The 128,217-nt window shown below is 38.3% G+C and overlaps 2 protein-coding genes across 6 annotated transcripts; one reads left to right on the top strand and one right to left on the bottom strand.

The window, feature by feature from the left end:
- The first annotated feature begins 29,739 nt into the window (after window positions 1-29,739).
- Window positions 29,740-54,256, top strand: Mdm2 (MDM2 proto-oncogene). 4 transcript variants are annotated; one of them, XM_027924364.3, is made up of 12 exons: window positions 29,740-30,072; window positions 30,562-30,633; window positions 30,777-30,861; window positions 33,882-33,956; window positions 35,966-36,099; window positions 39,287-39,336; window positions 41,421-41,488; window positions 41,621-41,717; window positions 44,971-45,128; window positions 48,287-48,442; window positions 49,149-49,226; window positions 51,187-54,256. In XM_027924364.3, the coding sequence occupies exons 3-12, from the start codon at window positions 30,781-30,783 to the stop codon at window positions 51,757-51,759; spliced, it is 1,470 nt and encodes a 489-aa protein (XP_027780165.1). In that variant the 5' UTR covers window positions 29,740-30,072; window positions 30,562-30,633; window positions 30,777-30,780; the 3' UTR covers window positions 51,760-54,256. The 4 variants fall into 4 exon arrangements, with proteins under 4 accessions (XP_027780165.1, XP_027780095.1, XP_071465796.1 ...); XM_027924294.3 differs by having other exon boundaries at window positions 30,465-30,633; XM_071609695.1 differs by lacking the exon at window positions 30,777-30,861 and having other exon boundaries at window positions 29,741-30,072; window positions 30,465-30,633.
- Window positions 54,257-58,115: 3,859 nt separating this feature from the next.
- On the bottom strand, window positions 58,116-122,896 carry Cpm (carboxypeptidase M). Of its 2 annotated transcripts, XM_027924175.2 has the most exons (9): window positions 122,870-122,896; window positions 122,428-122,590; window positions 87,026-87,123; window positions 78,995-79,167; window positions 77,500-77,684; window positions 76,657-76,827; window positions 73,162-73,314; window positions 68,293-68,441; window positions 58,116-62,143 (listed from the first exon to the last, which is right to left on the bottom strand). In XM_027924175.2, exons 2-9 carry the CDS (start codon window positions 122,585-122,587, stop codon window positions 61,901-61,903), a joined length of 1,332 nt encoding a protein of 443 aa, XP_027779976.2. In that variant the 5' UTR covers window positions 122,588-122,590; window positions 122,870-122,896; the 3' UTR covers window positions 58,116-61,900. The 2 variants fall into 2 exon arrangements, with proteins under 2 accessions (XP_027779976.2, XP_071465795.1); XM_071609694.1 differs by lacking the exons at window positions 87,026-87,123; window positions 122,870-122,896 and having other exon boundaries at window positions 122,428-122,509.
- Between the last annotated feature and the right edge of the window lie 5,321 nt (window positions 122,897-128,217).

Below are 128,217 nucleotides of genomic sequence, written 5' to 3'. Positions count from 1 at the left end.
TTTGAGATACTGTCTCACTAAGTGGCCCAGGCTGACCTCAAATTTTCAATCCTTCTGCCTCAGCCTCCCAAGTTGCTGGGACTATAGGCATATACCCCTGCACCAGGCTTCTTCTTAAATATTTTTTTTTTCTTGGTGGTGCTGGGGATTGAACCCAGGGGCCTTGTGCATGTGAGGCAAGCTCTCTACCAACTGAGCTATATCCTCAGCCCCCTTCTTAAATCTTAAAGAACATTATGAGGACATCCAGTATTTGTACTCATACCACACAAAAGCTCAATAATATCCTGAAATTCAAGAGATTTGACTAAGGAAGCCATAAGCAACAACTTATATCCACTCCTTTCACAATACTGCACCCATGTGACTACAGAAAAGTATGACAGGGCTTGTTTGCCATCACAGTGTTCTTGAATATCATCATGTTAATCTCTGTTCCATCTGAACATTTGCCTGTTTCCTATGTGAAGATATACAGTCCAAGTAGGGCTGTCTGAATTCCCCTACCTAAGGTGTCAGAGAATCTCAGGAAGTTACAATGCTTACCTGGAACCTGCTAGAAACAACACTCACTCCAGGAATGGCCATCATAAAATTTCATGAACTATAGATTATATAATTAATAAAATTCCTATAAGCCAGTACCATTCAAGATGTGGCCTGTGCACCAGCATCAGTCCACAGTTTGTCACCAACTCAAAGTATAGAAACTGAGAAGAAATACTAGGAAACTTCTATAGCATTTGAACATAGCTACGACAGCCAAATATGATTGTATATTTTACACAAGTATCACTTTATATTCTATGAAAGAGTTGAAGGTGAAACACGGGTCTTTGTCCACAGATACTTTAAGAAGGGCTGCCCCATCCATGTGGGGAGGTAGCCAGAGTTTTGGCCACAAGGTAAGTAGATTAGAAGGAGTTGTGTGGTTGACTCACCCTGGTCTTCTTGGTTGCTTGGCTTACAGCAGGTCTTATGTTAGGAACTCCTAATTTCTAGACCTTCCCTAGCTCCCTGAAGCCTTGGAGTTTAGTGGAAGAACAACAAGAATGCACCGCACACACATCTTACAGCTCCACTTGGAGATACTGCAAATTCAAAACATGCTCAACTGATCTTACTCCTACTTTCAAACCCATTTAAACCACATTATCTTACCACATGCTCAGATTAAATATCTGCAGGTGGTCAATGACATTGTCTTACCCAATCTAGTAGGAAATCTGGTTGATTCTACCTTCTAAATGTCTAGAATCCCCTCTTGTCCCACCCATTGCTACTGCAATGGCCTCTTGAAGGATCTCCCCACTGTTCCCTTGCTCCCCACAGTCTGTGCTCAGACTTCCAGTTCTCAGCAGCCAGAGTGGTCCCATTATGTCCCCCAGTGAAACCCTGCACACGTGCCCCTGTTTTACTCAGAAAGTCAAATCTTCGCTGTAACCTCAGGACCAGATATATGATCTGTCTCCTCTGCTCCAGCCATGCTGGCCCTAGAGCACTGCAGGCAGGTCCCCACCTTAGGGCCACTTGCTCAAGACCTGTCTGGAAGCTCTTCTTCCAGCTGTCCTTCCTTTGGTTACTTCCTTCAAGTCCTTTCTCAAAAGGGGTTTTTCCCCCCCAGAACTGGGGATCCAACCCATGGCCTTATATATGCTAGAAAAGTACTCTACCATTGAGCCACACCCCAATCCCCCATCTCTCTCTTTTAAAATATTTTTTTAGTTGTAAATGGACACAATACCTTTATTTTATTCATTTTTTTTAAATGTGCTGCCAGGGAACCAGAACCCAGTGCCTCACACATGCTAGACAAGTGTTCTACCACTGAGCCACAATCCCGCCCCCTCCCCCCCCCCCCCCCCGCCTCTTTTTTTAATCACAGCTACCTCACTTTCACTACCAGAACTCTAAAGTCTCCTTCCCCTGCCCTACTTTGGCTTTTTCATAGAACTTTCACGATTGTGTATACCGTGTTAATTTACACACATACACATATAGATTGATAGTCCACTGCTTATCACCTCCCAGCAGAATATTAGCTTCACAAGGGTAGGAATCTGTTTTATTTGTTGATGTATCCAAAGCCAGGCACTTAAATACTGGATAAATAAGCAAGTGAATCTCCCTTCAACCATTTTTATTAATTCCCTTGAATCCTCCAACCCTTATGGTTTACCTTAGAGGAAGGAAGGCAGAAGGAGAGAAGGAGGGATAAAAGAGCTAGCATTCAAGGCTAAAGCTGGACATACCTGTAACAGGAGGCTGAGGCAGGAAGGTCACAAGTTTGAAGCCAGCATGAATAATTTAGAGCCTATCTGATTTTTTTTTTTTTAAGTGCTGGGAATGTTGCTCAGTGGCAGAGTACTTGCCTAGCATGTGTGAGATCCTACATTCGATCCCTAGTATAGGGGAGGGAAAAAAAGGCATCATTACATTCAAACATAACAATAATCATACTCTTTATTTATTTTGGTACTGAAGTTTGAACCCAGGGGTGCTTAACCACTAAGCTACATCTCCAGTTCTTTTCATTTTTTATTGTGAGACAGGGTCTTGCTAAGTTGCTGAGAACCTCGCTAAATTATAGAGGCTGGCCTGGAAATTCCAATCCTCCTGCCTAGATACTCAACTATTTTAAATTCATATTAAGTTAACCTATTTAGAGACAAAGACTTTATAAGCAAAAACTATATTTTTGTAAGAGATTTTCCTAAAAACAGAATGGTACAGAATAAAAGATACAGAGAAAAACTCACACAGAAACAGTCATACAATCCTTGACAAAGTGCCAAAAATATACAGTGGAGAAAAGATAGCCCCTTTAACAAATGATACTGGGGAAACCAGATATCCATATAAATAAGAATGAAACTAGATCCATATCTCTCACCCTATAACATCAACTCAAAATGAATCGAAGATCTAGGTATAATATCAGAAATTTTGCAACTATAAGAAGACTCAGGGGAAACCCTTCAACATATAGGCACAGGCAAGAGCTTCCTGAATAGGACTCTAATAGCTCAGGAAATAATAGCAAGAATTGCCCAATGGAATGACATCAAATTAAAAAGCTTCTGTGCAGCAAAGGAAACAACAACAGAGAGACAACCTACAGAATGGGAGAAAATCTTTGCCAGCTACTCTTCCAATGAAGGACTAGTATCCAGAATATATAAAGAAAAAAAATTAAAAATAAATAAAAAGAGAAAGAAAAAAACACACACAAAACCCCAAATCATTTAATAAATGGGCAAATGAGTGAAAAGACACTACTCAAAGGAAGTACAAATGGCCAATAATCATATGAAAAAAATATTCAACATCTTTAGCCATCAGGAAGATGAAAAAACTATACTGAGATTCCATCTCACTCCAGTCAGAATGGCAATCATTAAGAACACAAAGAACAGGGCTGGGGTTGTAGCTCAGCGGTAGAGCACTCATCTAGTACGTGTGAGGCCCTGGGTTTAATCCTTAGTACCACATAAAGTAAAATAAATGTATTGTGTCCAACTACAATTAAAAAATAAATATTTTTTTTAAAAAGAAGAATACAAAGAACAATAAATGCTGGCAAAGATGTGGGGGAAAAGAGAACATTTATACCTGTTGTTGAAAATGTAAATGAGTACAACCACTACAGAAATCAGTATGGAGCGTCCTTAAAAAAAAAAAAAAACTAAATAGAACTACCATATGATCCACCATACCACTCCTTGGCATAGAATTAAGATCCGCATACTTTAGAGATACAGGCATACCATGTTTATCACAATACAATTCCCAATAGTCAGGTTATGGAACCAGGCTAGGTGTCGGTTAACAGATGCACAGATAAAGATAGTGTGGCTTTATTCATACATGGAGTTTTATTCAGCCATAAAGAAGAAAAAAATTATATCATTTGTGGGGAAATGAATGAAGAGCATTATGTGTTTTTTTAAATTTATTTTTTAGTTGTAGTTGGACACAATACCTTTATTTCACTTATTTATTTTTATGTGGTATTGAGGATCGAGCCCAGGGTCTCGCATGTATGAGGCAAGTGCTCTACCGCTGAGCCACAAACCCAGCCCAAGAGCATTATGTTAAGAAAATTGAGTCAGACTCAGAAAGAGAAGGAAAAAGAAAGAAAGAGAAAGAGAGAAAACATCATGAAAGTAGAAGGGAGCATCAGGCATGGTGGCAAACACCTGTAATCCCAGTGACTTGGAAGGCTGAGACAGGAGGATTGCAAGTTCAAGGACAGCTTCAACGATTTACTGAGACCCTCAGCAATTTAGGGAGACCTATCTCAAAACAAAACAAAAAGGGCTGGAGATGTAGCTCAGTGGTTAAGTACCCCTGGGTTCAATCCTTGGTGCCAAAATAATAATAGTAGTAATAATAATAATAATAATAATAATAATAATAAATAAATAAAGTATAAGTGGAACTGGGCTTGTGGCTCAGTGGTAGAGCTCTTGCCTAGCATGTATGAGGAACTGGGTTTGATCCTCAGTACCATATAAAAAGTAAATAAATAAAATAAAGACATTGTGTCCATCTACAACTAAAAAATTTAAAAAAAAAAGTTTAAGGGAACAATAGGGTAGAAGAAAGGAAGAAGAAGAAGGGAGGGGTTTAAGGGGAGGTATTGGGGAGTGAAATTGATCAAAAATATTATAAGTGGGTATCAATATGCCACAATGAAACCTACCACTCTATACAATTAATATGCACCAATAAAAGTTATTTAACTGGGCTGGGGATGTGGCTCAAGCGGTAGTGCGCTCGCCTGGCATGCATGTGGCCCGGGTTCCATCCTCAGCACTACATACAAAGATGTTGTGTCTGCCAAAAACTAAAAAAATAAATAAATATTAAAACTCTCTCTCTCTCTCTCTCTCTCTCTCTCTCTCTCTCTCTCTCTCATAGTTCAGGACATCTGTTATTCTAGATTAGTTACTTTTTTACTTTAAATTTGTCCTAAAAATTTGGTTAGAATCTTATTGGGACATGATGGCTATCACATTTATATTAAAGATTTTTTAAAAATCAGTATGCTATTTTGAGAGCCTTACTTCCTTTCTAATTTAGAGAATTTTCTCCATCACACATGGGGTTGAAGGAATGTAGTTTGCTGCCCTCCAGCCTATAAAGAGGAGGCTTGTCTTCTCCAATGTCCACCTTCAAGACAGAGCGTTGATTCAGAAGGAACAGATGTGGATTTTGGGCTAATACAGAATGAATGCACAGTTGCAAAATGGCAGCGGGGGGAGGGCAGTGGGGAGGAAATAGGAGAGCTTGTTTTAACTGTGGTTGTAGCAAATGTTTTTGGAAAAGAAAACTTTAGGTTGAGTTTATTAAGAGCATCATTTTTTAGGCATAAAATTTGTGATTATAATATAAACTCATCTTACTTGGGGATGGATGCAATAGTATATGTGACATGGGGATGAAAAATCAACCATCACTCTTGTGAATTTGACTAAGTATTATTAAGGGCATCTGTAATAATACCACTTGCCAATTAATTCTTTATTCATTCTCTCTCTCTCTCTCTCTCTCTCTCTCTCTTAAACACCAGGGATTGAACTCAGGAGTGCTTTACTACAACCTACATACCCAGACCTTTTTATTTTTTAGACAGGGTCTCGCTAAGTTGCTTAGGGCCTTGTTAAATTGCTGAGCCTCACACTTGAGATTCCCCCTGCCTCAGCCTGCTAAATCTCTGAGATTTCAGGCATGCGCCACCATGTCCCACATCAATAAATTTTTAATATTCTTATGCTGAAAATTCTCTAGGTAAGCAAAGATTCTCTCTAAAAGGAGAAAGGTAAGGGCTTTTATTAGTGTAAGTAGAATGTCATTTTTGCTAAATAAAACCATTATAGTCATAACAATATTTTTTCTATACTTTGGCTTATAGCCCATAGTCACTGTGCTTGGCTAATAATAAACAACACTGCTTTGCAGAGATGTATCTTTAATTAGCCTGTTTCTTTTTGACCTGTCTTCTCCTTCTCCCTAGCTTTGAACACAGTATGAAGTCAACCATGACAATGACCTCTACTCTTCTTTTAGTCTCTTTCTTAGTCCCCAGAGAGCAGAAATCTTGTCAGTCCTAGTGGGTAAAACAGTGTCAGACACCTGTTAGACCTTTTTTTTCACTATCATCTCTAAGTTTATAATTCTCAAAAACATATCTTCTGTTCAGTACTCTTGTCTATGGTTTATGGTTGTTCTTTCAAGTAAAAATGGTCCCAGGAGAAAAAGCAGTTTGCTCCTATTTGCATTTCATTCCCTAGAGAGCTTTGACTTGAGAGGAACATCATGCACAGCTCCAGGGGCAGGCATCAGAAGTGCTCTCATTTTGTGCACTTCGAATTTTACCAGACAGAATGCTAAAAACATGTGTCCTCAAGGGTCAAGACCAAATAAAATTGTTTTAACTGCTTCTTCAAGGACATTCTCACTGAATCCTAAATGCAACTGGCTCTTTAAAAAAAAACAAAAAAACTGTTGAGTGTTAGAGTCTGTAAACAAGTCTGGATGGTGCCTGGCAAAATGCCAGAGGGAGTGGTTTGTGAAGTAACACCAGCAAGCCATTAAGTGTGGAGATTCCTTATTGGTTGACTGATGTATCTAGTTTATGCTAAAGATAAGCTGTGTGGAATGTATAAATACTGCTCCTGTCCTGCAATAAACGGCTTCCACTCCTGCTGTATCGATCTAAACAAGTCGTTCGTCACCCCCTCTCCCCAGTTATTTTGCTGCAGCCGGACTGCGGCAGTTGAGTGCATTGTGACAAAAAAGGAGGGATTACATGGGAGCCACAATCTTTTTTGTTTTTTTTTTCTATTTTTTAACTTTTATTATGGGGTTTTTTAAAAAATATTTTTATTGTCTTCCATTTGTTAAGAATTTAGTTCTAATATTTTTTGGAGGAGGGGTACCAGGGATTGAACTCAGGGGCCCTTGACCACTGAACCACATCCCCAGCCCTATTTTGTTATTTAGAAACAGGGTCTTACTGAGTTGCTTATCCCCTTGCTTTTGCTGAGGCTGGCTTTGAACTCGTGATCCTCCTGCCTCAGCCTCTGGAGCTGCTGTGATTACAGGTGTGTGCCACCATGCCTGGCAAGAATTTATCCCCAATTTTGATTAACATGTAGCAGATATCGTAGCTTAGCAATCAGTCATTTGAAATGAGCGTGTTTATTTTTAGCTCATAGATGAAAGACAAAAGTCTCCCTGAGAGTCACACCTGGCCCAGTATGATTAGCTAGTCCTTGGGGTTGCAAGGAGCTGGCAGCCTGACACTCAGCACCTGATGTTCTCTCTTTTTTTTTTTTCCCCCATTAATTCTTCTTAGTTATACATGACAGTAAATCCATTTTGATGAAGTTATACAAGCATGGAATATCCTTATTCTATATAGGACCCCATCTTTATGACATTTGCAAATAAATGGATAAATCTAGAGACTATCATGCTAAATGAAATTAGCCAATCCAAAAAAAAATAAAAACAAAGGTTGAAAGTTTTTGCTGATATGTGGATGCTAAACCACAATAAAGCTGGGGTGTGGGGCAGTGCAGAGAAGTTAAGGAGATTAGACAAAGGGGAACAAAAGGAAGTGAGGGGGGATAGGAATAGAAAAGACAGTAGAATAAATGTAAATGTAACATAATTTTCCTATGTACACATATAGAGCCACATCTTTTTTTTTTAGATGTTGATGGACCTTTATTTTATTCATTTATTTATATGCAGTGCTGAGAATTGAACCTAGTGCCTCATACATGTTAGGCAAGCGCTCTACCACTGAGCCACAACCCCAGCCCCCTGGAGCCACAATCTTGATTCACACCAAGGCGACAAGTTTTACCCACTACTGCTTTTGCGCCATCAGTGCAAAAATCAACATGGTAAGAAAAGCAAAGAAAGTCTTAGTATTAGTGTGAAAAGAATTTTGACTTCAGGAGAGACTTTCAAGGCACCCGAGTCTATTTTGAGAACAGCTGCTCTAGGTTTTCAGGATGTCATGATAAACAAGACACAGTCCCTGCACCTGTGGAACTTAAGTTACAGAAGGCAGACAAATAACAAGACACAAACAAGATGACTTCAGAGCGTGATAAACTCCATGAAGAAAATAAGGGAATAGACCATAACTGACTGGGGAGGCCATTCTGAGAAGATATCGGAGTCAGGAGCTTAGAACAAAGAGGGTGCACCCTGCACAAAACCAAGAGGCATTTTCTGGAAAGATGATACAGCAAGGAAAAAAGGCTTGAGACAGGAAAAATCTTGGCATTAGGAGAGACAAGAAGGAGGGTGATCAGATTGGATAACTGGTCTTTATAGCCCTCTACTCCTTTAGCGAGATTCCATGTTATTACCAGTAAAAATGGTAACAGTATATATAACAGCCATTTAATCCTTCAACAACTTTGCTATATTCCCCATTCTACAGCTGAGGACACTAGTGTCCCAGTCAGAACACTTAAGGAAGTTTGGCCACAGGTTCTGCTATATTCATAATCCTTAAAGCCTCTTTTAGAGAAAATTACTCACTGGATAAAATACTTCCTTGTTAGTGCATGTAAAAGGTGTGTGGGGAGGGAGGTGGATATTTTATTCTTCCTTCTTTGATTTGGCTCTGGAGAACCAGAAGCTATTGAAACCACTCTGACATAGGATTGTGTCAGAGTCTGTCACATGAGGGAAGAGCCATAACTCAGTGGAAAGGAATTTTTCTGAACAATTTCCCTGATAAATGTCTTACCTTGCACAATCACAGATGCATTGATTCTTTTTGAAGCGGTCATCTCATTCTAAATGAGTTATAAACAAAGGGTTGTAGAACTGAGCAGTCTGTCCTCGTTGGGACAGGTTCCTCTTAGTATAGGTTGGCCGAAGAGTGGTTTTTCTAACTTCTGTGATGGTCCAACAAGGAAGTGACAAAGGTATGTTTTTGTCAGCTTTTTCACGGTTGACACCAAAAGATATGACAAGAACAATTTTAGAGAAGGAAGAGTTTATTTGGGGTTCAGGATTTCAGAGGTCTCAGTCCATAGACAGCCGCTGGCTCCATTCCTGGGGCTTGAGGTAAAAGGAGTGTGGTACAGGGCAGCAACTCACGTGATGATCAGAATGTGGAGAGAGACTCCACTTGCCAGATAGGAAATACACACCCCCAAAGGTACACCCCAATGCCACACCTTACCTGCTTTCAGTTACAGTGGGGTTAAGTCTCTCATAACCCAGTCCCTTCACCTCTGAATGTTCTTGCATTGTCTCACACATGAGCTTTTGGGGGACACTTAATGTCTAAACCCCAAGATATAGCTCCTTACTGTCAGATCTACACAGGAGGAAGGCAGAATTCCCTCTCTAGGAGCAAGCTTCACCTGAGACACCAGGGTACGGCCACCTGACTCCCAGCTTTGATTGGAAGGCAACCTTCTCCTAAACAAGGGCAATAAGACCATTGCTTTGCTTTCTTGATATTTTTGTGCTGATCTTTGTGGACTCTTTACTGCTTTGCTTCCTTTCAGCGACCCACCCTCACCCCAATCCACAAGCACCAGGTGAAGGATTGCACTTAGCTCAAAAGATCACTATCACTTGAGGAAAGACTTAGACCTTAAATTGTGGCTATTCTGTCACCAGGGTTACAACAGAATTGGAGCTCAGTTATCTACACGTCAGCCCTGACTCTAGCATCTACATACCAAGGAGCCTTGCTCTGAACTTCTGGAAATTACATGTTTGAATCAAGCCACTGACATGAGTCCTTTCTCTCCTGGCAAGAAAGATACAGGATTTGCTAGGTCAATGCTGTCCCTCTGACTTGTACAGTACTTACTAGACCATAAGCCCCAAGAGGGCAAGTTCTAACACATTTCTGTTTGCCTTTGTCTCTCTAGTGCTGGCTCAATGCCTGACACATAGCATGTTCGGTGACTATCTGTTAAATGACTGAATGATTCAATGAGTGTTTAACTGGACACATACCGGAACAGTGAAAAAATTATTCATTCATTTGGTCTTTTATTCACTATTCAACAAATATTCCTTGAGCACTGATTATATCAGGCACTCAGATGCTAGGAATACAAAATTTATGGTGAAGCAATCTAACCCAGGAGACTTTCCCAACTAATGAGAATTTTTAAAAAGAGTCCTTTATTCAGTCCCCAGTATGGTTTAAGAGTTCCCATGAACAAAATATTAACATACCATCAACTACACCAGGATGCTGTGGCTTACTTAAGTAACCAAGTGACCATTATTCATGCTGTCTCTGTCAGAGTTTTTGTTGGACTGCCTAGCCTCTTTTAAGGAAATGGTTCTTTTTCCTTCCAATGCCTCTTTCCAGTTTGTAATTATATATCTATTCACATCTTATATTTTTCCTTCACTGTACTGGCAGCTCAAAAAAGGTGGGGACTATATGTTTTAATCAGGCTACACTTCAAATGTCTTGCACTGTGTTAAAAATTACTTGTTAAATATATGAATTAAGGCTCATGACCAAATTTCTGATTTAAATAGTTCAATATCTGGCCAAGAGGATGGTAGCAATAATTCAAGAAACTGATTGAAGGTATACTCCTGATGTAAGTGGTCACACAGGATTCATCTTTCCACATGGAGCTAGACAATTCATTTCATTTTTATTGGGCAAATTCTGATCAAGACTCTAGTTTCTTCTTCTTCTTTTTTTTAATCTTATTTATTTATTGTGGCACTGTGGGTTGTACCCACAACCTGCCATATGCCAGGCAAGTACTGTACTATTAAGCTATACCCCCAGGCCCAACTTTGTTTATTTTTAACTGTGCTAAGGCTCAAGGTTACTTTTAAAAATAGACTACAGGGGCTGGGGTTGTAGCCCAGTAGTAGAGTGCTTGCCTGCTGTGTGTGAGGCACTGGGTTCAACTCTCAGCACCACATATATGTAAATAAATAAAATAAAGGTCCATCAACAATTATATATATATAAACAGATTTTTTAAATTTTTTGTTTAATTGTTGATGGACTTTTATTTTATTTATTTATATGTGGTGCTGAGAACCAAACCCAGTGCCTCACATATGCCAAGCAAGTGTGCTACCATTAAGCCACAGCCACAGTCCTACAATTTACTTTTTAAAATTATCAATTTTGTTCATACTCTACGTGATCTATTTGGATTTATGTCTAATGTAGGATTGACAAGGATACTTTTAACTCAGGTGATGAGATACGAAACATGTAGCTTTACAGAAAATTTTTTAAAGCAAAGGACAGCCTCTGAGTTTGAAAACAAAACCACAATTAGATTGTGTCATTTTCTGGTCGTTGGGTGGAGTCACTGCTTTCTAAATTTAAACCTATTCATACAGAAACTTGTGCATCAGTCACTTTACAACCCAAGTATTGTTAAAAGGAAAATTCCTTAAGCCAGTTAAATTTAACAGAGTTCATTTAAACCAAGTAAAACAAAACAAATACAATTGGTGAATAGAAAAGCTCTAGACAACCAGTGAGTAGACAGTGTTTACAGAAAAGCTCAGGTGAGACTGAAAACATCTTAATTGGCTACAGTTTAATCAATGTGTCAATTGGATACAACTTAACTAGTTAATTGGTTACACAATCTTCTGCAACCAACCAAACCTCAGTTACTGAGCTTAAATCCCATGTTGAGCAGGGTGCCTATAGTCCCAAATACTGTGGAGGCTGAGTCAGGAGGATTATAAATTTGAGGACAGCTATAGAAATTTAGCAAGACTTTGTCTCAAAATAAAAAATTTAAAGGACTGGGGATGTAGCTCAGTAGTAGAGCACCTGGGTTCAATCCTTAGTAATCAATCAATCAATCAATCACTTAATAAATCAATTCTATGTTTGTTTGATCTATTGAGCCTAGAGCAGGTACCCAGAACAAATCTATGGCCTCCTATGAATTGTATGTAAGAGTATTTAACATTATATTTTAGATGAGCAAATTCCCTTAAATAGGAAACATCTTGAGAATAAAAAAGATGTCTGTACAGGGCTAGGGCTGTAGCTCAGCGGCAGAGTACTTGCCTAGCATGTGTGAGACACAGGGTTTGATCCTTAGCACCACATAAAAATAAAAAGCAAATAAAATAAAGGCATTCTGTCCATCTACAACTGCAAAACATTTTTTAAAAAATAAAAAAGTTTATATATATACTCATATAGACATTCTCATATAGACAGAGATATATAGATATTTAATCCCTACACATTTTAAAATTTAGAAATGCCACTTATCAGAATTTGAATTCATTTTTTAGACTTTTTAGAGAGGTTCTGAAGGACGCTGTGGTGTTTATCATCACAATGACCAGTCAGAAAAGCAGGGAGGGAGCTGTTTAAAAGAAAGGAATGATTAAGTCTGAAGGTCAGAGCTTAACAATCCTGGCGATTTAGCAAGTTGCAACACATACATTTTTCCCTTTAAAACAGAAAACATTGTGCTCCGACTTCTCATTTTGACCCCAGTAATTACTCCTCAGTCTATAATTGTGCTTGCTCTTTCATTTTCTCCTGTAATAATAATGGTAGCTGAGACTGTTAAATAATTGAAGAAAACATAGGACAGAACTACAAGCCTAGGCAATGGACAGGCCCAGGCAGATCCCAAGGTGGCCAAGAGTCTGGACCCGCTTGTTGCCCATATTCAACTTTCTTACTTTTTTCCATCTTCATTTCGTATCATACTACTTTTTTTTTTTTAAATCTTTTTCCAACACCTTCCCTACTTCTATCACACCTCTATATTAAGCTCACAAGATGAAGCCTTGATGAACACTTCCACTTCTACTCAGTGATGCTACTATTAAAAAAACAAAACAAAACAAAAAGCCCCCAGTAGTTATTGCTATATACTATAAAGTAAATTCCCTTTTCTCTAAAGAAAACCATACAGGTCTTTCCAACAGATTAAATTGTTCCCCTCCTTTTTTACTGGTGCATTATAGTTATACATAACTGTGGGACTCATTGTTACATGTTCATACATGAACACAGTATAATTTGGTCAATTTCATTCCCCAGTACCTTCCCTTTCCCTCCTGTCCTCCCTCCTCTGACCCCATTCCACTGGTCTTTCTTCCTTCTGTTTTCAGGAGATTCCCCGACCTTTCTTTCCCCCTTTTCCTCTGTAGCTTCCACATATGAGAGAAAATAAACAACTCTTGACTTTCTGAATATGACTTATTTCACTTAGCAGGATGTTCTTCAGTTCCAGTCATTTTCCAGCAAATGGTATAAATTCATTCTTCTTTATGGCTCAATAAAACTCCATTGTGTATATGTACCCTATTTTCTTTATCCATTCATCCATTGACAGATACCTAGGCTGGTAGCATAGTTTGGCTATTGTGAATCATGCTGCTATAAACATGGGTATGCATGTATCACTATAGTATGCTAACTTTATTTCTTTAGGGTAAATACTGAGCACTGCTATAGCTGGGTCATATGGTGGTTCCATTCCCATTTTTTTAGGGAATTCTATACTGATTTCCACAGTGGTTGTAATAACTTATAATTCCACCAAAAATTCCTTTCCCCCCACATTCTCTCCAACATTGTTATTTGTATTCTTAATGGCTTCCATTCTAACTGAAATGAGATAAAATCTCAGTGTAGTTTTGGTTTGCATTTCTCTAATGGTTAAAGATGTTGGACTTTTTTTCATATATTTGTTAACCATTTGTGTTTATTTTGAGAAGTGTCTGTCTAGTTCATTCACCCGTTTTTTGAGTTATTAGGGTTTTTTTAGTCAGATTTTTAAGGGGTGTTTTGGTGGGTTTTGTGTTTTTGTTTTTGTTTTTTTGCTTCTTTATATATTTTGGATATCAATCCTCTGTCAGAAGAGTAGCTAGCAAAGATTTCTCCCCTTTCTGTAGGTTCTCTCTTCACACTCTTGTTTCCTTTGCCATACAGAAGCTTTTTAAGTTGATGCCATCCCATTTATTAATTCTTGTTATTATTTCCTTAGCTTTAGGACGCCTATTGAATAAGTCATTGCCAGAACCTATATGTTGGAGTGTTGACCCTACATTTTCTTCTAGCCATTGCAAGTTTTGGGTCTAATTCCTAGGTCTTTGATCTATTTCAACTTGACTTGTATACAGGGTAAGAGATAGGGATCTAGACTCACTCTTTCACATATGAATATCCTGTTTTCCCAGCACTATTTGTTAAAAAGGCTATTTTTTTTTCTCCAGTGTATGTTTTGGGTGACTTTGTCAATGATAAGATAATTATATCTGTGTGGGTTTGTCTCTTTGTCTTCTGTTCTTTACCTTTGGTTGTGTGTCTGTTTTTATGCCAGTTCCAAGCAGTTCTTGTTACTATAGCTCTGTAGTATAATTTGAAGTTGGGTATGGTGATGCCTCTAGCATTTTTTTTTTTTTTAGCTGTAGATAGACACAATATCTATTTATTTATTTTTATATGGTGCTGAGGATTGAACTCAGTGCCTCACACGTGCAAGGGAAGCCCTCTAACCACTGAGCAGCAGCCCCAGCCCAGCATTGCTTTTTGACTCAAAATTGCTTCAGCTATTCTGGGTTTTTGATTTTTTTCAAATGAATTTAAGACTGTTTTTTCTAGTTCTGTGAAAAACATCATTGATACTTTGATGGGAATTACATTGAATCTATAGATTGCTTTTGGAAATACGGCCATTTTAACAATATTAATTCTGCCCATCCATGAGTGTGAGAGGTCTTTCTATCTTCTAGTGTGTTTTAGTTGGCTTTTTCACCATTGCAACTAAAGGACCTGACCAGAAAAACTATAGGGGAGGCAAAGTTTATTGGGGGCTCACAGTTTCAGAGGTCTCAGCGCACAGATAGCAGACTCCATTCCTTGGGTCTCATGACAGAATAGCATGGCAGAGGGAAGCAGCTCACGTTAATCAGAAAGCAGAGAGAGAAAGTCTGCACTCTCCAGATGCAAAATATATACCCTAAAGCCACATCCCAATTCCCACCTCCACCAGCCACTCCACCACTTCAGTTACCACCCAGTTAGTCCCTATCAGGGGATTAAATCACTGATTGGGTCAAGATTCTTATAACCCAATCATTTCTCCTCTGAACCTTCTTGCATTGTCTCACTATGAGTTTTTCCCGGGACCCCTCACATCCAAACTATAATGTAGTGTCTTATTCAATTTCTTTCTTCACTGTTCTATAACTTTCTTTGTAGACTCCTTTCACCTCCTTGGTTAGATTTATTCCTAGGGTTTTTTAAAAAATATTTTTTAATCATTGATAGACCTTTATTTAATTTATTTATTTGTATGTGGTGCTGAGAATTGAACCCAGGGCCTCACATGTGCCAGGCAAGCACTCTACCTCTGAGCCACCACTCCAGCCCCTATTCCTAGGTTTTTGTTGTGTGTGTGTGTGTGTGTGTGTGTGTGTGTTTAGGCTATTGTTAATGAAATTGCTTTTCTGATTTCTTTTTCAACAAGTTCATTATTGGTCTATAGGAAAGCCATTGATTTTTGTGTGTTGATTTTGTATCCTGTAAAATTGTCCTTAAATTATAATTTTAAACATATGAAATTGGCAAACACTTTGTTTTAATTTTAGTAAAAATCCATTTATTTCCAAATTTAGTCTAGCTGAGGGTGTGGGGGAAAATGTACCCTCTAGCATCAATCATAACTTTTCTGGAAGGCATTTTGGCAATGGCCACAAAAATGTATATATCCTCTAACTCAGAAAATCCATGTGCAGGGGTTTGTACTAAGGAAGTAAAAATGTACACAAGTATTTTCAGGAAGGAAGCTTAACACAGAATTGTTGATAATAGCAAAAAAAAAATGGAAAGCACCAAAATGTCCTAAATTTCTTAGTTCACCAATCTGTGGGGTTCTCCAGCCTTTTGGAAAGACCTGGGATTTTTAACCTGTACTTGCCACCCAAATTTTAACTAGACGAGTGGGATCCTGGCAGTCTATGAATCTCTTCCATTAGTGAGTGCTTATCTCTCATTTCTAAGTACAAACAGCTTGGCCTTCTCTCCTTTTTAGGCATACTACTTAGAAATTTCACCTACTGGATTTCCATTGCAATCCCCTTCTCCACTTTCCAATGTGGTTAATAAGTACAAGAACTGTGGACTTTTTTAAAAAAATATTTTTATCAGTTATTGATGGACCTTTTTTAATTTATTTGTTTATATGTGGTGCTGAGAATGGAACCCAGTGCCTCACACATGCTAGGCAAGTGCTGTACCACTGAGCCACAACCCCAGCCCCGAACTGTGGTCTTTTAAAAAGTTATTATTATTTTTCCCCCAGAGCTTATCATCATGATTATTAGACAATAGCAAAAAAAATTTTTTTGAATGAATGTATAAATGAATGAGATGCTTATAATCTATTTTATGCTGTAGGCCCATATTCTACAGAAAGAAATCATTTACACAGTAAAAAGTCTATGATTGGGTTTGAGCCCCAGCACTAAATAAATAAATAAATAAATAAATAAATAAATAAATAAATAAATAAAATTTTAACCTAACAAAACAAATTCATTCAACAAATATGCTGAGTATCTTCCAGATATCAGGCACTTTGTGAGCCCTGGAGATAGAGCCACAGAATTAGAAATTAAGAAAAATATATGGATTAAAGTGTTTAAATTATAAATCAAAGGGTCTGAGTTATACACCAGAATATCAATTTCTTAATTCATAAGGGTAGGTGCACTTGACCTATCCGTTTCCCCCATGTGCTCTTTTGTATCAAGATAGATACCTATGAACTGGGTTAGCAGAAGGTTTTAGTTTGTTTATTGGCATTGGGGATCAAACCAAGGGTATTGTGCATGCGAGGCAAGTGCTCTAACATTAAGTCATGACCCAGCCCCGGAAAGTTTTCTAGAGAACGTATAATTGTAATATACTAGTGTCTGTTTTTCAGTTTGTTTTTGTATTAGGGATTAAACCCAGGAGCACTTTGCTACTGTGGTGGCCCTTTATTTTCCTTTTAAAATGTATCATAGTGATACATTTGTGACTTGATTTTTACCTAGTGGGATGCAGTGAACAGTGATCCAGCTAGCATCTACCTCCCCATTGTGACGTATGTAATATGAAATGTATTTGGTCTTTTTCCCTGGTTCCTGTCTTAGAGCTCCTAAAACCCTTGGAAATTCCTGAGTGATGAAAGTATATTTTCCTAGTCCCCCTTTTTGACCTTTTGATAACACTTGATTTTCTGCCAATGGTGTTATGGTTTAGATGTGGTATCCTCCAAAACTCACACATGAGATGATGCAAGAAGGTTTGGAGGAGAAATGATTGGGGTGTAGCCTGAATATAATCTGTGAATTACTCCCCCAATGGGATTAATTGAGTCGTACCTGGAGGCAGGTGGGTGTGGCTGGAGGAAGTAGTTCATTGGGGACAGAGCTGTGGGGTATTTTGTATCTGGAGAGTGGTGTCTCTCTCTGCTGCCTGATCACCATATGAGCTGCTTCCCTCTGCCACACTCTTAGCTATGATGTTCTGCCCCTTTTCCTCCCCTAAAATTGTTCTGTTCAGATCTTTTAGTCTCAGCTGTGAAATTGCTGACTAAAACAAATGGGGATGGCTTAGAATGAGTCCCTAGCTAGCTAGGAGTTACCAGAAAGACAAAGTAATTAGAAAGTTAGAGGTTTAGAACTTTGGCCCCACCCACCAAACTCCTTGAAAATTTAAGGACTGGGATGTAGCTCAGTGATAGAGTGAGTGGTTACCTACCTAGTATACATGAGGCCCTGGATTTAGTCCCCTAGAAGGCCCTCCCCACAACCCTCCCAAAAATTAAAAAAATTAGTTCTTCTTTTTCTGGTCAGTAATTAATGTATATGACATATGTCTATTCACTTTAAACAAATGGAAAACTGCATTAAATTTCAAATTATATATATGGATATATCTATTCACACATACATGTATGTGGAGAGAGAGAAACAACTAGAAATCAAGTAAGATTTTTGTTTGTATCCTAAATGAAAAGGGAGCTCTAAAAATCTAAATGGTGAGTAGGTGCTAAAACCAAGGAATTTATAGAGCAAGCAAAATGGGACCATGATTTATTACTGGGGACTGGGCTTTAACCTCCAGGCTGCAGCATAAGAAGCTAACAGAATGCTGAGTAATTAGGTGGAGAGGGGGCTTAGCTGGAAAGCGGTGGATATAAGATGTACTGATGAGAATAACTTGTGGTCAGAAGGCCTCTTTCCTCAGAAACCAGCTTGGACAGGAAAGCAGGAAGTAAGGAAAGTCTAAAAGAGAGACTGAACATTTCTGTTTTAAGAGACACTGTACACTGCCTAAATTGACTTGTTAAATGATCAGATCCAATTAAATTTAAATAATATTGGACATTTAATTAGTTGTCCCATTAAACTGCAGGCACTACCTCACGAATACTTGAATACTTGTAGCCAAAATTCAAAGTGCTGTTTTCTATGTATGTATGAGAGTTGTAGTGAATTAAATGTACACTCCACCACTTACATATGTAACAATCAATCCATAACAATATCATTTATAGTGCCATCTATGGTCACAGCCAGTTAGCGCTGGTAAGGCAGCTGTACTGTGATGGCAAAACCAGATGTGGTTGTGAAATGAAATTACAAAAATATTATGGTAAGAAACTGATGCCTGGGGAAGGGGTCAGTTCCACTCCCCTTTCTTAGCCTTTCTCCAGGAAGCCTAATTAACCATGGGTCCCTGCCTTTTGGATTGTAAATAACTGCCCTAGGTCTCTGACTACTCCCTCTTGAAATGGAACAGAGGCCTGTGAAAAGAGCAGTTTCTTCTCTGTTTCTGTGAGGTGCTTTATGTTAGAGAGCCTGAAAGAGGCTTTCAGCTGCATAGATTAGGAAATTTTTTTTTTCTTTTTTTTGTGGTGCTGGGGATTGAACCCAGGGCCTTGTGCATGCAAGGCAAGCACTCCACCAACTGAGCTATATTTTCAGCCTGATTAGGAAAAATTTTTAAAGAGAAAAAGCCCCAGTGATAGGATGGGTCTAAGATGACGTCAAATAACCTACAAATATTGTGAGAAACTGTGGATCAGGTCTCAGAATTTGGAATTTTTTTCCCCTCTGGGCCCGCTAGCATAAAATAAAGTTTGGAGTTCTCCTCCGCTCAAGTGTTGCTTGCTGCTCCTGGACCAGTCTGTTTCTTGCAACAGTACTACTTGCTTTAATCAGTGAGAGTTCTGTGTACTATGCTGCTAGGACTAGGAGGTCCTCAGTGCTCTCCTGAGCTACCCTCAGCTCAGTATAATATAATAGAAAGCCTGTCACTTCTGCATATTTGGCCTCACTTTCTGCTATTTATTTTGGGTTTCTACGGAACACAATGAGATTCTTTGTTTTTAAATTGTGAGCCAACATTATCACCACATAGATTATGTCAGACACTCATGTTATTTTTGAAAGAAGCAAATGTTATGGTGACCTGATTGGGTGATTACCAGGGTAGAAAAAAATTTAAAAACTCCATATGCCTATAAGGCAGAAAAGCCACACTGTCATGGAAAAGCCGCATTGTCTCAGCTCAAATGCTGAGACAGCTGGAGCCAGTTGTAGAGGTTAGAGAGTTTCAAACCCCTCAACCAACAGCAGTATAGGATGGGATGCAAAGACTGCTGACCTTAGGCCAGGTTGAGCACAGCAACAACTACTGCAGCCTGCTTTGGGAGGGGGACTTTAGTGCTCCCAGAGACTGCTCTACGGTACTGCAAAGGCAGTATTACTTTTGTGAGATTTTAATTTGAAGCTCAGGCCAATCTGTCATTCAAAGACACCCATCTATGCTTAGACTATCAGACTATCAGGTTCTGGGTTGTGCCATATCTATTCACTTAATTCAAAATTAGTCACGATCCTCAGTGGTAAATAGCAGAACCAACTGTATTAGTTGGCTAGGACTGCTGTAACAATACCACAAACTTGAGTTGTTGGAATAACAGAATTTATTGTCTCACAGTTCTGGAGGCAAGGTCTAAAATTAATGTGTTGGCAGAGCCAATGGTTCCTCTAGAGTGCTAGGGATGAATCTGTTTCAGGTCTCTCTCCAAACTGGTCAATACTATAGTTATAACTCCATTTCCCACATTCTGTTTCTCTCTCTCTCTCTCCAAATTTCCCTCTTTCATGAGGACACCAGTTATACTGGACTAGGGGCCTGCTCTACTTGTATATGACTTCATTTCAATTTAACTAATACTCTGCAACAACCCAAATAAGCTCACATTCTGAGACACTAAGAGGATTTCAGCAGGAGGACACAATTCACCTCATAACACTAAATTTATGTGATTTAAGAGAAGGGATCTATTTAGGAGACAGATAAACCAGCTTGGGAAATGGCAAGTACAGGGGAGGCTCAGCACAGCTAGAACACAGCCAAAGGCATGCCCTGACCAGCCCATCCTGACCTGTGCAGGACACTGGACACCACGGCCTGCACTGCCCCACAATCTCACAGTTCAAATGCTGCCACTTCCAACTATTTTCAGCCACCAAACCCAAGAATAGATTTCCAAGATTTTGACTTTCCTATCAGTAGCTCCCAAGTTAAATCTAGGTCTGCTAAAGTCTGTGTCCTAGCTGCTCTGGTAGCTAAGAAAACAAGTATCTGGAGTTTTTGCTTCAGAAGTGGGAAGAAGAAGGTGCTGCCTTCCACCAATACACATAGAGAAAATTCTTCAAACAGGGAAGGGATTTAGAGACTAAGAAGCCAAAAGGAATAACAAATGTCCACTCCAAAGTATGTTCATTAACTCTACTATTCAGGTAGGCACTAGAATCCTAAAATGTGAGTTGTTGCTCATGGGGTGGCTTTGAACTCCTGGGCTCAAGTGATCCTCCTGCCTCAGCATCCAGAGTAGCTGGGACAATAGGCATGAGCTACTTTAACATTTTCTACTATACAGCCTTTGCCTTTTTCTCCAGGGACCCCTTAATCTGGGGAAACTCCAGCACCAGCAACTTTTCCAACAGCAGTATAGAATGGGGTAAGGACTTTTTTGCTCACTCTCAATATGTATCTTTTGGCAGCTGAGTGGCTTAGCAACTTTCAGATAAAACTATAAATCTCATATTTGCTTGAGGTATGTGGGAGATTATAAACTCTTCATTCTCCAAAAGCCAATTTATGTTGTTCCTGAGTCCTCCTTCAAAACTCTCTATGTTAAAAGTTATCAAACTTGTTTAGCTTGTATTGCCCCAGTGAGAACCAGAATCTCAGGCCAAGGATTGGGTCTTAGGGCTGGTGCTGTAGCTCAGGGGTAGAGTTTGTGCTTAGCGTGTGTGAGGCCCCGGGTTCAATCATTAGTGTGCACAGCATGCACACATACACACAAAAGAAAGAAAAAAAAAAGAAAAAAGAACTGGGACCTATTTGAACTTAGTCTTAGATAATTGAGGAACTGCTCTAAACAGAATAGTATCTGAGATATTTGGTATCTTCTAAAAGCAGGATCAGATGTCAGTTATGCTGATGTCATCCTATTACACTGTTCCTGTTACAAGTTCAATTCTTCTGTGTCCTGGAGAAAAAAGATTTATTATAACCATTTAGGGTTTATCTGAGTAATATAAAGATGATCCATATTAGATTCTATCAATATAATCTTTCTTTCTTGTTTTTTTAGATATACATGACAGTAGAGTATATTTTGACATATTGTGCATACTTGGAGTATAATTTATTCTAACCAAGAGTCCCATTCCTGAGGTTGTACATGATGTAGAGTTTCACTGGTGATATTTTCATATATGAACATAAGAAAGTTATGTTCAACTCATACTACTGTCTTTCCTATTCTCATCCCCCCATGCTTTCCTTTAATTGCCCTTTGTTTAATCCATTGAATTTCTATTCCCCCCCTTCCCTTGTGTATTAGCATCTGCATATCAAAGAGAACATTGATCTTTGGTTTTGGGGGATTGACTTATTTCAGTTAGCATAATAGTCTCCAGATTCATTCATTTACAAGCAAAAGTCATAAAGTCATTCTTTTTTATGGCTGAGTAATATTCCATTGTGTATATATATCCCATTTTCTTTATCCATTCATCTGTTGAAGGGCACCTAGGTTGGTTCCATAGCTTAGTTATTATGAATTGAGCTGTTATAAACACTAATGTGGCTGCATCACTGTAGTGTGCTGATTTGAAGTCCTTTTGGCTACATAGCGAGGAGTGGGATAGCTGGGTCAAATAGTGGTTCCATTCCAAGTTTTCTGAGGAATCTCCATACTGCTTTCCAGAGTAGTTGCACCAATGTGCAGTCCCACCAGCAATGTATGAGTGTACCTTTTTCCCCACAACCTCACCAACATTTATTGTTACTTGTATTCTTGATAATTGCCATTCTGACTGGAGTGAGATGGAATCTCAGTGTAGTTTTAATTTGTCTATCAATATAATCTTGTCAATTTTCAGATTAAACTAGAAAAGCCACATGAACATCTCTAAGTGCATGAAAAAGCAATAGATAAAATTGAACACTCATTCATATTTTCTTTAAAAAAAACTCAAAAAAGAAAGGAATAGAAGAAAATTTATATAATGTGATAAAAGACATCTACCTAAAACTCCAGTTAACATCAAACTTTTTTTTTTTTTTTTGAGAAAAAGGAAAAAGAAGATTTATTGCTTTGCTAGCAAAGAAGAAACACAGGGGATTCCTGTCCCAGAAGCTGTGATTCTACCCATCAGGAGTAACAGAGAGCTTTTAGATGACTCAAAGGTACATTCCACATGTTCTCCAGATGTAATTCACTTGTTAATTTGGGAGATAGTGATTTCTGATGGTGTCTTCTAGCACCATCCCCAAGGTCTGGATTACTTCATTCCTATGGTGGGTGTGTACGCAGAGACAGATAACTCTGCCTAGGACGGGGAAGAAAAATAATCCTGTTTCCCTTGAGATTAAGGAAGGGGAGAGATTAGAGAGGAGGAAGGAGAGAGGAAGAAAGAAACATGTCCATTTTAAAAATAAACTGCAGTGGCACAGCAGCAAGGGTTGTATTCAGAGCATAAAGTGGACCACTGTTACATTTCCCCACTGTTGATTTCTATATTCCATTTCTTTGGAAAAATGGACAATGACATCTCCAAAGTGCTTCCTGCTGAAAGGGGCAACATCAAACTAGAAAAGCTTTTAAAAACCTTTTCTTTTTTGATACTAGAAATTAAGCCCAGTGGCACTCTACCACAGAGCTACATCTCCAGCCTATTTAATTCTGAGACAGGTCTCAGTAAGTTGAATAGGCAGGCCTTGAACTTGAGATCCTCCTGTCTCAGCCTCTTGAGTCACTGGGATTATAGGCATGTGCACAGCTAAAAAGCATTTTTATTAAAGTCAAGAGTAAGACAAGGATGCCTGCAGTCATTGCTACTATTCTACAAAGTTATAATTGTTTTTAATGGTCATAAGAAAATGAAAATAAGGGGTATAAGAAGAGACCAGGTTGAAAGTTTTTGCATATGATATTATTTACATAGAAAATCCAAGAGCATCTACTGAAAAGCTTATGTATAAAACAACATTCAGCAGTATTGGTGGTGATATGATTAAAAAAAAATAAAAGCCAATAAATGTCCCATAGGTCTACAATTATCAAATTGAAAATAAAATAGAAAAAAAAAAAGATAATTTAAAATAGCAATGAAGCCAGGCGCAGTGGTACATGCCTATAATCCCAGTGGCTTGGGAGGTAGAGGCAGGAGGATCACTGAGTTCAAAGCCGGCCTCAGCAAAAGTGAGGCGCTAAGCAACTCAGTGAGACCCTGTCTCTAAATAAAATACAAAATAGGGCTGGACTAAAAAATAAATATTAAAAAATTTTTTAAAAAGTGGGGGGGGCTGGGGATGTGGCTCAAGCGGTAGCGCGCTTGCCTGGCATGGGTGCGGCCCGGGTTCGATCCTCAGCACCACATACAAACAAAGATGTTGTGTCCACCGGAAACTAAAAAATAAATATTAAAAAAAAAATAGGGCTGTGGAGTAGTTCTGTGCCACTGAGTTCAATTTTCAGTACTTCCTCCAAAAAATCTTTTTTAAAAGGATGGAGCAATATATCATGTTCCTATCTGGGAAGAATTCACACTAAAAAGGTGTCAAAGCAATCAGTCCAAAGCAATAAGGTTCTTTTTATGAATTAGACACATTGAGAGACAAACAATACTGAAAATGATAAGGTGAGCTTACCCTGTTAGATATTGCATCTAACCATGAGGTTTATCTGTAGATGGACCCTGTAATCCACCATTTCCTCTTGTATATATATAGCCTACTGCCTCTACTGTTTTTAAATTCATAAATTTATAGTTAATGTATATAAAACATGGGCTCAGCGGATATGATCAATCAAATTGATCATTATGATTGTTTCAAGAGAGAAGAATAGGGGCTAGGGGCATAGCTCAAGCATAGAGCGCTTGCCTAGAATGTACAAAGAGGCCCTGGCTCTATCCCCAGCACTGCAAAAAGACAAAGCCCCCACCCCCCAAAAAAAACCAACCAACCAAACAAACAAACGAGAAAATAGAAAAATGGGATTAAGAACAAGGGAATTTCAACTTTTTGGGGAATGTTTTATTTTTAAAATATATTTGATGCTAGTAATTGTTCTGTGGATGTTACTGCATATTTAAACTTGTCAACATAAAAAGATAGTTGATTAATTCTCAATATAGAACCAAAAAACCCCCTGTGTTTATATTCCATCATTTGCTGGGAATTTGCTTTTTAATGGGCACTACTTAGTTCCAGATGTTAGGAAAATGTGGAATTTGAACTACTTCTGTAATTTTAGATGGTCTCATAAATATTGCAAAACTCTCAGCATTCTGAGAAATCTTGTTTGTCACCATGCTTTAAAGATTAGTCAGCTGTCATTAATAAATACAGGTATAAAGTCCAGGATAAGTCTATAGTGCAGAAAGTTGTAGAATTTATATCCTGGAGACTATAAAGACATTCAAGTTATTTCCATCTTTTGGAAGGAAGATGGGCCTCAAAAGCAGCGCTACTAAAATAAATCTAAGTTTGCCTCCAGAAAAGCCTCAGGTGAGCACAATGAAGGGGAAAAAATACAGGATAATCACAGAATGCAGGAACACAGCAGCAGCTGGGCTACATTTCTGTTATTAATGTTAAATTACAAGCAGTAGAAATTGCTTTTTCTACTAGATACAGTTTGCTTTCTCATTCCTTATTTTCTTTAATTCCTGAAGTATTCAATATCATTACTTGATTCTGGTTTTTAGATAACACTACATGGCCTTGAGGTGGTTGACTTTCTGATGGTTCCTCTGATTCCTTTGCTGTTCCAAGCTCTGCCTCCAGCCTGAGCTTCATAACCATGTTCTCTATCTCAATTTCTCTGTTGGTGCATCACGTAAAATTCAACAATCACACAACTTTTTATTCCTGCACTCTTATTCTGCTAGGTTCCATGCCAGCAAGGAGTATGACTGCTGTTCCCCTCTTTGGGCCTATGGTAGTGCTTGGTAGTGAAACAGAGTTAAAAATTCCCTTCTAGTCTTTAAAACCTCAATAATCTGAGTCTCTGGAATAAACAGACAGTAGGTCGGTTGCCAGGAAAAGATGTGTATTATTTATTACATGCATGTGCATGGGAGCCTCATGAAATATAAGACTCAAAGAAAGATCAAATGATTGAAGCTTATAAAATATCCTGAGCTACAGAGAGGAATAGATGCTTGGGAATTCTGGGAACAGACAGATACAGCTTATGGGAGGATGAGGGGAAGAATGTACAATGAATAAAAGGTTGTTGTATCATGCAGATAAAGATGACTCTCTGGTAATCTCAGAACTGCATTCAAAAGAATAGGTGACAGCCTGTAGCAATCTCCATCTGGGCAGGGTTTTGGATCTCTTGTCTCCTATCCTGTGAAATGAGCTTCCTTAGGTCACCTTTAGGCAGATAAGGAGGTCTCAGAGAATGCCACTGTTTGCCAAAAACTATATACTTTATTCATGTAGATAGGCGTAAATTTTTTTTTCCAAAGGAACAACTTTGCATAGTTATTCCTGTGTCTGCCCTTCCTCTAAAATCCATCTCAAAATATGCCAAAGAAGTATAATTGGGAGTGGCATATTTTCAATTCCCATAGTACACATGGTAAATGTTGACTACCAAGTCCTTGAAAGATTAAACCCTTATTTCATCTTTCTCTAACACCTTAAATCTTACCATTTTATTCACTTCTGCCTCCTCTTTCCTGGTTCTATTAGAAAAAGGACAGATTCTATAATTTCTGCCCTTAGTTTCTGCTCTAATAATTCTGCCAAGAGAATTTTTTGAAAACAGGGCCAACGAGAAGGGGAAAAGTTAGCCCAGAAAGAGGCTGGCCTGGTTTAAATCTGCTCTAAGTGGTCCTGTTAAGACAGTTTGAAACAAATCAACTGCTTATATGCTATCAAACTCTGCACACTATTTGGTTCAAAGCCCAGATTCTCTTGCCTGACATTTAAGGAGACTCAAGATTCTTAGGACTTTTTTTTTTACTCATATGCAAGTCAAATTGATCTGTTTATTGTCTGTCAAACAGTCTCTTGTATCTTTGCTTCCAGCTTTTTTTGATAGAATTTTTCTTGTACCCTGGAATATTCTGCTCCATTTTTAAGTCTTTCTTTAAGGCATAAAATATGTGTGGATGGTCACTGAGGTCTTTGTAAACTGCCCCCAGCATTTTCTAAGAATTTTGCCTTTCAACTCTTTTTGTGGTGCTAAGGACCAAATGAAGATAGACCCTTGTGCACACAAGACAAAGTGCTCTACCACTAAACTACATCCCTAGCCTTGTCTTTGAACTCTTATGGCTATGCATACTAGTTCATTCACTTGGTACTTAATATGATCACTTATCTTCTTATGCTTATATATTTTCTCCCCTGCTTGAGATTTTCTTTTCACCAGGGTCTCATAAACAGAAATCTCACTATAGTTGATCTGATAAAGATCTCTGTTTTGTTTGTTTTGGTACTGGGGATTGAACCCAGGGGCACTCAACCACTAAGCCACATCCCCATCTCTTTTTGTATTTTATTTAGACACAGAGCTTCATTAACTTTCTGAGGCTGGCTTTGAACCTGAGATCCTCCTGTTTCAGTCTCCTGACCTGCTGGGATTACAGGCATGTGCCACCTTGCCCAACAAAAGATGATATCTTTATAAGCCACACTAAACCTCTGAAGTTAATAATGTGGTCAATTAAATCGAGTGATGACTTGGCTGTTCAGGAAAAAAATTCTGAGATATTCTAAGTTTAATTACAAAGCTGGAAGGAGATAGAAAGGAGGAGATGGAGGAAGTTTAATCAGAAAAAATTTACAGACCCTGAAGACCATTTTACATTCTTTCTCTCTGTTTTCTTCTGAGATGGGATGTCTTTATGTTGCCCAGACTAGTCTTGAACTAGGCACAAGCAATCCTCCCTCATCAGCCTCCCAGTGAGATGCTGCACATGCCACTTTGCTGGATTTAAGTTTTTGACTTTGAGATTTTTTTTTTTAATTGCTGGCGATTGAACCCACATGATAAGCATATGTTCTACCGCTGAACTGCACCCCCAGCTCTCCATTCTTTAGTGTGCATTAAAACCTTAACTCAGCTGGGTGGGATGGCTTATGCCTATAGTTTCAGCAACTCAGGAGGCTAAGACAGGAGGGCTGCTTAAACCATGAGTTGGAGACCGGCCTAAGCAATATACTAAGACTCCATCTCAAACAAACCTCAACCCCCTTGTTTTACTCAAATCCTTTGGCAACCCCCTAGATGCTACAGCATCCTTCCTGCAGCCCCAATCCATCCAGAAGCAAGCCTGCTTCTCCTGGTAGACTGTCCCCTGCTTTATGCAATCCTGTTCCTCTTATCCATAGTCAATGTAGATGCAATGTAAATAACTTATGCCTGTTTTTCTCAGATTTTCATTATAAAAGTACTCTGGATTCTTGGATTCAGGTGACATTTTTCCGAATGCTACTGATACCACTGGTTATCAGCAATGAATTCTGATTCCTCGCATGTTGAAGTTGAACATTAGAGAAGCATGCTGAGGCAAGCAGGGTTTATTTAATAGGGGTTACAGACTTCTCCCAGGAGAGGGAAGGAGGCCATAGCTGGTATTCAGGTATCCCATGAAGTGAGGCGTTCTGCCCTTTTTATAAGTCCTAGGCTTCCTTTGTTCTGCTCTCTTCATCTTTCTCCTTCCTGCATATGTGACTAGGCCTAGAAAATGCTCCGTGGGATGGTCAAAAGGTAGGAAACAGGTGGGCTGAAGGAGGAAGGGCAGGATGGAGCAGCCCAAGACACGTTAATTAACAACCTTATAGCTCCCTGTAGAGAAGGGCAACTCCTGGGATAGGTTACCTTAGCAACAGGGAGCTAGGGCAGGTTCTTGATAAAGTTGGAGAAAGGGCTCTAAAGGAATTAATATTTCAATTCCTCAGGGAACAGTCTCCAATTTCGGACTCACTCAAAATTGGCTTCCTTGATCCCACCTGACTCCATTTAACTAATCTACACTAATTCTGGCTCCACTACCTGGCCTAGCTGTGGGTGGCTGAGGGAGCTTGTCCCAGGACTGGTCCTTTCTTTTTGGCTAGCGTCTGTAATGGCTCAATAAAACCTCTTATTTCAGAGATCTCTCCTTCTTCAGAGTTTGGTTTTAACAATGCTTAAGAAGATTCTGATCTAGTAGATAGGGAGTGGAAGGAAAGGATACAATTTTATTAAAAAAAAAAAAAAAAGAAGTATTTGTTCACAGACTTATCACATTCTGGCCTGTGAAGCTGGTCTGCAAAGTCTGCTTGCTGGCCTGAACCAACTCAGTTCTTCATGAGACTGTACCAATAACACTTGCCACACCTATGAAGGAAAACAGGTGAGTCAGAACTGAATGCATAATATACTGTTCTATCATTATTCTCAGAAACTGCAGGTATGGCTCTGAAATGTCCTTTTGTAAAAGAAATTTACATTTATAAAGGACATTTATAATACGCTTGTAAAGTACCAGTTGCTAGGGCTGATCTACTTAATTTTATTACCTGAGACCATCTGTATAGCAAGACCTTTTCACTAAGCGTTTCCTTCTCTCACCCTTCCTTCCATAACTTGAAGTCACTGCCACCCATAAAGGCCCTAAGCCCCTATTCCTTTCCATAGCTCAGCGTGCTATGTAATCACCCCCTATCCCCCCACTAAGAACACTGGTATTCACCGGTGTATAAGTCTATGTCATATGCTGATTTGCATCTTTTTTTTTTTAAGTCTTGAAATTTGTATACACCTCCAGCGGCTGCCGGCGTAGACTTAAAATATACATCTGTTAATCTTGGTTTCTTTTTGGTGGCAGCGACACTTAGATACGCATTTGCCTAGTTTCCATTGCAGTCGGGAGGAATAACTCATGAAATAGAAAAACAGCACAACTAAAAGAGTCTTCCCAGCGTCCCGCGCCAAACGGGGAGGGGAGCGGGCGCTGCGCCAACTAGCCGGAGCTGGAGTTCCGTTGGGGCAGCGCCGGATCCCCACATGTAGACCCGCCACAAGGCCGCGCCGCCAACCCCGTCCCCAATTGGTCGAGGCGGTGGAGCCGGACGCGCGCGCACGCGCGCAAAAGCCCGGATGGGCCGCCGCTTCCGGCACACTCCCCGCGGGCGGTAGGGGGCGCTCACCGCGGAGCTTAGCTTCTGCGGCCCTTGGCTTCTGCGCCGGTCTCTGCGGCCCTGTGTACCGAGGAGAAAATGGAGCCAAAAATTTAACTCGAGGGGCAGCCCTAACCCCTCTAGCCGAGTTCCTGTCGCTTCCGCCGCCAGGAACTATATTTCTCGCGGGACTTAGTGCGTTCAAGCGCCCAGTGGTCTGGGCCGCGAGTGGGATTGTCGCCGAGGCCCAAGTGCTCCGGGTGAAGGAAACTGGGGCGCCTTGAAGGACCCTCCGCGCGCCCCCCCACCTCCAAGCCAAAAGCCCCAGTGTTGAGCAGGTATGGGCCTGGAAAGGAGGGTTCAGTTCTAGTAGTGGGCGGTGAACGGGTCGGTTAGCTGGCTTTGGAGTCCAACCCCTTCCCGCGCGCACCCTTTGTGCTATTCGTGGTGGGGGGCACGTGGCTTCGTGGAGTTTTTGTTGGAAAGAAGCCTGTTTGTCGCCGGCGGCGAAGTGGGCGGGGTTTCGGGCGCGCACTGGGGTGGGGGTGGGGGTGGGGTGGGGGTCTGCTCTGGAGCCCAGGGTAGAGGCCGCAGCCTCTGGGGGCTTCCGGACCCCCGACTGCTCCCGGCTGGGGGTCGGGAGGGTGACAGGTGCCTCTTGGGTTGCCTGTGTGAACCCAGCTCCTAATCTGGGCGAGACTGGGCTGGTTGACTCAGCTTTTCCTCTTAGGCTGGTCAAGTTCGGACACGTTCCGAGACTGTCGTTGGAGGAGCTAAGTCCTGACTTGTCCTACGGCTGAGGCTATTTAAACCATTCCTTTTCCCAGTTGTATTCACTGGCGATTGAAGATAGACACCCGTGTTCACAGACGTGCGGCACATTTTATGTACTGATCCAGGTAAGGATCGACTTGCTAATAATTTTGGTTCATAAGGTATTGTTTGAAGACGTTATCTCCTTTATATATGATTTCGGGTTTTTTCACATGTTTTATTTCAAGTTTTTATCGTGTGTGTATTTTTTTTTTTCCCCTACTTGTAGGCCAATGTGCAATACCAACATGTCTGTGTCTACTGATGGTGCTGTAAGCACCTCACAGATTCCAGCTTCGGAACAAGAGACCCTGGTTGGTATTTTTGTCTAAAGTGTTAACTTTTAAAAATAACTTACTTTTTGAGATGATCAAGTAAATGATATAAACCCAAGTTATAGCCAGGCTTTTAAGGTGAAATTTCAGGTATGTAACTTAAATTCTTTCTCAGGGATAATTGTCTGGAGTAAAAGTGAATCAAAAGAATCAGAATTTTCTTAGTCTTTCACAAAATGGAGTGACTTCCATTCTTAAGCATGGGTATTGACATTGTGTTTATGTGACCTACTGTTTTTTTCTAGTTTGACCTGTTGTATTTAACTTTGTGATTTCTAAAAGTCACAAAAATAATTCATACTATTTGTAAAGGTTTTAAGCATTAGAAAAATATATAAAGTAATACTTGAAAATTGCAGTCTTTTCTCCATGTCTCCTTTAAAATTTTTTTTATGTGCATATATTAATGTGTGAATTTGAAGCTGTTACTGTTTGTTCTACTGAAACAGGATTAAACCAGAGTTGTTCTATAACTTGTAAAATCTATAGAATTCCTTTTAGTGGCTACATATTATCCTATAGTTGATGGTATACCAGTGCTTTTACCAATAGAGTTTTTTTTTGGTAGGGGGGGGCGGGTGTCGGTGATTAAAGCCAGGACCTTATGCATTCTATGCAAGTGCTCTACCACTGAGCTACATTTCTAGCATTACTGATAGACTTTAAAATTGCCTTTCAATTTTGAGTGTTACAAATAGTACTGCTTTATGTGTGCAACTATTATGTGTTTCTTCTCTGTAAGTTAGAAATAGAACTCTGAGTCCCAAATTATAGGCTGATTGGTAACTTGTTCACCAAAAGATTGTGACAGTTTTTACACCTGCCTACACTAAATTTTACCAGTTGTTTTTTTTTTTTTTTTAACTTACATGCAGTTGTACAGTGTTTGTGGGATATAGTGTAATAATTTAATACATATACATGTAATGATCAAATCAAGATAATTAGCATTTCCAGGTCCTTAAACATTTAACAATTGTTGTTTGTAAAATAAATTGTGACCCAGTCTAATTACTATTGACTTTTTGTGTGTGTGTAAAAAGTATGAAGCTGTTGTTTAGATTTATATGTCCCAAGTCTCTGAGGAGGTGGGGCATCTTTTCATTTGTTGAATCACTTGCTTATTCTGGGATTTGACTGGTCTGGTCTGTCCATTTTTCTTTTTTTTTTTTTTTAATTTGAGTAGTTTTCAGCATTTCTAGAGTATTGAATTTTTGTTGTTTAAAAATAGTCCATTTAATTTGATGTTATCTTTTTCCCATTGAGAACATTGTTTGAAGTTTTATTTGTTAATTGTTGTTGGTTTTTGAATTTTCATATCATTCTTGTCCCAAGATTATCCACGTATCACCTGTAATTTTAATTTTTACATCTAGATCACCACCTGGGGTTTATCTTTTGTTCTTAAATACAAGATTATGGGGTAGGGGATATAGCTCAGAAGGTTGAGTGCTTGCCCTGTATGCTTGAGGCCCTGGGTACTTTTAAGTTTTTCAGTTATTAAGTAATTTGTTTTGCTGATTAGCTGGAAATAGGCAGTTTTCTTAAATCTGGTTTTGAGCATTATATCTTAATTGAGCATGCTGTCAGATTTCAGAATCAGGACAGGCCATATTGAAGAGAGGTGTAGAGACACCGGTTTGTATGGTGGTGGCAAATTGTAAAGATTGAGCTTTGCAGAGTTGGATATAGCAATAGGAAAGGAGAAAGAACATAAGCATATTCTCCCCCATGTCAATTATTAATAACACTTGAAAAAACTCTAGAGTCAGGCAAACTATAGCCTTTGGACCAAATTTGTGCTGCTGCCTGTTTTTATAAATAAAAGTTTATTGGGCTGAGCATGGTGACACTTGATTGTAATCCCAACCACTTGGGAGGCTAAGGCAGGAGGATCATAATTCAGGCCAGCCTCAGCAATTTATCCAGCCCCTGTCACAAAATAAAAATAAAGGGCTGGGAGTATAGCTCAGTGATAGAGCAAAATTCCTGGGTTAAATTTCTAGTACTACAATAAATAGATCTTCTATGGATTAGGTTCCTTAATACTGGAGAATTTAAAATAACTAACCCAAGCTGACAAGGATAATTAAGAGCAGATCTGAGAATGTAACTCTTGTCCCTCAACCACAACTTAGCATTTTCTTCCTCGTTGGTTTATATTTCAAGTATATATCTGACAAACAGTTGTTGAACATGTACTACACACCTTAAATCTTTAGGAATCACCTCAAAGATGGACTTTTTTCTCTTGTGTAAATTTGCTTACAGTAAGCTCATTGGATCTCTACTATTTATGATTGTAAGGCAAGCAGCAAATGCTAGAAATAGCTAGAGGAGAAAAGATAGCATGCACTTGGAATTGGATTCACAACTTAGAAATTTGATGATTCCATGATAATTAGCATAATAATTAGTCTCTAACATTTTTTTCTAATCCCCTTAACCATGGTATGTGATATTCAATTTATATAGTCTATTTATTGTATTTAGTAAAACCTTATAACATAGTGTTTGCTATCTTTATTGTTATTTGCTACCTTTTTTTTTTTAAACCAGGGCTGGAAATCCGAGCCTCACATATGCTAGGCAAATGCTCTACCACTCAAACACATCACAGCCCTGCTGCTTTTTTCTTTTTTTGTTGTTATTGTTGGTACCAGGGATTGAACCCAGGGGTGTTTAAACACTGAGCCACATCTCCAGCCCTTTTTATATATTATTTAGAGAGGAACTTGCTAAGTTGCTTAGAGCCTTGCTAAATTGCTGAGGCTGGCTTTGAACTCGTGATCCTCCTGCCTTAGCCTCCTGAGTTGCTCGGATTATAGGCATGCACCACCATGTCTGGCCCCCACCCCCACTTTTTGAGGTCCTAAACTTTGTGAAATCAATAAACATAGTGTTTGTTACCTTATTGTTGTTATTTGCTACTACCTTTACTGACAACTTTATTCTGCATGTGTTTGCTGCAAGGCTTATAGTTTTCTTTTTCTTTGTAGGTTAGACCAAAGCCATTGCTTTTGAAGTTGTTAAAGTCTGTTGGTGCACAAAAAGACACTTACACTATGAAAGAGGTAAGCTGATTTAAGATATAAGGAATGTTTTAATATATGGCCTTCTTTATTTATGGTCATTTGACATACTGTGTAATTAACACATTAAATGCTAATTTAATGAACTAATAAATATGATTAGAGTATAATGAGGAAATGAAGTGATATTTTGATGTGTTTGCCATAAGCATAGTTTGATACTGTGGTTTTTATTGGTGACAAAATCACAGGTACTGCTAATAGTGTTGTGATTTGTTGCCTGTACTCATAATTAAAAACTAAATTTCAGTTTGAATTTAGTGAAAGTAAAGATAGAAATACATATATATATATATATGGATTCCCTGAATTTTATCCAAGGACTTCTTGGGCATCCCTGGATCCCAGGTTAAGAACTTATGCACCAGAGATACACAAGTACAATATACTGTACTGAAATTCTGGGCTGGAGGTGAGCCGATTCATGAACATATGTCCTCTTTAATGGCTACAGCATTTCAATGTATTCTCTTGAAGTTTATAGAAGTAAGGTTTTCAGTGAGAGATTGGGCCATTTTGGGCAAAATTTCACTGTGAATGAAATGTTTCCATTCCCCATCTCTTCCTTTTAGTTTGTGGGATATGAATTACTCAAACCACTAAAGATTCTTTTCTTATGACAGGATAGATAGTAGGGCAGGAAGAGATTCCATGCACCACCACGCCTGGCCCTCACCCCCACTTCTGGAGGTCCTAAACTTTGTGAAATTATTAAACATAGTGTTTAATAATTTCTTTCCAGCCACACTTTTATAAATTACCTCAAGGGATATTTGCTAGGACTCTAGATCCTCATTAAGACATAGAATACTTCTGCAAAACTGTTTAGCAGTAACATAGTATAATCCTTCTCTGCCATCTACAGGGAGTTGATTCTAGGTAACCTGCCCCCATCACCCATGTTCAAGTCTCTTATACAAAATAGTGTGTTTTTTGCATATAAGTTATGCAAATCCTCCCATATACGTGAAACATCTCTAGATGACCTGTAATACCTCATATCATGGTATTATGTGGTATTGTTAAGGGAATAAGAAATTCTGCTTAGGTTCGATAAATTTTATTTTAGAATAATTTTAACCCATGGTTAGTTGGATCCGTGGTTGCAAAACATACACATTTAGAGGGCTGTGTCTGATGCAGTTTTCAGGTAAAGGATCTTTGTCTAGGATCATATTGGGAAGTGGTGGAAGCCAGATGGGGTAGTAGAAAGTGCACAAGGCTTCGAGTCAGAAGAGGGATCAGTTTCCTCACTTTGTTCCTTTTTTTTTTTTGATGCTGGGATTGAACCCCAGGACCTTGGGCATGCTAGCCATATACTGTATTACTGAGCTGTGCTCCAGACCCTTCTTCATTTCTAATACAGTAATAATCATTCTGTGAAATACCAGAAGGATGAGACTATACTTGTTTAAAGTACATTGTAAACTGTAAAACGCTGTACATATTTAGGTGGTTGTTGGGATAATTGAAAAGTATGTTGCCTATTTTGTCTTAATAGAGCACATGGAATATAATATAATAATGGTTCAGGGTCATTTTTATTATTTATTATAGTGTATATTAATATATCTGGATTTATTTAATTGAATTCTCCCAAACTGTTGAGTTGATGTCATTGGTCATTTTCCTGTCTTTCTTTTCTGTGATGACCTCAGAGGCTATTGAGGTGTGTGTTGTTTGTGACTATTTACTAAATGGCACTAGGACACTGCCATATTTTAGTTGATTTGGGGGTGGGAGGTAATTGGTTTCTAAACTTTTGCTGCTTTTTCTGTTCTTAAGTGTTAGAACCTCGATAGCTGAGCCAGAGTTAAGATTTGCAAGGAATAAAAAAACACATTTAAGTACAAGATAGTGGTTATTCTACATGGTTATGGATGTGGTTGCTGGTAGTTTAATCCTGTTTGAATAAATGGGATATTAGTTGAATATATTTGAAACCAACTTTTAGTTTTCTTTAATGCTCAGATATCGTATTTCTATTTCAGGTAATATTTTATCTTGGCCAGTATATTATGACTAAACGATTATATGATGAGAAGCAACAACATATTGTATATTGTTCAAATGATCTTCTAGGAGATTTGTTTGGAGTGCCAAGCTTCTCTGTGAAAGAGCACAGGTAAATTCTTCTCTCTAGCTATTATAAAAAGCCAGCTGGGCAAACATTTCAGCTGACCTCCACTCTCACTTCCTATTGTCAGTAATAAATAATTAATGCTGTATATATAAAAGATGCTAAGCTGGGTGCGGTGGCGTATGCTTGTAATCCCAGCGGCTCCCGAAGCTGAGATAGGAGGAAAGCGAGTTCAAAGCCATCCTCAGCAATGGCAAGGCAGTAAGCAACTCAGTGAGACCCTATCTCTAAATAAAAAAAAAAAAACAAGGCTGGGGATGTGGCTCAGTGGTCCAGTGCCCCTAAGTTCAATACCAGGTATGTATGTATAAATTAATCAATCAATCAATCTAGAATTGAGTTTTTCCTTTTTCTTTTTTTAATTTTTAATTGTTTTGGTGGCATGCTGGGTATCAAACGAGGGCTTTTCATGTCTAGGCAAGTACTCTATCATTGAGCTACAGCACCAGCCCTGAAATTGGTTTCTTAGTTCTATAGCATATTGTTGGGGAACATGAACTCTGGACTCTTATAAATCTGTATTTGAGACCTAGCCTGGTCATTTACTAGCAGTGTGAATAGGTAAATTGATCTAACCTCTCTAAGCCTTAGTTTTTTCATTTTTAAAATAGGGATAAGTAAATACCTTGTGTAGAGGTTATAAATAACTCATGAAGAGACATGTTACCAAAAAAAAAAAAAAATACTGTTTGACACGTGGAAAGCATTCAGATTGTTAGCTACAATTATATATTTTAAATTATTATTCTGATCACTTCCAAAGGCAGTCTTTATAATCTACTCATTTGTTCTTTCAGTATTACTGGGGATTGACCTGCCACTTAAATTTTTTCTCAGCTCTTTAAAATTTTTTAAATTTTATTTTGAATTACGATCATAAGTTTCCCAGGCTGGCCTCAAACTTGTGATCCTTTTGCATTAGCCTCTCAAATTGCTGGGATTACAGGTGTGTGCCATCATGCCAGGCCAAAGGTAGTCTTTATGCCATCATGTTAATAAAGCTTAAATTTGAATCTCAGTTACTTTGGAAATCAGTTTTATTTTGTGTTTGTTTTTTGTCACATACTACCATTATGGCAGTTAACATTTCCAGAATTATTCTGGGAACTGAAAACTACTTTTTTAGTCATTCTTACCTTTCAAATTTGTTGCAGTTGGTTTAGCCTAGTTGGTCTGTATTGAGCCTTAGCATTTATGTCTTAGTAAGTGGGATAGATGCTTTTCATTTGCAACAATTCACTAGATTCTACTAATATTTAATGCTCATTAATATCATAATGATTGGGGGTATATTCAATTGTAGAGAATTTACCTCCCTTGCATAAGATTCTAGGTTTGATCTGTAGCATCACAAGAAAAAAGTGGCTACAAAGATGGAAACTAAATAGAATATTTGTGTCATTAAAACAATTTCATTATAAGCATAATGTATATATTCATTATTGAACACTAGAAAAAGACATAGCTCAAAAAGAGTAGGGGAAAAATTAGTGTAGTTTGTCACCAAAAGCTATTTTTACTTATTTTTAAGTTTTATTTATATTTTATTTTAATATGGGGGATTGAACTCAAGGCCTTGTGCATGCTAAGAATGTGCTCTACCACTGGGTTATATCCCCAGCTTTCATCTTTGTTTTTTTTAGTTAAACATGGACACAATATCTTTTTTGTTTGTTTGTTTATTTTCCTGTGGTGCTGAGGATCAAACCTAGTGCCTCACATGTGCGAGGCAAGCGCTTTGCCACCGAGCCACAACCCTACCCCTTAATCTCTTTAATATTATAGAACCATCTTTCCATTGGTAAACTCTTATGTTTAATATCCATTCATTGTTATTTTATCCTTGGCCTTGGGATATGAAACTTTGTATGTTTAAGAAATAACTTGATGATTTTGTACCATTTTCAGTATTAAATCTTCTGATAATGTTTGGCGATGTAGTATCTGATATTGAAAGTATAATCTTAAGGTTATGCTTGATTTAAATTCTGATAGGTTGAGAGATCAGAAAATGGGGAAATTACTGACTTGAAAAAAAATTCTTGAATATGAATAAGAATATTGACTTTTTTTGGTTGTTGTTGGTTTAAATTGCTGTTTCAGGAACTGGGGATGTAGCTCAGTGGTATTTTGCAACAAATAACATTGTCTGATCATTAGTTTAAAAACGAAAGAGAAGACTGAATCATGACATCAATGAATACTAGAATAAGAGTTGTCTTTCTCTTGGGTATAAACTCCATGAGGGCAGAGATTTCTCATTCCACAGTGACTAGTTCATAGTATGTTCCCAGTCTGTATTTGAGTGAAGAGGAGGCTCTATTTTTAAATAAATTTTAAATCAAGAAAGAAAATCCATTCATTGACTGTCTAAGTTTGGTAAGAGTCGGGATTATAGGGTTGGGGATAGCTCAGCGGTGGAATACTTGCTTAGCAGGTATGAGACCCTGGGTTCAGTCCTGAGTAACATACAGTCAGGATTATAATCTAATTCCTATATAATTAAAAAATTTTTTTAAAAAATTATGGTACTGGGAATTTAACCCAGGGGTGTTATACCATCTGTAGCTCCTTTTATTTTTTTGAGTTACGGCCTTGCTATGTTGCCCAAGCTGACCTCAAACTTGTAATCGTCCTGCTTCAGCCTCCTAAGTAACTGAATGATAGGTGTGTGCCAGTATGCCCAGCTTATAAATGGGTTTTATATAACCTATTACTTTCTAAGCAGAGTGCTAGAAATTTGAAAATAAGTATGCTGGGCTGGGGTTTTAGCTCAGTGGTAGGGTGCTCGCCTTGCATGTGGTATGGCACTGGGTTCGATCCTCAGCACCACTTAAAATAAAGGTATTGTGTCCATCTACAACTAAAATAAAATTTAAAAAAAATAAATATGCTAACCTACCCTCTGTTTGCATAAGTTGCTGGGGTGATAAAGTCTAAACAAAACTCATGTCAGGAAATGGAGATGTGAATCTTTAAGCTAGAGAAACCTTTGTGATTGTTGAAAATAGCTGTCATCACTATTACTAATTATTTAGTTGTTTTTTAAAATCTAAAAGCCTGCCTGTAATATAATTTGAAAAGTGTCATTTTGAGTATGTGTAGTAGTTCATACAAAATATGTACTTAAATTTTAAAATGTATATCTCTTGATTTTTTTTCTTCTTACAAGGAAAATATATACAATGATCTACAAAAATTTGGTGGTAGTCAATCAGCAGGGTAAGTTAATTTTGAACATCATAAATATAATATTTTGTATTAAGAGCTGAGAGTATGGTTCAATGGGGGAGCACTTGCCTAACATATGTGAGGCACTGGGTTTGATCCCTAGCATGGCAAAAAAAAAAGTTTTGGAGATACTTCTCTGTGCTTATATTTTATAATTGTGATTCTCTTTATATATTCATTTAACTTTTGAAATGGGGTCTTCCTGAGGTACTCAGGATACCCTCAAAGTCACTGTCTTCCTGCTTCAGCCTCCCAATTATCTGGGATTACAGGTGTGCATCACTGCATCTGCCTTTTTATTTTGTTATGGCAGAGATCAAACCCATGGTCCTCATATATGTAGGCAAACACTAGCACTGAGCTATACTCCTAGACTTGATTCTCTTGTTACTTTAATTCTATATTAAATAAAATTATGAAAAAAAAATTAAATAAAATTATGACAAACTTTAGTAGAAAGAAATAGATGTGAACTAAAATAGTAGGAAGATTCTAATATAAAGTCGAATATCCTATTATATTAGTTTAAATCTTGGGATATCAGGATTTATTTTGAGAGGTAGATAATTTCAAAAGCTCTGCTCAGTGAAGAGGTGTGTCAAACCTTGAGAATCCTGTTGAGATGCTTTGGAAAGGAATATAGTTACTTAGTTTGAACTCTTTGAAAGGATAAGTCTTCTTTTTTGTATTTTCCTTTTTATAGTAGACAAAAGCTTTGTTTCCCTTTTTTTTTTTTTTTTGTAGGTAAATGGCATTTTAATTCCTTCAATTGAAGTTTTTAACTGGTCATATTTGAGTTGCATCTTCCTTTGAGAATCTGATGAAGGCCCTGGGGTTTTGTTTCAGAAAGATGCATATGTAAATAAATATACAGGAGAATGCTGATAAATGTTTAACCCATTTTCCATGGGAGAATCTCTTGATTTGAAGTGGTTGCTGATTCCATGGTGTAAACACTCTCATTTTCAGATTATAAACGTTGAGTTGGGAAGAAATGTACTGTGCTTTTTTTGAGTGTTGTTAGAAGTTGGCTCCAGTATGCTATAGCTTTCCAAATGTCCATCCTTGAACTACAATTAAGAAAAGCTCTCAGTAGCTTAGTTTTCAGAATGAATTGACCATTCCCCTGTGATCCCACTATTCTATATTAAGTTTCTTTTGTTTTCTGTTGCTCTGATTATTTTGTTGTATTGCACTTTTCTCTTTCCTATCTCATTGAGGTTTGCATTCTGCATCATACAGGATAGTATTTTATTAATATGGTGTTAGTTTGTGTAGAATTGAATACTTACTATACCATAGTCAGGATTTAAAATCCAGAAAAGAATATTACCATCTGATCCAAGAATAAAAGTAATTATTAGGCTGCTGTTTAACAGTGGTTTCCCTGCCTCTATTCTCTCTCTTTTTTTTTTTTACTGTTTTGTCAGAGCAGTTTATCACTGTAATTGAGGGGTTTGATTGTTCTCTGGAGATAATGGATCTGTGAGCTAGGAAATCAGTTTTATTTCTTGAACTAAGTCCCCTTAGTGATGAGTGGCTTCGATACTGTCTTAAGGAAGATTCTGAAGTGTCTACTGGGAGGAATGCAATGACGCACTGCTTGTTGACATCCTTGTGCTGTTGGTCTGACATTAGGACCCTTTACATTTCTGATTTGTTTGATTTCTAGTAAAACTGTCCTTAATTTCCTAAAATAGCAACAGTTAGTTTGCATCTGAATGATTTTTCACATGTTATTCCTCAATCTGGAATGTCCTTCCCAGCAAGTCCTATTTCACCTACTCTGTTATGAAATCCTTCCTGATTGTTTGCTCCTCAGACCCCCCTCCCCCACCCCTATCAAATAATCATCGCTTTACCTTCTTTGCTGTTGTATATTCTTTTAATGTGTTTATAATTACTCTTTCAGGTATCTTATATTAAAATTGAGTTCTCATATAACTACATAGCATGTGGATGGCACTTGGAAAGCATTTGTTTAATGTTTATTGAAAGGTTAAATTGTGTATGGGCTTTATGTTGGATAGCTCTTTCTTTCCTAGTTTGTGATTTCCATTTTTATTTTGTCTTAGAACCATCAGATTCCAGCACATTAGTGAGTGAGAACAGGTGTCACCTTGAAGGTGGGAGTGATCAGAAGGTAATTTTTAAATAAATTCATTTTAGTAAAATGTTTCTTGAAAATTGCACAGATACTTATACAAAACAGAATTTTAACTTCCTGGCATTATAAGTTTAAATTGACATATTTTATTTTTTCTTGAATGCTTAGGACCTTGTGCAAGAACTACAAGAAGAGAAGCCTTCATCTTCTTGTTTGGTTTCTAGACCATCTACCTCATCTAGAAGGAGAGCAATTAGTGAGACAGGTATTCATGAATATTTATTTGGTATAGTAAACAGCTGTGTGGTGTTTTCTCTAATGAAATTAGTACTTTTAGGATTAGTGAAATTATTTTGCTGCTTTTGGTTTAGTTGAATGAATTTCTTCTATTACTTTATTTGGTCTATAGGATAGCAGTTTTAGCAGCATTTAGTAACATTTTTTTTTTTTCTGGTTGACAATGGGCACAGTTTACTCTATAATGGGGACAAGGATAAACTTTATTGTAGCCAAAATTCTTAGTTACCATTGTGGTTAATTGTGTGTGTGTGTGTGTGAGAGAGAGAGAGAGAGAGAGACATATACACAGTGTGGATTGAATCTTGCACATAGAAGGCAAGTGTTCTATCACTGAACTGTATCTCCCGTCCTTTTTCAAATTTTATTTTGAGACAGGGCCTTGCTGAGTTGTCCGGTTTGCCCTCAAATTTCTGGTCCTCCTGCCTCAGCTTCCCAGGTAGCTGAGTTACAGGTATATACCATCACCACCACACCTGGCAGCAGTTAAATTTTTTTAATAATTATTTTTAATAAGTAAAAAATTTACCATTGGGTTTAAAACAAAGTAAATAGTATCTTAGAATTAAAGAAAAGGTTAAAATTGCTGAGAACATTTTTCCAGAGAAAAGATAGTGGAGGAAGGGGCTGTTGCCTGATTAAAATTCATAACTAACTGGGCTTAGTGTTGTTGCATGCCTATAATTCCAGCTACTTGGGATGCTAAAGCAGGAGATTTGAAAGTTTAAGGCCAGCCTGGGCAATATATATAAAGTGGTGTGTGTGTGTGTGTGTGTCTGTATATATATATGTATATATTTTTTTAATTTTTTAAGGTATCAGGAATTGAACTCAGGGGCACTCGACCACTGAGCTACATCCCTTGCCCTTTTTGTATTTTATTTAAAGACAATGTCTCACTGAGTTGCTTAGTACCTCATTGTTGCTGAGGCTGGCTTTGAACTTGAAATCCTCCTGCCTTAGCTTCCCAAGCCACGGGAATCACAGGTGTGCGCCACCACACTCGGCCAGGCACATAGATTACATTTTAGTTAATCCTATATGATGAAAGATTGCAGTGAACATAGTTTCATATATAAACTTAAATAATTATGTAGGCATTTCTGTAAGATAAATTGCAAATTGTTGTACCATTTTTATATTCCTATGAACAGTGTATAAAAATCTTTCCTCTCAAATCTTAACATTTTTAATTTGTGTTATTCTCATGGGCAAAAAATGATGTCTTATTTCAATTTACATTTTCTTGCTCAATAGGAGGTAGGAGATTTTTCAAAGTTTCTTAGCCATTTGCATTTCTCTATGACTTTATTTTTCCTATTTCTGAATTTAAAAAAAAATCAAGTCTTTGGAAGGAGGACTTTGTATAATGTGGCTGTATTAGCCATTTTCTATTGTGTATGTTGTAGATATTTTCTTCTAGTTGCCCTCTAGCTTATATTGATGGTATTTTATTTTGCCATGGCAACGTTAACATGGTTTAGTTTTTTTTTTTTTTTTGTACCGGGGATTGTACCCAGAGGTGCTTAACCACTGAGCCACATCCCCAGACCTTTTTATTTTTTAGTTTGAGACAGGGTCTCACTAGGTTACTTAGGGTTTTGCTAAGTTGCTAAGGCTGGCTTTGAACCTGCCTCAGCCTCCTGAGTTGCTGGGATTATAGGTGTATGCTGCCACTCTGCTTTGTCTTTTTTCTTTTTCCTTTTTTTGGTGCTGGGGATACTGAACCCAGGGACCAGGGACTTGTGCACTCTCCTTGGATGTTTTTCCATTGAGCTACACCTTAGCTCCTCTGGTCTCCTCTTTTTTTTTTTTTTTTTTTTTGTATTTTTTCAGTTATGTATGGACACACTATCTTTATTTTGTTTACTTATTTTTATGTGGTACTGAGGATCGAACCCAATGTTACATGTGTAAGGCAAGTGCTCGCCACTAAGCCACAACTCTAGCCCTGTGGTCTGCTCTTGATATTGATACTTTCTTGAGTGCTTTGCAGTGTTCTACTTCCCCATCCTATATTAAAAGAATATTTTCTTGGGCTGGAGATGCAGCTATTAGCATGCTTCCCCATCCTATATTAAAAGAAAATTTTCTTGGGCTGGAGAGTGCTATTAGCATGCTTGATGGAAAAAAATGTTTTCTTAGGTTTTTGAATAGTTTTGTTATATGTTTGGCTTTTTGATCTATTTAGATTTTTTTTTTTTTTTCTCTTTTGCTAGGCTGGGTATGGAACTCAAGCCCTAACATGTACTAGGCAAGTGCTCTACCAGTGACCTATACTATTTCAATATCTGATATCTCATTCATGTCTGGCAGATTTGACTAGCACTCTTGACTTTTTATTTTTAAGTTAGAGAAAATTTATTATTTAAAGTGAAAGTTTTCACTGGTCTTGACTTGTGTTGAAAATACAGGGTACCTGACATGCTGTTGTTGTGTCTGTAGTCCCAGCTACTCTGGAGATTGAGGCAGGAGAATTGCTTGAGTTGGGGAATTTGGTGCTAGCCTGAGCAATGTAGTGAGACTCTGTCTCTTAAATACAGAATAAAGCAGGGTATTGATGAAACTGAACCATAAAGAATACCTTCTGGATCCTCAGCACTACAAAAACAAACAAAAAAAACTCTTCTGTGCTGAGTAATTGAGCATTTGCGTTCAATCCCTAATACTGTAAAAGGCCACTACCAACAAAAACTCCCAAATGCCTTCTATGCAAATTAGACATTATTGGTTTTTTTAAGAAAAAGAAAGAAAAGAAATCTTACTTCCTAAAGTTTAGACAGAAAAATCATAATTGCTTGATTAGTAAATGCTTTTGATGGATTAAAGTTATTGTGACTTATGGAGGCAAATTTCTTGAAGATGGGAAAACTTATAAAAATATGCCCTGGGCTGAGGCTGTGGCTCTGGCTCAGTGGCAGAGCGCTTGCTTCACACATGTGAGGTATTGGGTTCAATCCTCAGCACCATATAAAAATAAACAAAACAAAGATATTATGTCCATGTGTAACTAAAAAATATTTTAAAAAATGCGCTGCTATAACTTTTTAGGTGGACAGATCTAGTGAAAATGTTGACTATTGAAACATTAATAGTAATTTATCATTTTTTTCTGTTTAATTTCATCAATACTATATGATAGACATGCTAAAGACATTTCAATTTTAAATCAATCCTACAGTACATAAATTTAATCATCCTCTTTTTCCTTCCATATCCAGAAGAAAATTCAGATGAATTATCTGGTGAACGACGAAAGCGTCACAAATCTGATAGTATTTCCCTTTCCTTTGATGAAAGCCTGGCTCTGTGTGTAATAAGGGAAATATGTTGTGAAAGAAGCAGTAGCAGTGAATCAATAGAGACTCCATCAAATCCGGTAATACTCTTGTTTCAAATAAAATAAAGTTCTTGTATTTTAAATGTAGGCCTGACAATCATAATAAGCGTACAGATAGAATGCACATGTATGGTGTGATGTTGCTACTGAACACGGGGAAATTTAACTTTCAAATATAATTATTACATAGATTTCCCACCTCTAACTCCAGGTTTGGGGAGAGGGTGAAAGATAATGGAATAACTCTGGTAAGGGTGAAGTAGTACGAATATTCATAGTTTTTAATGTTGCCCTATATTAGAGAGTCTTTGTGAACTACTACCCTAATAGTAAATTCATATATGTTGGAGTATAGTCTAAGAATTTGAAAGTTGTACTTTTTTAAAAATAAGGAAACAAGACTATAAGTTTAGTTCAATTATGTTTCTTGGGTTTCTAAGGCAAATTTATCTTGAATATTTAGAGTTAAAATGTTTTTTATTCTCAGTGGTACAGTGCTTGCCTCGTGCAAGGCCATATATTCAATCCCCAGCACTGCAAACAAAACAAAGCCCTAAACTTTCATTATAGCCATTAACAAATAAGTTAGCATAGTCTGAACTTAATATTTGCTATATACATAGATCTAGACATCAGGGAATGTCTGTCAGATCCCTGAAGTGTCGGTTCAGTATTGCATGGATGATTAGAGTGTCAGTATTTTTTTTTTTTTTTTTTGGTACTGGGGATTGAACCCAGGGGCACTTAACCACTGAGCCACATCCCCAATCTTTTTTATTTTGAGCAGGGTCTCACTAAGTTGCTTAAGACTTTTTGGTTGCTGAGGCTGGCTTTGAACTTTTAGTCCTCCTGCCTTAGCTTCCTGAGTCCCTTGGTGGTGTGCCACTGTGCCTGGTTGGTAAGAGTATCAGTACTTTCTAATACTAATAGAAAATTCCAATGTTCCATTTGTTAAGCATTTTGATAAATGGAATTTTTAAAATTTTGAGACAGGGTTTTGCTTGTTAAATTGCCTAGACTGACCTCAGATGTGCAATCCTCTTGCCTTAGCCTCCAAAGTAGCTGGGATTATATACACATGAGTCACTGTGCCTGGCTTATTTTATAGTTCTCTAGAAGATGTAGGAGATTGAACCAGTTATGATAATAATCCTATTCTTACATTTTATGTGTTCTTGTTACTTCTGTATTTGCTTTTTTTCTTCCAAAACAGTGATTATAGGAGTATGTGTCTTCCAGAGTATTTAACAGAGCTGTTACTCATGTCAGCCACTAGGTGGCATGAGCTCCTGCTCAGTATGAGAAGCAAGTTTTTAAGGGCCATTGGTTTCTATCATAGTTTCTAAACTCTTACCATAACAATAAGTGGCCATAGATAACAGGTAAACAAATTGGCAAACCATATTTGTTAAAACAGATTTGTAATATCCCACAGTGCAGACCGTTGCCACAGAATGTGCTTTCTAAGATTTAATTTTTTTCTTGTGATTTACTCCCTTATAATAATTGTTCACTAAAGATTAGTTAATTGAAGACTAGTTAATTGAAGGGGGTCACTTTATCAGATAAGTTATATACTCTAACCTGATTCTCTTTAGATCTCTTTAAGATGCATCAAGCTGATGAAGTTACTTTTTCTACTATTTTTCTAACATCACATTAAAAAAATATTTTGACCTTAGAGATTGTAAAATAATATCCACTGTTTAGTTTTGTTTTAAAAAATGGGCTCAGTCCTGTAATGCTAGCTATTCATAGGAGGCTGGGGAAGGAGTATCCCAAGTTCTAGGCCAACTTAATAAGACTTTGTCTTAAAATAAAAAAGGACTGGGGATGTAGCTCAATAGTAAAGCGCTTGCCCAGCATTCATGAGGCCCTAGGTTCAGTCCCTGGTACTGCAGGGGAAAAACAAAAAGAAATGATAGAGCTATTAAAGATCATTTAGTCTAAACTTCTTTTAGAGTAACTGTAGCCTTTAGGAGTTAAATGATGCGTCAAGGTTAAATGGCTACTTGGTGGCAAATCAAGAATAATATCTATATCCAGGCTTCCTAGACCAATATACTTTTAAAATTTGTAGCCCTCTGCTTAGTGTGTTGCTACCCTCAGCCATGGACAACAAATATTAAGGACCTGAAGGTCTTATTAGGTTACATAATTTATTAAAACGTGAATGAGCCTGGCAAGTGGTATACACTTGTAGTCCCATCAACTCTGGAGGCCAAGGCAGGAGGATCACAAATTTGAGGCCAGCATCAGCAACTTAGCAAAGCCCTAAGCAACTTAGACTCTATCTCAAAATAAAAAGGGCTGGGGATGCGGCTCAGTTGTTAAGCACCCATGGGTTCACTCCCTGGTACCAAAGAAAAGAAGAAAAATTAACTTAAATGAGGAATTAAATACAAATACATAATTTTAAAAAATAAATTTAAAAAATTAAATCTGGAAGCTCTTCAAAACAAATTATTTTCAAAGTTCATTAAAAATCACCAATACTAAGTTTGTATTTGTGTAAATATGTCTGTCTAGCATTCTACCAATCTGAATATATAAAGATGATTAAGACAGGTCTTAGCTCTCAAAATTGCTATAATTCAGATGACAAACATGCAGTTGTCTTGCATAATTTATGTGTATCAGTAATACACAAGTAGTAAAGATAATTCAAAGTGTCAGAGCTCTTTCAGTTGGCAGAGATTTAGCCAAAGAAGGATGAGTATGATTTAGAAACTATGAAATTATTTCTAGTGAAGGAGAGTGAGTCAGTCAAGACCAGTTTAGGAAACAGTCTCTGAGTGTCCTTATTTAGTAAAGGAGGAGGAGTGCCTAGTTGGAGAGGAATGAAATGTTAATATCATACTAGATGTACCTTCACTGCAAAGGGATTTTAAATGCCTTTTTTCTCTGATTTTTTTTCTTTTAAAGTTGTTGATAGACCTTTATTTTATTTATATATGGTGCTGAGAATCAGACCCAGTGCTTCACACATGCTAGGCAAGTGCTGTACCACTTAGCTACAACCTCAGCCTAGTAATGAGCTTTTTGAACAGGGAAAATAATACTAACAACTTTGAACCTTAGTCTAGATTACGTTGGATATACGGGATGGATCTGAGGAGGAAAAAAGGCACAGGGATGAGTCAGGAAGTTGTTACAGAGGCCAAGATACGTATATTAATTTTGTTTTTTCCCCTTAGGATATTGAAGATGGTGTGAGTGAACATTCCAGTGATTGGTTGGATCAGGACTCAGTTTCAGATCAATTTAGTGTAGAATTTGAAGTTGAGTCTCTTGATTCAGAGGATTATAGCCTTAGTGAAGAAGGACAAGAACTCTCTGATGAAGATGATGAGGTATTTTCTTTAATTATATTAGAAAGTTGTTAAATATTTTGCATATTAATTGACTTTGCTTAAATTAAAGATGTAATACATTTAGATTGAAATCCTTGTCTCTCGATTTGTTCAAATTAGAATATTGGTTTGTGGACTTGAGCTTACGTATTTCCTTATTGTCTCATTTTTGAATTACTAATGCCAAGAACTCAATAGACCGTAATAAGCATTCTTGTAATGGTCTATATTTTAAAATATTGAATTAATTTCTTACCTTTTAATTCTAACTTACTTTTTATAAAAATAAAACATCGCAGAGTCCAGGGTTACCCCTATATTTATCTATTGACTTTTTCCATGGTGGGTGAGGATTTAATTGCTGTGAAATTATTTCTAGTTAAGGAGAGTGAGTGAGTCAAGACCAGTTTAGGAAACTGTTTTTCTTGTTTGTACTTGCTGCATTTGACTTTTGTTTGTCTCAGAATTTCTTGCCTCTGTGTGTGTGTGTGTGTGTGTGTGTGTGTGCGCGCGCGCGCATGCATTCTGTGGATTGAACCCAAGGCATTACATGTGCTAGGCATGTGCTTTACTGTTGCTATACCCTCAGTCTCAGAATTCTTATATATAGTAGTAGTGTATACTATCTGTTTAGGACTTAACTAAGAAACTTTCCTGGTAGAATAGAAAAGGTGATGAATTGACACTAATGAATTTACTTTATTAGGTGTATCGAGTTACTGTGTATCAGGCAGGGGAAAGTGATACAGATTCATTTGAAGAAGATCCTGAAATTTCCTTAGCTGTAAGTATTTATCTGCTTCTTTAAGGAATTAAAAAAATATATACCAAGGTCAAGATTAGAAGAATATATCTAACCTACTTCATGAAATGGGGTGATTTAAGTTAAAACTTAAAGTCTAATGGTTAAAAGTATTTTTCTTTAATTTGTTATGGTGAACTCTGGTACTACATTTGTTTAGTTTTATGTGGGGAGTTAGAACTTTTTTATATTTTGAACTCTTTGAAGCACCACCCTGCTTTTGCAAGACCTTTAGTTTTATTTTGCTTTTTGTTTTTGCAGTACTGGAGATTGAACCCAGGAGCACTCTACCATGAATTATGTTCCCAATGTTTTTTTTGTTTTTTGGTTTTTTTTTTGGTGAGACAGGGTCTTGCAAAATTGCCAAGACTGACCTCAAACTTGCAATTCTCTTGCCCCAGCCTCTGCAGTGACTGGAGTTATAGGCATGTACCATTGCATCCAGCAAGACCTTTAGTTTTAGTTTAGGAGGTAACGGTAGCCACCTTTGACAACAGAGAACCAATGTAGGAGAATGAATAATCTCCACTCTTGTTGCTACTGTGTTAGGTCATTTGACAGGCAATCTAACTTGTTATATTATTCATGTCCAATAGGAAGGACTTCTTAAAGCAAATTTCACATGTAAAATGTCCTCAGGCAAGGCCATGCTTCAGTTAAGGCAAGGAGACAAGGAGTTATTCATTATTCAGTAAGAGGTGTGGTGAGGGGGAGTTTATCATCCCAAGTGAGTCGGGCCTCAAGAAGTTAGGGTAAGGGAGAAGCACTGAGCAGTTAAGAGAGAAGAGAATACAGGAGAGGGTAGACAAGTACAGGGTATACATTTGGGGTTGTATCCAAGAATGGTAGTCTTTACCTGGCAGTGGCTGCTGACAAGAATGATTTTTAGCATTTCCTTTGTGTATGGAGTTCGGGAACACTCAGTTGAACCATGGTTTTAGAGCACATCTTAGAGTCCTAGTCACTGATGGATTGGGTGACTTTTCTTTAGGAAAGGCAGATTTCATGTAGATTGATTAGGTAGACTAGGTACAACAGTGTCCAGGATTGAGCCTTTAAGGGAGTGGATACAGGCCTCAGTACAGAAGAAAACATCCTTAACTAAATGAACCGCTGTGACTGTGTCTTCAAAAAGGTATTGCTGGCCTTGTAAAATGAGTTAGGCACAGCTGGGAGTGGTGGTGCACACCTGTAATTCCAGTGGTTCCAGGAGGCTGAGGCAGGAAGATCCCGAGTTTAAAGCCAGCCTCAGCAAAAGCTAGGTGCTTAAGCAACTCGGTGAGACCCTGTCTCTAAATTAAAAAGGGATGGGGATGTGGCTTAGTGGTCAAGGGCCCCTGAGTTCACTCCCTGGTACCAAAAAAAAAAAAAAAAATCATAGATACACAGTTAATATAATATATATTTTAGGTACTCTAAAATATAATAACATATTTTTAATTTTGGGGTTTTTCAGCATGATAAGGCTAAAAAAAGTACTTATTAAGTACATGAAGAGAGAACACATATTGACATTCCCTGCCACCCCACAGTGCTGGGTATTGAACCCAGTACTTTGTACATGTTAGGCAAGTACTCCCATTGAGCTACATCCCCATCCCAGTGTTGACTCTTTTTCTTTTTTAAATTGTTGTCTCTCTGAAGTGTGCAATATGTTTGTTTGTTTGTTCCTGGTGCTGGGGGTCAAACCCAGGGTCTGTAGTCAAACATGAACATTCATCATCTCAATTACATGGGTGGGTAAAAGTACCTAAAATCTCTCAGTGAATTTCCAATATTTGATAATAACTATATTTGTCTTGCACATATTTACTATTTTATGTAAAACAAATGCTGAAAATTGAACTGTGATACATTTTACCTTAATTATATCAGTCACCAGCATTGTTATGATTAGTAATTAAAGGGTTACAGAAATTAACTTTGTATTTCTTCATTGAAGGACTATTGGAAATGTACTTCATGCAATGAAATGAATCCTCCCCTTCCACCACATTGCAATAGATGTTGGACCCTTCGTGAGAACTGGCTTCCTGAAGATAAAGGGAAAGATAAAGGGGGAATTTCTGAGAAAGCCAAATTAGAAAGCTCAACGCAGGCAGAAGAGGGCTTGGATGTGCCTGATGGTAAAAAAATTACAACAAATGATTCCAAAGAATCATGTTTTGAGGAAAATGATAAGATCACACAAGCCTCCCAGTCACAAGAAAGTGAGGACTATTCTCAGCCATCAACTTCAAATAGCATTATTTATAGCAGTCAAGAAGATGTCAAAGAGTTTGAGAAGGAAGAAACACAAGACAAAGAAGAAAGTATGGAATCTAGTTTCCCCCTTAATGCCATTGAACCTTGTGTGATTTGCCAAGGTCGACCTAAAAATGGTTGCATTGTTCATGGTAAAACAGGACATCTTATGTCATGCTTCACATGTGCAAAGAAGCTGAAGAAAAGGAATAAGCCCTGTCCAGTGTGCAGACAACCAATTCAAATGATTGTGTTAACTTATTTCAACTAGCTGCCTTGTCATAAAAGTAGAATTATATATTTCTAGTTATAACCCTAAATATTTTGACCCTATGGATTTTATTTTTACTTATTACATTTATAAGAGCAAGAAACTCAAACTGCTTAGATTTCTTGGTAATGTAATTTTTACCTTGGGAGGAAAAGTAGTTAGTATGTATTGCCTTCTAAGAAAGTTTCCCTTCTGTTTATATTTTATATTTGGGTTTTTAATACAATTTACATTAGATATATATAGCTCATTTTTTTACCCTCACCCCTCATTTTAAATAATTTCAACTCTCTTAAGTGAGAAGTACCTAATTTTCTTTTTTTAAAAAAATATAAGACATTTAAATGAAATTACTTAGTACTTTTCATGTAAGGAGAAAAATATGTATAAGAAACATAATATTTAAATTTTAGATACTCTGTGCTGGATGTGGTGATCCACACCTGTAATCCTAGTAATGAAGCTGAGGTAGAAGGATTGCAAGTTCAAGGCCAGCTTCACCAATTTAGAAAGATTCTGTTTTGAAATTAAAAATAAAAAGGGCTGGGGATGTAGCTCAGTGGTTAAGTACCTGGGTTCAGTCTCTGGCACCAAAAAATAATTTTTAGATACTCTGAAAGTTTCTGATCTTTTTCATAAGTTCTTTCATAAGTTAATAGTTATATTTGGTGCTATGTAAATAAAAATAAACTTATTCTACATCCTCTGTTTCCTATAAGCTGAAAAGTGATTCTAAGACACTTTGAAACACCTTTTGGACTAGGTTATATGGTTCTTAATCGTTTCCTAGGTTTCAGAATTTGGTTTAAGGCTTGTTTTAGAAACCAGTGAATTCAGAAGTTTGATAAACAACTGTTTATTAAAACTAGCTGGAAAAGTTGTAACTTTTTTTGAATTATCCAGAAATTGTGCATCACTTTTCTTCAAGAAAGACAGGATAAGGGGCTGGGTGGGATTGTGGCTCAGCAGTAGAGCGCTTGCCTAGTACATGGGAGGCCCTGTGTTCAATCCTGAGCATCACATAAAAATAAATAAATAAAGATATTAAAAAAAAAGAGAGACAGGGCCAGAGCTTTGAATTCTAAAATTATCTCTCAGTCTATATAAAGTAACTTGATTATAATTAATCTTAAGCAAAAATAATCACCTTAATTTAAAGTCTTAAGTACTTATTTTTACTCATGTGTGACAATTGTACATACTCAAAGGAGGGCATTAAAAAACCTGGATTGTAAATTTAGAATGGAACCAAAGGATAATTTTGTACAGCCAACTACTAACAATACATTGTTCATTTAAACTTCAAAAACAGAATCACTCGTACCTCCGTGACTTACCCATCTGTATACATATATAAGTAGCAAACAAATGTCTACTTTAGCTTTAGGGAAGTTCCAAAACACAATAAAACTTTATTAGTTTGGAATTTATAAGACTAGGGAAGAACTAAGAATAATCCATCCTTTCTGAGGCGAGTCCGTAAATGACACACATTTATATGTATGCAGTGAATTCTGTTTACTCAACGTTCATCCTTGAGAGTGGAATCCTTTGTATGTACATTGATTACTAATGTCTCTACATTTTTATGTTTGGTATACTATTTATTGATTTACAAATAAACAATTTATTAAATGTTTTAAGAATGGTTTCAAGAATGTAATTATTGGATTTTGCATGCAATTTTTCATAATAGCCTGTATGGGTAATCAGAGGCACAGATCTCAATGTTCTTTTTGGAGTCACCGTGCCATCCTACTTTGAAAGTATATTGCAGTTTAGAGTCTCTGAGACAGATCAAACATTGCAGGTTAGTAGGGGTAGAAATTGCTGTTTTCTTTAGTGCTGCACACTTGGGTCAGCACATGGCAGTCTGGCTTAAGTGGTTTCTAATAAATAATAGTGAATGATCTAACAATTTTAGTTGCCTTTTTACTTATCTGGTCATGTATGACTATGTAAACATGTTCTCTGCTGGGATTGAACCCAGGACCTTGTGCATGTGAGTCAAGTGCTCTACCACTGACTACCATAGGCATGTGCCTGGCTTTCTGTGGTTATTTTTGGAACTAAAGTCCACAATGCCAGGAACTTTTTAATGGTAATGTGTTGATGTAGGTGTTTAGTACAAATTTATTAAATGCCTTGGGACCTGAATCTTGAAGCTGGCAAGAGTATGTGGGCCCTACACCCAGAGGGGTAACTCTTGGCAATATTTAGCTTAGGTTTTTGCAATTTCTAATAAGTGTTTTAATTAGTGTGTGGGTCTACCAAGTTAATCATGGCATTGTATTGTGAAAAGTTTATAGTTAAAGCTTATGGTTGGATGCTAATTTGGTTTTTAGTGTTTACAAAAAATGTCCTCAGTTTAAAAAATACCAGTTCATGCGGCCTGGGGGTATGTTTCGTGGTAGAGCACTTGCCTAACGTGTGAGGTGTGAGGTTCCTTGTTTGATTCCCAGCACTGAGGGGAATAAATTAAAAGTTTGTGTCCATATTTTCTATCATTTTGCTTGCTTTCAATTATTTAATATGGATTGTGTGTGTGTGGTGGTGGGGATGAATATCGGCCTCCGAATTACATCTGCAGCCCTTATGATAGGGAATTTTTGCTTTTACAAATAAGGCTTTATAAAGATAAATATTTGAAAGCACTTGCTAGAGAAGGTGTATGGAAGCATATGTTAATAAATTGTAAAGTAGACTAGTGGAAAGCAACAAATAAGCAAAAACTGAAGCAATAAGCAGATGAGAGTTCAATATTTTATTACAGGTAATACATTTGAAATGATGTATTTTAATATTGTTAGGAATAGTATTTTGGGCAAATGAGAGCAATTTTTTTAGGGAAGAGGTGGTACTGAAACATACTTAAATTCTATGCTTTTAAAAAAAATCTCATTTAAAGATTAACTTTTTAGGGCTGGGGATGTGGATCAAGCGGTAGCACACTCGCCTGGCATGTGTGCAACCCTGGTTCGATCCTCAGCACCACATACAAAAAACAAAGATGTTGTGTCCACTGAAAACTAAAAAATAAATTTTAAAATTCTCTCTCTTTAAAAAAAAGATTAACTTTTTAAAAAATTGGTATTTTAGAAAAACAACAAGATTTTCCTCTTGTTTCAATCCCTCATTGCTATGGCTTTCAGAGTACTACTTAAATGTCCTAAAAACTTAATGTCGACTTATCAAAATGGTGTCTTTCACCTTCCTAGCTTCAAAACTTCATCTTTTTAATTTTTAAAATTACCATCATATTGGATGAATTTTATTTATTACTTAAATTTTAATACTTGTGTGTGGGTTTATTTTTGGTATACATCTTCTCAGGCTGCCACCCATTGTTAATTGTGGGCCTTCCTTGAAGGTCATAGTAACATCTCCCTAAATTGTCTTCAATGCCTGTGTGTGTGTATGTGCACTTATGCGTGCCTGAGCTGAAAATTAATTCAGGGGCCATATATGCTAAGCAGTCACTCTACCACTGGTATGCTCCCAGGCTACTTCAGTGCCTTTTATCTTTCCCATTTTTTTAAGTAGATAATTTTACAGACACTGTAGTATCGCATCCTTGATATAATTACTGAGAAAGACTGCTTGTTGGGTAATATATGTGATGTTCTGCTTGATTATTTTAGACTTTTAGAACTCTGAAATGGGTGCTCTCCAATACTTTTTGCTCCAACGCTACTCATAAGCTTCTTTTAGTGGGAAAGCTGAATTCAAAATCACAGATGTCGTGCTTGCTTAGCAACCTAAGCAAGTATGATACACATATAGACCTAGAATAGGTTCTGGCAGGTAATAGGCATTTATGATAAATTGTGGATTAATAGTATTCTCTTGCATCCATTCCTGACTCTAGTTCCCAAAACCCAGTTGAGGTAGCTTTTTATACATTCTCTCAACTCAGCTTTGTTCACAATATGTTCCTTTGTATTTTCTCTCCATAACAGATTGTGACATCCTTTTGTGACCTTCCCCTAACTGCTAGATAAAATGGACTGTACACCATAAGCATTCAGTAGAGAATTTTGATTGGCATTGAAAACATACCTCAGTTTTCTGATTTTGAAGAGGAAGATTTTTTTTCATGTCTAGTCAAAAAAAAAAAAAAGGCTTTATAACAAATAATTGCATTCTAAGGAAATTGATCTTTAAGAGTTCATAATGTGTCAGAATTCTAACAACCAAAAAAGCTTTTTTAAAAAAATATAGAAAAATACTATCTTTTTGCCATTTCTTTTTCTTTCTTTCTTTTTATACCTTTATTTCACTTTTTTATATGGTGCTGAGAATCAAACCCAGGGTCTCACCTATGTGAGGTGAGTGCTCTACCTACCGCTGAGCCACAATCCCAGCCCTTTTTTTTTTAATACTGCATAGATAGGAGAAGAACAGATCTCCAGAGTTGAGGACTTCATGGCAAGGCAGGAGCATCATATTGAGAAGACTGAATTCAGGTAGCCACTAATCAGAATCCTGAAAGTGCTGAGAGAATAGTTCAAGAAGAAAAATTGCTAGCTTAGAAATCAAAGTAATGGGGCTGGGGTTGTGGCTCAGCGATAGAGCATTTGCCTAGCACGTGTGAGGTCCTGGATTCGATCCTCAGCAACACATAAAAATAAAATAAACAAAGGGGTTGTGTCCAACTAAAAAATAAATATTAAAAAAAGAAAAATCGGGCTGGGGATGTGGCTCAAGCGGTAGCGCGCTCGCCTGGCATGCGTGCGGCCCGGGTTCGATCCTCAGCACCACATACAAAGATGTTGTGTCCGCCAAAAACTAAAAGATGAATATTAAAAAATTCTCTCTCTATCTCTCTCCTCACTCTCTCTCTCTCTTTAAAAAAAAAAAAAAAGAAAAATCAAAATAATGTGAGTTGTCAGTTTAAAAAAAAAAATGCATAAAAATACTACTCTTCAATGTCGAAGGACAATTAGGAAAAATATGAATTTCGACCAAAGTGTTATTTTAGTATACTCTGAGAATAATATGTGAGAAGGCTAACGGTCATTTATATAAACTGATGGGTATAAAATTTGAGGTTCTATGTAAATCAGTTGCTTTTCTTACAGAAGCAGCAGTGCATGGAAAACCTTGGGACTGACGGTGAATGTAGCTCCAAGTGCTTGCCCTAGCATGCATGACACCCAGGGTTCAAACCTAGCACCACAAAAAATAAAAAGTAATGATGGGAAAATTAAATCAATTCTACCATCCCAAAATGAATGAGGTACTTAGACTTTTAACTTTTTCCTTCGTGTTTAGTATTTTAAAATTGTATTTCATTTTAAACTCTACTCTGCTTTTGGGGGAGAGGGTTTTGTAATATAAATAGCTGCAGACTTTTTTCACAAATAGGACTTTTTGTCACTACTAAAATGTGGATATTAAACATTCCTGGGCTGGTGGTTCATATTCATCAGTTTAAATATTCAAATCTAGCAAAAATCTTTCAGGGAACTTCTGCCTAAGGGTTTCCTAGTACACCATAATGGATTCTCTTTTGAAAATGGAAAAAATTATTCCCAGTTTATTTTCTAAATTAAGATACCACTTTTGAGAAGTTGGTAACTAATTTAGCTGTTTTTACTCAGCCATGTCTCTCAAACTATTTGTTTAGCATGTTTTGTAGGGCAGATGTGCACTTGAACCCAACCTCTGTCATATGATTAAAGTCCATATTAATACGCTTTGTATTGAGGTTAAGCTGTTTTCCAATTCCTATTGGAGGCCATTTTTTTGTTGTTGTTGGTGTTTACAATTATGCTCTGTGTTTCAAAAGCACTTGAAAATCAAATCTGTTTTTCAGAACAAAAGTCTTTGTATCAGCCTTTCCTAAAATGTTTAAATCTAGAAATGGTTGTTCAAGGGGTTAGTAGTAGGATACATTATTTAAGAAATGGTTTCATGCTTACATATATTTGGGAAGTCCATTTCTTTTTCTGCATGATTTCTCAGATTCTTTACTACATTAATGTATTAGAATTCTGATTTTTTTCTTTTGTACTGGGGTTTGAACCCAGGGCCCTGTAAGTGCTTCTAACCTGAGCTACTTCCCAGCCCCCCAATTTTTGACCAGAAGGTGCACTTTTCACCCATCGTTTTATTGGTGGAATACATTGCCTCATTCTAATAAGCTAATTTGGAATATAATATAAACAAAATACAAATTTTTTTCCAGAACGACCACGTGGACTTTTGAAGTTGTTACAATATTGTTGCCACATAAAAGTGCATTAAATTTGATTTTCCAAAGGGTTTATTTGGTGGTAATCAGTTTTCTCTAGTATGTGGACTTTGTTACACTTGCAATTTGTTAACAAGATAGCGGAAAGAAACAACAATCACTGAGTGAATATCCTTTATTGAGAATCAAATATTCTAAATTTACTAAACTTAGAGGTAGTCATGGCCCCTCCCAAATAAACTTTACAGTCTTAGACAATTTGTGCATTTTAATAAATTCTTTTTTTTTTTTTAATATTCATTTATTTTTTAGTTTTCGGCAGACACAACATCTCCGTTTGTATGTGGTGCTGAGGATCAAACCCGGGCCGCATGCATGCCAGGTGAGCGCGCTACCGCTTGAGCCACATCCCCAGCCCTTAATAAATTCTTAATTATAGTATAAAAGAAAGTCACTGAGGAAGCTTATAAAACAGCTATGAAACATATATAGAAGACTGTAGTTTCATAAGCTAAAATATGATAAAAGTTTGAACAATACATATAGTATCTGCTTATTAGTTTTAAATGTAAAGTCTACAGCAAACCTAGGCTTCTATTTTAGGTATTAGGAACTCTTGGTGCTCTTTACCTAATCTGACCATCATAATTTTCTTCCCCTCCCCACACCTAAAGTCACAAGGAAGATACAAATGTGATTTGTCATAAACATCAATTGTATTGTTACTATGCAGAATAAGAACCAAACTTGAGCAACTTACCCTGTTGTAATGAGAATACACTATGTTTATTTTTCTGGATTCCCTAGGAAAATATATTTTCAATTCATAAGATATTTATACTTTCTAAACCTAAAGCTAATTTACATCATTTTAGAAACATTACAAATACAAATTTGCTTTTAGAACAAAACACAATGTATTTCTTAGAAATACTTTCAGAAATGTTGAGAAGAGGCTTTTAACATTTCTGATACATTCAGCAGCTTTTCTGAATATAATAAATTAAGCACCAAAATCAACACTGACATTTGTCTGCAAGGACTTAACATTTCTCTAAAATACTCCCTACCATCTAGGTTTATATTAATGTTGATCACCATTTGAGTAGGCTCATGAGAAAGCTAAACACTTCATGAAAGCTTCCATAATATTACTAGATGATCATTCTTGGTAACCAATATTTTGGTTTTCAGTCAAAGATTTAGCCTTTAATAAGGTGTATTATGCTGCCTTCAAAATATTTGTCAACCTGAATATTAATTATCCTTCCTTCACTTGGACAAGCATCAAAAATGGCACCACAGTATGATTTCTCCTACCAGTTTGCAGTCCAGCAGGGGTCTAGTTTAGGTAACTAAACGTGTGGTGAATTAGGGCTCCTATAACTCCTGCATTTTTCTCCTATCTTCAGAACCTTTATCATATTTTCTACCGTAGAAGGATTACAGTTGAACTTGAGCCTGAGGAGCATATCTATGCGCTGTGAGTATGGACAAAGTGGGAAAGGCGTTAGGGAGGTTTGGGGAGCTGGTCTGATCTGATCACAGAATGCCAGGTTGTGTTTTGTCTTTTTCTGTGGGGGAAGGTGTGCTGGAGATTGAACCCAGGGGTTTATGCATGCTAAGCACACTGAGCCACACCCTGTTTATCTTTTAATGATTTAAAATTTGATTTTGGTAGAAATCTTTGATTTAAACATTTCAGAAGAAATTTATATTAAGGGTCATGAACTAATTCTGATTTTAGTTTATGCTCCTTTAAAAACTATCTTGAAAACCTTTAAGGTTTGATAATACATCAAGTTTGGTCTTATATGCTTTTATATATAACATGCCAAAAACAATTTTGGTACTATTAATCCATACCTTTAAGTATATAATAAATTACTGCTTATTTAAATAAAAAATGATTAAAATATTCAGGTTATTACCTAAGTGGTTAAAAGTTCACAAGTACTATTGATATCAGCCTGTACAGTTTTGTGCATGTAGAATAAGCTTGGCACCTAAATGCCCATGTAGCACCTCAATTCTTTGTGGTTCTCAGGCCTTCATCATGTACCAAGTGCAGTGTGGTTTTATTTTCAGATCCTGCAAAATTTTCAATTTAAAACAAGGGAACTCATTTTTCATGAGCAATACACAACTCTTAAGAATTCTGCCCACCAGAGTTGTGATTGCATTTTGGTGGATCCTTTCCTCCTCCTTATTTCTTATGTAAAGGACAGTAGTTTCAAATTGTTTGCTAATGGCAAAAAATTTTGTCTTCTGGTAAGAAAATATAGATTGTGGTATCATTAACAAGTAAAATACTCTTACTACAAATCTTACAATAAATACAAGTAAAAGTCCTGTATTTGGAATTTTCTTGAAATACACATGAAAACATTTTTGTCATTGTTACCAGTGAGCTGGAGATTGCCATAAGATGTAGTTTCATAAAAGGATGAAAAGCCTTATAGTTTCTGGAAGGGTCTGGGAATAGCAGGTTACTGGAACCCTTTGTTCATTTATTATTCTATCTTGTGTTGAGCTCTGAGGATATAAAAATGAATTTTTCAAACAAGTAGAAAACATACTCTATTTGAGGGGCATACATGAAGTAGAAGATCATATTACAGTGGTGTAAATCCAATAATAGAGATAACTAGTTGATTCTGGAGCACAAAGAGGAAGGGTCTCTATCCCCAGATTGCCTGGGAAGGGGTAGAATGGAATTTTGTGAGATCCTGGTCACTAACAGGTTCTTGGTGAAGTTGATAATTGGAGTTTTAATGGAGGAGTGGGAAATAAGATGTATTGAGTCAGAATGATATTCCAGATACAGGGGACACAAACAATACAGTATGTGACATGTTTAGGAAATAGAAACAGCTTATTGTTGAAGTATCCCCCTTCTCTAGTGCTATGCATAGGATAGACCCTAGAATGGGAAAGTGTTGCAGGGGTGCAAATGAGCTGAGAGGGCTTACACGTCAATACTAACTGCCACGGAGAGGAGAGGGTGGAATCAGAGTTGATAGTTTAAAATTTTAGTGACAGAAGGTAGGAGATGAGGAAGAAAGAGGAAGTATGAAGGATGACTCTCAGATTCTTGGCATGGCGATACCAGTAAATGAGTCACAGAAGGTAGTAGGAAGAAAAGCACTAGGGGGAAAATTATGCTCAATTTTCAACATGAAGAATGTGAGGCATCTCTAGGTCATATCCAGGTGAATAAGTCTAGTGGGCAGTTAGTTGGATGTGCATCTGAAGCTCAGGAGTTACACATTTGGGGGTAGTCATCATCACAGGATTGTGGCATCTTGGTACAGAAAGGCAGGGACACCAACTCTGGAAGGAGAGACACTTCCTTAATTGACATGTTTCTTTGGGACTCTGTAGACACAACCTTTTATCCCACCAGGGCTGTATTTCTTGGACCACTGAGACATGTTTACCTGTTTTCTCTCATATCTTCTTAGAACATCAGCAAAACTATTGTCTTATTTCTTCCATAATTATTACTGTCTCCACAAACAGTACTCATGGCAAGGTCTGTTATACAGTAAGTGATCAATAAATGTTCATCTTTGTCATTTATAGTCAGCTGGCTCTTGCAATAGATGACTAGCTCTTCCCCCTGCCACCCACCCACCCCTTGCAGGAACTTCTGTTTTACTTTTCAAGTTTAAATTACACATTTCTAAAACGACTTCAAGATTAATTTGTAAATGGGCAGTACTTGATAGGCAGGTATCTTCCATCTGTCATTCAAGACTGAATCATTCCTTTCATTATCACCACATGTTACTTATTGCAGGATTTGGAAATATCCATTTCTCTTCTTAGGGAAGACTGGAGCTTATCCAGTTGAGATCCCATGAGGGAGTTAGAGTTGCAGTCACCTGGAGTGAGTAATCCCTGATTCCAGGTGGTGATGGGGGTTGAGTTTCACATTTTACTTTATTTGAAAAATATGTGCAAAAGAGTCACCAAAAACAAGAACAAACTAGGCTTTGTTGCAGCTGAGAGGCTCTGCAATGTTTTGTATAGAGGAATCATTGGGCATGAAAGATTTGATACTAGGATAGAATCCACTTGCCCTTGGAATGAAAGTAGAAAATCCTTTTTAAGAGCACTGAAGTTCTGGGATTTCTCTGGAATAACCACCTTTGTGAGATGTGGATCATGTCCAGGGACTGTAACCTGAGAGGAAACAAGAAATAATTGTATGAGTGATTTCAGATGTTTTGTGGTGCCAATACTGAGAAAAACACTGTTAGCCACCCCTAAAATGCAGCCTTTGTGCAATGCAGGTAACAATCCACTGACTTCCAGGCCAGTAATTGATGAGTTATCCAATGCCTATTGACATAGGTCATAGTTAATGCTGTTGCCAAGAATTACAAAATGAAATAAAAGCAGAGACAGGTATTTTATCTGATGATGTAAGTCAGGAGAAAGAATGAAGCTGTAGACCGATTCTCATTTTCATGGTGTGGAAAGAGAGTTGATTGTTTCACTTTGTCCTGAGTCTATACTTATGTCCTTACTGGATATTAATATTATTAAAATTATTCTCTTAATTCGTTCCTTTTTTTTTTTTTTTTGCAGCTGATCTACGTGTACAAGTATATTGCTTTCTCAAAAAGGTTTGATTTTACTTGACTTTGTTCACAAGTCTGAATCTTTAGCTAGATTTGCTTTTTTGATGAAAGAAATGACTAGGAAAGGTCAGGTACTATGGCTCATGCCTGTAAGCCAAGCAGCTCAAGGAGGCTGAGGCAGGAGGATCATGAGTTCAAAGTCAGCCTCAGCAACTTAGCAAGGCTTAAGCAACTCAGTATAAAAAAGGGCTGGGGATGTGACTCAGTGGTTAAGAACCCCTGGTACCAAACAAAACAAAACCAAAACCAAAACAAAACAAAAACCCAGGAAAAATGCTAAACTAACATGACAAATGCTAAACTAACTATAGGCTATATCTACTGAGAAATGCTTTTATTGTATATGATGGAGAAGGCAAAGAATGGTGAACATAGTTGTTTGTAGAACCACTAATTGGGATGTATTTTACCATTTATTTCAACTTCCAAAGTCTTGTCTTCCAATCTTGTCTTAGAACTAATAATACCTATAGCTAACATGTACTGTATTTGCCTAATGGAAAATGAGCAATTCGTAACTATTCTATAAAGATATGGCTTATTAATGAGACTGCATAAAAATAAAATTCACTATAAGAGAAACTCTTTCATAGGATGGATAGTAAATAGAAGGAAAAATAAAGGGCCTTTTAAGACAAAGAGTCACAGTTAGTTGAAGTTTTTCTCAGGCTCTTTTCGTTTTCTCAGTGGCAGCAGGGATTCACAGGAAGAGGATTAGCTCCACAGAGCCCCACTGTTGGGCACTATGGGGATAACATGGAACAGAAAGGCTTTCAATTCTACAGTTTCACAAACTAAAAACCATGTCTCTCATTATGTCCTAAAGATGAAATAATGAAATACAAAGCCACTTTCTACTACAGAAGAGATGACTACCTTCTTCTAGGAATAGCTCTGTACAAAATGGGACTGCTACGATTGGCCTTGGTCCCACTAAGCAAAGCAGAATCCTGAAGTTTTTTTTGGAGAAAAATCAAAGAGGTAAAAGTACCATCGAGCCAACAAAATCAGGTACTTATTTAGTTCACTCACATAAGCCTACCCAGACTCAAATGAGATCATGCTTTCTTGTCCTAGGAAGAAATGACTCAGAAACATACATTGTAATGGAATTAAAAATCGAGATTTTACTTCAATTGATTGAAAAAAGGGCTGCAAACTATGCCCATCACTTGCTTAATATACTGTCAAAATTTGTGGATCAAATTTTACTTGTTCTAAGGAAACTGTCATAATCTATTTGCCCCCTACCCCATAGTGCTGGGGATTGAACCTAGGGCCGTGCTTACTATGCAAGCACTTGATTACTGAGCTACACCTCCCCTCCTCAATTATTTTTGTAATGATAGAAATTGTATCTTATGGAATGGGTGTTAAATGGTATTCCATGAAGTTCAGAAGTACTTTTGCTACATTATTTGTTTTTATAAATTTAGATATAATATTTGTGTATCTTTATGGGGTATATTATGGTAATTTGATACATGTATATGGAATAATAATCAAATCAGAATAGTATGCATTTTCATCTTTTTAAACATTGATCACTTTTATGTGTAGGGGATTTTGTACTCTTCTAGATGTTTTGAAATATATCATAGATTGTTTCAACCTATAGTTACCCTACTGTATTAAAGAAGAACCAGAATTGATTCCTCTGCTGTTTTGGTGCCTCTTAACTGAACTTCTGTTTCCCATTCAACTCCTGACTTCTCAATCTTCAGTGATCACTATTCCTTTCCTTTCTACAAGGCTGACTTGTCAGTTTCTGCAAAAGAGTGAGAACATGTGGCATTAGAGTTTGTGTCTGACTTATTTCACTGGATATAATGACCTCCAGTTCTCTCTGAATTGCTGCAGATGAAAAGATTTTATTATGGTCAAATAATATTCCACTGTGTATATATATATTTTTTCTTTATCCATTCATCCACTGAAGGGCATTTGGGCTGATCCCACATTTTAGCTGTTGTGAATAGTACTGCAATAAACATGGAAATGCAAGTATCTTTTTGGTATAATGATTTCACCTCCTTTAGATCTATAGTGTTTTCCATAATGACTGTTCATTTATATTCCTGTCAGTAGTGTGTAGGAGTTCCTTTTTTTTCCACATCCTTTTCAGCATTTTTCAGTTTTGGGTGATAGCCCTTTCAACTGGGGTGAGATAACATTTTGTGGTTTTGATTTGCATTTTCCTGATGATTAGTGAGATTGAGTATTTTTCCCTATGCTTGTTGGCCATTTGTAGATCATCTTAGAAGTCTGCTTAGTTCTTTAGTCCATTTTAAAAACTAGGTTGTTGTTTGAATATTCAGCTTTTTGAGTTCCTTATGTATTCTGAATATCAATATCTTGTCAGATGAAGAGTCTGCAAATACTTTCTTCCATTCTGTAGGCTGTTTCTTAATTCTGCTGATTTTCCCCTTTGCTGTGCAATAGCTCCTTGGTTTGATTTAACTCCATTGCCTACACCAAAGTCTTGAATTGTTTCCCATTTTCTTTTAGTAATTTCAGTTTCTATTTAACATTTAGGGTTTTGGTCCATTTTGTGTATCTGTTCTTCTAGTTAGTGGTGTATATTCGTATGTTTTCATGATGGTAGTTTTCATCCTTTTATTGCTAGTGTAGGACTCTTCAGTATTTCTTATAGGGCTGGTTCAGTGGTGATGAATTCCCTTAGTTTCTGTTTATCTGCAATAGACTTTATTTCTCCCTCAGTTTGGAAGGATAATTTTGGGTATAATAAAATCATGGTTGGCAGTTTTTATCATTCAGTATTTTGAATACATCCTCCCATTATTTTCTGAACCATAAAATTTCTTTGAAATCTGCTGTATATGTATCCTGGATGTGACTTGATGCTTTTTCTCTTGCTGTTTTTAGGCTTCTGTCTTACATTTTTGATATTTGGGCTATAATATGCCAAACATGGAAGTCTGTTGGGATCCTTTGAATTTCTTGAATCAGGATGTCCATATCTTATTGAAGGTTTGGGAAATTTTCAGCTATTGTGAAATAAATTTTCAATTCCTCTCCTCTTCACAAAAATTCTCAAAATGAGAATGCTTATTCACTTAATGGTATCCCATAATATTGTAGACTTTCCTCATTCTTTTAAATTCTTCTTTTTTCTCTTTTTTGTCTGGCTAACTAAATTCAAGAGATCTGTCCCTAGTTTTAAGAATTCTTTCTTCTGCTTGTTCTAGTCTCTTGTGAAAGTTATTTTTCATTTCATTAGTTGAAATTCTTAGTTCCAACATATCTGATTGTTCTTCATTTTTTCTTTCTTTTCAGTGAATTTCTCATTCATATGCTGAATTGTTTTTCTTATATATCATCTCTTGCATCTCATTGCATTTCCTCAGGATCATCATTTTAATTCTTTATCAGGTACCTCATATATTTCCTTCAAATTGGGGTCTATTTCTGGAGAACTGTCATTCTCCTTTGGAAGTGTGATGTTTCCTTTCATGTTTATTGTGTCCTTGTGTTGATGTCTGCTCATCTGGTATAATGTTCATTTCTTCCAATTTTATGAAATAACTTCAGTAGAAAAAGATTCTTTTTTGCTTAGATGGGGTAAAGGCTGTCATTTGGATAGGGGCTTTGGGTTTGGATATAAGGGAGCTCAAACGTATAGTTTCTGTGTGCTTTATGAGTCCATGAGCACCTCAATAGCCTAGACTGTAGAGGTTTGTAAAGGGTAGTTGTATGACTGCAGTGGACATGACTTCCAAAGGTATGTGACTTTGGGCTCTACAGAGTTGAGCCCTGATGGCACTGTAACTAGTGGTGGCAACTGACAACAGTTCTGGTGATGTAGAATATGGAGAGGCCTACCCTCTGGTCCCTCAGGGAAAGCACAGGTGACATCAAAGGTTGTAGCCTCAGCACCCATGGTCCCTGAACCATAGGACATGTAGGAAGCCTTCCTTAGGATTCTCAAGATGAATGGAGGAGATGTCTGGGTCTGCAGTATCAGCAGCCACAGTTCTGAAGTCTTACAGAATGAGCACAGGTGGGTCTGTGGCACTGGAAACCATGAAATTTAGATTTGGGAACACAAAGGGCCCTTCCCCTAGGTCCCATGAGGTGATTTATAGTTGGTGCTGGGCTTGTAGTGCTGTGAGGTGCTTTTTGGAGTTGTGGGACCCAGATGTTACTTTCTTGACAGCCCAGAGGATAAGCACAGAGTGATCCAGGGCTTTTGGCACCAGAACTATGGTCTGAAGTCTGTGGGTTACACAGATGTTCCTTAGGTTTCCCAGGGCCTGTGCATTTGGGCTAGTGGTACGGTATCCATGGGAGATCTTCCCTAGGTCCTTCAGGTTGAGCACAAGTGATTATGGGGCCTGTGGCTTTGTTATCTGCAGTCTTGGAGTTTCAGGATATGAGTGAGAATGTCCCTAGGGCAAGCTCTGGTAGGAACAAAGCTTGTAGAGTTAGCAATTACAGTCCTGAAGATGGGTCCTTCCCCCATCCAGCTGTACCCTTGAGTGAAGTAGAGGCTTTTTGCATCTGCAGTTGCAGACCCAAGGACTTGAGCTGAGAAGGAGACTTTTCCTAGATTAGCAGGTGAGCAGATGTCAAGCAGGTATTCAGGCTACCACAGCTGTATTTCTGGAGCTGCAGAAACCCCTACACCCACAGGCATGAGTGAAGTTGGGATTTTGCAACAGTGGCTACAGTCCCAAGGCTGTGGACTGGGAGGACATATTCCCTTGATCCTGCAGGGCAAATGTGAGTGGGGCTCAGGCTCTTGGCTGTAGTCAGTGGGTGGTCCTGAAGCTGCAGGATGCTGAGAGGGCTGCCTTATTCCCAGTGAAGTGTACACCAAGGCTTCTAACTGGTCAAGGGTTTGGATGCCAGCCCCAAAACAATATGGCATCTAGTAGTGGTTGTTGTAGTTTGAGTTCTGGGGGTTGAAGGTGGTCCAAAAGGAGCACTTTCTTTGGAGCAGAAGAGTCACTTTTAGACCAGTCAGTTCCCCAGACTAGATTTAAAGCTTGTAAGGATTGTGGAATTCTGCAGTTAGGACTGTTGGTCTGCTGCTACAGTCAGGGTTGCTGGTACTTCCAGCTCACCTCCTTCCCACCATGCTGGTTCCTCACTGCCTGCTGGGAGCTCTGCATTGCTTTCTTTTCTCTAGGTTGGAGACCTTTGCTGTGTAGGCTTCACTGCCTTGCGGATTTCCAGAGTTCTCCCTCACATTCCTTGAAATAGTTGCTCCTTTGCTGCCTTGATCCTGTGGCAGAGGGCACAAGGCACCTCTCTTCAGCCATCTTGGCTCCCTTTTATTCTTACTAATAAGGTTGCATTTTTTTTTTCTTAAATTATAAAGATTCTCACCAAAATAGGATTTGGCTTTACTTTAAAAATTAAGGGTTGGGGATGCAACTCAGTGGCAGAGAGCACTTGCCCTAGCATGTGTGAGGCCCCTGGGTTCAATCCCCAGTATGACACAAAAGGAAGATTGCCACTCAAGAAAACATGATTTTTTTTTCTTTTGGTTAGTTCCTATTGTTCTTACCTCCGCCGCACCCCTGTCATTTGCAGGCATGATTCCATTTCTTTCTGCCCTGATGTATTTACTTTTGGGTTTTTCCAGATTTATTCTATATTCCTTCTGGGTGAGTACTGTGAGCTCTGTAGTTATCTTCATAACAACCAGGATTGCATACTTACATTTATTGTATAGGACCCAGGCAAGAGAAGTAGATAGTACTCTCCAAATTTGTTGGTTCTAAATGGGCAGATATGTTTTCTGTCTTCGACTTCCACAATTACATTGGGTAATGGATTTCCATTCTGATCAAAAACTTGACCCTTTACACCTGTAGGACAAAAAGACAATCAAATGTAAATACCATTTTATGGCACATTGCAAAAATCAATGACTAGGGCTGGGGATGTGGCTCAAGCAGTAGCATGTTCGCCTGGCATGCGTGCAGCCCGGGTTCGATCCTCAGCACCACATACAAAGATGTTGTATCCTCCGAAAACTAAAAAATAAATATTAAAAAATTCTCTCTCTCTCTCTTAAAAAAAAAAAGGAAAATTATTTATAAAAAAAAAATCAATGACTACCAATTACAGTCAAATTACTAATCTGACTTATAGCTTGTAGATTGTTGGTTGCTAAATATTCCATTTATAACACATATCAAAATGAGAGAACACATATGACATAATCTAAAATCCATTCCTGTCATTTCCAAACTGTTAACTCAATCGCTAAACTATACTGCCAAATCAGTGGATTCCATAAAATCCTAAACAAAATAATGTTTAATGTATTAACTTAGAAGATGTATATCTATACAAGGAATTGACAATTTTGTCTTATGGTCAGGAAAACTATGTAAGTAGCAAAATTGCAAACAAAAATCTGCTTGAAGCATGGAATTGATTAATGATTTCTTATTACTAATACTAGCAGCCAGCACTATTGAGTGCTTAGTATATTCTAGGTTCTATGCTAGGTGTTCAATATGCATTTTCTCATAGAATCCTCACATCAATTCTACAAGGCAGACAATATTATTATCTCAATTTTGTAGGGCTGGTGTGTGGCTCAGTGGTAGAGAACTTGCCTACCAGGTGCAAGACCCTGCATCTGATTCTCAACAGCACAAAACAAAAACAAATACAATAATCACAATTTTATAGATGAGAACAGTAAGGTTTTGGGTGATTAAAATAAGTTGCAGTCTCACACAGCCAACTATGTGGCATAATACAGATGTAAGCATAATTGTAATCTCCTGAGCCCACAATGAATCCATTATAGCATTACCCACCCCCACCACATACAAACTTCAAAATTTTAGGAGTAGAATTTTTTTGTGTTGCTGGGAATTGAACACAGGGTCCTTCATATTCTAGGCAAGTGTTCTACCACTGAGCATACCCTAGACCCTCTTCTCATTTTTATTTACTTATTTTTGCTATATTGGGGATTGAACCCCAGGGGTGCTCTACCACAGAGCCTCAGCCCCATCCATTTTTATCTTTCATTTTGAGACAATGTCTTGCTAAGTTGCAGAGGCTGGCCTCAAACTTGCAATCCTCCTGACTCAGTCTTCCAAGTAACTGGGATTACAGGAGTGTACCACCATGCCCAGCTTGCCTTCCCCCACCCCCTTTAAAAATCTCACTTTTGTTATTCCTATTATTTGGTATGCTGAAGTGGAAACATTGCCCAAAGACCAGTAGACCCAAAGAAATCAGAGAAAGTTATCATATCAGGAACAAAAATAAGATTTTGAAAAAAGCTCAGATAATAAACAAAAGATGGAGATAAAACCTGAGACTCAAATTCTGTGGCCATAGCTGGAGATGTGAGGAGAAAGGAAAGGCTCTCCTTCCTTGGGTATTAGCTTCATGAATGATAAGTCCTTGCTGGGTGAGAATGGGGACTCTGCTGGCCACAATCCAGGGTGAGAGCTGGGACAGCACTTGAGAGACTGCTTGTTTGTGCCATGTCCCCACAAGATCACAGTTGCCACCTGTTTGGGATCTGGTGAAAGATCCCTGTGTGTGTCCCATAGGTTTCTGGAACTCAGCACATGCCAGATGCTGCAGTTGCTTAGGTGTCTGGATGCTGTGAGTCACTCCCCAGACCTCTTGGTCTGGATCTGCCTTAAGAGTCTAGGAGAGAGACAGGGCCACAGCAGGTGACACTGCATCTTGTGCATCTTGGCTTCTCCCCAGAGGATGGGGGCCAAGCAGGACAATCTAGGCCTAGAATTCAGATTTGTCCTCCTTTGCTATCTTGGCCTCAATAAGTCTGCAGACACCCTTATCCCAAGCCACACCTCCAAACATGACCACATGGTACCACCGGGCCCAGTTTAGACTGAAGTCTAGAGGGAGTTGCTGAAAGAAAACTGTGCTGGAGCTTTAGAAGATGCTGGTGCGAGGCAAGGCCAGCACTATTACTCCCAGTTCATTTGACTTCGCTGAGGTCCAGAGAAGGGCTTGCTCAAGGTTTCAAATAAGCCAGATGACAAAATACCTGAGGAATCTACCCAGGCTCCTGCCCTGGTGGCAGACCCTTCATTAAAGCAAAAGGCCTTAGTGTGCAGAGGTCCTGGATTCCATCCCCAGCAAGGTGGGTGGGGAACAAAAGACCTTTCTTTTCCAGATAAGGCAGGTCAGAGACTTCCAGAGAAGGGTCAAAAATCTCAGTCTCAGAAGCATCCTAGCAAGTGGGAATGCAGCACAGCTTGACAAATACCATTAATTTCCTTAAACCAGAGCAGTACCAACAGAGGGTGTTAGCTCCCATCATCTACAAACAAAAATGTTCTCCCCATTGGTGCCCTTATAGAAAGAGACTTTCTATGAAGTAGTAATAGTCACAGTGTATCAGTATTTTGAAATATGGTTTCATTATTAAACTAGGAGAAAAAATGCCATTGTCTTAAACCACAAGGGGGCAGGTTTGATGTGCTTGTACATACACCCCCCCCACCCCCCCCCCCACAAATAATTTCTTTCTTCTTTTTTTTTTTTAATTAGAGCTTTATAGTTACACAAAGTAGTTGAGTTCATCTGATAAACTCACATGTGCATGGGGGTCGATTTCAGTTCATGACACTCCACCCCACTTTCCACTCTATGCTCCCTCCCCTCTCCACTTCTCCTTTCTCTACTAGACTTCCCTATTAATTTGTATTTAATTGGTCACCTATTAATTTGTATTTAATTGGTTCTTTATGTTATCCTGTCCTTTCCCCCTTTCCTTTATTTTACTCTAGCCTCCACATGAGAGAAAACATTGAACTTCTGAGTTTCTGAGTTTGGCTAATTTCACTTAGCATATTCTCCATTTCCATCCATTTACAGGCAAATGCCATACTTTCATTCTTTTTTATGGATGAGTAGAACGCCATTGTGTATGTTTCCAGCGCAATTTCTTAATCCATGTCTTTTTAAAAGTGAGTTGTTCACATCTGATTACAGTGACAGGTAGATAAATATTCCTCATATGACCTAGTGTAAATAGACTTGTAAGTCCTCCAAATTAATAACGATGACTGTAGTAGTGCAATTTGTATGTTATTGGTTTACAAAGCTCCTTCACTGGCAGTATCCTGTCAGCATAACACTTGGAAGCCCACTTTAATTCAGCGCTTGGTGAATCATCTTTACAACTAGATTCTGAAAACAGTAGTACATTTATAAGAGTATATTTCAATTCAGTTTCATTCCCATGTGGATACTGATAAAAGATGAATTTCAGAAAAGAATACACTGTAACACACAAAGGGTTACATGGGTGGAAATATAATACCAAGGTTAAACTAATCCATGCTTCATGAGGCAAAGCTAGTGGAGAATGAAATGCCAGAATGCAAAACAAGACCCCAAACCAAGTTTTATGACATAATAAAGGAGAAAAATCTAGTGATCTGCTTATAACCTTGATGAAGATGCTGGTGAAAAGGTGACATTTTGTAACATTCCCTACACAGGGAATCATCTGATTCAGCAGTTAGACAGGGCCCTGAGAGTTCACCAACAATGTTTGTGTATTTCTGTTCAGGTTGGGGTTGGAGGTTGGTGACAAAGGTAAGGAAGTGGATGGAGGCATGCATTTTTAGGGATGTGCAGCCAAGGGATAGTCTTAATGATGCTTGTATTCAGCTCCCTGCCCTGTGCTCCCCATAGCCCACATCCTTCCCTGTCTACTCTCAACAGGTAGAGAGCATGGGAAGCATGCAGGAGATTCCAGTAGGACCGTGCAGTGAACCTCTTCACACAAACCCACCCTTCACTTGGGATTGATGTTGTGGCACAGCTATTATGACAATCCCTAATATGCTTCTTCCCCCAATCCTTTCTGAACTGAGAAAAATAACCTTGGCCCTGGCCATACAGAAGAGTCTTCCACACTCCACCCAAAGAGACACCGACTGGTTAGCAAACTTGGATTGCACATGATTCCATCATCACACATAACATGTTTCTCTAGTGCAAGAGTTTTCTCAGCATATCCCTGGACTAGCAGTATCACCTGGGAAGATGTTAACAATTCGAGTCCCACAAAATCAGAAACTCTGGGATGAGGCCCTGCAGTCTGTCTCCCCGTATGCCTGATGTTTATGTTTGGGAGCTACTTTTCTTTTGCCACATTTATTTTGTTCATCTGTGATAGAGGCTGGACAGCCTTCAGAAAACAGGCTGGGAAGATTTCTATTGCCTGGTCATTTGGTAGAGGTGAGGGGTGGGAGGGGTGAAAGTAAACATGCTAGATCACCACCCGGTTTCTGGGAAAAAATGCAAAATTGTAATGTCCAGTGTTGTGTGGCAAGTAACAAGCAAACCTGGCTTTTTCCTCCTTGGGAGATCATGTAAAAGAATAACATCCTGTTTGCTGGAGGAACACTGTATTCTCACACAGCAGATACTTGTACAGAGAGAATTCTGTATGAATTCTGGTACTGAAATGAGGCTGTACCTGGAACACATAATTAAAGACTTGTATTTGCTCAGCCCAAAGGTCCTGCTCTATTTTGTGTTAACAGGGAATAATAAAATCTTACAAACCTAGGTGCACCTGTTTTATATATTCAATTAATGAGGCCTTGTTATCATTCCAAAAGTATGGCAGCTTTTCCTCACGAGGATATTTACAGCATGACAGCTCCAGCGTAATTTCAAAACACTGGGCCCAGATGTAGTTGTAGTCTTGCATTCCACCTACAAACAAGCATATTTAGTTTTTGTTAAGGCCTAAAATTGGAGTGAAGCCAAGTATCACAGACCTTGGGGATGAGTGGATGAGACAGTTGCAGGGGAAATGAACGTAAACAGGAAAAGACAAATTTGACATATTAGCATGAAAAATCAAGGATTGACATGATGAGTCATGACTAGGCATCTTAAATATTTCCATATGCAAAAGTGGATCAGAGTTGACTAAAGTTCAATTGTGCATCAATTAAATGAGGGGTGGAGGAAGGCTCCTTTTTAATTTTTTATTTTATTTTTTATTTTTAAAAGTTCTATATTATGAAAGGATTCTTCAAATTCCAATTCTTCCTTGAATTACATTTTAAATGGACATAAACTAGAATAGAATTTCGAATATATCTACAAATCATTCATTTGTAAACTCATTTATATGAAGCAAAGAACACTACTTTTAAGGGAATAATAATGGCCAACATTTACTTAGTGTTCACTATTGCTAGGTACTGTTCAAAGTGCTTTAGGTCAACTCATTGAATCCTTGTGACAATTATTACTGCCTTATACAAAGCAGGAGATATAATCCCAGATGTTAGGTCATGTGTCCAGAAATTCCTGCCTGTGGACAGCAGAGACTAGGGTGTAGGCCACCTTGCCCTAGCTCCTGTGCTTTTTTTTTTTTTTTTTTTTTGGTACTGGGGATTGAACCCATGGGCACTTTACCACTATATCTGCAGTCCCCCTACCCCAGCTGTTTTTTTTTTCCCCTTAATTTTGAGACAGGACCTCTCACTAAGTTGCTTAGGGTCTCACTAAGTTGCTAAGGTTGGCCTCAAAATTATGATCCTCCTGCCTTGGCCTCTAAGTCACTGGGAATATAGTTGGGTGCCTCAGCACTCAGCCTGAGTTCCCATGCTCTTACCTATTATGCCAAGGTGCTTGTGGGGGTCAGAGAAAGAATGCCACTGACTCTCAGGAGGAAAAATACCCAGAGCCCTGTGGCTTCTGGTGCTGCCACTGCTTACATCATCTTTTTGTTTTTAACCTTCTGAAGACCCTATTTTCAAAGGGTTATTACAATTTTATTTTCTAAGATAAAAATATTTTCATATTTTAATCTCTCTGAATTGAGATATCTTAAATGGCATGCTTGAAAAAATTATGGCTTTAACTGAAAACACTTTATTCCTTTCCTGGTGGTTTATCGTATTTTACAATCAATGTCATCTTGGATTTGATGGAATAACAGTAACTTTAAAGGAAGTAGATTTTAATTTGCTACACTTGATATCTGCACAAGAAAATATGTATTCTCAATTCCATCAGGATATTTGGGAAGCACTGAAGTAGAAAAACAGTTTGATTTCAAGAAAATGATTAAAAGAGTATATCAGAATACTGATACATACTACTATATATAGGTAGCGGGCGCGGTGGCACATGCCTATAATCTCAGTGGCTTGGGAGGCTGAGACAGGAGGATTGTGAGTTCAAAGCCAGTCTCAGCAACTTCGCAAGCCATTAAACAAACTCAGTGAGATCTTGTCTCTAAATAAAATACAAAAAAGGGCCGAGGGTGTGGCTCAGTGACTGAGTGCCTCCGAATTCAATCCCTAGTAGTAATAATAATAATATACTGGACACCTGGTGGTGGCATGTGATTGAATAAATCAAATTATTTCGAAAAAAAAATAATAATAAAAAAATACTAGATATATTGGGCTGGGATTGTGGCTCCGTGGTAGAGCGCGTTTAGCATGTGTGAGGCACTGGGTTTGATTCACAGCACTGCAAATAAACAAACAAATAAATAAATAAATAAAAATAAAGGTCCATCAACAATTAAAAAATATGAAAAATACTAGATATCAAGTGATAACAGTGTAGGCCCAGATTCTAGCCAGGAAAAGCCTATCTTATAGATTTTTATATTTCTCTCTGAACTTATTTTCACAAAAAACAAAACAACAAGGAAAAGAGAGAAAAGAAAACAATATTTTGACTGGATGGATATGTCTCAGGTAGAAAGAATTTAAATGGCAAAACTGGTGTGCTTTAAGGATCCCTAGCAAAGTATTCCCAATTGAAAATGCCAAGCATGGAGAGTGATCAAAGTTCTGGATAAAGCCAGTCATGCTTGGCAACAAAACCTGTAGGAGGGCCAGGAGGCTTTGCTCTCTACTCCAACGCAGCTGGCTTTGCCTTTTTTTTTTTTTTGAGAAAGATACACAGCTCATACATACATACTTGGGAAATTTCCAATTTCCTATACATTTGAATTTGTCTTCAGTTATAGACAGTGAACATTAAGAACGACTCTGCCATTGAGCAGGAGTGAGGTCCTCTCCTAGCTCCGAAGAGGGAAGAACAAGACTAGAGTGGAGACCTAGGGTGGGAAGGGGGGCCTGTCTTAGCAGGGAGAGTTTGGGGTGTTGTGGTGTCTAGCTGCACCTTCTGGCTGCATGCCCTCAAATCATCATCTATGCTCATTTACATTATCTGGAAAGCTGTCAACGAGCTGTCCAGACACAAAGTACTAGCTTGTGCAAGATTACTGGCAGCCTGTGCATCTATCGTGATAACTTGTGAAGGCACCTTTGGAAGTGGCCTGTGTGCAGAAGTGCAGCTCGAGGGCCAGGCTGGCCAGGCTGTTTACAGTACTCCTTCTTGCAAGAATATCTTCCTTCCATGTTCCCCACATGGTAATCTTCCTCCCTTCCTTCTTGCCATCCTATTCCAAGAGTGGAAACTGGAGGACCCTGTCTGTTGTGTCCTGCCTGAAAAGCCCTTTTATTGAGCCTGCAAAGTAGCTTTCTAAGAAGGGTACTTCTTCCTGATATCCAGCTTTTCATAACCTGGAATGTCTAGCCATATTGGTTCTCCACTACTGCATGGCAATAATAAGCTGGATCTAAGTATCAGTTGTCTCTGTGAGATAGGACATAAGCATTGCAATTCTCTAAGGTCTTCACAATTTTCCTATTGTCTTTTGTGTAGCTATTGTTTATTTTCTGGTTTGTATATCCCTATGGTACACAGGTATCTTTTCTAAATCTTCATTCTTATTCTAATTACACAATCACAATTACTTATTTGCCTTAACCTTGAGGGTAAGATCTGCTGTGTCTTGTTCATCTTTCTTGGCACAGTTCTGGCTCACAGCACGCAGATATTGAATAAATACCTGAATGAATAAAAAAGGCCATTGGCAGTGAGGGACATGTCTGAGCATCTCTCACCTCCACTGCTTCTGTGGTATTAGCTAATGGAGAGAAGATTGAGAGACACAAACCAGCTGGTGCCCTTGGGTGATGACAATAAGGAGAATGGAAGAAATGAAGAGAAACTCACCTTGGAGTGGATACCAAGAGTAACCATTTGTAACTCCATTGGGAAAGTTCATTTTATTTTTACACTGATCTCCTTTAGTCATGTTGGGATTTCTTGAAGCATAGGTATGTGCAAGATGTTGAAAAACATCATCATCAGGAGTTAAGCTTCGGGAGAGCAATGTTCCAGTTGCTGCATTTGAAAGACACATCAAGACCTTTCAATTAACTTGTAGTAAGATGTTAGCAAATACATACTCATGTTGCACATAAATGCTCTCATTTCCACGGAGAGATCCACCCATTTCCATGAATGCTCCCTCTATTCTTTTTTTCCACTTTTTAATAAGCAAATACAAGGTGATATCTCACAAAATAAGTCAGATACATATCCAGACTTCTCCTAAATCAGCTTAAAAATTAGACATCCTCTTGGTACTCTTGCTGATTTCTGAAGGTTGGCAAACTTTCCTTAGGTATTCAGGAGGTTGAAGGAAGCCAGTAATATTTTAAGTCCTTGAGTTTTAAAAGGAGTCAGCGATTACCATTCATATGATTAGCAAAGAAATGTAATTTGTTCTAGTTTTATTTTGTTTTAGCCATGTAGCCTCTTGTGAGATGATCTAAGTCTGATTTTACTATTTCATTCATGAATATCACACTACTGGCTTCAGTTCAGCCACACTGCACATCCACTGCTTGAGAATTTATAGGAAGGATGGCTTAGGGTTGGGAAATTAAAGCTCCTTCTAACCCAGCCAGAGATGTTAAGCAATGGCAGAAGGGTTCCTCCTCACATAGAGGCACTACATTTGTAGCTCTGCTCTGCACTTAGAAAGCCAGAGTGGGTCCCACATTTGCTTACCTTGAACACCATTATCAAATGGGTAACTGGCCACCAATGCACCACCGTGGAGGTTTGCAGAGAGGACAAATGTCTCCGATTTCAGCCACTTCATGATTGCCAGAGTTTCAGGCTGCCTTGATACATTATTATATTCAAAGGCATCAGGGAAATTTCTATTCAGGTCATACTGGTTATAATTTTCCCTTTAAAAGAAAGAACTTTTTAGGGCTCATTGATGTTGTTACAAGGGAAAAGATTCTTGCAGTGCAAAGACCTTTGGATTAGGCTCCAGGTGTTTCCCAAATGTGGTAGATGGCAGCCTTGGTGCCTCCAACAAACCATACACATTTACACGCTACGTGGTCTCCTCCTCCTGTCTGACCTGCTCTTACCAATAGAACATTAGCTATTGTAACCTAAGCAGAAGCTTTTGGTAAGTCTTTGCATTCTGGGACTTTTGCCCTTAGAAAACTTTCTTTTGGAGCTTGAGACTCCAGTGGTAGATACATGGAGAGTCCACATGGAGAAATGAAGAGCCCAGGGGACAGCCAGAATGAGGACCCAGGTAAGGCACTTGGACTGGCCATTCCGGCTCTGCTCTGCTCTGCCCAAACTCCTGACTTACAGGGAAAAAAAAAAAAAAGCTATTGTTTCAACTCACCAGTTTAAGAATGGTTCCTTATGTAGCAGAAACAACAGGAGGAGTGAGCTATTTTATATTTCTAAAAAGTGGAATGTTTAAATATACTAAAAAAACCCTAAAACTGAAGAGAATCCAGTGGTGAGATTTTATTTTTAGTAAAGCAAAATATTTCTAAATTGCACAAATATAAATGTATGATAAACATTTGAAAATTTCTAAACCTTCCAAGACAGCTTGAAACAGAAACTGTTTAAACCAGAACTACTGTAAGACTGATTCTTCTTTGTGGTTAGATCACTGGCTTAATAAATCAACCACTAATGATTGAGGGCGTGTACTACCCCAGGCAACCGGGGAGCTCACCGCAATGAACATACCAGACATGATCCTGCCCTCAGGGAGCTTGCTTTTTAGTGGGGAGAGAGAGATTACACAAGAAATTGGACCCTACAAATTGTGCTATGAAGGTAAAGAGCTGAGTGACCTAAGAGTATACCAGGGAGCCTAATATATGATACTTGTCAGGGAAGGAGTCTTTGAGGAAATGCTATGTCAGCAGCGGGAAGAGGTAAAGAGAGAGTGGAGGTGTCAGACGCCTGTGCCCAGAAAGTACTGGGAGAAGAGGGAGGAGGATCAGAGAGGCAGGAGCCCAGGGCGCAGGGGGCGTGGCCAGTGGAGGCGGCACCGGTATTGAGGATTTCAAGATTCATCCTGCAAACAGGGGGCAGGAGTTCCAGCACACTGCGGCAGGGTGCTGGCTGTGAGATGCTTCACTGTCATCTAACTCCTCTTTCTAGGGCCAGCAGGTACCTGATGGGAGCCTTTCCGTTTTGTCTTGTTTTAAAATAAAGTTAGACCAGTCCATCTCACCTTCCGTTACTGTAGAAACAGTCAGGCTTTTTGACAGCTTCGAATCCATCTGGGTTCATTGATGGCATGATGTGTATCCGGGTACTATTGATCAGATTTGTGATTTCAGGGTCTTTCCCATAGCTGGTGACAAGATAGTCAATCAGATGGAGCAGCAGCTCCCTCCCGACAGTCTGTGGTGGAAGAGAAAGGGGGTGTTTTAGGTCAGAAGCAATAAGGAAAACCATGCCTGGAGCACAAATCCCCTCAGTAGGGGCCTGAATGCATGATATATTGGACCAAAACTAGTCCATAGGACCACTAATTCCTCCAGCACAGGGCAATCAGGCAAGTGGTAATCAATCCCTGGATGTGCTGCAAAGTATTTGTTACTCAAAATTACTCTGTTGTAAATAGTTTACTTTTTATCTTGGGGATAGGGATTGAAACAAGAATAATTATTTTAAAAAAGAATTACAGCCAGGTTCAGTAGTGCATACCTGTCATCCCAGCTATTCAGAAGGCTAAGGAAGGAGAATGGCAAGTTCGAGGGCATCCTGGGCAACTTAGCAAGGAGACCATGCCTCATAAAAAACTTTTAAAAAGGGCGGTGGGTGTACCCAACCTAGGTGCCCTTCAATAGATGAATGGATAAAGAAAATGTGATACGTATATACAATGGAATATTATTCAGCCGTTAAAAGAATGACTTTATGAAATCTGCTGGTAAATGGATGGATCTGGAGACTAACATGCTAAGTGAAATAAACCAATCCCCCAAAACCAAAGGACAAATGTTCTCTCTGATATGCAGATGCTAGGGAGGGTGGGGAGGAGAAACAGAAGTTCAGGTGGATTAGACAAAGGGAAATGAAGAGAAGGGAGGGAGGACAGGAATAGGAGAGACAGTGGAATGAATGAGACATAACTTTCCTATGTTCATATATGAATACACCACTAGTGAAACTCCACATCATGTACCACCACAAGACTGGGATCCTAATTACAATAAGCTCTATTCCATGTATGTGTAATATGTCAAAATACGCTCTACTGTCCTGTATATCTAAAAAGAACAAATAAAAAATAAAACACAGGAGATATTTTTAAAAAGAAAGAAAGAAAAGAAAAGAACTCAAGCCAAGAGCTGACAATGAGATTCACCAGCCAAAGGCAAAGAAAGCCAGGATTAAAAGGCTTGGGTTGAGTGCGAATTCAGTTAACAGTAGAACTAGTCATCAGTTCTATTTACAGTCAAAATTTAACCAGTTATTTTTAGTTTCACTTCAGTTTTATTCTTCTGTTAATAAATTTTAGTAGGATTAAGTTTAAAGATTTAAATATAATCATACTTAGGTCAATTTGAATATGATTACATTTTATACATCTTAAAAGCTACCAACTCATAATATAAAATAGAAATATACAAGTGTCTGAGAAATAGTAATAAAGGTTATTCTGGGTGAAAGTATTTCTGATAACTTGTTACCTCTTATTTTTCTAGTATTACTTTCTAGTATCTTTTTGTCATTTTTATAAAAACAAAAAAGTCATGATTCTTTCAGGTACAAAAGTGTGTAATCAAAGTATTTTCTGTTTGTCTCAATATACCACAAGAAGTCACAAGTGGAGAGGGTATATAAAAACCTTGGGAATATGACAAAGAATAATTTTCAGATAATTTGAAAAATGCTGAGGCAAACAGATGAAATTTCAGAGGGAGTTAAAATCTCTTTTTTCAGTTGGTCCATACTTGCTGCCTCTGTAACAGCAGAGTTCAACCAAATATTATTCAAATTAATTCCTCCTAACTTTAATATAAATGTCTCAAACATTCACTCATGTTTTATGTATAAACCTCCTTCCCTTCCCAATTTTAAAACTTTAGAATTAAGCCTTTGACTATGAAACCTTGGAGAGTTCAAATTTTAAGAAAGAATGTGGTGAAAACAGTGTCCCTTAGCTTACCCGGCCTTTCATCCAGCACGCTCACTTCCTTTCTGTGAGAGTATGGACTTCATGAAAGGACCCCCAGTAAGAGCCTGGGAGGCCTGGAGCACACACACTGCGTGGGGAGCCTTTCACTGGTGATTCAGATGGTCGTTAAAATGGCAATAACCCAGAAGGCAGAAAATAAAGTCTCCATCAGGTTTAGTTCAATTCAGCCAACTTGGAATTTGCCAGATAAATAAAAATGAGTCTAGATCTTCAAAGAATGTTTATAACACAATGGGGAAAATTTGAAGGAACAATCCACAACACCGTTAGTAGGGGGCAAGAGAGAGGGGGAAAGGCAGACAGGCAGACAGACACAGACAGGCAGAAACTTCAGTTCTGGGATTCCACAATGGTGTGTTACAGATTTAATTCATTTGCCTGATGGTCTAGCTAATCCTCCTTGGTCAAATATCGAGCCTACAGATTCCATTATCTAACATACAGTCCCTAGCCTCCCACATCTGGGTTCAGCGACCTGCCTGTGTGGCCCCTGCACACCCCACCACTACGCTATCTAATGCCACTCACATAGGTTACAGTTAACCTAGCTGGCCACCCCTTCCCCACTCCACCATCTAAGCCTTGAGAGCAAGGATCTGAACCATTTCCCTCTGTATCCCTGGTATATCTTGCACATTTCCTGGTGTATCATGAATTTGGTAATTGTTAATTAGTTACTGTTGACAAATCCAGTACAAGGTCAAGACAACCCGGAGAAAGAACTTTTGGAAAACACGAAGATCCACAGTACTTAGGAAGAAGAGATGTTCAAAATGACAGTCATTTTGTTGGAAGTATTTTCAGTACTGAACAAAATTTACAGGGGTGTGGGGGGGCTGACATTTCTGCTTATGACAAGAAATCTAAATATCTGGTCACACTGGCTCAGCCTCACCAAAAAGAGATGGAGAAACAGATCACTATTTGAGGAATCTTCTACATGCTAAAAATGAATCTGACACTTCACCTGGAATAACCATTAGCTCTGTCTAAATCTAAACAGAACCATTTAAAGTCATGTGGTAATTGAGAACAGTTTGCTATCTAGAAAGTGGTGGAAAAAAATTTTGGAAGAACAAGCTTTTACATTTTTGTTCGAACAAATTTGGCACCTCTATCTTATGGTGACTACACATCCCAGACTTTCTAAGACAGGCACAATTTCAGATATTATGCCTTATTGTCTGCATAAACCATTAAAATACCCTCTAAGTACAAACATTTAGATATACAAATTGCATCACATAAACTGTTTCTATACTGAGATGTGTAAAAGTCAAATGTGCTTTATTTTTAGTTTGAAAATATGCTCATTATTTATAGGAAATGTTTTTTCTTTCAACCTATATATCTGGAATACAATAAAGTATAAACAAATGTTACTAAATGTAAGATTCTAAATGTGATATGGGTTTTTCAAAAGTCTAAACCCAAATAAACAATCATAGTAAAAACTGACATTTAAGAAACAGAAACTTAAATTTCCAGGGTGCTACCCCCTCCCCCAAGTCAGAATTGTAGTTTAGTTAAACTTAAGAAAAACTTCAAATACCTACTCTCACAGTAATCAAGATGTGGCCCCAAGGTCAAGGCCACTGGGGCTGGAATCCAAGGTCTGACCTATACTTTACCTGTTGCTGGGTGAGCTTAAAACTCTAGGCACTCAATTCCTAAAACACAGTCATGCCTCACTTCATTATTTCCACTAGAGAAGAATTAGAGAGGTCTTAACCAAACCAGCAATTGCCCAAGTAAAATCGTTTTTTTTTTTCCTAAAAATAAAAATAACAAAATAAAGGCACTGGGTGGGGAGATAAAAAGCACAGAACAGCACAGAGAGCTTTAGGAAGGAAGGAGGTATGGAGATCCTCCTGGGTGGCTCTCCTGCAACCACACTGAGGCCAAGGATGTTATGTCCCCAGCGTCAGGACATGACCAGAGCTTTAAGTAAAGCTCAATTTTAGATTATTGATTTTAGTGTCCACAAATCGAGACAATAGCCGAATGAGGGGGTGGGGGAAGGCAAGGGGGAGACAGATCTCAACCCCAAACAATCTGAATATCTATGGAATAAGGGAAGAGTAGGACTCCATTCAGTGTGTACTGGCATCGATCCTTCCAATTAGAAAAGTCTAACTAAACTTCAGGTGTGTCATTAGGAGGCTGCATATATTAAACCTAGAATTGGGGTTTCTACAATTCTAAGTTCCAATGTGTATGTAAACCAGGGCCTGAAGGAACTAGAAAAACACCTGCTAGACTTACTAAAATGAGGAAGATTAAATCTCAGAAATGTCCCTCCCATGCTTTTTTATAAAGTACGGGCACATCAGGGGACAAAGGCTCCTCTGGATGCTTTGTCTGTAAGCTCCCAGGGGTGACTCCTCTGCAGTCAGGAGAAGCAAGCAGTAAGTTGGAAGACAAAAGGTTCCAAGATAGACAACTGGGAAAATCTCTTTCAGTGTTGCTCCTTCTAAAAGCTTGTTACTGTTTTGTATGATCAATAAGCCAAAGTGTTCTCATTAAATGATTCTGGAACAACTGAGTATCCATCCAAACAAAATTAGTTTGAGGGAGACCAAAGATCTATATACAACAACTAAAACAATAAAATCAGAACATTCCAAAGACAGTTAAAAAGGCAGATCCACTGGATAAGGCTTAATGCTCAGGCTCCAGAGTCAGATGGTTTTGTGGTAAAACCCACACCTGGATCACTTAGAGCCTTGCTAAATTGCCAGGCTGGCCTCAAATTTGCCTCTTCCTGCCTCAGCCTCCAGAGTAGCTGGGGCTTTGGGCCTGTACCACTGTGTCTACAATAACATCTTTTCTTTTCTTTTTTTTTTTTTTAAGTTACTGTCTTGCCTTTAGTTTTTTTAAAAAATAGATTGGAACTGGGCATGGTCATGTGCAGTTGTAATCCCAGTTACTGGGAGGCTGAGGCAGGAGGATAGAGTGTTTGAGGCCAGCCTGGGCAACTAGTGAGACCCTATCTCAAAATAAAAATGAAAAGGTCTGGGAATGTAGCCCAGTGGTACAGCATCCCTGGGTTCAATCTCCAGTACTATTTTTTTTTTTAAGTTTTAATCTTTGTTTTAAAAACATAGTAACCAGGTGAGGTAGAAGGAGACATTTTCCAACACTGCTCATATACACTCAAATTGTAGGTTCTTCATGGTTTATTCTGAATTGCAAAAATTCTCTCTGTGCTTTCCTTTACTCAATCCTGGCTGCCATAATCAGACAGAAAGTTCAAGTTGCTTTTTTTTTTTTTTCTTGGATATGTAGTAGAAAACTTAACAGATTATTTTTAATAAGGAAAAGACCTAATTCTAAAACAAGGTGTAAAGAGGTGGAGATTCATGGGGGAAAGTGGCCAAACTGGGTACTCCTAATGCTGCTGCTCACTGTCATAGAGTCACCATATCAAGTGGTAACAACACACGCCCTCATACATGCACTCAGGAGAGAGAAAACATTTTAAAAATAATGTGGCCAATCTTGTACATCATGCCCCTCAGTATATATGTACCTCCTATAGGGACTGTCCACATCAGGTCCATAATCTCCCAGAAGATCCAAAGATCCTGAGGTTGGAGGTCAAAGTTTGTACCAATATAACAAGGAATACCTCCAGAGAAGGTTAAGGATCACTGCCCTAAAATACTAACTACATTACTTTTTCTTCTTCTCTTTTCTCTTTTCAGTGCTGGAGATTGAACCCAGGGCCTTGAACAGTTAGGCAAGTGCTCTACCACTGAGTTATACTCCAGCCTCTTATCTTGCTTTTCTTTTTTTCTTTGTCACCAGGGATCAAACCCAGGGGTGCTTAACTACTGAGCCACATCCACAGTCCTTTTTATATTTTATTAGAGACAAGATCTCTCTGAGTTGCTTAGGGCCTCACTAAATTGCTGAGGCTGGCTTTGAACTTGTGATCCTCCTTTCTCAGCCTCCCTAGCTGCTGAGATTACAGGAGTATACCACTTGGCCCAGCTACATTGCTTTTTAATAAGATAGAAAAACAGAGAATGCTTTCAGTGCCAAAAGATTTAAGTAAGGAACAAGGTGGTGATTAGACCCTGTGCCAAGTGACTTTTTTGCTCCTAGGTTAGACCATTGCTTTTTCTAACTCCCAGTGGCACCAGGATGGCTGACTATTGAAGTCTTCAAGTTAAACATAATAACTTTCTTAGCAGTCCCATGGAGCCCACAGATGCTTCTACCAGCTGGGACATGAAAGGGGTTTACATGTTTCAGATCCTCACCTCAAAACACACCAAGACTTTTTCCTCTGCCTAATCTCAGTCCTCACTATTCCTTAAATAAGCAGGGTGAACTAGAGAGACTTGACATTATGGACACACTAACTACACCAGAAAATTGGGAAACTGCATGGAAAGAATAGCCAATTAGTGTGTGTGGGGGGTAATGTTTCTTCTTATCTTTGGAAGTTTCAGTTCTGAGGGTTAATTTCTGAGTTGCAGACTGCAAGTCCTGAAGCACCAGGAATTCAATAAATAAACTACTGAAGGCAAAGAGTGCCATCTGTCTCTTATTAAAAATGGATTCCAAGGGACCTTGATCAATAGACTGGGCAGCAAAAGGGAAAGACGTCTGGGCTACTCTAATAGTTGTTTTATTAAAAGCAACTTTGGTTGGACTCCCAGCAATCTCAAGTTTGTTTTTTTTTTTTAAAGAAACAGTGCATTATGTTCAGAAAGCCACAGATGGATCGAACTTCACTGGCCCCCAAGATACCTACTCTTTTCTGAGAGGTAGATGTTTGCATCTTTGCTCTGGCTGCAAGTAAAGTACCTTCTCTAAGCTGGGCAGGTTGGTCAGCATGCCTGGCAAGGGCAGGCTGTGTGTGTCATGAAGGGTGGAGCCAGTTTCCCAGGAGCCTGGGCTCGGGGAGGGTGAAGCCAGGTCAGGAAGCTTAGCACTGATGAGAGCAAGCCACCCAGGCTATTGCAAATCTGTAGTGTTCCAACAAGTGAGCAGGTTGTACTTATTGGAATATGCATTTACACTGACATTCCTTTAAATTACATGTTTTATAATGCATTCTGCACATTCCTGTGCATATTTTTTTTTTATGGTGATGTCAGGAAACTACCTTTCTACATTTGACTGCCCAGTCTTATTGAATCCTGGAAAGTGGGAAATACTGCAGTTGTCATGTTCTCAAAAGCCTAAGGAAGTAAGGTGAGAAAGGGAGATGAACATCTTCAACTGTGTGCCAGATGGCTGGGCAGGTAAGAGTGGCAAAAGGATATTTTGTGAAACAAAAAGAATTTATTTCTTCTAATGTGAAAAAGAGGTCAAACACTATGAAGGCATTCAACAGTATTTGTGGAATGATGGGTCTGAGAGAACCCTAAGTGTGGCTACCTCAAAGTGAACATTGAAACCATTGAGTATGCCAGGGGTAGTGGTGCAGTCCTGTAATCCAAGGCTGAGGCAGGAGATTCGCAAGTTCAAGACCAGCCTCAGCAACTTAGCAAGGCCATTAGCAACTTAGCAAACCCTGTCTCAAAATGAAAAAGTAAAAAGGGCTGGGATGTAGGTTAGTGGTTAAGCACCCCTGGGTTCAATCTAAGAAAGAAAGAAAGGAAGGGAGGGAGAGAAAGAAAATACTGAGTATTAGATTAAGAGCCACAAAAGTATTCAAAAGCCAGATGTTAGGAATCTGGATAGCTATTTGGAATTTTCTGAGTTCAAATAAATAGAGCTCCTTTGCTGGGTGACCTTTATGCTGACTTGGATGGGAGGAGTTGAAAGCTAGAGCACTGTTTGCAGCTTCAAGAACAAAAACACGTCAGGTTACTCTGACAGGACACCAGGTATATGACCAAATGGCTGTGCTGCTGCTGGACCCTGATTCCTTAAACTCCTTCAGAAGGTCTCACAGAAAGACCTTGCAGGGCCTTACTTCTTTGTTGCAATATGTGAGTCTTCTTTATGTTTCCTCTTTAACATTTACATGGAGCTCAAGAGACCTGAGGGGAAGTGTGTCTGGTGACTTTGCAGAAATTCACGCCATGTCCATACCTCATCTCCATGCATATTTCCTACGTATTTGAATTCTGGAATCCCAACTCTGTGTTCCTTAGGAAACCGTCCCACGACAAGAACCCATAGGTTTCTACCTTTATTGGGAAGAAAAAAGAGAAAAGTAAGTTCATCTCTTAAAATGACAAATGAACTCTGGGAGAATGAGAATAGACCAGCGATGCTGTTTTTCCCACCTTACTTTTAACATTTCATGGTGACTTCAGTTCATATAACTAACATTTAAGTGCTTAAAATGTTCTTGTTTATTGTCAGAATTTAGGGAAACCCTTTCAATTCAATACAAATATTTATTATTCTAGGACGTGATTTTTAGAAATTGAACACTTATTAGGTTACATAGATCTTACTTTTCTAAAATGTTTATATACCTCACTTTAAGAACCTGGAGCCTCATAGAAACAATCTTGGGAAGGCACACAATTTAACAAAGTTAAATTACAGTTGATGGTTGACTGGAAGGGGGCCATAACTTGCAGCACAAACAAAATGAAGAAAGCAACAGTAATAAAACATGTAACTCAGGAGGGAGATTGTTTTTAAAGTAAGAAATCCTGAATCCTGTATTCAAATGCTAAAGTGACAAGCCCCCTGTGGCTGTGTTTTTGATGTGCATGAGTTCTGCAAAGTAAATTAGAAACCACAACCTGTGCTAACAATACCAAGGAAAACTTCTAAATCCCAGCTCTGCCTTAGACTGGAAGGGCAGAAACAAGATCATCAAGAATTGCCAGGACTGTGTCTGTGCCTATATCACAGCTGGTACCTGGTTCACATCACCTCAAGCAATCCCGTCATGACCCACTGAGATGGATTATTAATCAAACTGATTATCAAAAATATTAAGTAAACTTCTTATGATCATGCAGGAATAAAGAGACCACAACTTAAGCCCCAGAGACATGCCTTGAACCCTGGTCTATTTGATTTCAATTCTAGTGCTCCTTTCACTAACAAAAACTATCCATCTCTCAGGAGGCTTGGTTTCCCAACCAGTAAGAGCAAAGAAGTCCTTTTCAATTCTAAAATTGTCTGGTGTTTTTAATACAGTTTAAAGTTGGAGATTGGGATTATGTTTGATATCTATCAGGTATATACAAAGTTCAAATTATCTGTGATAACTCAGCTGTATGTGGAATTTAAGAGCCTGGGAAAGGAATTTAACAGCAACTAATAGGCTAATGTTGAGAGGGTTTCTGCAGATTTTCTGATTTAGTTCCTCAAATCAGGGATCTTACAGGCTGGGGAACACTCAGTTGCAATGAGTAGCTGAAGGAAAAGCAGATATTGAATTGTCTTTTTCAACATTTACTCAAATATTATTAGAACAATTTTTTAGGGAAATTTGCCATGAACAAGTTGATGCTTTAAATTCAGTAACTAGGAATTTTCAGAAAATGTTCACCAAATGCAGTTTGTCTGATTGATGGCCCCCTGTTCAGTGTAGAGGTCACCTCCATTTATTTATTTGATTACTACATCTAGACATTCAGCCTGGATCAGTGACATGCTCCATGCCCAATGATTTTTTTAACATATATTTTTTTTAGTTGTAGATGGACACAATTTCTTTGTTTTATTTATTTATTCATAATAGCTAAATTGTGGAACCAACCTAGATGCCCTTCAGTTGATGATTGGATAATGAACATGTGGTATATAAACACAATGGAATACTATTCAGCATTAAAGAGAACAAAATCATGGCATTTGCTGGTAAATGGATGGAGTTGGAGAAGATGATGCAAAGTGAAGTTAGCCAATCCTAAAAAACGAAATGCCAAATGTTTTCTCTGCTATAAGGAGGCTTATTCATAGTGGCGTGGTGGTGGGGAGCATGGGAAGAATAGACAAACTCTAGATAGAGCAAAGGGGAGGAAAGGGTTGGGAGGAGGCATGGGGGTAGGAAAGACAGTGGAATGAGATGGACATCATTACCCTAAGTACATGTCTGAAGACACGAATGGTGTGACTCTACTTTGTATACAGCAAGAGACTTGAAAAATTGCGCTCTATATGTGTAATATGAATTGTAATGCATTCTGCTGTCATGCATAACAAATTAGAATTTAAAAAAAAGATTAGGGATTTGAAAACAAAGATTGGGGATTAAATAAAGATGCTCATTATCACTACAAAAAAAATAAAATAAAAAAGAAAAGTTCGTTCAAGGCCAGCCTCAGAATCAGTGAGACCCTAAGCAACTTAGTGAGATTCTATCTCAAAAAGAAAGAAAGAGACCTGGGGGTGTGGCTCAGTGGTAAAACATCCCTTTGTTAAATCCCCACCACCAAAGGGGGAAAAAAAGCAAGCATTCTGAGTTTGCCATGTGGACATGTCCATTCCATCTAGTCATTCCCCACCAGAAGCATTTGATTAATTAGAACCCTTCATTCACCAATGGCATTAATTCTCTGCTCATCTGGAACTCAGTCCTACAAAGCTAACATTTCATATGAAACAAGGAAGAACTTTTTATAAGTGAGCTGTTAAACTTGGCTCTTTGGGTTTGTTTCTGGGGAATTCTTTTCTGTAACTATTAATGCTTTTAAAGCTACCATAATCACAGATTTGTACAGAGTATAGTTTTGTTCCCTCTTGGGCAAGAGAAAAATTCAATATTATCTTAACATAATATTTATCAATTGTAATATATAATTCTGAGTCTACAACAGCCTTTTTTTTTTTTTTTTTTACACAAATCATAGGAGTAGACAGCAAAACCCTAACCTGATGTGGACATCCAATATTACTTAGTTTAAGGAAAGAAGGAAATCAAACTCATCAAACCAAGTGAAGACATCTTTTGGTGGGTAATTCAATCCAACTTTAGCACAAATGACCTCTAAGTGAACTGCAAGATGAGAAACTTACCTTGAATGACTTCACTGGCACTAAGTCTGAGAATGAAATCAACCCACAACCCTGGAGGATACACACAATCCTTTTGCAGTGACCTGATTCTCGAAGGGCTTTCACCTCCCCTCCAACCAACGTCGGCCATCTCTGGCTAAGACCAGAGGAAGAACACAAAAGACAAACCACTTACCTCCAACAACCTGGTAGTCAAAACAAGGGCAATATAAGCAAGATTTTCCTTCTTCTATCAAGGTTGGAAAGACTACCTTTATTCTCCCAAGTTTGAGCTAGTATCAGGTGTGATAAAGAGTTCTGAAGTGTTCTGCCTTTTTCTCTTCATTACAAAGTAAATTAAATTTGGATTCCAGATACTTCAGAATCTACACTTACTCACTCAGGGTTTAACACAAACCCTGGGCCCTGGGTGCCAAATTGAGTTGCTCAGGATATCAGGAAAAGATTTACAGTTTAGGATTCACAAAGACACACAAGAGAAGAAAGGAAGCCAGAAGTGCTACAATGTACTAGAGGAGTTCAGGCCATTTCCTAAGTTCTCTCTTTTTGGTAGTGCTAGGGATCAAGCCCAGAGCCTTGCACTATGCGAAGCAGACACACTACCACTGAGCCACATCCCTCGTCCCCTCAAAATACCAATTCCTGAGCTTCAACCTCCATCTACTAAATCGAATTCCATGGGTAAAGTCTAAGACATTTAATAAGTCCCTTTGGTGATTCTGAGGCCTATTACTGTTTTTTTTAATTTTTAAATTTGCTCTTTTTAGTTACACATGACAGCAGAATGTATTTTGACATATCATACATACAAGGAGTATAACCCCATTTTTGTGGTTGTGTATGATGTGGAGTTACACTAGTTGTGTATTCACATACACACATAGGAAAGTTATGTCTGATTCACTCTACTGTCTTTCCCATTCCCATACCCCATTCCCTTCCCTTCATTCCCCTTTGTCTAATCTAGTGAACATCTATTCTCCTCCCTGCTGATTATTATTATTACAGTTTAAAAGAAACTGAATGGTCCAGATAGATTTGGGAGCCAATTTAGGTAAAACCATCTCATTTTACATATAATGATGAATCTGTTTCTATGTTAAGAGATATACTTCTACTGAACCTTTTAGGATGGCTGCTAAATGTTTTGTTATATGAGCACCCTTCCATTTATTCTACCAATACTTTCTTGTTAGGGGTCCACCAAGAAGTAATTTTATGCAAATTGTGCCATGTTCACTAAAATTAAGTACAGAATCTAACATTAAAAAGATTTCTAAGACAGGCTTGGGAGGCTGAAGCAGGAGGATTGCAAGTTCAAAGCAGTCTCAGCAATTTAGTGAGGCTCTAAGCAACTAAGTGAGACCCTGTCTCAAAATAAAAAGTAAAAAGGGCTGGAGATGTGGCTCAGTGGTTAAGTGCCTGGGGTTCAATCCTCAGTATAAACAAACAAATAAATAAAACTATTTATATTGTGAGAAAAATCAATGAAAAATTATGTAACATCAAAATGTGGGCTGGGGCTATGGATCAGTGGTAGCGTACTTGCCTAGCACGTGTGAGGCACTAGGTTCAATTCTCAGCACCACATATTAAATAAATAAATAAAGGTCTATGAACAATTAAAAAAATATTTTAAAAAAACGTGTAAAATAGGTTGTTCATTAAAAACATATGGCACCACAGTATATAAAGCCTAAAATAATGGAGGAATCCCTATACGAGATGGAAATAGCACATGTCAGTGATAAGGAGCTTAGAGGGTGATAAAAACCAAGTGACTTCATTTTTCTTTTTCATGTTTGCAGTTTTTAAAATTAAAAAAAATAAATTTTTCTTAGTTTTTTTCTTTAATAAGAACAGAACAATTAAAATATCAAAATTTATCATTCATTAAGTCTGGATATTATGGGCAGGCACTATGCTAAATAAATGCTGTCTGCTACTGGACGTTCATAACACCTCTGTGTAGGGGGTGAGAGCCACATTCCATAGCTGAGTGAAATGGCAAAACCAGGTTCAAATGCAGACTCGACTAAGCCCAAGATTTGTGCACCTCAATACCACCACACAGCCCCAATCTTCCTAGAAGTACTGGATAGGCTGGAACCCTGGTCTCAGGAAGAAATCTCCAGGCAGCTTTTTCAGTGTTGTGATGCTATGGTTTGCACCTGGAACAGGGTCCTGCCTGCTACCTGGCTCTGGACTGCTTGGTCTAGGACAAAACAACCAAATCCAAGGCTAACTTATGGGCACAATCCACGCAGGGTGCTGATGTAACACCACCATCGGTCTACCTCTACCTTGACAGTTTCAGTAGAAAGTGTGCAGAGACCCTGGGTGGCCCTGACACTGGAGCAGAGCCACGGTCATTTGTCATGGGACTTGTATATATGGCCTGACACATGAACTTGTACCCAGAGTGCTGGATCAGCTGCAGGTTTCTCAGATATGCACTTCTCTGTGTTTTCTTAGGCGTAACCTTTGACCTAAGTCAGAGCTTGAGAGAGCTTGCCCAAAGACTGAGTTTCTATTTCAAAGATCAGTGAGAATAACAGCCCTCTTGGTAAGGCTGTTTTAAGACTGTCCCGACAATGGTTTATCAACAGTGTGAGTTCCTTTTACCTTCCCAAAGAATAATCCACAGATCTGACACCAAACCTTTGGTTTCCCTTATGCATATTCCCATTACCCCCTCCCCCCACCCCCCCTACACAAACGAGAAGTTGATCACATATGGCACAGAAATAATGGATGAGTCCACAGAAGAGTGGAAATCATATGCTAATCATGTCGGTTTAATCAGTCTCCACAGTTCAAACACCCTCTGGATGTGAAATAGAGGAAAAGAGGTCCCCATAAAGCAGGTCATTACAAAAACCAAACAAATAACTAACATAAATTCTAGTAGATAATAACAAAACAGACAAAAAGCATAGGCAAGTTTCCAGATTGGCTCTGCTTGTGTAGAGTCATCCACAACTGAAAGCATTTTGCATATACTCAGTCATTTAACGCTAGAACTATAAGCAGTATTAGTGTCATGTGACACATGAGGAGACAGTCTTCCTTAACCTCATAAGGCAGTGGTTCTCATAGTGTGGTCCTAGGACCAGCAGCAACCGCAACACCTGGGAACTTATTGGAAATGCACATTCTTGGGTTCCACTCAGATGCACGGATCAATAAGTACTGATCTGGGCATGGTGAGCAGCAATCTGTGTCTTAATTAGCTCTTCAGGTGATTCTCATGCACACAAAAGTTTAAGACCATCATAAAAAAGCCTGGGATGCCTACCCACAATGCCTCTGCTCTGTTGCTGACCACTGTACTATACTGCTCATCACCTAGAAATGGAAAAATACACACACACACACACACACACAAAATCATGAAGAATCAAAGGAACACAAACTTATGAGCCAAAGTTGCTGTGTGTCCAACTTCTGTTGTGGAGACATTTTTCTTTCTGTGGAGGATTGGAAATGGAAGGAGGAAGGTAAGGGGACACCTGAGGATAGTTTGAGAAGTTACTGTTAGCTCTGTTGGTTCAGAACAGTCTGTTATCTGTTATGTCCCCAAACTGCTTTCCTAAGGACTACAGACAATCCTTAATGACTTTGTTTGCCCCAAAGGTGTAGAAACTGGGCTGGCTGCATTTCTGGGATCTGGCTGTCCTATCTATGTCTTTGCTCAGCCTAATATGGCCACTGCTGGATTTTCTGCTTTTTCAAATTCTACAAATTCAAGACAAACCTAATTCTAAGAAATCTCTCCAGCGTACTCTGACTCACCAGAATATTTTGACAAAATGGCATCACAAGACCTGTCATTACAAAGCATTCTGCCTTTTGATCAGTTTCCTCAGGTTTCATGTGGGCCAGTCTGGTGGTTTTTAACCATGTTACCACTGCTGCCAGAACCATCCTGTTCTTTGCTCCCCTGTGGTACCTCCCATGGTGTATTATGGTCATCCACCTGGGCTTAGGTCACCATCTTAGTAAAGACCTCTGAGGTAGGCTGTATTACTGGTGCCCTCTTGAACTCAGGTATGTCATGTGACTTGCTTTCATCAACGAAATGTGGGTTGACATGACATATCACTTCTGGGCAGCGGCTTTAAGAGCCAATGCATGGTAGCCATCTCCTTTCTCACTGACACAAGACAGGCTGTGTTTGATAGAGACTGCTCTGTCAGCTTGGGTTCTTGGGAAGACGATAGCCAACAGAGCCACAACCAAACAGTGACGGACATGTAATGTGAAATTTAAACCTTAATTTTGCTGTTATAAACCACTGAGATTTGGAGGGAGGGGGTCTTCAATTTATGGAGTACAGTCAAACCTATCTTATAGGACATTCTTTCTCTAACCAGCCCAAACCAAAAACTTGCCCCCTGCTGAATGTGCATTATGCCCACTACTGATACCACTGCCAGACCATAAGATTTTTGTTGAAGTGACCTAGAGTTTAGACATTTTATCTTAAAACTACTCAATCCAAATGATCAACTTCTAAACATGGTATAGAGTTTTGCTTTCATACCATGGAAAAGTGTTATGCCTCTGAGTATCCGCTGATTGATGGTGGGCAGCCAAAGCAAACAACAACAACAACAACAAAATCAATATTATTTCAAAGCCTTGCAAGCATTACATCAATAAGGAACACCACAGTAAGACATGGCAAAGCCTATCTCTTGGGATCGTTTCCTTATCTTATTATATCTTCTTATACTGCCTGTACCAACAAATAGAATTTGTAGGTAGATGGATGTGATTCCAGACTGAAGTAACACTTTGAAATTCTAATAGTGCAAAGTTGGGCATAAAAAGAGGAAAAAAGAGGAAAACAAAAGGGCACAGATAGTTGCTATGTGGTAAGTAAAGGGGGCAAGGCGAGCAGAGGAGGTCCTGGTAGGATGCACTGAAAGCACAGCCATTAGCAAAATGGTAGTCAATAACCTGCTGGTCCAACCTTAGGAATCAGGAAGTGGACAGCAAAGACTTTGGCTAAATCACAGATATAAGACAAAGCTGAAGCAGCAGTTTGTATTGTGGCCTGTCACTGCAGCCTTGATGCATTAAGTGCAGCTGCCAAAGATGACCAGAACTGTCACGGGCTTTAAAGAAATCGGATACATGTCTATTGTGTAAAGAACCATTCTTGCACAAAGGCTTAACCTACCATCTTTTCGTTTATTCATTTGACACCCATATTTACAGATGCCTATCTTGAGCCTGGCATTTGGTCAGCTCAAACAAATGCAAGTCACCAAACTGTCCTGGAAAACAGTAATTTTCTTTTTCTGACACTGTTTTCATCATTTAAAAAAAGTGAAGTCCAAATGAAGCATGTTGGATAGACTCTATTATTTGGGGGTTACTCTGATGTGAGATGGATCACATGCTCCACTGCTATTCCTGCAGTGGTTCCCCAAGGCCTCGAGATGGAACCCGGGTCCTTCAGCAGTACATCAGACATCTCATGATCTGCCCCGTCTGGCTACAGGTCTCCCAGCACAGTCCCACACACCAGGTTGAGCATTCTTCATTGTGTGTAGCTCCCAAAGGAGCCAACCCTCTGTCTCAACTCCTCCAGAGCAGGCTCTTTCTTCTGCATGAATAGTCCTTAGCCTGCTGATCAAAGTAGCCAGCTTCCACTCGCCTTTTTAGGCTCAAGTAAAACTCCTTGTCCATCCAACACATTTCTTACTCCTCTTCTGCTCAGCCCCATTCCTTACCAGCCCAACTTAGATGCTTCCTTTGAACTCTCAGAGTACCTCTGCAACCCTTTTCCTAATCTCATTGAAACCAGAGGACTGTGTATCTCTGTGCTTGCTGAATTAAGTGTAGTCCTCGCGTACATACATACAGTATATGATCGAAAAATGCTTGCTGAATAAGTGAATGTCTAAATGAACAAACCAAACAAAGGAAATCCAGTTGGAGTCACCCCTGGCTCAGAAATTAGATGAATTTGTTTTCTAGTATTGATGGAAAAACCTGTGACTAGTTTACAAGGTGCCATCTTGAGTGAGCTCTGGAAAGAACTCAATTTTTTAGATTAATTCCAGAGTAAATGGACCTTCTTGGAGTATTTCCATACTAGAGAGTGCTTAGATCCAAACAAAATATTTGGCTTCAAGTTAGACTCTTCCAATATTATGGGGAGATGGGGTTTCATTTGCTTACACATTTATCCCATGGCACTAATGTGTTGATATCATACCTGAGAAATGGAGATATAAGATTCCATTTCATTTTTTCCTGAACAGATAAATGGGGAATTTTTGAGGATTCAATTCCTGAATCAGGGACATTTCCATTTTTAATTGAAAAAAAAAGAGCAAAAAAAAAAAAAAATCTGAAGATATATCAAGTTGGAATGAAATTTTCTTTTTCTTTTTAAATTTTAAGACATTCAAAGCTCCCAGAGAAATAGTAGTCTGTCTTATTAATCACCAACTATCAACCCAAACAGGAAGATCATAGGCAATCCCCCCATCTCTTTCTCTGGCAACCCTACCTTCTCTATGTCTCCTACTCTACTCTCAGGTCAGAGGCAGATACATCTGTTCCCTTTCCTGTAAGCACTTTAAACTATAAATTATAAAAGTATAAGACAATTTTAAAAGTTTTAAAAACTAGACATAATTCTCATATCCCCCAATCTTTATAATTTCTCTATGTTCCTTTCTAGCCTTTTTTTTTTTTTTTATAAAGAGACAGGAAATTTGTTTTTAAATCCCCAAAGTGAAAACCCCCAGAGGACCCACACTATAAAAAGCTGAGAACTTCCCTTTTTGGTCTCTTGGGAGAGGTCAACATAATAAGATCATTTTTTCAGAAGGACAGTTTGACAATAATAATGTAAAATAGAGCATTACCCTAAAGTACAAACTAGTACTTTAAAATATTCCTTAAATTTTTAAACTAAATTTTTTTTTTTTTGGAATCCAGAGCCTTGTAAATGCTAACCACATGCTCTGACACGGAGGTATAACCCAGTCCTATAAATGTTATTTTAAAATATACGATCATTATAGCTAGTGCTACATAGTTGCTGTCCATTTGGGGTTTCCTCTTTTATAGGATGTCAGGGACATTCTGGTTCAGTGTTGAGGTCGTGATTCTTTCTGCTACATGGGAGTTTTTATTCCTTATCTCCCCCATCCTCCTACCCCCAGTATTGGGACTTGAACACAGGGGTGCTCTACCACTGAGCAACATTCCCAGCCCTTTTCATATTTTATTTTGAGACAAGGTCTTGCTAAGTTGCCCAGGCTGACCTTGAACTTGTGATCCTCCTGCCCCTGTCTCCTGAGTTGCTGGAAATACAGGCATGTACTACTTTGCCCAACTGGTGTTGTTCTTTCTTACCAGTGCCTATAAATATCACACAGCTATAATTTATAATTAAGTTAATTTTGAACAATTGACCCAAAAAACCTTTTTTTTTATTGCTACTATTAGAACTCATCATTTAGTGGCAAGGAACAATGACAATTAATTCACTAGTTTCCTTATAAACTTCTTTGGAGAATAAAGACTTACTTTCAGCATCCAACTTCCCTGAAGTTGCCAGAACAAGGTTCCTTTGAGGACTGAGCTTGACCTAAATCTAGGACATTTGATGGCTTAATGAAGGTGGACTTTTCACCACCCTCAGCATCCTAATGTTCAAGTCTCACAAATGGATCCATTAGCTGAGGACAAAAGAAAAACCCTAGTAGATGATGCAGCATCAAAACAACTGGAGAAAAATTGCAAATATAAAAGTGCCCATAACATGTAGATATAGAACTTATGCCAAAAGTCAGTAGAAATTTAGGTTCCAGAAGGTCTGTAAGTTAGGATATAGGTCAACCACATTCATTGAAGTTTTTTAAAAAAGAAAATGAAATACGGATTCATAAAATGGAAGGGCTATTTGGAGACACAACATCTTTCAAAATATCTTAGATTATAAAAAAAATTCACACCATCAGGCATCAGGGTGAATTTACTTCTTAATTCCAAGGACTGCATCTCACTCAGAATCCCCAGGGCATGATGCCAGAGGACAGTGCCCAACCTGGGAGCAATATATCCACGTTGCTATGAGGGCAGGGCAGGAAGCGAGTTACCTCTGCTAACCACTGATCATAAACACCTCTTTCATAATATTTTCTTACTTGACCTGTTTCCAAAATGATTGTGGCCATCCCATATATTTTAACTATTTCAATGCTTATGAAGCTGGAAATCCATGTTAAGAATTTTGAGTCCAGCTGTGGCAGAGGGATTCTAGGAGACAACCACAGCTTTTAGAAAATGAACTGGTTTATTAGGAATAAACCAATGACCTAAATTGGTTCAATGTGAATTGGCCAATGTTGAAAAAAAAAAATAAAAAGCAGAGGGACCTTCCTAGATTATGAGACAAAAAGATATACACAGCATGCAGCAGGTAAGCCTTAATTTGATTCTGGGAGAAAGAGTTATAAAAACATTCTTGAAACTATTGGTAAGCTTTAAACATGCAGTATGCTATTTGATGTTATGGAATTCTTATTACTTAGTTTAATGATTGTATACTGTGAATAGGTAGGAAGAAATCACACTCAGGAGATGCATGCTGAAGAACTTAGGGATGATAAGGCATGCTGTCTACCAATTCTAATGGTTTAGTACAAAGCTGAAAGAATAGAGAGGGTGGAAAGACAACCAGAGACTGTGAGACAGTATGTACACTTCTGATAAAGGACTATTACTCAAAGTACAGAAAGAACTCTTAAAATTCAACAATAAAAAATACATCACCCAATTAAAAATAGGGTCAAAGACTTTAACAGACACATCACCAAAGAAGATATGCAAATGCCAAGTGAGTGTATGAAAGGGCACTCCATGTACATATCACCAAGGAAATGCAAATTAAAACGTGGTATCCTTTCATATGTATTAGAATGCCCCAAATCTGGAACACTGACATCACTGAATGTTGGAAGGATATGGAGCAACAGGAACTCTCAGTCATTGCTGATGAGAATGTAAAATAGTGTGGTCACTGTGAAAGACAGTTTGGGAGTTTCTTATAAAACAAATTTCTTGTCATAAGATCCAGCAATCATGCTTTTTGTTATTTACTCAAGTGAACTGAAAACTATGTTCATGTAAAAACTTGCTCGTAAATGTTTATAGCAGTTTTACTCATAACTGTCAAAACTTGGAAGCAACTCAGTAGATAAGTGGTATATCAGGACACTGATAAACTATGGTATATCAGGACACTGGAAAATGGAATGCTGGAAATAATGGAAAAACATTGGAATAATGGAAAAATGCAAAACATCCAAAAAAAAAAAATGAGTTATCAAGCCACGAAAAGACAAGGAGGAAACCTAATACATGTTACCAACTGAAAGGAGTCAACCTGAAAAGGCTACCTAAGATATGATTCCAAGTGTAGAACATCCCAGAAAAGATCAATCTATGGAGAGAGGAAAAATCAATGGTTTCCAGGGTCAAGGAAAACAGAGGGATGAAAAGGTAGTACAAGGAGGATTTTTAGGACAGTAAAACTACTCTGTAGTAAAGGTAGTGGCATGTCATTGTGCATTTGTCCAAACATACAGATTGTCTAACATTAAGAGTGACCCACAGAAGGCATACCACTAAGAATGAACCCTAATGCAAACTAGGGGGGTGACTGATGTGTCCACAGGGGTTCATCAGTTGTAACAAATGTATCACTTTGGTGAGGAAGGTTAATTATGGGGAGACTGTTCATGCATGGGGACAGGAGTACATGGGAACTTTCTGTACTTTCCTTTCAATTTTACTGTGAACTTAAAACTGCTCTAAAAAAACAACAAAAAAAGCCACTGTGGGCAAAAGTATAAAACAGATCATGGTAAGAAACCAGGCTTTAATTCATTGGCATCTAGTGAAGGTGAGAAATAGGGTCAAGAGGTCAGGGTTGTTCATCCAAAAGGTAAAATCTTAAGGAGGGAGAATGGAGCCCCCAAGGCAAGGAATTCACAGGCAACTCTTCCTGATGAAAACACAAAAGTGTATGAATTATACTAGATAAGGAATCAAGATTTTACTATGGGAGGCTGGGGCAGGAAGATCCCAAGTTCTAGGCCAGCCTGGGCAACTTACAGAGATCCTGTCTCAAAATAAAAAGGGCCAAGGATGTAGCTCAGTGGTAATGCATCCCTGAGTTCAATCCTCTCACCCCTAAAAAGAAAGAGAAAAAGGAATCAGTAAAGTGTGGATATTGGGCAGTTTTAATCATGACCTCCACATCTTCCTTAAGATTGGGTTTTGGGTCAGGGGGAAAAAAAACGTAAATAACTGAAGTTATTATTTGCTGCCTCAATTTAATCACCACTCCCCTTTAGTCTTTGGGTAGAACAAAGTAGCAGTACCATTAAAGAAGAGGAAGGGAAGGGGGTACTGGGACAGGGGCTGCTGGGAAGAGAGTACAAGAATTGCTGAATGTCATTCATTCTGTGAACTCAGACTGAGGAGTTTTTCTTTAAAGGGCATCAATGCAGAACTGTGTTGTCACTTTCACAAATTGTTTCAATTTATCATCTCACAAAAATCACAGCATATATTTGTCAACAAGCTCAAGAAGCTATATGACAATTACTCATCATATTTCCAAGGAGTGCATAAATAGTTACATTCCTATTTCTATTTGTATTTTTATGTAGACAAGAAGAATATGAGCATACTTTAACACACTATATTACAATTCTAGATTACTTAGGTGGTGCTGAGTAATTTCCGCAACAATGTAACATGTAACAAAGTAGTCTCTGTAACAAAGCAGTAAATTTTCAGTAACTAGTTTTGCAAAGTCACTACAAATACAAATATTTCCTAAAATAAAACAAAAACCTGTGCCCAAGCAATCATACCACTGTACCACCCTACCTTCAGAAATTCTCAACAGACTACTCAAGCTTATCACAGCATTTGGCAATGATGATCTCTGAAGACCCACCAACAATGATCACTCGTGGGGACAATTATGGGTGAGCTGCTTTAGTAATTTCTACTGCTTTTGGACTCATACAGTAAATGTTTCACTGAGCTTTGACTGTTATGATCATAGAGGGGGTGAACATATCTAAATGATGTCATAGTCATGGAGTCAGAGGAAGAACTCAAAGATTTCAGGAATGCAAAGATTTTCTGCCAAAACTGACATTTTACATAATTTCTAAAGAAGGTAGGTATTATTACCCTCATTTTACCAATAAGGGACAGGTTCAGGCAGCTGGGCGTTAGGCTGGGTTTTGTTTACTGTAAAGTTCATGTTTTTCTTCCTATGTATAAGAGAATATCCTCTGTTACCACCTTAGATGTCTTAATGTTTACCTTTCTTAGGACAAAAAAACTTGGGGTATCTAACTCCATTTCTCACAGTCCACAGTCCTCTCCCTACCTCACAAATGGAGTGATTAGTAAGTCACTTTGCCAACAGTGGCATTAGACTCACCAATGAGAAGCTGCTTTCTGGAATGTCCTGTGTTTTCTTTTCTTTTGTGTCTGTAAGAGCTTTGAGGTGCTGCTTACAGTTTAAAGTCAATGTTATCTGGAAAATGGGCCTATGTATAATGAGAATTTATTTCAGAAATCGGTTAAGTTTCCCAACTGTACATTGACAATTGCCTGATCACAGGTATTTCCAACACTGAAGATTGTAGATTTAATGATGCCACCTTTGTGGGCTGGGGTGTATCTCAGTGGTAGAGCACTTGCCTAGCATGTGTGAGGCCCTGGGTTTAATCCAGCACTGCAAAAACAAACAAAAAATAACTTGTATTCATAATTGCAGTTTTTGTTCAATATGTCTCAAGGAGCCACACTGAATGTTAAGACTCTGAACTGTCTGCCAATCCCAAGATTACCTGGGCTGCCTCCACAGAAATTTTTAAGATCAGAAAATCTCCCAGACTCAACACTGTGGCTTCATCAAACTATATAATTAGCTTGCATTTTAGATCAGCTCCTACCTTAAAATGCAGGTTGAGAAATGCCCATTTCAGAAGGAGCATGAGGAAATGCAGCTGTTAATAAGCCACCTGAGTTATCCACCCTTTTAAAGCATATCTTATCTTGATCTTAGTTTGTATTCATTTAATTAACAATTTATGCCCTGCCAACTTCATGAAGGACGGGAGGCAGCTTGGTCACACAGCACATTGCTCAATGGCAAACTATTCTCAATAAACAGTGGGCAACAAGCCAGTTTCAAAGGTCTAGCACTAATTTCATGCACATGCATATATGACACCAGTCAGGCCTCTTGCAAGGCACCTACTTTTCCATGGGCTGTGACACAGAAACCTTACCAGAATGTGCAAATATGTTTGAGGAGCCATTCCAGAGACACTTTTATTTATTTATTTTTATTGATACTGGGAATAAGGACCTTGTATTCATAATTGCAGTTTTTGATAAAAAAAAAAAACTATAGCATGTTAGGCAAGTGATCTACCACTGAGCTACACACCCAGATATTATTATTATTATTATTATCATTCAGTATGGGGGAAGGGTTTTGAACTCAGGAACACTCTACCACTGAGCTATACCCCTAGTCCTTTTTAATTTTTTTTTATGTTGGAGACAGGGGTTAAGTTGAACTTGTGATCCTCATGCCTCAGTCTCCTGAATAGCTTATAGGTGTGTGCCACCAGGCCTGGCCCAGAGACACTTTTTGACTTTGTTAGGTGTCTTCTCACAATGGATCAATGGAGCCCTGGTTTATCTCAAATCTAGCGGGACAATCATAGTTTTGCACCCATCATCTGCTGTACATGGTGGCCAAGCTTTATCCTTTCTGATAATGTGCCTCTACTTACCTCAGTTGAGTCTAAGAAATTTGTAGACAGGGACCTTATATAAGCTGTCATCTACTTCACCACGCTCAATAAATGGGCTGAAAGGATGATGCACTCTTAACAGGAGGAGGGGCAACAAGATTTGCTAGGGTTTTCTCATTGCTCAACAAGTCAGCCATGCTGAGCAACAATTACTAATAGGGCAGTACCTCAAGACATGCCCAACCATCATGCAGAATTAGATGAGCTCTTGAAGACCAGTGATAAGGTATTGTTCAAGCCACCCTCTCATTTAGCACACTTGTCACAGGCATGAAATGGCATGAAATGGCATGATGGAGGCCCCGGGGCAAGCTGGGGAGCAGTTATAACCACAGCTTTTGCATTTAGGTGGAATGGAAGGCAGGAGTGGAAAATGCACAATGTGGTAGTCATATAGGAAGGACTTCTGCCCAATATGGAAATAAACTTTAATAGAATGTGACCAGGCCTGGCATTTACCCTCCTTGCATTAAAATACAGGAAGGTTTTAAAGCATCTCTCATGATATGTATTCCGAGGAATCATGTTGCAGGAATTTTATGTAATGCCTCTGCATCTTTGCGTGCTTTTCTTTTTAATCATGAATGAAAGTGTATGACATATCTTACAATGGAGTGTAGTCATTCTCAGATACTTTGTTTGCTCCATGTGTATGGTTCTGTTCATGTGGAGAGTTAAGCAGATCAACAGAAGACTACGTCAGCAGCATCCCTGCATTTCTTAAAAGTATATCTGTGAATGACCCATAGCAGAATTGCCTGAGATATTTGTTAAAATTGCACAGAGTTTGACTAGCATGTGGGAGGCCCTAGGTTTGATCCTAGAACCATACACACAAAAAAACTAAAAACTCTTCAGTGAAATAAAATATACATAGAACACTGTATACTGGATGCAATACAATGAATACACAGACTATAAGATATATAGCAAACTGTACACTGTGCAGCTCACTGTGAATTTTTATAAACTATACACTTGTCAGTACCTTGAGGCACCCTTATGTCTCTTATAGGCACTGTCCTGGATTGTGGAGTCACTCCTACCAGTAGTGAGTGTGAATGTAAACCTCTTGTTCTCAGGCCTGCATAGTATTCTGTCATAGAGTGCAAATCAAACAGAAAAACACTATCCTCTCAAATGAGGCACAAACCAAGCATGTCCCTACGTGAAAAGATGTCTCATACCTGAAGGCATTTTTCTCAGCTTTTACCCCAAAGCTGACCTTGACCGGGAGCTGCAGTACTCACTGTAACTGGAGACAGGACTGGAAGAAAGTGCAGGTGGTCCAAGCAGCATTCTGCTTTTCAACTTCCAGGGTGGTCTGATTAACCAGGGAGGCATTATAAATATATTTTCCTGACACAGGTTTTTCAGTTCTGCTTCATGAAGGCTCATCAGAGTTTAATTCTTCCCTGACTACTGCATTTACTGAAGTAGCTAGCCTCTTGTGATCATCTGGAACCAGAGATTTGGGTCTAAATGGAAACTTTGCTACATTTTGTGTGACTTTAACTTGCTGACTTGAACACATCAGTTTCCTTATGTGTAAAATAAGGCTCATCATAGTAGCACATGGGTTGCTGTAAAGAGCAGAGGAGCTAAAATGTAGAAAGCACTTAGTGAAGAGCTTGCACATACTCAGTAAGAAAACATGCTTGGGGCTGAGGTTGTGGCTCCGTGGTAAAGCCCTTGCCTAGCACATGTGAGGCACTGGGTTTGATCCTCAGCACCACATAAAAATAAATAAAATAAAGGTATTATGTCCATCTCCAACTAAAAAGTATTAAAAAGAAAAAGAAAACATGCTTGTGAGGTGAACATATATCTAAACTCATCAGTGTCACAGACACTAAGGGATCATATAAGTGCAATGCCAAAGGAAGGAAGATATAGTGGCAATTTGGATTGATTAGCTTAGAGTAGTTCCTACCCACCCCCCCTTCCAAAGAATTACCCACAAAGCTTGCTCATTTGTTAATCATACTTCAAGTCACAAGATATTATCTCTTGAAACTAAAAACATGTTAATTAACATGCCTATACAGTTTAATAGTCCACTACCTTTGCTATTAGAATGAATGGAAAAAGTCAATCATTAATCCAGGGCTGGGTTATTTTTTTTTTTAGGGCATTATCTCAAACTTATTTTGTCCCAAATTATGGAATAAAAATTCTGTTATAAGTAGAAATGCCAAAGAATCCAATGTCTGATTCACGTTTGCTGTGATCTGGCTCTTGTGAGGCAGATCACAGCAAACTTGAATCAGGCATTGATTCATGTTTCCTGCCTCTGTCCCTGCCTCGACCCATTATGACCTGAGTGTACTCCACAGCCTGCTCTCCTCATCACATTCCCTTTTCTCCTCTGGACATCACGTCCTGAGTGTCTTTTCAGATTCTTCATGGCTCTTTCTGCTTACAAAAGTCATCCACACTTCAAAATTTGTGAATGTTCAAAAATATACGCTATAGAATGTGAAATCTATTCACTTACACTCCACTTTCAAAAATAGATTCCAGATGAATTTAGGTGCTAAAAACTAAAACTATAAAAATACTGAAAATGTATGGAATATATTTATGACCTTGGGGGTAAAGGTGGCTTTTTAAAATGAGACATAAAACATAAAAGCTTTTAAGGAAAAGTCTGATGGACATGACCTCATGCAAATTAAAAACTTCTGTAGGAAAAAGACATTGGAAACAAAGTTTCATAGATAAGTCACAGAACAGGTGAAAACATTTGCCACATAGATAACAAAATATCTAAGAAGGTCTGTGAGTAAGTAAAAAAAAAAAAATAGGCAAAAGGCTTGAGAAAATATAAGCTGCCAATAAACTGTGAATTCAAGGTCCACAGGGGTAGGGACCTATTTGTTCACTGTTGTCTGATCCTGCATCCGGAACATCAATGTTTATTTAATGTTGAATAAGTGTGAAAACATACTCATTCTCACTTGTAATCATGAAATTCAATTTAAAATGGAGATTTTTTTTTTTTTTACCATGCAGATTAGAAAAAAATTTAAAGTGTTGGTTATAATGTGAGGAAATGCACATACTCATGTGATGCTGGGAGTTAAAAAATATACCTTATTATGAAGGGAAATTTGTCAGTATCTATCAAGCACAAAAATTCATGTACCCTTGATTTAGCAATACCTAGCTTGGGAAATTGTTGAGCTGAGGTGCTTGTTCAATAGTATCTATTGCACTATCATTCAAAATATCTAAAAGTTGTAAGTGACCTAAATATTGAGCAATATAAAAATGATTAAATAAACTATGATAAAAATCACATCATAAAGGCTTGGGTTGTGGCTCAAGTGGTGCTTGCATAGCATGTGTGAGGCACTGGATTTGATCCTCAGCACCACATAAAAATAATTAAAAAAAAAAGATATTGTATCCACCTAAAACTAAAAAACAAATATTAAAAAAAAATCATACGGTAAAGCTAGGGGCATACCTCTATTGAAGGAGAGCTTGCCTAGCATGTGTAAGGCCCTGGGTTTGATTTCCAGTACCACTCCCCACCCCCAATCATACCACAGAATAGTATGAAGTAGTTTAAAACAAAGAGGCATCTCGACACTTACTGGCCTCCAACATACATAAGTGAAAAAGGCAAGTTGCACAAAAATACTTGTGAGAATGAAACACAACCTGTGGGCTGGGGTTGTAACTCAGTGGTAAAGCGCTTGCCTAGTACGCGTGAGGCACCGGGTTAGATCTTCAGCACCACATAAAAATAAATAAATAAAGGTATTATTAAAAAAAAAGAATGAAACTCAAAACTAGATCTGTGTATACACATAAATGAAGAGAAAAATATTTGACTATGAACTTATTTTATCCACTATAGATTCTGGACATCGTCCCATGACAAAATATACAAATTTACCTTATTCTTTTATAAAGGTTGTATAATATTCCATTGACCAGATTTGAAATAATCTAACCAATTCCCTATTGATGAATGTATGTATTTAAAAAAAAAAAATCTTTGAGGTATAATTCATATGCCATACAATTCACTTATTCAATACAATTCCCAGTTCACTGTTTTTTGGTACACCACATTACTATTTTTTTAAAAATTTCAAACCCAGGGCCTTACACATGGTAGGCAATTTATGGTAGGCAAGCACTCCCCCAACATGGCAGTAGATATTACTACTTTTAAAAACTATGCTAAACCATATAACTAAATTTGTTATTTTAGCCATTGTAAGTACACAAATCAGGCATTAATTAGATGGCTGCGTCATTTTCGTTTTGTTATAAATAATGCTGTAAATCATATATACTTGGTGCAAATGTTATCATAGGATAGAGAGCTCATTTTAGAGAGAGAGTGACAAATATAAAGGGTGATAAGAGAAAAATGGGCTGGTCTTAACCTAAAATTACTACATTACTGTTAAACATAATTTTAAACCCTTTGAAGAGGAGATTTCCCAAAGCAAAAACACCCCACAGAACTTTTTTTTTTTTTTTTATGTTCATTCACACTGCCAAATATCTAAGTACAAGCTAATTAAAGCAAAGGAAGCTTTTTTACCCGGTATCTGAATATACATAGGCTAGATGCCAAGAGAATGTGTCATCCAGTATCTGACAACTTATCCTGAGTCCTTTTTTGTCAAACATACCACAAACATTTAGACCCTACAGAAAGAGACATAGTCCTAGTATTAGATCTGGTTTCCTATCTGGATGTCACAGTCTGATTGGAGACTGACCTCTGGCAATTCAATTAATTCTATGCCCTCAGGTTCCTCTCTATACAATGGGGTCTGGCAAGGGTGCTGTAACTACTGTGCTGCCCTCTGGGGCAGGAACAAGGTCAGCTCCACCTGCAACTGTGGCAAGAGCCAAGCTGTGAAGACTGGGAGCTCCTGAATGGGCTGGGTACTTGCCTTGGCCCAGGGCAAGTTACTTAACCACTGGCATGTGGATCTCTAAAGCTGCAAATGGCTACCTGCCTCAGATGGGCTGTGCAGACTCAGTGACAGAAAGCAGGAATGCTACGTAGCTGTTCAGCAAACTCAAGGCTGAAGGGTGTCACGCACCAAAAACTTACGTCAGTGCCACGTTCAAGTTGTCGAATATCACCATCTATGTAGCAGTAATAGTAGTAGCACATCCTTCTACAGCATTTGTTATGTGACCATTAAATTCTGAGCACTTTACATTTATTAACCTATGTAGTCTTCTCAACAATCCAGGAGGAGGATACCATCATTTCCATTTTATAAAAGAGGCAGTGGGCACAGAGAAGGTGAGACACTGGTTTAAGATCATGGCTACTCAATAGCAGAGCCAGGATTTTAACTCAGGCACTTTATGCTTTTCAGGGTCTGTGTTGTTAACCACTATTAAACTGCCTATTATTGCTTATAAATATCTGTGTATTTGTGGGTAAGGGTATAAATATGATATTTTCCCTATTCTGATAGCTACTTGACTTCAGTATCTGATACTAAGATCTCTTTTTTACTGTTTTTAAAAATTGAGATGACTTTGCCAAACACTTCATTTTCACCATATCACTGAACATAGAAATCTTTTAAAAAATTATTTATTTATTTCTTATTTTAGGAGACAGCATCTATGTTACTCAGGCTGGACTCAAATTCCTGGGTTCAAGCGAGCCTCCTGCCTCAGCCTCTCAAGTAGGTGGGCCAGCAGGCATGTACCACCACACTCAGCACCTGGAAATCTTTTTTTTTTTTTTGTGTGTGTGTGTGTGTGTGTGGTGCTGGGGATTAAACCCAGGGCCTTGGGCATGCAAGGCAAGCACTCTACCAACTGAGCTATATCCCTAGCCCTAGAAACCTGTTTTTAAAATGACCAATTGATAAGTTGTTATAAAGGATATTCAAAAAACAGAGAGCATAAGAAAAGGCATTATTAAAGTTCTCATGGGTCACTTACAACCTCTAGGATCATACTGTGCCCTCTGAGCCTAATGGGTTTTAGAATCCAAATGCTTGGTTTTCATACAGGGCAACGCTCCACTCCATTAGCTCACTCTATTTCCCTCGAGTTTCTATCTCAAAATCAAATGGTTTCTCACTAGATTGCATGTACCCATTTGCCAGCTCATAACATGTCCCTTAGAGGAAATAGAGTTTGGGCTGCTGACTGCACAAGCCTCAGTGTTACAGCCACCTGGGATTCTGTTAATCTACCCAACACAAGGTGATTTTGTTTTCCTTCCTTCCTGTCTTCATCTAGCAAATGGGAAAAGCCTTCTTCTCTAGTAAATGGGACCCCTGTGGTGAATAATGACATAGCTACTTGTGTGATCCTACCACCTTCTTTGCAAAATGCCTAGGAGTTGAGGCTGCTCAGGGCAGGCCCAAGTGTCCTATGTTGCTCTGGCATCTCTTCCTCCCAGATGGGAAGGATGCTGAGTGGGCTCTTTCGTATCCATTAGACTCCTCATTGGTCTATGCAGTCTTCCCCCAGAGGCCTGTAGCAGACAAGGGATCTTGGCGGTGCTCAGTGGAAAATCCAGAGCTCCTGAAAGCCAGATTCTGTTCCTTCTCTCCTACCCCTACCCTCTCATTCCACCTTGTCCCTCCAAGGAATCTGCATAAATCTGAATCATAAATGACTGTGAGGTGGCTTCTGAGTCTGCATAAATCAGGACAGGTGGTTAATGTTCCTGAGCATTCAGAGGCCAGGACATAGTCACAATGGGAGTAGAGGTAAGGAGCGAGATCTTTTGCTTAACCCAACGTGCAGGTCATCAGCCAAGACACCATGTTATATACACAAGCTCATAGCATTTGGCTTGATAAACAGAATACATTTAATATTCTATAATGACACTTTGATCTGTTTCAGAGGGCTCTGAACCTTTGTGAAGTATCACCTATGTGAAGGACTCAACTAGAATGCTACATTCCAAAAGAAGGGACGAATCCTCCTTGACACCCTGCAGAGTCTAGCCCTTTAGCTGGCTCATGGCACATCCTCAGTTTACTCTTGCAAAGGTACCAGGGTCAACCAGGTATTTCATATTACTCAACCTGGGAATGGAAATTTATTCCAATATGATCTTATGTGGAAACCCAAGGAAAACAGTTGAAGCTGAGCTACTCTAGGTTAAGAAAGGGGACCTCAAGAGTCAACTCTCTCCTCACCTGGGAAGGACCCAAGGCCACCTCCACAGAAGCCTCAGAGCCGTAAAGACCCTGTTAGAAACTGGAACAGAGGCTTTGAATCCTTTTAGGAGTGGGTCTGAATTGCCAGCTCTGCTCCTTACTAGCCAAGTTGTCTCAAGCAAGTAATTTCTCCTGGTCTTGGTTTCCCCATCTGTAAAACGGGCAGAACATGACTTGACACCTTGCTGGTGTCAGAATTTAAAATAATATAGAAAAGGACCAGTTCACAGAAAGCATTCAATGAAGCATATAACTTTTATTACTAATCCTCAAATACCTCCCTTTATTACTTTTTTTTTTTTTTTTAAAGGACAGTTTCCCAAAGACAGAGAACAGAATGTCCTATGGAAACATAGTTCCCCTGGGACTACAAATATTGCCAATTTCAGTGAGAAATTACGTGAGTCAAAATATTTTCCTTACTTATCACTATTCTTTGAATAGTTTGTTTATCACTGTTCTTTGAATAGTTCCTTTTCAAAAACAAAAACCCACAATGACAGGGGCCTTCTAAAACTATTCTAATGCTAAAAAATGCATTAGAATAAATTGCCACCAAGTTTTTATCCTGGATCATATATTCAAGAGACATCCCATCTCCTTTTTGAGGTTCTGCTGCCTCTGCCAGGGCAGACCCATCCCACTCCAGTCTCTGTGGATGGCCCCTGGTATACAAGCAAGTGAGGTGTTTTCCCACTCACTTTACCTGGAATTCTGCCCCTCTCACCTGTGTGTCTGGTAAAATGCTGAAACTGTTCAAGCACCAACTTCCCTGATGAGCCTTTGACAGCTTTACCAAGCACTCTGGAGGCCAGATGGGGGAGCACAGCCCTATTGCAATGTCTCTCCCATTATGGGGACCGTGTATTAAGGGCACATGATCTAGTTTCTCAAGGGAAAGGTCCATGTCCTGTTCCTTGTATACCCCCACAAAAGTTCTGGTAGGCAGTAGGAGCTCAATAAACAAATATTTGTTGAATGAATACATAAATGAATTTCTAAAAGATCTAGGTTAATGAACCAAATCTATTGGTTCCTAAGATATAATTTTGGGTTGGGCGTGGTGGCACATGCCTGTAATCCCAGCGGCTTGGGAGGCTGAGACAGGAGGATTGGGAGTTCAAAGCCAGCCTCAGCAACAGCAAGGCACTAAGCAACTCAGTGAGATCCTGTCTCTAAAAAAAAAAAAAAAAAAAAAAATACAAAATACAAAATAGGGCTGGGGATGTGGCTCAGTGGCTGAACGCCCCTGAGTTCAATCCTTAAAAAAAAAAAAAAGATATAATTTGGGGTCATCAGTTTCTTCATTTGTAAAATCTGAAAGGTGGGAGGATGGGCAGGGGGAAAATAAAATCTGTTTGCTCTCACCTGTCAAATGGGAATGTAAATAACTTAATCATAGAGGGTTTTTTTTTTTTTTTTTTGGTGGTACTGGGGATTGAATCCAGGGGTGCTCTACTATTGAGCTACATTCCCAGCCCTTTTGATTTTTTATTTTGAGACAGGGTCTTGCTAAGTGTCCCAGGCTGGTCTTGAACTGGTGATCCTCCTGTCTCAGCCTCTTGGGTTGCTGAGATTACAGGTGTGCCTTGGCCACATTTCTTAAAAGGAACCTCTACTGTAATATAAAGTAAATTGTAAAACTACCAGAAAATTCCCAATCAAGAAAATAAACCTGTCATTTTTCTATCAGGCATATATCCCCTAGGATGTTTGTGCCTCCTCTAGGGTGAAGAAAAAAAAAAACGAGGTGAAGTGGACAAGTCCTCCACGTCCCCCTTCCTCCTCAGTTTCCCCTCCCTTTCTCATCCTCCTTTCCCCTTGTTCCTCAAGTTCATTGTGCTCCTTCACCTTCAGGCCTTTGAAGATGCTATTTATTGCCTTGCCTCCTCTTCTTCACACAGCTGACTTCTCTTTTCTCTTCAGGTCTTCCATGTTTAGTTCTCTGCCATTCACCCCCATGGTGCTAATTGCATCTGTATTTATCTGATAAATCTGGTTCATTAATCCAGATCTGTTCGCCTCAATTCTGCTGGGGCAGGGGCCATGCCTAACTTCTTTACCTTCATTTTCCTGTGCTAGCACATGCCAAAGACTATGTTAGGCATTCAAATAAATGTTTAAAAAGAAAAGAAAGAAATGAATCTACAGAGAAACAAGAATTTCATAAATTATTCTTTGGGATATACCACTTAACTTTGTGGCTCTCAGTTTTGACTTTCAGCCAACACACAACATTAACCATGACCTTGAGAGGAAAGAATCACCATAGCCAATCTACTTTACTCAGCCCTTGCTTATCTCTGGGGACATCTACAGTCATGGCAATGACCCTGAACAAAACTCTGAGCACTAAACTCTTGAAATGTATACTAATTCATATTTTTTTTGTACCCCAAGACAGTGGGTCAGGATGTACCAAGCCAAAAGCTCTGTTCAAAGTAAGCATGATGCATCATTTCATGTGCACCTGGTACCCAGTTAGGAGTCTGCACTCTGGCTGGTCACATGGATATGTGACCAGTTCCTTTGTAGAACTTTGAACTCCCAAGACTCAAGTGGGCTTCCCTAGGTGAGGCATTTTGCATGTGTCTCTGCAGTTCATAGAAACACGTATCCCCAAGAAAAATGTGGGACAGATCCTTACAGAGGGAGAACAAGAAACCTACACTGCCCCCTCTAGTTTCTGACATTGTGCATCTTTAGCCTCTTGTTCTTGCACTGTATCCTTTGCTGTGCTCAGTCTTGAGTATAACTTTATGTTGAGTTGTCCTTCCAGCAGATCACTAGTGGTGGTTGTGAAACGCCTGAAACATCCTCCTTGAGCTACTCCCTCTCCAGGGATACCGCTCCCTGTTCTCCTCCTACTTCATTGCCAATTTCATTTCCACCTTTTCTTAGTTAGATTATTTTATAGTTGCATGGGTTTCAATACCATCTATATGTTGATGGTTCCCAAGTTCATTTCTACCCCCATACTCCACTTATATACCCAACTGCCTACTGAACATCCCAACTGGATATCAATTAAAGATTTCAAAATTTTAAGAAAACCATCCAGATCAGAGCTCTTGTTTTTACCCCATCTGTGTCCTTTTCTGGTTTCTCCACCTTGGTTAACAACACTTTATAGACTGAGCTTCCAAAACATAAAACCTAAGAAACATCTTTGACTTTTTTTTAAATGTGGTGCTGGGGATTGAATCCAGGGCCTCACGTGTGCGAGGCAAGCACTTCTACAACTGAGCGACACCCCCAGCCATCTTTGATTTTTCTGTTTTCCTCACACTCATCTCCTTCTGAATCTAATCCATGATCCAACATGGTTGGTTCTATTTCCAGAACAAATCTCTAATTTCTCTGTTTCTCTCCATTTCTAATACAACATTTTAATCCAAATCACCATCATCAACATTTGCCTGGACTTCCATAATTGGATTATTCTCCCTGCTTCTATACTTGTCCATTTTTAATGAATTCTCTGTTTAGCAGTCAAAAATTTTTTTTTAAACCTATGGCATCATTCTCTGCCTAAAATACTTTGATGGTTTCCCATTATTTTAAAAATTCAAACTTTCATGTTAGAGTTGGATTTTAAGGCTCTCTATGACTTGTCCCCTGAACATTTCTTCAACTTCCTCAGACACCACTCTCCTGGGTGGGCTCACTATGCTCTGGTTATGCTGCCCTCACATCTTTCTGTAGAATACAGCCAACCTACTGCAGTTGAGGCCTCTGTACCTCATGCAATCTGAATTAGGCTGTAAGGACTAGCTCTCTCTCACCCTTCAGATCTCAGCTCAAATCTACCATCTTTTCAGTATCATGGTCTTTCCATGCAACATTCTCTCAAAACAATAACTGCTATGTTCGAGGCACTGAGAATACAGTAGTTCCCCCTTATCTGTGAGGTGGTAATTTATTATAGTACTCTTGCACATCACTACAATTGTGCTTTGGGGTTGTAATTAAGTAACATAAGAGTTAAACACAAGCACGGCAATACCATGTCACTTGATTTGATAATGGAGATGGCTACTAAGTGACAACAGGACCCGTAGTACATCCTATGACAAACAAAGGGATGATTCACACCCCATGCTGGACAAAGTGGGACAGCATGCGATTTCATCACACTGTTCAGAGTGGTGTGAACACTTACTATGAGACTTATGAATTGTTTACTTCTAGAATTATGAATCACTATGAGACTTATGAATTGTTTACTTCTAGAATTTTCCATTTAGTATCTTCAGACCACGGATGAAGCTGAAACCATGGATACGAAGGGACTCCTACATAGCAATAAACAAGATAAACTCCCTGTCTTCACAGAAGTTATATTCTAGGGGGACTGTTACTCTCCATTAAATTATTTATGTGCTTCATAGCAATTAAAATCTTTATTCACTCTGTTTTTTGTCAATTGTCCCTATTAGCATGTATAAGAAACATCAGTGCAGAGGCTGTTCAGTGCTACAGCCCTAGCCTAATACACAGCCTGGCACAAAAAATGATGTTTACTTCCCTGTAGGATCATTTGACCAAAGAGCTCTATTTTAAATGTTTGAAAGTCTCTGCAACTAACATTGTGCTGTTTGCTGGAACTGTATAGCATGGACTCTGAAAACACATTTTTACATTTAGAAGAACATATTCTTAAAAGGCTAGAATGTTCCCTTCCCAACTCATCTTTGTTTCTTCACATGTAGAAAAGCACTTTCCCGTAATAAAAGATAAACCAACTACGTGCATGCCTATGTTATCTCTATCATAGGAAGGTATTCACTAGAGTCTCCAAGAGTAATATAAAAAAAAAATATTTTCCCCAATGGAGCAACCTGTATCTGCAAGCTAACTCTATGTACATTTGGTATTATTAGTAAGGTGTAAATAAATCTTATTTAAAAATAATGAGAAAACACCTGTGGAATTTCATGTTAAGATGATTATATGTTCCTAAATGTCTCTAGATGTCTTCATTTTTATAGGAGTGCATACCTCACTCACCATGAGAGGATTTGTAAATATTGACTCTCTCTTCTCCTAACACACATTTGGTTAATGTTTGGGGGGCTGAGGGCAAAGGAGGCAGGTAGAACCACCTTAGGCCTGTCAGTGAATAATTCAGTTAGTCCTTTGCCCCCTGAAGGACACTAATTTCTAAGGCCTCCATCTGTGTTTCAGTGACTTATCTTGGAGTGAGTCATAAGTATGGTATTCCAATTCTACCTAAGTTAACGTACTACTTACCATAAAAATGAGTTTTAGTAAAACAGGTTACACTGCAAGAAAACAATTTCATTTCCTGAGAGAATGAAGTCCTTATATAAATGTAATTATAAATAGGAGCATATGGGGCCAGGGCTGTAGCTCAGTGGTAGAGGGCTTGCCTAGCATGCATGAGGTGCTGGGTTCCATCCCTGGAACCACATAAAAATAAACAAATAAAATAAAGGTATTGTGTCCATCTACAACTAAAAAAAAATTTAAAAAATAGGAGTATGATAAAGGGATATATATATTCCTAAAACAAAGTACATAAAACATGTACTTTATACTTCTACACTTTATGATAACATATAACTTATCTTTAAACTCCTATGCTTCCCTTAATCAGCATGGAAAACTCTTCCAGTTTGTCCCTTAGAATGCCTATATGATATATCACAAGCACATTAGGACCCAATACAAAGCAGGACAAAGCTGGTCACTGGCTTCCAGACAGAGCTATGGGAGGATGCTCAGGAAGAGGAGTACCAGAAGATTCTGACAGCTCCAGGGAATAGAAAAAAACTTCTGCTCCAAAAATATGGTATTAAACTAAATTTCTCCTGTTTGTAGTCATAAACATACCTGTGCATTTTTTAGGAAAGGAGTCTCAGTTACTCGTTTGGATACTTATCAGTTCATGTGACCTTAGTTGTAATCTTTCAATTTGGTTCTGTTTTAATAGAGAATTTCCTATCAGGAAAGTTTAAAAACTGGATAAGCAACTAATCGAAAGATCTTTATTTAAACCAACAGAAGGATGATTTAGTTAGCTTCTTCAGAATTCTGGGATAGGATGAAGGCTTTGGCAACACCTTGGCCTCCCCACATGGAGGCTGCCATATCCACCTCTGGATAGCTACTGAGGAAGCAGCTTTTCAAAGTTGATTGCTTTTTTGCTTTTTTTTTTTTTTCTTGGATGCAATGGGGATTAAGCCCTCCAGTTGAGACTGATAAAGGTATGTATGTGAAGGTTCATGTCATGGATCAGGACATTTGTACTTTTAAAACATCTGACAAGAAGTAGTCCTCAGAAAACAGAGATGAGGACAGGCACAGCAGCAAATACCTGAGATCCCAGTGACTTGGGAGGCTGAGGCAGGAGGATCACAAGTTAGAGGTCAGGCTGGGCAACTTAGTTATTCCCTCAGTAATTTAATAAGACCCTGTCTCAAAATACAAAGTAAAAAGGACTGGGGATATAGCTCAGTGGCACCCCGGGTTCAATCCCCAGTATCAAAAGGAAAAAAAAAAAAGATAGAAAGAAAAGAAAAAGAAAGAAGGAAAACAGAGATGAGAAAAATCTTTTTTAATGTGCAACTTATGTTTTATTTTAACACAAACTCAAATTAGGCCTTACTAGCCTCTTAGCAAACTGCTGTTATATTTAATTGCTAGGGAGGCAGAAAGAATGTCAATTACTTTAAATCACTAGATATAAAAATTTGATTAGATTTAATTTCTTTCCCCAAATACATGTTGGTATTTGATATAACCTTTAAAAACATTTCAATTTAAAGATTCTTTCCAACTTTCTTTGTGATCTCAGAGAAGAGGACATTCTAAATAAGAAAACTGAAAGGAGAAAACAGAGCTAATGGCAGTTATCACCTCTCAACTTCAGATATGGTTGTCACCAATGTTATTGACACACATGTTCGTGGATTAAGAACAGAAATAAGCACCTTTTGGATGTTGGCTACATTAACTTGAATTGGATCCGTATCAGCTCTGTTTGTGATTTTAGATTGATAGTTCTTAACCCTAAAGACAATGCCTCATTTTTTGTGCATCCAATATTCTGTAACTTCCACTTTACCACTGCTAGTATATGATTCATAGAAAGCATAACACATTTATTTACACACTATTTAGAAGATTAACATAATGTTAAAACTATATATAGAGAGCAATTTACATAAAATATAGCATCAGAATGTAAAAATCTGGGGATGACTCCACCAGAGACATAATGAGAAAGTCAGATGCTTATATTTCCATCAAGAGTCACAGTAAAGGCATAGATCACAAATGAAGATTGGTTTAATTCTGAACAATGGCATCAATATTTTCAGAACATAAAATATCTCAAAATCAAGTTAAGAGCAAACAAATGTAATTTTCCCTCAGGTTACATACAGTTATATTTCTGGAAAGTTCAATATTTATATAAACTGTTTCATGTGTGTGAACAAAACAGCTGGTTTTAGGTCTTTCACCTAAATCCCCCCCTAGGGGGCGGTACTGCCCTTGATAAGATGCTCCATTCTTAGCTCAATATCTTAAACTCAACATGGCAGTCAGGTTGGGGGAGTGAAATACTTGTACAAATAGACAGTTTCTCCTTTTGCTTCATAATCAAAGAGCTTTTTCACATGGAACAGGAGGGGAGAGAGAATCCCAACTCTACACCAAAAGAGGAAATTCAAACTACTTTGAATTTATTGAGAAGGGACCACAGAATTCCATGGGAGAATATCAGCACAAAAAGAACATTTAATACAGACCCTTTCTCAGGGGTGATGGGGTACAGATGGAGGAGCAGGAGACAAGTCAAGGGTTACAAGAACAGAGAAAAAGATAGCCGGAGAAACTTTACAGCAAAGGGGCTTAAGGATTCAGTCTTTGTCACGAGATGGGCTGTAGTTCCAGTCCAATCTCTGTGACCTACTAACAATAGATAATTTATTTAATTTCAGTTCTTTACATATATATTAGGGTGATAATAATGGTATTTCATACTATTGTTAGGATGATTGTAACATGTAAAGCACAAGGGAAAAAAGTAAAATTCACTTAATGCTGGCTGTCACCATTATTTCATAAAAGCTTCAAACGTTACTTGGCTTTAGAGCATTGCCGTTTAGAGAGATTTAAAATTTGGAATAAAAATCTGTTAGATGTCTCAGGGGCTTTATATTTCATATCAGAAAAGAAAGGTTTGATAACCTTATATAACTTCACAACACTAACAGGTATATTATGACTGAGATTCCTAGATTTTAATGGTTTTCTTAATATTTGCATTACATTAAGCATTTTCTACAGGATCTCAAGAAATTGGTATTAGGACCATATCTGGGAAATGAGCAGAGTATGACAGAAAACCAAGAATTGTACCTAAATTTTATATATAGCGTGACTTTTTGAGGGTAAACCACTAGCTAAAATCTAGTTAAGAGCCAGAGACTTTGAAAGATCTGTGTATGTGAACACAGTAAATGCCTTTTAGGGGCAAGAATCTAAGTCAATTCTAGGGAGATTTCTGAACAGCTGAGACAGTGTGTAGACTCCTAGAAGAGAAATAAAAATAATTGGCTGTTGAATGAATGGGAAAGGGAACATTCTTGGAGAAAGAAGCATGAAAAATGCATTCTCCCTTATACTATAAACCTAACAGCAAAAAGTAATCTTTCACATCACTAATAACAAAATTAGATATTACAACTAGAATGCTAGTTTTATTGAGCATATAACTAGTGTAAGTTTTAGATTTCTCCTGAATTTCCTGAGAGATTACAAATCAATACAATCTTTTTAGAGGAATTTGGTATATGCATCAAATTCCTAAAACTGATTTAAACTCAATATTTTCCTTTTAGAACTATTGCAACAATGAAAATATTAACAGCAGGTGTCACATAACACTTGCTATGTCCTGAACATTGCTCTAAAGGCTCAGGGTCACACAGCTCAAAGCTAAGTATCTAGAACTTGGGCACGGTGGTTCCAAAGCCGGTACTCAGACAACTTCTGCTGTTTTATATAGGAGGATGTTCACCACAGCATTGCTCAACACAGGAAACGTTTAGAAACAAACAAAATGTAATGTAACCATCTCCATTGGTAGCAGGTTGTTTCTCTGAAGCTTGGAAGACTGGCAGACCTAAGTGTGAATCTTCCCCCTAAATCTTATTAGCTGTGTCAGGTTCAGCAGGTTAATTAATTTCTCCAGGCCTCATTTGACAAGTCTGAAAATGAGGATAATGCCTGATTTGAGTTGTTGAGATTGAAATGATCTATTAAACACCTAATGCACGAAAAGCACAGGATAACAAAGATTGTTATCACTTATCCCTTTCCCTTATTCTTCCTTAATCAGATAAAATGAAGATTAGACCTAGCAGGAGTCAAGACAAGATTCTTATAAAAGAGATGGGAGGAAATCTCATTTCACATGTAGCGCAGCAGCTTTCTCATGGCAATCTATTGAAAGTCAACCCTCAAAACAAGTTTATGAGAGAGGAGAAAAAAAAAAAAACTAGTCCTAAGCAGAGTTTTGAGTGTGTGTGGAGAGCCTAGTCTGAGAAATTCATCATAATTACATTTGTATTTGAAAGGGGAGGCTACCTGATGGCAGGGAACAGACCGCTTTCCTTGCTTCCCACCACTTTTGTTCAGCAAATATTCAATCCATTAAATAATCAGATAAAGACCACTGATTATATTACAGGCATTCTGCTAAACAGAGGAGTTGATAATAAAAAAGTGGGTGCTCCCGTGGATGGATGAATGAATGAATGAATGAATGAATGAATTGATGAACAATGTACCTTTTCTGATTTTTCTCAACTTAGTCATCAGTCTCTTTCTTGAGCTGCTTCTCTTGCTTCATTTAAGATTTTATTTACAATGTCACCAGGTAGAGAGAATTCCTCCAAAAAGTTAAAAAACATGGTCCATCTACTCCGACCAAATCTAGGCAAAAAGACTAAGTGTGCTCAACTTGTGTATGGGTTTCAAAATTTCAAAAATGAAAGGTGGAAAAAAAATCACCAATTAGAATAGAAGGCAATTATCATGTATCATGTAACCATATATCGATGGTTTTCTATCATCATTGTTTATAAGAGATAATCAGAAATCACACTGATGCCCTTAATGGGTAAATGACTAAAAAAATTCACACCATTAAAAAGATAAGATACTACAGAACAACTATTTCACATCTACTGACCTTGTCAATTCCTGGAAATACATTAATGAAATCATGGGAAATGGGGGAAAAGGCAGAATATGATCCATAGTTATAGCAATAAAAGTATGTGTAATAGGTTTTACAAACACAAAAAATGTACTTGGCCAGGTAAGACTATTACTTTCTCTTCTGGGTATGGTTGTCCATTTTAATAATAAAAACAAATGACACATATAGTAAATTGCATTTGCTCACAAACTTATACTACACCAGAAGATAGAATGAAAAAACACAACAAAGGAACATCATCTCAACTGCCACGTTAATATGCCAACACTTTGGCAACTGACTCATGGATCACTTGGAACCTAATGGCAGATTTGGGATTTTTCTTAATCTGAATAATTATTCTGAGCAACATATATAAACATTTGACTGCTGGTGTCGATTTTATTCTTACATGATAACCCCTCCAGTCTTTAACCACACGAGTGCCTACAAGGTAAACAAAAATTAAGCCTGTTGGCTTTCCACCATTCCTGTGGTTTGATTTCTTGATGGATAGATCAGAATGGCTGGTTCACATTTGGAAAGGGTTCCTAACAGTCTTTCACAAGCACTTTGTGTTTGAAAATTTAAAAACTTACTAATTCATTTAGTACTTAAAAAATAACAACACCCTCATCATTTAGTGGTTTAAATGATGACTGAACAATAACTCAAATTAGTTGTGCTCTATATTTCCTTTATTAACATAATTAGCAATCTTAGATCTTTTTAAATTGTTTTACTCTAGCCTGAGGCGGAAATGGTTTCAAAAGATTAAATACATATGCTGATTCAAGATATGATTTCTCATACATCCAGCCTCTATAATTTTGGATTATAGAGCAATATAGTGTAATTTTGGCACCAACTCTTTGGCAATGCTGTTTAAAAATATAGGTACTAGTACACACAACCAAGGATTTTCATTCTACATTGCATGTTAATACTTTTTCTTTAATATGAGAACCATGACTTCAATTTTTTTGGGAAAATAATTACTTAAGAATATGGTAATTAAGGGCTGGGGCTGGGGCTCAGCAGTAGAATGCTTGCCTAGCATGTGTAAGGCCCTGGGTTCGATCCTCAGCACCACATACAAATAAATAAAATAAAGATATGTGTCCACCTAATGTGTATGTGTATGTATGTATATATATATATATATATATATATATATATATATATATATATATATATATATATTCACACACACACACACACACACACACATTCCTAACTGACTCAAAAATTCAGAGCTAAAATCCAGATAGGATTTGAACACACCTTACAGAGCTGGGATCTGTATAAGCCTTAAAAAACTTTTAACTAAAGAATTTAAGTTTTCTGGTAATCTCTTTGGGGGCATCAATGTAACAAAAGATTAGAAAATAACATCTCATAAAATTACTTGTCTTGTCCAGAAGTTAGTTCAGGCTATAAAATCCACATCATCTGGGTGAGTTTCAACAAAAAATTTAATCTTTTTCTATGAATTCGAATTTGCTGTTTACAAAAAAATGAAACTACATATACTTTCTAAATGAAAACGAGAAAACAAATGAAAATGCTAGGAAGAGTTCAGTCACTGCTAACAGTTATTATCTAGCAATTGTCTTCCTCAAATGGATACATTTTAAATACAGCCTATAGTCAAAGAACCACCTTTTTTTTTTTTTGGCAGAACTTTAAGCCATAGGGCTAATTATACATAAGATAGAAATCTCATCAATAAACTGCACTAATTTAATTTAAGAGATTTGAAGAAATAGTCCTAACAGTCCAAATCATATTTAAAGAAGCCAACAAGAAGGAAAACTGGGATGAATAAATGGACTCCTGTGGGGGACGTTTTATCCTGAAAAGGACCTAAGACCCATATATAAATAAGACCCATATCCTAGATATCCTAGATAAACCACGTCTGAATGATTCAAAACAACGTGGCACCAAAAATGCAAAGGACTCAGTGACTCTAAATTACAATAAAGAAGCTCAGTAACATTCAGTTCTTCCCACTACTCCACCGACAAAACAAATCAAAAAACGAAACCAGAAACCCACCAACTTGCAAGGCACTGGTTTACCTGTTTGGAGCCCATCAGAGTAACTTCGTAGAGAGGGGACAGAAAGGGGAGGCATATTTAATGAATAAAAGGGAGGGCTGAGGGTTTGGGAAAGTGTGCAGGAGACGAGTCATACCTTTCACAGACTTCCCAATACTGTGTAAGTAAGTGATAGAACTGTAGTTTTGGGCAACGCTCTTCAAAAACGCTTCCATCCCTTCCTGGTGGTGGTAGCTGAAATCCAGCGCAGCTACCAAAGGCAGCAGAAGCCCTAGCCACAGGCACGCGAAGTCCATGTTCTAGAGATGAATAAGAATAAAGCTGAGAACAGATGAAGAGCCCGGCTCAGCCTCCTACTCTCAGGGTCTCCCGACACGCTCCCTGCTTCCTAGGGAGATAAAAGTTGGAAGCAACACCCTCGGGCTTAGCAGTGCAACCAGCGACCGGGAGCACAGACAGCCCCCCGCTGCCTTCCACCCAATCCGCCGCCCCTCCCGATCCTCCTCCGGGCGTCTCCACCTCCCGCCGCCGTCCAGCAGCTGCAGCAGCTGCGCTCAGCCCCGCGCGCTGTTTCTCACCAGGGCTCAGGCGCACGTCTCCAACCGCCCGCGGTGGCCCGGCGGGGCCCGAAGTTATAGCGCGGTCAGGGGGCGGTCGCACCCGGGACCCGCCCCCGGACGTCCCTCCGGCCCACTTGGGCGCCGCGCAGGTCTCTCCTGGGCGGGGCCTGGGCGCCTTCGCACCTCGGAGAGCCGGTTCCCGAACCTCTCGGGCTTTTAAGGTGCGGCGACTTGCGCAGGTGGGCGTCGGAGGGCAGCTGGAAACCCAGCCCCGGCTCGCGGACTTGCCCTTTCCCGCGCCAGGGCTGGAAGTATGCCCGGACCTCGGCCATGGCTGCGCCCCAGGGCAGGTCCCAGGGCGCTCCATCGAGTGTAGACGGCTGTGGCGTTTCCCTGCGGTTAGCGGCGCTTGGCCCACCTGGAGTAGGGACCGCGGCCGGAAATCGCGCCAGGCTCTCCAGCCCCGTTCTGCAAGTGCCTGGACTGTAAAAAGGAAGAACGAGTTTGTATGTGTGTGGGAGTTTGAAGTGTCATCAAGTGTGGAATACAGAAGTTTCCGACAAATTTATTTGGATGGGATCTGACCAAATCAGAGTTAAGTTTAAAACGCGCATTGAAAAATATAGAGCCATTGTCACAAATCTGACTCCCCTGTATTCCTTAGGCTGTTTTCAGTTCTCTCTTTCTAAAAACTCTGCTTTCTAGAAGGATGGGGGGATGATCTATTTGCACCAAGGAACCTGAGAGGTGGTTTGTGGCAGGGGCCACAGACTTCACAATCTATCTGATGGATCTTAGGAGCCCTGTCAGGGTATTATGGACATGTGGAAGGGTCAGGGGAATGCAGAAAGTTTGAAAGCCACTGATTTGAGATAACGTTCCTCTCTGAGAGGTTAAAATAAAGATCCTAGGGTTCCACCTCAATTGGATGAGCAGAATGTCTCTTGGGGAGGCTTAAGAAACGATAATTTAAGACAGTCATGAGTGAGTCCAATGTGCCTTCCAGAGTTGAGTACTGCCAGAGTGATTGCCTGGCCCTTTGTTGCAGATAAAGATGCTGTTCCTGGAACTGAGCTCTAGGGAATCCCTGAACTCCCCTGGGACTCTGCTGAGGCAACACAAGTAGTTTTAAGAACTAAAACCATGGAGTCTCAGGCTGGTACAGGTCCTTGCTCTGACACCTCAGTTGCATTGTCAACTCACTGTGTCTTGGTTTCCTTGTCTGTAAAATGGAAATTGTAATTACCTAAATAAGGTTGGCAGGCCCATTGTAAAAACAGAGGTGTTTATTAAATAAATAATCCAGTTTAGTTCATAAATCTTTAAAGGTAATTTTCTTTTTTAAAAGTAATTTTCTAATTGTTGGAAAAATCTTTATATGACACTGTTTTTGAGTGGACTTTTTGGGATATGCAGTACTTACTATGTAAGTACTTATGACTTTCACCAGATGATTTGAAGAAGTTCCCTTTTCATTGTTCATTGACTAAGAGCCCTGAGAGGGGGAATAGGTCTTGAGGAGATTAGTTATTTAGGCAAAGTTACTATAAAGAATGGGAAAGGGAAGTGGCTGGGAACAAAGGGAAGGGTTGCTGATGGACTTTAGAAATCATACTTTTATAACAGAAGGAAGTGGAACCTTTGTGACTTGCTGTGACTAGCAACTAGGAGAAATGATGGCTTCACTGGGGTAGAGAGTGCCAGAATTGTTGTTCCAGAAAAACAAAGGGGTGAATTAGAGTTGAAATTGCTGCCCTTGGGTTGCACATAATAGGTAGAAAGGGAAGCAAATTCAGAGACAGACAAAGAATGGAATAAGGAAAACAGAAGATTGAGGTCTGAAGATTTAGGACCTTGTGACCCAAACTGGGGTCCAGGGATATCGACAATACCTTGTTGGAAATGCAAAAATCTCTTTTTTCCCTTCCAAGCCTGCATCTTCAAAAGATTTTTCAGAAGATGCATCCATACAGTTAAGATGCTCTTATCTAGATATTAAGGGAAAAGGAAATAGAAAAAAAAAAGGTTCAATGTCAGAGTGTGGAAGACCAATAGAGTAAAAGGCCAATAGAGTAAAACGTAAGTTTAAGATTTCAGAGGTGATCATTCTAAATATTACACCATTAAAGGTAAAACCATAACAAAAGGCTAATAATCGGACAACATAAAAATGTATGCTTTCTGCACAGGAAAACACAGCATGAAAGTTACAAGAAAATAAATTGAAGGACGAAATTAATAGCTCTTAAAAATCAAGAATAGGCAAAGGATATTAATAGTTCATAAGTGCAGTAATATAAATAGCCAATAAACATAGTAAAAGTTATCAACCTTGATAGCAATTAAAGAATTGCAAATTGAAAGGGCAAAGTAATATTTTGTTTTGATTTATTACTAAGAATGATTAAAAAGATTGATAATACCTAGATTTATGGGATCAGGGTGTTATGGTTTAGATGTGGTATCCCCCAAAAGCTCATGTGTGAGACAATGCAAGAAGATTTGGAGGAGAAATGATTGGGTCATAGCTTTAACTTAATCAGTGAATTAATCTCTGATGGGATTAACTGAAGTGGTAGAGTGTGGCTAGAGGATTTGGAAAGTGAGGTGTGGCTTTGGGGTATATAAATTTTCTGGTGAGTGGAGTCTCTCTGCTTCTTGATCATGGTGATATGAGCTGCTTCCCTCTGCCACACATGCTACCATGATGTTCAGCCTCACCTTGAGCCCTGAGAAATGGAGCCAGCCTTCTATGGACTAAGACCTCTGAAACCATGAGCCCTCAAATAAACTCTTCCTCCTCTGTAGTGATGGCCAGATCCTTTAGTCACGGTATTGAAAAAGCTGACTAAAACAGGAGAAATGACATTTACTTCTTTCAGTGGTACTGTAAATTGATACAGTCTTTCTGGTGGGCAATCTGGGAATAGACATAAAAATTTTAAATGTCCTATTCTTTAGTAAGAATAGGTTATAGAAATCATTGAAAGATGTGCTGGGTTTATGCTCTTTATGTCAGGAACTTCAAGTGTTGCTGTTTTAAATTGCAACAAAATAGATAAAAACCTAAAAGTCAAATAGTAGCAGATTGGTTAGATCATTGGTTCTCATTTGGGGAAGTATTGTCCACTGTGAGACATCTGGAGATACTTTCCATTGTCAGGACTTGGGAGAAGGTGCTGCTGATATCTAGTACAGATACAGAGGACAGAGAGGCTACTAAACACCCTACAATGTATAACATTGCTTCCCACAACAAAGAATTATCCAGCCCAAAATGTCAGTCGTCAATGTTGACACATCCTGAGTTAGATAAAAAAAAATATTGTAGCCATATAATACGTTGTTTTTCAGCTGTAGTAATGATGATGTAGAATTGAAAGGAAAATGAGAAAGCAAGAGACGAGTGAGCAAGAAATGAAGGACAGAGACAGGCAGAGATCCACACAAAGATTTATTTGTAAAAGCTGACAAATAAAGGCCATCCCTCTATAGAGTGGAGAGAGGCGCCTGAGATTTTCGGGTGTTCAGCTTTTGTTTGGTAGGGGTTTGAGTTGTAGTTGTGGTGCTATGGGATAGGTTTGTGGGTGCTTGTGGCAGACATAGGTGGGTGGGGAATAGCATGGGATTGGTTTAGGATTATGGTACCATGGCGTAGGTCACTAATGGGGGTGGGGGGAGTTTGGAGAAAGTACAGGAAAGTAAAAACTTATCTCATAAGATGGCTGCTCGAATGTTAAATCAATACCCTATAAGAATGGTATTAATTAACTTGGTAAGATAAATCATTTGGTGACAAAAACAGATAATAAAAGTAAAATGAGTAGGGCTGGGGTTGTGGCTCAGTGGTAGAGCACACACCTAGCACGTGTGAGGTCCTGGGTTTGATCCTCAGCACTATATAAAAATAAACAAATAAAGTAAAGGTATATAGAAAGAAAGTAAAATGAATAGTGGGATCCCATTTAGGTACAGCAGATCAAAAAAATATTCCCAGCATAAAGTTTCAAAAGTTATAAAAATGCTGAGTGTCAATCTTTGGTTTGTAATGTTTTAATTTTCTTTTAAGAAATATTTATGTATTTTCTGAATAGTTTTTCCAATAAATGTTACTTTTTAATAAAAAAAGGAAAGAAAAAGCAATGAAGGCATTTTAATCTAAAAGCAAAGCAGAGCAAAAGCCACAGAACCATTGGAGATGCAAAGTTATGAATGAAGACAGGATCTAAAACATTTGGAAGTGACCCCATTTCTTTTTACTGAAAAAATGGGATATTAGGGTATTGAAAAGTAAGGTGTTGCATTGTTCATTTCTGCTTAAAGACTCTGAAGTTCCCTGAGATAGCAACAGAGGGAAATTCTACAGCCAGAGGCTAAAAATTATCTCTACAGACTTTAACAAGAATGGAAAAAAACAACATAAGTAGGCTTTGTAACTTTCAAACTTTGTTTTCTTTCTTTCGAAAGTGTCACAAGAAATATAAAAGAGATGAAAGGAAATTTAAAAATCTACAAATTTTACTTACTTGGAAACAAAGTCATTTCTAAGATCACATTTAGGGATTAAGTGATCCCCTAATGTTGCACATTTCTTTCTGATTTTTCACTATTAATGGATGTAGTGTGTTCATTAACATTCTTTTTTTAAAATTTTTATTGTTGGTTGTTCAAAACATTACATAGTTCTTGATATATCGTATTTCACACTTTGATTCAAGTGGGTTATGAACTCCCATTTTTTCCCGGTATACAGATTGCAGAATCACATCAGTTACACATCCATTGATTTACATATTGCCATACTAGTGTCTGTTGTATTCTGCTGCCTTTCCTATCCTCTACTATCCCCCCTCCTCATTAACATTCTTAGAGATAAATTTTTGAGTACATTTTTATCTTCTTAGGAGCAATTCTTTTTTATTAATTTTTGTTTTAGTTGTAGATAGACACAATATCTTTATTTACTTTTATGTGGTACTGAGGATCAAACCCAATGCCTTACTCGTTCGAGGCAAGCACTCTACCATTGACTTTTAGCCCAGCCCATTAGGAGCAATTCTTTTTTTTTTAATATTTAATTTTTAGTTATAGGTGGACACAATATCTTTATTTTATTTGTATGTGGTGCTGGGGATCAAACATTGTGCCTCACGCATGGTAGGTGAGCACTCTACCTCTGAGCCACAGCCCCAACCCGAGCAATTCTTACATTTGAAATCATTATGTAAAAGAGCATGTACATTTTTTAATGTATATTCTTTAGTTGTAGTTGGACACAATACCTTTATTTTATTTATTTATTTTTATGTGGTGCTGAGGATAGAATCCAGTACCTCACATGTGCTAGCCAAGTACTCCACCACTGA

This window comes from Marmota flaviventris, chromosome 3 (assembly GCF_047511675.1).
Source record: "Marmota flaviventris isolate mMarFla1 chromosome 3, mMarFla1.hap1, whole genome shotgun sequence".
In the NCBI taxonomy this organism is placed as follows: domain Eukaryota; kingdom Metazoa; phylum Chordata; class Mammalia; order Rodentia; family Sciuridae; genus Marmota; species Marmota flaviventris.
Note: the sequence above shows the minus strand (reverse complement) of the source record. Positions and strands in the feature narration are given on the sequence as shown.

Bases quoted from the DNA above. Each gene is read 5' to 3' on its own strand.
- Cpm (XM_027924175.2), bottom strand. From the start codon at position 122,587: ATGGACTTCGCGTGCCTGTGGCTAGGGCTTCTGCTGCCTTTGGTAGCT. The intron at 77,685-78,994 runs GTGAGATGGACT...TTTCTTTTAAAG, and splicing joins TGTTTCTACAGTAACGGAAG to GGAAAATTATAACCAGTATG. The intron at 73,315-76,656 runs GTGAGTTTCTCT...GCTTGTTTGTAG, and splicing joins CTCTTGGTATCCACTCCAAG to GTGGAATGCAAGACTACAAC.
- Mdm2 (XM_027924364.3), top strand. From the start codon at position 30,781: ATGTGCAATACCAACATGTCTGTGTCTACTGATGGTGCTGTAAGCACC. The intron at 36,100-39,286 runs GTAAATTCTTCT...TCTTCTTACAAG, and splicing joins TTCTCTGTGAAAGAGCACAG to GAAAATATATACAATGATCT. The intron at 39,337-41,420 runs GTAAGTTAATTT...ATTTTGTCTTAG, and splicing joins GGTGGTAGTCAATCAGCAGG to AACCATCAGATTCCAGCACA.